Genomic DNA, 111914 nt, shown 5'->3' with positions numbered 1-111914 from the left:
GCTTATTTACCTAAGCAGATTATGTAACTCTGCTTAAAGAGGAGCATAATATAATGAGACTGACACAATAACATTTTAGCATCAAGGTAAATTGTGACACAAGTGGCCACATTGGTTAGTTTGGAGGAAGTTTACAATGAGTTGATTTATCAAAAACACACACACTAGCAGCTTAAAGGGTTGTGTTTAACTACAACATTGCAAAAAACTAAGTCAAAATAGTGTATTTGGTAAAATATTGATTGATGAGTGAAAAATGGAAAGAAGTCAACAAATTACAAGTGAATTACACTTATTTAACTTTATACACCTGAGAAAACCCCTTTTATCCCTAACTCTCACACATATTAATAAGCTTGGGCTGTAGCCAAGGATAATGATTTGCTGTTATTTTCATCTGTATATAAATCCGCAAATCCAATACTGACTCATGAAAATCCTCCTTTGTCACTGCCACAGAACTGTTTCTTTCCTTGGGAATGATTAAGAAAACTAGCCATTTGTACATCTTTAAAGAAAGGAAAAAGATCAGCATATTTATTATTGAAAAAAATTAGGACCTCGATTTTGACAATGTTCGGATTTATACTATATCCCTGTTTGTTTAGGATACACCACTGACTTGCATTTCTAGAAGATACAGATATATTGCTTAAGCAACCAAAGGTAAGAACTCAGTGGCAATTACAATTGTATTTTCACATATGTTTATACCTCTGTTTTGATTTATTAAAGCATCAGCATTTGCTGTGTTTTTCATGTTACATGCTTTCTAGTTACAACTGATGGTTGTATTTTTATCGATTTCTCTGTATTTTTGACAGATAAATGAATATTCTACTAAACACAGTTTTAGTTAAAGATGCTATTTTAGTTAAAAATAACCATAAATAAGGCCTGGAAATATGGTTCTGCTAATCTGAATATCACAATATAGTAAATACTACCTTTCTGAAAGTTTCAAGTTCATTTTTAAAAAACTGAAGTATAGTTGATTTACAATGTTTACATACATTACTCACTCATGTCTTTGTTAGATGAAGCAGGCAGACAAAAGAGAATGGGGGTGGTGGTAAAGCATCAGGGTGTTAACTGTCAATAAAAGACCTAATAGTTGTTGACTGCACTTTATAGCCCATAGAGAATGCACCCTCTTTACTCTACTCTTGGAGGATTTATAAATATTGATCACAAAAATAATCTCAATAATGCAAAAAAGTATACAGGCTATGTTCCCTGGTCACAGTCAAATAAAGTTAGAAATTAATAAGTAAAGTTTAAATTAAGGACCCGACCCCTTAGAAATAAAAAAAAAATGGTGGGGGGAGAAATATCAAATAACTCTTTAGCTGAAAATAATAGCAAAACAGCTATTGCAAATCTTTCTCTTTTTCATGGAGCTAATTTTTTTTTTTTTTTTTTTTTTTTTTTTTGCGGTACGCGGGCCTCTCACTGTTGTGGACTCTCCCGCTGCGGAGCACAAGCTCCGGACGCGCAGGCCCAGCGGCCATGGCTCACGGGCCCAGCCGCTCCGCGGCATGTGGGATCTTCCCGGACCGGGGCACGAACCTGCGTCCCCTGCATCAGCAGGCAGACTCTCAACCACTGCGCCACCAGGGAAGCCCATGGAGCTAATTTTTTAAGCTATGAAGTTTAATAGTGCTGAAAACTTAAAAGTTTGGATGAAATAGATTATTTTCTGCATAAACAGATGTCTAAGTTTAAATTAAAAATTAAATCGATTAAAAATTATGGACATTTTAAAAGGGGGTCCAAAAACTACCTCCAAAAAGCCACTGTACCTTAAATATTGTTTACTCGTTAATTTATTCAACAAAGATTTTATTTAGTACCTACTCTGTGCCGGTGATTGTCTTGGACAGAAAATTTGCTTTGTTTCCTACCGTGTCCCCATCAATAGGTCAAAGGGATAAATCTACATAATGCCAGAGGCTTTCACCTAAGGTAAGAGTGTGTGGGAATTAGGCTGTCATATTTTAAGTTTTGGTTATGGCGCTAATAAACAGCTGATACGTTCCTACATTCCCTTAAAGGAAAAACAGCAGGTACCTTCCCATCAGCAGACAACCACCGTGCCAAGATCTTGAACTATGGTAATATAGATACTCTATAGTGTGGAACAAGTGTTTATAATTACACCTAATAGTTCTCAAATGTTACAAATGTTCTGAAGTACGAATCAACTTAGCTTTAACGATTCATTTAGCTTTAGCTGATGAAAGGTAACTGGTGAAGTTTAACATATATTCTTGATAAAATAGCAAATTAGTAATAAAAGAAAACTTCCTTAACACAATAAAGAAAATTTATCTGAAATCAGTGGGCAAAATAGGAGAAATTCTAGAGACTGAAACAAGCGAAGGATATAATATCTATTATTTAACAGCGTTCTGTAACTTCTACTCAATACAATGAAATAAGAAAAAGAAACAAGATATACAATCTGAAGAGATAAAATTATCATTACCTGTGGATATATTATTGTTTACCTAGAAAACGCAAATGGATCAATTTAAAACTATTAAAACTAAAGTTCAATAAGGTGATAGGCTACAAAATAAATATATAAATTAATAGCTGTCCTATAAATTAATAGCAACTAGTTAGACAATATAATAAAAAAGATCTTATTTATAAATACAAAATTTAAATACATCGAATACATTTGACTAGAAATGTACATAGCTTATTTAATGAAAATTATAAAGACTTACAAAGTCTACTTACAAAGTAGACTTTAAAAGCCATCAGTAAATGAGGAGACGTCACTTGTCAGATGATTAAATATTTTAATATACTAAGTATGTTGATTCTCCCCAAATTAATCCATAAATCTAATGAAATCTCTTTTTAAAGCACACTGTTTTCTTGGGAACTTGATAAAATTATTCTAAAGGCAATTGGGACTAATAAATGTACATATTGTACTGTTGTAGCAATAGTAATTTAAATGTGATCATTAAAATCATGATGGAGTATAGATGTTTATTTTTTGAGAGTAGTGTTTGTGCAATAAAATAAATAAGTAAAGCAAAACATTTTTGGATGTTTCTTATGAGCCAGGCATTATGTAAGGTGCTGGAAACATAAAAATCAGAGCTCACTGGTACCTGCTCTCAAGTCTGGTGGGAAAGACACTGATAATTGGATCATGATAAAATAGTGGGTCGGTGCACTCATGATAAGTGCTCCATATTATGTGAGTGCTGAGGGGAAGCCACAAGCACCCAGGCATCCTAGTCCCAGCCATTAGAAATATTTGCTTTTTTCTTCATCCCTTACCTTCCTCACATGCTGTTTCTTCTGCTAAGAATGCTCATTTCCTCTACTACCTTAGCAAAGGTAGTACTCATCCTTCAAAACCCAGTTACATATTCCCTGCTTTGGAAAGCTTTTCATGAATCTCCCAACTCCACAGAGTTGGCCTTTGTACACATAATATTGTCATATTGAATTTTTATTACTTACAGTGTTCTCTTGTTAACTTCTTTAGGGCTGGAATCCTGTCTTAGCATTCCATCCTTCCTCTTTTCTTTCTCGCCTTCACACTGCAGCAAGCTACATGACACATAGCACATGCTCAACAAGTATTGAGAAGCAAAAATATTAATTTTTTTTAATGCAGAATACAATTTATTCTACTTTTTACTTCAAAGTCACAGAAATGACATCCATATAATTATAACAGCTACTCTACATTTTCAAGTTCTCAATCCAAACACATAGATTAGGACAGGTCACTTTATTGCTGGCAGCATTCATGGAAGGGCCAGTTTCCTCATCAAAAGACAAAATAGGGCTTCCCTGGTGGCGCAGTGGTTGAGTCCGCCTGCCGATTCAGGGGACGCGGGTTCGTGCCCTGGTCCGGGAAGATTCCACATGCCGCGGAGCGGCTGTGCCCGTGAGCCATGGCCGGGCTGCTGAGCCTGCGCGTCCGGAGCCTGTGCTCTGCAACGGGAGAGGCCACAGCAGTGAGAGGCCCGCCTACCGCAAAAAAAAAAAAGACAAAATAAATTTGATTGGGAGCCAGGCAGTGCTTTACTCACACATCAGCAGAATTATGGAAGTAAAGGAGCAGTCCTTTTTTTTTTCCTTTTTAGAGTAGCAAAGGAATAATATAAGATAGCCTGACTTGTGAGCAGCCCCACATGAGGGTGCATAAAAATATTAATTAAGTAAGGATTGGATTATGTTATCTTCAAATTGTTTCAAGTAAAAATATCAGCACTTTTAATGTGTTCTTTTGGGCATAAGATATAGATATGTAAGAAAAGCAGGAAAAAAATTATCCTTTCAAATACTCATTGTGACTGACAAAATTTCTGTGTTATTAGAGTCCAGGGGACTTCCAAGTGCTGGGTTCTAAGTATTTGTTTGTCTTTTTATATGTTTACTCACCTTTACTGTTTCCATCAAAAGTTTGTATTTGCTTTGTCCCAGGGGATACAAAGAGAAAAAGAAAGTTCTCTGCCCTTAGGAAGCTTAGAGAAAAATTGGGAAAGTGGGACATTCATATGCAAACATAGATGTATGTACAAGGAAGTAAATGCTTATGGCTAATGGAATGATTTCGTATATGGTCAGTACATATAATGGATGGAAAATCACAATAGATTTTGTGGAAGATGGAACCCTAAGTTAGACTTTCCCAAAAGACTTCTTATCAGCATGCATTTCCTGAGAAATTCCATTATGGAACAAATATTTGAGTGAGGTACCCTAACATAAAAGGCAAGGAAACCTTCAGGTAATCAGAATTTATTAATTTTTATGGTCAATTTTTAGAATTCAGAATACTTCTGATTCAATGGGGAAAGTGGGAAGGATAATACATTAAGGCTTCCACCCATTGTGGAAAGTCTTCATTCTTACCCTTGATTAGTATAATGTATTGATTCTAGAGAAAACTTTCTTTGATGATGTAGGGTCTTGCAATGCCCCAGGGTTATAATATATATGATTTTATTGTTATAATCAATACTTTAAATTTATTTGAAAAATTTTCCTAGTTCTGGTCACTAGGAATGGAGTAGCAGTTTTTGCTCTTATGATGCTTACTTTTTCTGGCATTTAAATCACTCTGTTCTATCACCGTGTTTTCTTGTAAAATATTTTGACTAACGAAAGCAGTCTGGAACATATATTTGGTTATTCGATGGTTTTGTTAATCGCCTTTTGATTAACTGAGATTTTGCTTAATGATGGCTGCTTTGTAAATTTTCTGTAGATTGTAAAGGTGATGATAATGGCTATGATAATAATGACCTCCTTAGTGAAATTGTTCTTTCTGAGAAAGTGTGTTTTCTCTGTAAGTTGATAACAATTGGCTTAACAGCCCGGACCCATCCTTGTGTTTGCTATGGGCACACATAGCAACAGTATTGTGTCAGTTCTATTTTAGTCTTCATGAGAATTACAGTTTGCTTATGATCGTCTAACGATAATAATTAAATAGTTGCTTTGACAGATTTGACTTCTCAAAGTGATAGTTCAAGGAGGGAGCGGTTAAAGAAAGATTATTTTAAGCATGTTAGCTCTCTTTGTCTCCATAAGAAAGTTGACGGTTGTCTCTCTCTCTCTGAGCTTGGAGGTTATATAACAACATCATCAACTTGCATTTGTATAAATCTTCACAGCCTTCAATATTGCTTTGTGAATATTTTTCATTAGCTCCCCACAGAGAATCATTATAGTAGGCAGGGCAGGTATTAGCATCTCCACCTTACAGAAGAGGAAACTGAAGCTCAGAAAGATCTCTGTCAAGGTCTCGCTGGCAATTTGGTGAAGAGCTGGGGCCAGAACCTAAGTGTCTGCCAAACAGGGGATGGTTGTTTTCAGGCACTGGCCGCCTCTCTGTTGCAGAGCCAGCAAAGCCTGTTCTGGATGGTTACACAGCTCTGGGAGCATTGTTAAATAGTAAGAAATAACCTTAGCTCTGCAGTTGGATACTGAGATTGGGCAAGGACTGGAAAACTTTATTTTAAAGCAAAAATGCAGACATTACTTATTTTTGCTACTAAACAAAATCCCATTTAAAATACTACCTTTTTTTCTCATTGAAAAAGAAATGAGGAGAAAATACAGAAGAATACAAAGAAGAATGCAAAAATGATGATTCCCATCACTAAAAACTTAATGTTTAACATTAAAGTGTTTATCCTTTCCATGCACATATGCACAATTTTTAATAAAACAATATGATGCTATAAATAGTGCTTAACAATCTGCTTTTTCTGCTTAACAGTATATTACAAAGATTTCTAGAAGTTGTCAAATAATGTTCTTTTGAAGAAAAATAACAAAATTTATCCTTTTATTATAAAATTAATTTGTGTTCATTGTATAAAATTCAAACAATACAGAGATCTAGCCTCCAGAGGTAACTATTATTTACAGTTTACTGCATATTGTTCTGCACTTTTTTATGAGGCCTGAATTTTACTGGTTGCTTCGGCAGATTAGAGTACCTTCTTTAAAAAAGCTTTGTACTAATGGAGAAGAGAGCATCATTTATCTTAAAAAAGTGCATATTTACCTATTAGTGTCAATATAACAAATAATGTATAAGTACCAAGTATATCATTTATCCAATCTTTTGGGACATTCACAAAGAATTCTACTCCAGAAAGCACCAATACACAGGAATCCTCATACATGTCGAATCATCTCTGGCTATCTTCAAATAATTAAGTGGTGTGGGTGCTCTGAGCTGTGTAATACACAACTGTCTTTGTTTAAAGATGAAGCTTTAAAGTCTGTGAACTCTGCCAGCCTTGCCAACTGAATTCCTCAGTTCAGTTATCCATTTTATCCAGAAGTAGTTCACTGCTTGGGTGACATAATACAGTCCATTATGAATCACAAAATAGTTGTGATGATAATTAAATGAGAATATAGAAGTTAGATTGCTTTGTACGCCATACACTGGTAAACAAATATTTGTTGCTAAATGATTTAAGGGATTTACATGCTAGTAAAGTACATGAATGGCATTAGTAGATTGCAGAATCTTATGCTTAATTCAGAAAGGTAAAATTAAATTGCAATTAATAGAGGACCAGGGGTACATATTCCCTTAGGGGTAATAATAATGCCTGACACATAGCAAGCATTAAATATGTGTTGAATGGATGAAAGAAATCAACTGAAAAACAAAATGGACCAAGAATATGCACTTCTTTTTTAAAATTAATTAATTAATTAATTTATTTTTGGCCTTGTTGGGTCTTCATTGCTGCACGTGGGCTTTCTCTAGTTGCGGTGAGCAGGGGCTACTCTTCATTGCGGTGCGCAGGCTTCTCATTGTCGTGGCTTCTCTTGTTGCCGAGCATGGGCTATAGGTGCGCAGGCTTTAGTATTTGTGGCACGTGGGCTCAGTAGTTGTGGCTCGCGGGCTCTAGAGCTCAAGCTCAGTAGTTGTGGCGCACGGGCTTAGTTGCTCTGCAGCATGTGGGATCTTCCCCGGCCAGGCATTGAACCCATGTTCCCTGCATTGGCAGGTGGATTCTAAACCACTGCGCCACCAGGGAAGCCTGAGAATATAAACTTCTAATTCACAAAGAAGAAATCCAAATAACTAATAAACACGTGAGAGTTTGTCCAACTTCATTAGTAAATGCAAATCAAAAGCCATAGTGCAAAGAAATTTGTCTCATCAAACTGGGGAAAAAACCCTAAAATCTGACAATATTAAGGGTCGGTGAAGGTGTGGGGGAAATAATATACCTGTATAGAGCTCACAGAATGTAAAATGATACACAACCTTGGGCAGCAATTTGGCTGGCTCTCATAAACTGAAACTAGAATTAGCAATTCCACTTCTGGATGTAGACATAAGGACCACTCTGTACAAGTGTCTAAGGAGACATGCAAAGGAGTTTTATTGCAGCACTGCTCCTAATAGCAAAAAAAACTGGAAAGAACCAATCTTTCATTAATAGAAAGAGGAAGGACGAATAGAAAAAAGGAATAAAATATGATACATATATTTTACAATGTTAACAAACAATATTATAAAATGAAATGGCTCTATGTATATTAGCATAGATCATTTTCAAAACATAATTTTGAGTGAAAAAGCAAGTTGCAGAATTATACACAGGGGAAGATACTGCTTTACACACTTAAACAGCATGTCCCAAGCTATGCACTGGTTATGGATGCTTATGTAAGTATGTAAAAGGGTGGAATGGGCTGGAAGGATACACATCAAACTTACAGTAGTGGTTGCTTCTGGGTAGAGGGTAGAGGGAAGACAAGGTTAGAACTGGGAAGGGGCAGCTTGATAAAAGGGCTTTAACTTTAGGTATAAAGTTTTATTGTTTTTCACATGCCATCAAAGGTGGGGAAGCAAATTTGACAAAAGGCAAAAGTTAACATAAATTCCTGGTGGTAGAAGTATGGATAATATAATTTTTGTACTGTTTTGCATTTTGAAATGGGGGTCGCTATGCATATCCACTAAGTCATTAATTTACATCATACGATATTCAGAAAATACAGTATATTTTCTATGCTTATTGCCCAGTCTCATCCATGTTTTTCCTTCTTCAGAGGCAGGAAATCACTGTTACCACTTTCTTGTTGCATCTTTTTCTCTCTCTGCACACACAAACACACATGAATATATGTATATATATCTTTTTTTCCTATGTATGGTAATATACTGTATCTTTAAGAACTTTTAATACCTGTTCATCTAGAAGTATGTTGTTATTTTTAATGACTATATAGTATTTCATCCTGTCTTTTTGGAGGAAGAAAGTGAGAGGGAGGGAGGAAGGGAGATCAGGCCTCCGCTGCAGAAGAAAGGGTAATAATTCAGTAGACAATGGTGAAATCTTGAAGGTTCTAGAATAAGAATATGATAGTATATGCTCCTTAAGAAAATTAATTTGGGAGTACTTTGCAGGATGAATTGGAGGGTGGGTGAGGCTAGGGATGAATAAATCAGGTAACAGACTTAGTCAAAGATAAGAGGTAACAAGCACCTAACAAACCTTAGTGATAATTAAATGAAAAAGTGGGAGTGTAGGCGGAGCAATTGCAAAATAGGGTATGTTAAAACTCGACAGAGTGACTGGGTGGGAAGGAAAGAGTTAAAGATAATGAACTCCAAATTTTCAGTGAATTAAGTACATGAAAGAACAATGATTCTACAACCAGAAATAGCCAAGTCAGGAAGAAGAGCTGGCTTGACAGGGAAAGAAGTGAAAGTCCATTTTCGGACACACTGGGCACAGGGCTCTGAAGTGGCTGCTTCAGAAAGTAAATGAAAGGAGCTTGGCTAATAGGAGGTATTCAAAATGTTTGCAGTGAATTAATGAATGAAATACAGTATAGGAGCCAAGGAAGGTGGTCAGGGCTGCTTATGTGAAATTGGGAGATACCTGCATCAAAGTGAAGGTAGAACTTCATGGAAGAAAATGGGTGAAAGTACGATCCTGTTTGTTTCTCAGCAGTGCAGGATGTTGAATGTGGGACTGTGCATATTACTAATTTCTGTGTAATATGTGGTCCTTCTACTATAAATGGAAGGACACAGCAGAAGAAATTGCCAGGGCAGAGTGCTGGGGCAGTCTAGAACTTATTACTGATTGGTGAAAAAGTGAGATCCATATCCACGCCACCTTTCTAGTGCTGCAGGATCATCAGATTCAAGTGTCCTTACAGTCCTGACTTGCTGCACCAGGGTTTTCTGGGTTGGGAGAAAGTGATAAACAGAGGAAGTGGGGAAGGAGACTTTAAAAAAGAGGTTGGAGTAGTAGCAAAGCAGAGATGATTTGGATTCATTTCCTCATCATTTCCACCCCTGCTCCCTCTGACCTGCATTAATTCATTTACTCATTCATTCTTTCCACAAACATAATTGTGTACTTGGTAGGTTCAACGCACTGTTCTTAAAGCTAAGGATATATAGGAATGAAACACAAAACAAAAAGTAGCCCTTCTCTTAAAGTGGTCAGTCTAGTGAAATTACAGGAAAATCCTTTCTGGTATTTTTCCTAAGGCTAATAGTGGATTCAGAATTTCTACACAGTAAGGGCTTAGGGCAGCCATCTGGTGGGCACTAGGAACTTATTTTAAAGCTATATTTATTTACCAAATCAACTGTTTTTTTTTTTGTTTTTTTTTTAAGTTTATTGTTTGGGGGTGGCTTGGGCTCCTCAAGGATGTCACTGGAAGTTAAAACCCCCAAGGCCACCCTTTTGCTTAAGTCAATGTTTTAAGACATGCTTTTTGAGTTTATATCACTGCATTGTAAATAACTGACTGAATCCAAAAAGCACACTTCTGTGGAGAAGCCCACACTGATAGGAATGAAGCAGGGACAAACACATGTCACTTGGGGCCATTGGTGACTGAGTTCCTATATCACGCCTTTTCTGAGCAGTGCAGGAAAGAGCTTGAGCTTTGCAACCTGTTTGTGCATACCAGCGTGGTCACATGACCCTGGGCAAATCCTTTACCCTCTCCGAGCTTCATATCTTCCCCTGTGAAATGGAGAAGATAAAGCCATGCTTCAGATTCTTATGTGAATTAAATATCCTAACCTGATGTAATGCCTGACCTGTAGCAGGCTCTCCATAGACATTTCTTACCTTTGTCTCTTTGTTTCTGTGGTCTCAAAGTGAGTAACAGAGGCTAAAAGAGGTGGACTGATGCAGAAAATGGGCAACACATAGAAGTTCTTTCTCACTTGCCTGTTCTCATCCTGCCTAAATCTGTCATACCCAGGTGGGAAGGACTCACGAACACTTACCAGAGGCGTTCTCCCTGAAGCAATCAGAAATATTTCACTTCAAGTCTGAAGAACTGTTTAGAATTTGGACAGATTCGGATGATGCACAGACTAGGCACACCTGATCCACTTAGAAAGAAGCTGACATTTTCCGACCTCTCAACTGCCTCTTCTAAATCCTTCACTACACCCTTTCCTTTTTCCACTCTCTTCCCACTGGAGCTGGTCTTGGGCATCTGCTGACCTGTCAATTGCTGTTCCACATTCATCAAATAATATGGCACCTACCGTTCAGATGTCCCTTTCCTACTGAGTCTCGCTGTCATTCTGGGCAGCCTCCACAGCTATGAAATATGATGCATCCGAGACATCTGAGTCCCTAGCTTCACAAGTTCTTTTCTTCCCTTTGCTTCAGCCTCTCCACCGTGGTCACCTGAGTCCTGACTCCAAGGTGCTTCACCTCCACAATTGTAACCTCTAGTACAGCATCTTATTTCCTGAACACAGCTTCCTCTGTTTCCAGCTCTTACTCTCTTTCTCACTAAACCTGCTCTTCAACCTTATTGAGATATTTGTCCCCTTGATCTTCAACTTCCTAAGAAATCCTTCCTTCCTATCATCTTGTCCCTCCTTCAGCTTAAGGTCTGTGGTTTTTTATTTAGATGAGTCTCTCCTTACCTCCTCTGCCCCCTTGTCCCTCCACCCCAACTGCTGACCCCAATCTCAGATCATTCCAGGTATCTGCCTTTTGGGCTTTTTCCTACCTGAACTACTAGGCATGGTGAGAGATCACAGCACCGTGTGCACTGTTGCATCAGTTGGGACCCAGGGATACCTGTAATCCTTCCACAGATTCCTACCCCAGCTCTTTTCTGTTGCCTCACCCAATTGGAAAACTGGACATGGCCCCACTTGGAATCCTCCAGGGACTCCTCATCCTTGTTAAGGTAACAGAGCATCCAATGCAGGTAGTGAATCAACCCCTGCCTTCCTCTCCACCTCTTTTCTTGTCATTTACTCACAGAACCACATTCTCCATGACTTGATCTGCTGTGGTTTCCTGAAGGCACCCTGCTCTCTCACATGTTCGTTTTTCTGTATTTGCTACTGCTTCTGCCTAGAATATCGCTCCACGTTGTGGTATGCTGGACAGGTACCTGCTCTTTGTCCAAGATCTCTCTAGCCTTACCTTTTCAGGAAGCTTTATCTCAAGCTCACTGCAGAGGATTTAGTACATCTCCCCTTGGGTCCCACAGCACCCCTGGCCTGCCATCTCTGTGTGCTGGATAGCAGCTGTTTGACCCTCCAGATCCCTTTTCACCCTGTATTGGCTTAAAACGACAGAGATTTGTTGTCTCCGTTCTAGAAGCCAGAAGTATCACATCAAGAAACTGGTGAGGCCATGCTCCCTCTGAAGGCACGAGGGAAGAATCTGTTCCACATCTCTCTTCTAGCTTCTGGTAGCTACAGGTATTCCTTGGTTTGTGGATGTATCACTCGAGTCCTGCATCTCCACATAGTGTTTTCTTTGTGTATCCCCACAGTCTTCCCTCTGTGTCCAAATTTCCCTTTTTTCAGCTATCAAATTTTTCTCATAACACTATTAAAATAATAATTTTAATATTTCACAAATTTTGAAACAAAGAAAAAATAATCTTTGAAATTGAAGAGGTGACTGACAGTTATTAACACTTATTTAATTTTCTTTTATGGGTCCCAAACCTTTTATTCAGTGTGGTACTCTTGTCTTGTTCCCCAATACTAGTTGTGAGCTCTTTAGGGCCATAATCATGTTTGGGCTTCTTTCTGACAGCATCTGGCAGAGAACTTTCTACATAGTATTTATTTCTTGAATTGGACATAGACATTCATTTCTTGGAATGTATATGTTTCATTTAAATTTCATTTTCTAATTATTCATTGCTAACATACAGAAATAAAATAAACTTTTTTACATTGACTTTTTGTCATGTGACCTTGCTAAGTTCACTTATTTGTTCTAATATTTTTCTATAGATTTTTTAGTGTTGTTTACATATACTATCATTTCATCTGAAAACATAGTTTCACTTTTTTCCAATATAGACCCTCATTCTTTCTTTCTTCCTTTCCTTCTTCCCTTCTTCCTTCCTTCCTTCCTTCCCCTCCCCCTCCCCTCCCCCTCCTCCTCCCCCACCCCCTCCTCCTCCCCCACCCCCCTCCTCCTCCTCCCCCACCCCTCCTCCTCCTCCTCCTCCTGCCTTGAAGCCTTTCTTGACCATTATTTTGTCTTCCCCACTACTGTATTCAGAAATACAGATATGACTGGGGTCGTGCACCAAGGGCCAATAGCATACATAGAGTAATGTTTCTTTAAGTGTGATACAGGAACTGAAATAGAATTACTTAACGGTGTTTGATAAAATTGTAGATTCCTGGCGCCCATGTCATTCCTCATTCATACTCTGAGAGCAGGGCCCTGGAATCTGCATTTTAAACAAGCTTCACAGGTATCATTCATACTAAATTTAGAAAACCTCTGCCTCATAATTAATTATGTTTGTATGTGTGGGTTTGTGTGTGTGTGGGTGCACAGCATGTCTTTCTGCTATTTGATATGAAAAAGATAAAAACTAAGGTTAAAAAGCTCACTTGAATTCATTCAACAAATAAGTGGTAGAGGCAGGTTTTGAACCCAAGTCAGAGCCTGACTGCTTCCTGAGCATTCATAGTTTATGTTCCAAGTTAATTTTGCCTGAATTGTTCATAAGATTTTCCCAATCATTTGCTTTGCTTTAGCTTTGTGAAGTTTTTTTACAGCCTCACATAAGGGAGAAAGTTTTATGATCCATTTAAAAATGAAATCTGAAACTTACTTTCTAAAAGCAGTTGTTTCCTTTTGATTTGCAAATTTTTATTCAAAATTCATGTTTGAAAACCAGCAAAGCAATGAATTCTCTAAAAAAAGAATTTTTTGGTTCTTTTCAGATGTCTTGTTAACAATCCTGTGAGACCAAAAGAGTTGAAAAGTATATGAAAAGAATCAACAATTACTATTAAAAATCCTTTCTTGGGCTTCCCTGGTGGCGCAGTGGTTAAGAGTCCGCCTGCCGATGCAGGGGACACGGGTTCGTGCCCCGGTCCGGGAAGATCCCATGTGCCGTGGAGCGGCTGGGCCCGTGAGCCATGGCTGCTGAGCCTGCGCGTCCGGAGACTGTGCTCCGCAATGGGAGAGGCCACAGCAGTGAGAGGCCCGCGTACCGCAAAAAAAAAAAAAAAAAAAAAAAAAAAATCCTTTCTCGAACTACAAATTTTACCTTTAATACATGAAAAAATTTTAATGCAAAAATTAAAAATAAAATATTAGCAGCTAGGATTCAATATATATGGAAAGAACTTACCATAATCAAGAAGAGTTTATTCCAAAGCTATTAAAATAATTTATTAAAGTAGCTCATCATGTTAATAGGGAAAATTAAAAGAAAAAAAGGATTATTTCTATAAAAGGAAGAGAGCCTTAATAAAAATCAACGTTTATTCCAATTTCTAATTTTTAAAAATTGGTAAAATATGAATAAATGGAGATTTCTCTAACATGAATCAAACATCTCTCTTAAGCTAACAGTCAGCAATATGCTTAAGAGTGAAACTTTAAAACATTCTCATAAAGCCAAGAACCATACTAGGTATCTCTTAAGACAGTTGTCCAGTTGTTAAGACTCTGTGCTTCCACTGCAGCGGGCACGGTTTTGATCCCTGGTTAGGGAACTAGGATCCTGCATGCTGCGTGGGCAAAAAAAAAAAAAAAAGATTGTTACTTGTTCTGTTCTGGAATTTTTAGTCAAGGTAACTAGACATCAAAGCTAAATACCTCATGAAAAAGAGGAAAGAATAATTTGTGTAAGTACTATGATTACATTACTGAAAACAGAAATTATTTAACAGAAAAACTATTAGAAATAATTTTTGTAAAGCTCAGTTAAGTTGGCTGGTTTCAAGATAAATAAATAAATAAAATATTTTTATGATATAGCAAAAGCAATGAGTTAAAATATATCAAGGGAAAACTATCTTAACTATCTTAATAGAAACAAAAATACAAAACATCTAGAAATTAATAAAAATGTAGGATTGATATGTAGAAACTTTTTCAAAAACATAGAGGAAAATAATTTCCCAACTTATTTTATAATTTTAATGCAAACTCCATCAAAATCTTTACGGTTGGCAAGGCAAATTTAGAATGATGACATTTCAAACTAGTCAGGAAAAGATGGACTATTGGTTATTGATTTAGTGCTATTTATACTATTGACTAGTCATTTAGAAAACATAAAGTTGAATCCCTACCTCACACCTTATACCAAAATAAATTTGATAGATTAAAATCTAAATGTGAAAAAGGAAACCATAAAAGCAGTGGAGAAAATGTGTTGATAAATAATTATACGGTCTGGTGTGGAATTTTGAGTATCTTTATTTTTCTATTTATATTTTCTGTTTACTTTCTTCCTAGAGTGAATATGTATTAAAAAGTGATTGTGTGATATAAAAAAAAGTTTTTTCCTATGTAGAGCACTTAGGCCAACAAGAAATTATGGGACAAAGGAAGTGATTCTTTTTTTCTTCAGGTCCAAGCAAAGCCCAGGTTTGGTTCATTCTGACATATTGGATAATATTAGTTGTCCTTGTTTAATCTTTTTTACTCACGTAGTTTTTTCTATGTTGTGATGGATGAAATAATCATATATTCTCCTTTTCCTAATCATAAGGCACGGGGTCTCCCAGAAGGAGTAGTGATTGATGACAATAGGAAGCCAGCATGCTATAAATATAACCAGAATATCCATGCTGTTGCTGAAAAGGAGTCAGTGAAACAATTCTCTTCTTAAGGTGGTTGTTTCTTTAAAACTTACTTTAATTACATTTTAAAATATGTGCACACTTTTATTAACAGACATTACAAAAATTCTGTTTACTATTTATTGACTACTGGCTGCTAGTTGTTTTCATTAGTTGTATGAATACTAGGGTGAAATAAAGAGCATTATTTATGGCTATCCTCACTGGAAGATGTAATGTTTTAAAGAATGAAGTGTGCTTTTTACATTTTCCCACATCAAACGATTTTTTTCTTTTTCTTTTTTTGGTTTTTGCTTTTCTATTTTATTCATAACAAAGGCAAGTTTCCCTCCAAAACCCAGAGATCGGTGGTAGAAAAATAACAAAGGAAAAATCCCCAATCCGTATAATAAAAACCTGGGAGTGCAGGTTAGGGGGTGTGTGTTGTGGAGGAGGGGAGGGATGGATGGATAACCAGCCACAGAGGATTAGGTGGAGGTTTGGTACCTGCTGAAGTTGTCCAGCACCCGTCATCCTCTCAGCATGTTGGCCTTCTTTGGGTCTTCATCAGCAGGACCATAGCAAGTGACATTCAGTACAAGAGCTGGTGTTCTTGGAGCCTGTGAACAGATACTGGGTTTTTGTTTTGTCGACTGGAAAAAACACACAACTTAAAAGTTGAGAATTATATTTTCTTAGGGGACATTACTGAGGACTATAGTCCGGGAAGGCAACCTCTCAGATAACTCTGAGGGACTGATCCAAAGAGGTAAGGGAGGAACAAGAATATATAGGAGTTTTTGCTGGGGGAAAAAAAAAAATCATGTAGTCGAACATCAAAAGATTACTGCTAATCACAAAAAAACAGACTTCTCAAGTTAATGATTTTAGTGCTTTACTATGTATGGGAAGAGTCAAGAGTCTGGACTCATTGAAATTATTCCTTTGATATGCATCTTAACTATCAAGGGCCAGTGTCCTGTTTTCTCCATCCTGAATTCCCCCAAGGGCACACCTACCCTGGCGTCTGCAGTGGCTGATGGCTGAATAGCGGGCAACATTCATCTGTTGTTTACTGGAATGGCAGACAACATTCTTTGTTTACTGAAACAGCAGCATTTTAAAAAATCCACAGTGTCCTTTTGTTTTTCTGCTGGCACATAGCACTTTATTTGTGGGGAGGCTTGGTCTGGGAGAGGGGAGGCTGGGATGGACACCTAGCACCCATCTAGGCCCATTTTCCTGGACATCAGGTGTTATCTCCATGCAAGTTTGGAGGAAACACCCTTAGAGATAAAATCCCCAGGGGGCAGCGTTGTGACTGCCAAGCAGCAGGGGTTGGAGGAGCATCCTGGGCACAGCTGGGCCCTTGGGATGACAGGGCTTCAACGTTGGGCTCCACGTCCATGGTTAGAAAGCAGTGGCTGTACCTGTGCACACAGGCACATTGTTGGGGCCCCCCAGGAGCTTCTCCAAGTTCCAGGCCACGTCACTGCAGCACGCTGAAGACCAGATGAAGTACTTGGGGCTGGTCATGAGTGCAGGGACGTTGTCATTGGACGCTGGCAGGGCCTCAGGAAAGAAGGCAAGAGCGAGTGTGCCCACGTGTCATTCATGTTGCCTGAAGCTGGGCTGGAACCTGCTGCCAGGACAGATTTGGAGTTCAGGATCACTTTGTTCTTGGCGTTTTCCTGATGTCTGAAGTGGTTGCCCGGGAAGCTGAGCACTATGTGTATCAGAATAATTTAGGGGGACTTGTTGAAATGTGGATCAGTTGTATCTTTATTCACTCCAAAATTTGAATACCACTTGAGACCCTTTTATTTTTTCTGAATGCCTGTAGAAATTCACAGTTGATTACACCCATTTTGGTATTTTATTTTACTGCTTTTCATTGTTACTTAATTGTTGGATGTGCCTGTGAGGTCCCTATAGTTTTGTTCTACACATTTTGTTCCATACATTGCCTAAATATTTCAAAGCTGGAGTAAATCCAAATTAAAAAAAAAAAAGAGTTCTACACCTCTGAATTTAAAAAAAATTTTTAAATACACAAAACCCTTGAATTTAAAAAAATACACAAAATCCCTGACTAGTGATTATTAAGTGCTTGGATCATGACTGTATTCTATTAAAAAATAATTCCTACATGTAACTGGAAATAAGATTGTTATTTCAGCCTTAGAAGAATGATAGAGTGAAACTTTTGATTATGTATGTAAATATATAAAAAGTCTTCCTACTAACAAGACTTTTTTTCTCCCCAGCTATTAAGCTAACCATGAAGAAAATTATCATCAATACACGGCGCTCTTTTGTACACATTCCCAATGTGATTGTACCAGATATTGAAAAGGAAATAAGAAGGATGGAAAATGGAGCATGCAGGTAAATGCATGCTTTTTTCTATGGTTTTTTTTTTTTTTTCCTGGCTGTGTCGGGTCTTCGTTGCTGCGCGCAGGCTCTCTCTAGGTGCAGCGAGTGGGGGCTACTCTTCGTTGTGGCGTGAGGGCTTTTTCATTGTGGTGGCTTCTCTTTGTGTGGAGCACAGACTCTAGGTGCGTGGGCTTCAGTAGTTGTGGCACACAGGCTCAGTAGTTGTGGTGCACGGGCTTAGTTGCTCCGTGGCATGTGGGATCTTCCTGGACCAGGGATTGAACCTGTGTCCCCTTCATTGGCAGGTGGATTCTTAACCAGTGCACCACCAGGGAAGTCCCTATTTTTTTTTTTTTTTTTGGCGGTACGCGGGCCTCTCACCGTTGTGGCCTCTCCCGTTGCGGAGCACAGACTCCGGATGCGCAGACTCAGCGGCCATGGCTCATGGGCCCAGCCACTCCGCGGCATATGGGATCTTCCCGGACCGGGGCACAAACCCGTGTCCCCTGCATCGGCAGGTGGACTCTCAACCGCTGCGCCACCAGGGAAGCCCCCCTATGTATTTTTAATACTAGCCAAAGTTCTTCAATTTAACTAAGCTTAATTTCAGTTTAACTTTTAATTTGAAACCTTGAACTTTGTACTTTATTTAATTTAGTGAATTTATTCTTTAGGACAGCCTTACTTATCTAACAAATGAACATAGATATTATTGTGGTGATTCTTTAGATGCACCTTTGCCAAATATTTCGTTAGTCACTGGCAAGACCTTTCCTCATGGGACATTTCACATCTAAAGGGATAACATTACCATAGAGAAATGTGAAAAAAAATACAAAGTGTGAAATGCTAACGTGTTTTAAAAGTATAATTTAAAGTGGTTACCCTATAAATGAATAGAATTTGTATAAATGTGGATGAATTTACTTTTAGTGGAAGGAAATGTTATTACATGTTCAGAAAACTGTATAACATGACCTGAAGTACAGATATCATACTTTTGATTTGATAAATATTAGCTAATCAATGCATCAAACAATATAAATATGGAAGACCTAGAAAGTATTTTCTTAATTACACGTATTTTACTGGATTGTGCATATACTCTATCTAATTCTGTGTATTCTGAACAGTTGTCATCTCACTCTTATTAAAAACTGTTGTCTGTGTTCGTTTGAGAGAGAAAGAGACGAGAAATGAGACATGTTCCCCCACAATGGTTTAAAGCACTGATCTAATTAATCTCTGCCTCCTATTGAACCATAGCTCCTTTTCTGATGATGATGACAGTGCCTCTATATTTGAAGAATCAGAGAGTGAAAACACTCATGCAAGGGATTCCTTTAGAAGTAGTCAACATGGAAGGGGACAGCCATCACAGAGGTAAGCAGTATGATCTATCCCTCCACATCAGTTTTTAAACTATTATTTAGATGAAAGAAAGGTGTTCTACTCTTCCACTCAGTGGGCTTGGCCAACACTCCTGCTACCCAGCTACTCTGCAGGATCTCGGGAGTAAATTGCTACTTCTGTTCCTTACCCTCTTCTTCTCTTGGGAAACTGCCACTGCCTGATGATAATTTGTGTCCATGGGGTTCCAAGCCATGAACACTCTTGCTGATCATTTTCCCTGAGACCCGTGTCTGTCCCTTAGGAAACCTCATGCCTGAGTCCTCTCTGATTTCTTCCTTCTTTCTGATCCTTCTTCCAAGCAATTACGTGTGAGAGGGTTTAGCTGTCACTCTCTAAAATGGTCTCTCCCATTCAATCCTACTTTCAGGGAAGCAGAGCGCTAGGGTGAGTAACGAGATGAGAAAAGCTAAAAAATCCTTAGGGAAAAAAGTACTTGTGGAAACTTCAAACGTGTGACCCTGAGAGTGTGGAAAGAGTGTGGTATTGGTGTGGATCAGGGGTTCCCATCCTGTCAAACCTATTTACTTCTACTTTGTTTTTTTCCCTCTTTTTTCCCCCTCCTGTTTCTTTTCTCACTGACCACCTTCAGCTTTCATACTGTTTGCATTTGTCTTGTCTTCCCTTCCTATCTTCCCGGACAATCTAAGTCTTAATTGCTTTCTGGGAGTTAGTAGCATCCAAACTGGCTTACTCAGGGTGTGGAGGATGGTATTGTGATGCATTGTGAGCACCGATTAATAAACATTTATTAATTACTTTGGTTCATGGCCCTGATATTCAGCAACTCATGCTTCGTGGAGACTCTATATTTTCAAAAATTATCTAGGCACGAGTTAGTAATGGGTAGAACCTGAAAAGAATTTGTTCTTTAAGACTTTTTATTTACTCTGGACATTACACACATGGTGACTATTATGATTTCACTGTGCTTTTTCATTTCCCAGGGAGCAGTACTTGCCTGGAGCCATTGCACTTTTCAATGTTAACAACAGCAGCAATAAAGAACAGTAAGTACATTGACAATAGTAAACCAAACCTTTGTTTTTAAAGAAAGACAGTAAAAAGGTAGAAATACATCTGAATGTGTTATACTGCAGATAAGGGCAAACTCTATCTAATCCAATGGCAAAGTTTTTCCATTATTTTGTCATTTGGTTATTTCCTCCTGAAAAATGTAGCTACTCATGTTACAAGTAATATGTATGTACGTATGTATGTATTTGAATACGTGTAGAAAAACCATGTTTATAGCATATATGAAATTGCCCCGCCATGTGGTTAGGGTTAGGGTGGCTGACAAAATAAATAAAACATCATTAATCCTTCCCATTCTGAGCCAATGTGTCTTAGGTCAAGTTTCCCAGGAGACAGTCTCTGAGAAGGAGCTTTGTATACAGAGGTTTATTGGGAGTGCTCTCAGAAATGATACCTAGAAGGGAGTTAGGGGAGTAGGATTGGGTAGAAGGAGAAGTTGAACTTCAGAGAATAGAGTTGATGTGCCATGTGATGCTATGGGGAGCTCTGGAGAAGGGATGGCCCTTCAGAGCTGTTCCATAGTTAGGCAATAGGACTGGGCTTTGTACCCATGCGCAGTCATTGTATGAGGACTGCCTCTAGGAAGGGGTGCATAATTTTGAGCACGGTGGCTTCCTTCAGCCAAGGCCAGCCAAGGGAGAGGGAAACTATGAGCTGGCAGCAACCCAAACTGGATAGTGGCACTGGTCAAAGCCCTGAGGCAAAAAAGCAAATTAGTATCCATAATATATATTGATTCAAGTCAAGATTATTTGATGCCCTTTCCATGGTGTAATTAACTTGCCATCAAGTGACTGATTGCTTTCCTCAAGTAATGGAGCTCTTTTAGAGTCATAGCATTAGTCTTTGTAACTGGAAGACTGGACATTCAGCAATAGCAGCAGTTAAATTGCCTGGGTGAACGGGACCTCATGTGTTGGGCCCATGTATAGTCTCCATCTCTTCCACCATGGTTGCTCCATTCATATCCACATTGTGCCAGCATTGAGGATGCCAGTGACAGAGGTTGGCTTTGTCAGCAGGCTGATTTATTCTGTCTACTTGGTTGTTCTTTTCTTTTCCATGGCACCTACTATTTGATGGGCATTAATATGGGATACAAAGGTTTTAAAACCTTGTGCTCATGCCCATAAAGTCCATTTAGTCTGCCTATTCTCCAGAATTATTTTTCCCGATCTTGCAATATTTTTTCATCAGGTCCCTGACCAACCACCCAATGCATTGTGACTGCCCATGAATCACTGTATATTCTTTTTTTTAAAAAAAAATAATAAATTTATTTATTTATTTATGGCTGCCGTTGGGTCTTCGTTGCTGCGTGCAGGCTTTCTCTAGTTGCAGCGAGTGGGGGCTACTCTTTGTTGCAGTGCACGGTCTTCTCATTGTGGTGGCTTCTCTTGTGGCAGAGCACGGGCTCTAGGCACGCGGGCTTCAGTAGTTGTGGCTTGCAGGCTCTAGAGCGCAGGCTCAGTAGCTGTGGCGCATGGGCTTAGTTGCTCCGTGGCATGTGGGATCTTCCCAGACCAGGGCTCGAACCCGTGTCCCCTGAATGGGCAGGTGGATTCTTAACCACTGTGCCACCAGGGAAGTCTGCCTTGTATATTGTTAATTTAGGCCATTGCTTTTTCCCCACAAAGTAGATGATTGTGCATTGCTTAAAGCTGTGCCATTGGTAAGATTAACCTCAGTATCTTTTAAGGCCACCTCTAGGTAAGGCTGTATTGTAGACAACAGCTCATTTTGGCTTGCATCCAGATGCTAAGCTGACTCACCCACAGATCATGCTCCATCAGTTGTTCCTATAAGCCCAGTATATGGCCATGGGTCTGGGGGGAGGAATAGCTTTGATGCAGCAGTGGTAGATGACATGGGGCGAGGGTGCCGAGCCACCTGCTCAGTCCCAAGTACATCGCTTTATCATGTGACAGGTTGCAATACAACCTTATGACTTGTTAGTTCTGGCAGGATCCAGCTCATGGTCAGCAGTCATTTTCTGTCCCATGGTTAGATAATCCTCTTTCAGGACCCAATTAACATGATGTCATTGATATGGATATAGTGGACCAATGTGATACTCTGAGGAATGTCCACGTGGTCCAGGTCCCTCTAGATTATGTCATGACAGTGGGAGGGGGAGTTAACATAGCCCTGGAAAATAGTGTAAATACATACTGTTTTCCATCCCATGTGAATATGAACTGTTTCTGACCCTCTTCCCCGATAGTGGTTAAAAATAACACATTCACCACGATTGACCCGGAACCTTAGGAATATGGTATTGATTGGGTGAGTGTATTGTTTTTCACATCTGCCACAGTGACTACATTTGGAGCTATTATTTGGTTGATTTTGCATTAGTCTGCTGCCATCCACCAGGATCCATTTGGTTTTAATAAGGGCCAGACATTGAATTAAATGAGGGTGTGATGGAGAAGCACCACCCCTGCATGCATTAGGTCTTTAAGGATTGCATTTCCTTTCCTGTCCAGGTTGCAATATTGCTTTTTGCCAGCAGGTAGGAGGCAGCTTTAGGGCTTCCACTTGGTCCTCCCCACTATGTTAGCTCTTATTCCACAAGCCAAGGAACTAGTGGAGATGAGGAGATGATTGTCATTCTGCCAATGACTAAATAAATGCATTCCATGTTTACATAGAGGAACTGGACAAATGACCACAAGGGGGCATCCTTAGACCCAGTGGAGGCCCCACAAATTACTACCAAACCACCATATGTCCCTCACTTTAATGGGGGTGGGGCATGATGATGCTTTAGTCCCTGGGTCTCAATGTCAACTTGGGTCCTGTGTGAAAATGGCCTTTAATGTATCTAGGTATTCTTTTTTACCCCCAGTGTACAGTTACTTAAGTAAATGATCATTGGTTTTCTTTGGAGGAAAGACTGGGGAAATCATTACTGAATATACTTGTCATGGTGTTGCAGAGTCCTTCTTCATGGGGACTGGGCTTCTCCTCTGACTGGTGGTTTCATTTCTGAGAGCTACCTCAGGTTTAGAAACTATTCAAGGGGTTGTGACTTTTTATTGGGGTAAGTTGCCATTAACCTCCTGAGCATCCATTTCCAATTTGTTTTTTATTATAAATGTAAAACAGTACCCTAACAAGTCAACAAGGTGCCCATCTATCTAGGAATACAGTATTCTGTTAATCTCTTCCATAGCGCTCTGTGGGTTAAGACCCTGGCTACTATGCTCACCTTACTGATAATTAAAATTATCAGACCTGTTTCTCTTCTGATGGGTAAGCACTGCCACTGGTCTCTGTGATTTCTAGATCCTGTCATCCCTATTGCTCTCAGGGAAGTCTAGTTCTGTACCCAGTTCAGCATCTCTCACTATCAGCCCTGGTCTACAGAGGACAGCACCAATGAGCTTCTCAGTAATGTTGGTGCCCCTCTCACCAGCACATTCCCTGTCATTTTTGTATCCTCTGAGCCCTCTTAGGGAACATAATCAGTTGGTGGGCTATTTTTCTTACTTAGTATATCCATTTTAGCCTACCACTTCTCTGAATCTTTCTGATACCTTCCTCCACCATGTGCCATGGCATTTTATAATTTATATTTCACTTACTGTGAGCTGTCACCTTTTCTGAGCTTCTAAGAGCCATCCAAGAAGTGTGCCAGCACCATCTCCCAGGGTCTATGTTAGGGTGTTAAATCTTGTATCATAGGAATGTACTCCCATAGCAATAAACTCCCCCTTATCTAACTTTATGTTCTGTTTCTGTTTGTACATGACAACCTTAGGTGCCAAGCCCCATCTCCTTGTCAATTTTATCTCCTATTTCTCCTTAGTAGCAGCTTTCTACTTCTGCTGGGCCATTCCTATACAGACTAAGTTCATTTGTATATTTGCACCTGAAAATTTTCCTCCCTTTAACATCCTTTCTCTTCTTCTTCTTCTTTTTTTTTTTTTTTTGCGGTACGCGGGCCTCTCACTGTTGTGGCCTCTCCCGTTGCGGAGCACAGGCTCCGGACGCGTAGGCTCAACGGCCATGGCTCACGGGCCCAGCCACTCCGTGGCATGTGGGATCTTCCCAGACCGGGGCACGAACCTGTGTCGCCTGCATCGGCAGGTGGACTCTTAACCACTGCGCCACCAGGGAAGCCCCCTTTCTCTTCTTCTTAACCTCTCCAACTCTTACCCATACTCTGAGGCCTAGGTTTAGACCTACTTCCCTTTAAAAGCCTTCCCTGACTATCACAGTGGTAACGAGATGCCTGATCATTCATGTCTGAATAATACATTTTCCCAAGATATCTGAGCCAACAATGACAGCCTACTATGTCCTTAGCTCTGTCTGACTCAAGAATCCATTCTTCTGCTGATAGAGAAAGCCAAATGCAGAAGGAGCCCGCTAATCCCATATTCTCCACTCAAGAAGAAATTGTATAAAGAAGAAGGTGATCTCAAATCTGGTGAATGATTCTAATTAGGATTCTACTCTGTTACCACAGAGCTTTTTGTCTGCTCATAAAACATTGCTTCAGGGGCTTCCCTGGTGGCGCAGTGGTTGAGAGTCCGCCTGCCGATGCAGGGGACGCGGGTTCGTGCCCCGGTCTGGGAGGATCCCACATGCCGCGGAGCGGCTGGGCCCGTGAGCCGTGGCTGCTGAGCCTGTGCTCCGGAGCCTGTGCTCCGCAAGGGGAGAGGCCACAACAGTGAGAGGCCCGTGTACCGCAAAAAAAAAAAAAAAAAAAACATTGCTTCAGCCAGGATTACCCCTCTAAAGAAAATTGATGGCATTTTCTTGAAATTCTCAAAACTCTTATTCAAGTATAAATACAAGTGACATCAAGAAGCCTAAATTTTAAGTACCCATTTTTTGGATATACATTGAGACTTTGAAAGTACACTCTTGGGGGCTCTTGTTTCTTAAATTTCCCTCCCTGGGTTTATGCCTTTATCCACCTCCATTTTCTCCAATTTTCCACATGCACTAATTCCCAGGAATTTTATTTGTTTATTGTCTGGGTGCATGTCTATTTCTTGTTGAACCCACCATTAGGAGATCAGATTTATGGTCTCTGAATATGGGGGCAGGTCTTTGAACACGGGGGCAGGTCTTTGAACACAAAGCCCAGAATTCTTGCCCAGTGCAGAGGAAGGTAAACAAGAATGGAGTCAGAATGTAATTTGATTATGTGATATATTGTTTTTTTTCTATAGAAAACCAAAAGAAAAAAAGAAAAAGAAAAAAGAAAAGAAGAGGTAAGTAAGACTTTGGCATGAATCACCCCACATTTTTCTATCCATAACATTTTTGTATTTTGCCAACTACATCTCTCATTTCTTCAGCAAGCCAGATGATAAAAATGAAAATAAAAAGGACCCAGAAAAGGAAAAGAAGAAAGAAAAGGACAAAGACAAGAAAAAGAAAGAGGAGAAAAGCAAAGACAAGAAAGAAGAGTAAGTATTTTTACTGGCATTGAAATTAGGAATAAATTTGTGATGGGTTTAGGATGCAGGGATAATTTCCCACAAGTTTATAGTAAAGAGGCCCAGTGTAAAGACTAAATAAATTGCTATCAAATGTGAATTTAATTTTTTTCAAATTTCCTTAAAATTAACAACGGTAGCCTTAGTTTTCTAATCAAGAATTTTCAGCGTCATGGTTAATTTCCTTCCTTAAACACTGGTGAAGATAAACTTACCACTGGGACAGATTTAGGATCCAAAGAAAATTGTGTTTCTAGGATCTTACCATCAATATTTTTAGTCGAAATAAAAATGTAATAATTTCATTAACATTTTTGAGTCATAAATACTGTATGGCAAATAATCCAAAGTAAAGTAGTCTCATTGCAAAAGCCATGCCTAATTTTGAGAGCAGTATAAATGCTGTCAAAACATCAGCTATTTGAAAGAAACTTTTTAAAACATTTGAGAGTTAGAATTTCACAAGGATAAGGCTGAGTGATATTTTCAGAACTATCTTTTTGCTTTTTATTAAAGAAAATATTGTCTTCTAAACTTACTCAAAGAAAACTCTTTACCAGATGATGGTTTACTTATTTGTGCCTGTTAGAAATGTGTTGATGTTGTATAAAAGAAAAAATCCTTAAAAATATAAATTTGATACCAGAAAGTTTAAAAAAAAATGTCCATTTGATCATATAGTTCCTTCCTTCCTTCTTTCTTTTGCCCTCTATTGCCTCTCAATTCTTCATACACACTTAAGAACAAGCACTTTATATTAGATTGTGTTATATTCTTCTCTCCATACAGATGAGAAAGAAGCCATGAGTTCCCCCTCACAGTGTGGTCCCCAATTGTTTTGTTACCTGGTAGGGGGAGTGGTAAAATCATCATTGTCCCACCAACCATTGCCTACCAAAGGGGTCTGTGGAATATCCAGAGTTCGGCATGATCTATGCCATTGTTCTCTCTCAGTAGCTGGAGTGATAGAAGTGTCTGCAGCATCACAGTAAAACAAGGTTTTTAATAAAAGTCTAAAGTATGGTTTAATGTAAGACTAGTAATTTAACTATCTATCCACCCCTCCCTAACCAGTTTCTTATGACTAATGCACTTATGCCAAGCTAGTCTTCCCACTGTGGAGTGAGCTTCTTCAGCTTATTTCTAATTCATCAATTGTGGGCGATGGGCATAACCATATTTGGTATTTGAAATAAAAATATTCTTGTTTCTTGGTAACCTTCCCCTTTATTTCCAATTGCTGCTAGGGAGAAGAAGGAAGTCATGGTTATTGATCCCTCAGGAAGCACGTATTACAACTGGCTGTTTTGCATCACCTTACCTGTCATGTACAACTGGACCATGATTATTGCAAGGTGTCTATATATTTTTGTGGATCTCAAACCACTTCTAGTTTCCAAGTTAACTGACTTAACAGTTTGGCCTAGAGCTCTTTAGGACATACCTCCTTTCTCCACCACAGGTTGTGAAGAGAGGTTGCATCATTCTCAATGTGTTTTCCTAAGAGCAAGAGTAGCTGCTTTGGTTCCCAATATCCTTGGAAATCCAGTATGGGGATGGGGGTGGGGTGGGGATAGTTTTAAACTTTTGATTGCTCAATCATTTAATTAGAACTTTGGGAGAAACTTTTTATTTTCTTTGGCCTGCAAGAAAAAAATTTTGCCAAGACTGGAAAAAGATCAAGGATCTAGGTTTTATAGAGCAAGATGTGTTTCTCAAGGGATATCTATGGTTCCTTGTCTTTTAGACAGTAAACATCTCAGCCATCCAGGACCATGCATGATTTCCCAAGGCATTTTGGGTACAAATAGTCAACATGAACCTGGCTATCAATGTGTATCACCCAAAAATACTTTGACGTTAGCTTGAAGCCATTTATTCTCATTTGATGTTTTCACAAAGCTGACTAGCATAATGGAAAGAATGTTGAAATTCAGAAGTGTGAGAAAACTAAATCCAACCCTCAGATTTGGGAATAGATTTGGGAAAGCCATAGTTGATTAAATGGACTCCAAGGACCCCTCCTCGCCTTAGTGTGTTATACTTCTCATCGTGATAAAAATTATACAAAGAGGACTTTTACTTAAATTGGTCCCATTTCATTTTATTTATACAAGGTTTTCTTTTACAGAGCATGTTTTGATGAACTTCAGTCTGATTACCTAGAATATTGGCTCATTCTTGATTATTTATCAGATACAGTCTATCTTCTCGATATGTTTGTACAAACAAGGACAGGTAAATATGTTGTTTTGGATATTTTGTAATTTCATGCTTTTATCTCTATGTATAACTTGAAATTTCTTTCTTTTTTTTTTTTTTTTTTTTTTTTGCTGTACGCGGGCCTCTCACTGTTGTGGCCTCTCCCGTTGCGGAGCACAGGCTCCGGACGCACAGGCTCAGAGGCCATGGCTCACGGGCCTAGCCGCTCCGCAACATGTGGGATCCTCCCGGACCGGGGCACGAACCCGTGTCCCCTGCATCGGCAGGCAGACTCTCAACCACTGTGCCACCAGGGAAGCCCAACTTGAAATTTCTTAATTCAAGTATTCTTCAAAAAAAAAAGACTCACAAAAATTTGTTTTAGAGGAAAAAGCACTCTTGAAAGTAAGAGTACCATATACCCACCCACAGGCTTAGGCCACTCCAGCTGATTCAGAAGGATGTTACTAGGCAACCTTCTGGATGTGGATTGATGGCTTTCCTCCATTTTTCTGTTCACTGGGTTTATACCAGGAGAGAGGAATAGAGAAAACAGAAATATTCTGCCAGTTCTGTGGGGAAAGGGTAATTGCTACCTAACAGAGATACCTTGAAGAGGCATGGGGGAAAATGTCATTGTACTCAGCAGAGCTGTACTAGAAATTTTATAAGAAACAGGATGTACATCCTTAATTCAACTTTGTGGTCCATGATGAGGCATTATTGACCAATAATCTGGGCAGGATCTGATAGCTTCCGACTTAAGTATTCTTGTTAAGTAGGTATAAGCTCATTTTTCTATACTACCACATGCAAAGGTAACCTGTGTATGCAGAGTATTGCTTTTAAGAATCATTATGTAAAATAAAGACATTCTCTAATATCAGTGCACTGGAGCAATGCTTCAGTTCAGTTCTATGCACAGCTCTGGTAACCAGGAAGAGAAACAAATTTTTCCCTAGTGAAATATATCCTGGTATTGAAATTCTGGGTTTAACACACAAGGTGCATGGTAGCAGCTTAAGAGAAAGGAAAATCCCAGATGTCTAAGGAAGCCTGGGAGGGGCAAGAAAGAGATATGAAAGTGAAGCCTCAAAGGACATATGCTTCACATTGAAGGGGCAAGGCAAGAATATGCACAATAGTCAAGCAGCAAGGAGGTACCCAAGCTTCAAGGGTGGGGCTGGGATTCTGACAAAAGAGTGGCATGAGGAATTAAGCACAGTGCTAGAAAAAGAAAACTTTCCAAGAACCCTGTTCATAAAAGGCATAGCTTTACTTGGACAAGATGCTGACTCTAGAGAGGTCTGTATATATACCTTGTATATATACATTGCATATAATCTCTCACTTCTGTACTTACAAAGCTTTACTTTTTATTTCTGCAAAAGAACATTTTCCACAGCCATATGTTGATCAGTACTCATATCTTATTACATTGCTAAAAGCATATTTATTGGAATGAACTCTTGTTTTGAACTCAATGAAGTTTGTTGAGAGTTACTTTAGAAAAATTTACAGTGGCATAAAAAGGAAAAAACATTACTTTTTTTTTTTTCTATTTTAGGTTACCTAGAACAAGGACTACTGGTGAAGGAAGAGCTTAAACTCATAGAGAAATATAAATCAAACTTTCAATTTAAACTTGATGTTGTATCAGTGATACCAACTGATCTGCTGTATTTTAATCTGGGCTGGAGCTATCCAGAAATTAGACTGAACAGACTGCTAAGGATCTCTCGAATGTTTGAGTTCTTCCAGAGAACAGAAACAAGGACAAACTACCCAAACATCTTCAGGATTTCTAACCTTGTTATGTATATTGTCATCATCATCCATTGGAATGCGTGTGTGTACTTCTCTATTTCCAAAGCTGTTGGATTTGGAAATGATACGTGGGTCTATCCTGATGTTAACGATCCTGAATTTGGCCGTTTGGCTAGAAAATATGTATACAGCCTTTACTGGTCTACACTGACTTTGACCACCATTGGTGAAACACCACCTCCTGTGAGGGATTCTGAGTATATCTTTGTGGTGGCTGATTTCCTAATTGGAGTGTTAATTTTTGCCACCATTGTTGGTAACATAGGTTCTATGATTTCCAACATGAATGCAGCCAGAGCAGAATTTCAAGCAAGAATTGATGCAATCAAGCAATACATGCATTTTCGAAATGTAAGCAAAGATATGGAAAAGAGAGTTATTAAATGGTTTGACTATCTGTGGACCAACAAAAAAACAGTGGATGAGAGAGAAGTCTTGAAGTATCTACCTGATAAACTAAGAGCAGAGATTGCCATCAATGTTCACTTAGACACGTTAAAAAAGGTGCGCATTTTTGCCGACTGTGAAGCTGGTCTGTTGGTGGAGTTGGTCTTGAAATTACAACCCCAAGTCTACAGTCCTGGAGATTACATTTGCAAGAAAGGGGATATTGGACGAGAGATGTACATCATCAAGGAAGGCAAACTCGCCGTGGTGGCAGATGATGGAATCACTCAGTTTGTAGTATTGAGTGATGGCAGCTACTTTGGTGAGATCAGCATCCTTAACATTAAAGGCAGCAAAGCTGGCAATCGAAGAACGGCCAACATTAAAAGTATTGGCTACTCAGATCTGTTCTGTCTCTCAAAAGATGACCTCATGGAAGCTCTAACTGAGTACCCAGATGCCAAATGTATGCTAGAAGAGAAAGGGAAGCAAATCTTGATGAAAGATGGTCTACTGGACTTAAACATTGCAAATGCTGGAAGTGATCCTAAAGATCTTGAAGAGAAGGTCACTCGAATGGAGGGGTCAGTAGACCTCCTGCAAACAAAGTTTGCTCGGATCCTGGCTGAGTATGAGTCAATGCAGCAGAAACTGAAGCAAAGGCTAACCAAGGTTGAGCAATTTCTGAAACCACTTATTGACACAGAATTTTCAGCTATTGAAGGATCTGGAGCTGAAAGTGGGCCCACAGACTCTACACAGGACTGAAAAGCTGGTTATTCATAAGGACATGCCTCAAGATCCTTTTGGTGATGTGATGATGGCACCTGTAAGTTGAAAGAAGAGAATGATTCAGCTGGGAATTTTTCCATAAGGAAAATGTGCTTTGGTGCAGGGCACCAAAGGCCGTACACTCACTTGTGCGGTACTGTGGCTAAAGAATCATCACACTTAGAATTTTTCACAATGGATAACGTGCAAAGATATAAACCAATTAACTTATCAATATTTATATCTTCTGATTTTTTCACATGTGCTTCTTTTATGTAACACTCTTTATAAAAGTGAACAAGTATCCCTCACTTTCAGGCAATTTATATTGTTAAGGAGCAACTGGGAATTACCGTGTACATCATGTTCAGGATACCATTTAAAAAGAATTAGAATGGAATAAAGTAAAATAAAACCTAAAGCTGTAGTGGATATTATTTATTTGATAATTTAGTAGAGAGTTTAGGATATTTTAGAGCTTCTGGGGCATTTTAGGGACCTTAATCATTTTATTCTAGGGCTTGGGAAGAATGGTTGAGAAAAACTTCTTACTGATAAAAGCATGACAAACCATATATATATATATATATATATATATATATATATATATATATATGAAATTGAAAATCATAAGATGTTATAGGAATCTTTTATAATAAAATTTTTTTAATTATCTAATTATTAAGACCTGACAGCAGTGGCTACTATCTTCTTTCTCTTGACTGACCAGCAATAAGAAAAAAAGATAAAGGTAATACTCTTGCTGGGTGATGAACAAAGGAAATTGTTGTTAGAAAAGGAGACCTGAAAGTTCTATGGTCCAGCATGGGCATCATGGGAGCTTCTTAGAAATTCAGAATCTCAGGCCCTACCCCAGACCTGCTGTATCAGAATCTGAATTTTAACAAACCCCTAGGTAATTCATACATTAAAGCTTGAGAAGCACTTAGCTAGAGAACCAGGAAGGAGTTAATGGGAGGATGGTTCTAGAAAAGAAAAGGGAACTATATGACAAGTGTGTGCTCATGGAAGACATTGCTAATCAATTATACAACTCTACTGCTAAACCCAGATGTGGCTCAATAAATTCTCAAAACAGATCACTGGAATTGATATCAGATTTCTATATGTGCCTGTAATAATATGACTTAACGTGGCTTCTTGTTAATTTGACATTTCAGATATCTATGTGGACCTCAATCGGTGCATGCCAATGGTAGAATTTATCCTACTCTACCAATAGAATATTTATTGAATTATACATTGTCTTTGCAGCCTTACGTTTCCCTTCTACATTTTATCTGTCTCTTTTGTATCGGCAGGCAAGTACTTCTTCACTACAGAGGAAGTGGCTAGTCCTGGAGTGGGTGGATCGTAAGTAATATATAATATGGTTTCTGCCTGAAACAAGTGCTCCTTTTCCTCTCTTTTCTTTCTTATTCTTATTCCTTCTCCTCCAACTGCATTTTATTCTTTTCTTTGTGTTCTTTCTTGCCTGTTATAAAAACCTCTAGACATTGTAAAAAGCCTTGCTGGCTCCTCATAGCAGGCGGATTCAGTAAGATAGGAGTGAGTGAGGGTTACACACCTGGCTCACGGCTGGCTCCCAAAGTAGAAGCGGCCCCAGTCACAGCATCCAGGTGGGGGGGATTTTGAATCTGACCTGGGCTAGAGACATATCCAAGAGTTCTGATTTGATGACCTCTGATCCAAAGCTCTGTGAACTTATATCAGATAGGTAGCAGATTCTTGGTTCAAAGGCTTGAGCTAAGGAGGGTTTAGCCAATTCCTTTTTCATGACTCTTCCAGGTAGAGGCTCTGATAGGTGGTGGTGAAGGCTCCAGTTTTAGACACCTGGAGTACAAAGCAGAGGTTCACAACTGGGCTTTGGCTTCATGAGGGGATTAAAAAAAAAAAAAAGACAGGGAACATGCGGCTTTGGTGAGACTGATGGTAAGTGTGCTGACCTGGGTACAGGTAGATGTCAAAGCAGGAGCTCACCTTTTAGCAATCCAGGGACCATCTGTTTTCCAAGCTGATCCCACACTCCAGTTGGCTGTCTGGAGCTAGCATCTTAACATATTAAGACTAAGACAAGCTTGACATAAGGACAAGTGAGGGCTGGCTGAAGTTTAAAGATCTTTAGTAACTGTATCTGAGAGGAAATGAGAGAGAGAATTCTGGGACTTGTAGGTGGCACATCAGAGGGAGAGCAGAAACCCCATGACCTAGTCTTGCCAGTATGTCTGATAAGTACTGTATCTCCCTCCCAACTCTGTTATCAAAATAAGGTAATATTCTCATAGGAAGAGATCACTTCAAAGTTTTGCACATATTTAAAAAAGAAACCAAAATTTCTAACTTGACATATGGTGTAAATAAGCTTCTTACCATTAGGAGGCAATGTTGGCCTATAATTATAACCTTCAGAACCTGAAGCTGTATATTTTTTTCCCCATGGAAATTATAGGTGGTAAAATCAGAGCTCTTTGGTAATAGTAGGCAATTCTTTTCTAACGTGGATATTTCCAGAAGATTTTAATATAGGATATATACTAGTCTAAAATGAAAACATGATCAAATAAAGTATAAAATGCAAATTTAATGGGTAAAATAACAAGATAAATGGAAGCTTTTCAGTATTATTTTCAGGAAGTTCATCTAGGCACTAATAATAATTCCATTACAAGAAGCTTTTACCAATGTATAAGATATATATTAGAGGTAAGCAAAAAGGGAAAAAAAGGAGCAAGCAGCATTTATATTGAACTTCAGTTTATATTTTTATTTTTTAAAAAGTCCATTGCTTTAAGGGCTTCCCTGGTGGCGCAGTGGTTGAGAATCTGCCTGCCAATGCAGGGGACACGGGTTCGAGCCCTGGTCTGGGAAGATCCCACATGCCACGGAGCAACTGGGCCCGTGAGCCACAATTACTGAGCCTGCGCGTCTGGAGCCTGTGCTCCGCAACAAGAGAGGCCGCGACAGTGAGAGGCCCGTGCACCGCGATGATGAGTGGCCCCCGCTTGCCACAGCTAGAGATAGCCCTTGCACAGAAACGAAGACCCAACACAGCCATAAATAAATAAAAAAAAAAAAAAAAAAAAAAAAAAAAAAAAAAAGTCCATTGCTTTAAAATGTTTGAGAACTACAGATCTGCTTTAAAAGTGTTGGAAGTATGCCTGGCTTGGACGCTGTCAGTTTAGGAGATATTCTTTCTATGACTACTGAAATTGTATTATTGGATATCCTAGTTTATAGACTGTTCAGAATATAAAGTACCAAACGAGGCTTATAGACTCAGAAGAAATTGTTTGCTATTTGCTGGACTAGTTTATCTCTAGATGAAGGGAGAAAGTGGGAGATTCAAGGAAAGGGAATCAGAGAACGTAGAAAATGTACAAAGACTCTATAGGGATCACCTAGTTCACCCCTCCTCATTTTACAAATACAGAAATGATCAGGGAACATTAAAATTGATGAGGATGTAGTAATAGGAATTTTGAGTGAGAGTGGGAATTTTTACCATATGTTGGAAAGGAATATGCTAATATCTGCTAGAGCCCAAAGTTGGATTAACCTAAAACCCAGCAATTTCATTCTTCGGTATGTATAGTCACTACAAAATTGGCCACATTCTTCAACAGTGAGACATGTTGAAGAATGTTTATAATAGTAAAAAATTGTAAACAACTTAAATGTTCATCAAATGGAGACTAGACATATAAATTGGAATATATGCATATAATAGAATTATAAAAAATGTTTGAATAGTAACAAAATAACACATAGTTTAGTCTGTGCCAGGCTCTGTCCCCAGTACTTTACAGATATCAATTCATTTAATCCTCATGACAACCTATAAGGTAGGTCCATTATGTTTCCTGTTTAACAGATGAGGAAATGGAGGCAGAGAGTTTAATTAGCCTGAGGCGCACAGGAAGGAAGTGGCACAACTACTATTTGAATCCAGGCAGTGAGGCTCCAGGGTGCCTGCTCTTAACACTTTCATTTGTGCAGACTCTTGTATGTACACATAATATCATCTATACAAAACTTACAAACATACAGCACAATACTAAGTAGTGCTTATGGATCTGTACCTATGACGTAACAGTTTAATAACAAGCATGGGAATGAGAGTAGAAATCAGAAAAGTGGTTACTTCTGTGTTGGATGGATTGAATGGGATGGGAGTGAGAGTGAGAAATTCATAGGACTTCATCTGTCTATGCTGTTTTATATCTTTCAAAATAATCTGAAGGAGATAAATCCAAATGTTAAGATTTGACAAATCTATGTACAAATATGTATATATATTCTCTCTATAATTTTTGTTATATTTGAACTATTTCACATGAAGAAAAAAAGAGGAGTTAAGTATAAATTCACACAGCTAGTTTAGTGGCAAAGCCTGGACTTTTGACCCTTGATTCAGTGTTTACTTCACTATGAGGTTGTACTTGATTGCTTTCTACACAGACCAAGTTAAGTGCTTTATGGGGCTCTACTTGGCGATAACATGCTTGTTATCTGTATGTTTCCACTTTGGGTCAGAGTGCATATTAAATAACTTTGAGACAATACTTTCTAGAATTACATTTCATGTCTGGCTCTTGGTTTCCTGATGAGTTAGAGGTGAAAGAATGCATTTTTCACAAATGCATTCCTTTGAGATTCTGAAAAGAGCAATTTACCACAAAATTACTCACCAGCCTGACAATGTTGGCCCTTAAAAAGAATTGATGTTGGATTTCTTATCAGATTGCCAATTTCTCCTCTTTTCACTCAGGTGCCTTTTTGTTTCATCTGGGCTGAGCTTCAGCCATTTGGACTTGGTCCAAGAAGCTACTTGAGTTAGTTCTTCAGAGAGCAGGGAGCCTGCTTCCTGGGTTTGTCACAAAGACCCATGATGCTGAGAAGCACAGGTATTGTGGTGGCACCAAAGTCCATGGTGTTCTCTGATATCCCCCAGTGGCCTCATTGCTCACTCTTGGCAGAAAGAGTGACAGATGAACCACCCAAGGCACTCGAAGGATCAACATTTGTCTACCATTATCAGGGGGGCTCCAGGATAAGAATGTAATTTTTTTCCACTCATTTTTGAGTGTAAGAGGTCACTCTCCCTAGTTCCTTAGTTTGCTAAAAATACTGATAATTAATAGATATGCATTACGGGTATTTCCATTACTCCATTCAGATATAATTTCAAAATGCCCTAAGAGCACAAAATATATAAAATTAGCAAAGAAGCATACTACAGTAAAGTAACATGAAATTTACCTTGATTATATTCCTTTTATTTTCATGTCTAAAACAATTGGGCATTTGAAATTCATTGGTTAAAAAGTGACAAGACTCTTCAGTGGTAGAAAAATGAGAGTTGTTTTCTAATGAACTGAGATAATGGATGTCTTTTTTTTTAAAGAAATTCTTTATTTAGATTTTAGTGCTAAATCTTTTCATATAAACCTCTTGATTTAACACCACTGACCTAGTCTCGTTTCTATTTTTTACCTTGAGATAGGTAGCCTGCTCTGCTGGCCTGAACACCAAACCAGAAAGCCAGTGCTTTTTTGCAGCTCAGAGAGTGTGGCCAAAAATAAATCTCACACACACACACACACACACACACACACACACACACAGAAATACATAATATAGATTAACCATATTTCAAACACTTATTTGCAATCAAATATAGTATGCCATGGATACTGGCAATGCGGATTGAGAATTTGCTCCCTGAGCCCAATTAAAATCACTGTTTTCAAATTATTTGAGCCTCTCAAACAGGAAGCCATAACTGAATAATCTATTTGAGCTGTAAATAGATTTGTGAACAAAAGGAAATCAGTAAATATCACTTATTTAAACTATAAAAAAGTTATAACAATGATTAGCATTATTACCTTTTGAGTTGTATGTGAGACTTGGAACAGATATCATACAATAAATGGTGAGGATAAATAGATTCTCTGGGTATTAACTCTGATGGGACTGGTCACATTTAATATGTTTAATTAAACAAAATCTTAAAACCAGGGCTTCCCTGGTGGTGCAGTGGTTAAGAGTCCGCCTGCCAATGCAGGGGACACGGGTTCGTGCCCCGGTCCAGGAGGATCCCACGTGCCGCAGAGCGGCTGGGCCCATGAGCCATGGCCACTGAGCCTGCGCGTCTGGAGCCTGTGCTCCGCAGCGGGAGAGGCCACAGCAGTGAGAGGCCTGCGTACCGAAAAAAAAAGAAAAAAAAAAGAAAAAAATCTTAAAACCAGTGGATGAGCTTCAGTAGGGTTAAGTTCTACTGGAGTACACTTGGGGTAAAATAATTAAAATTATAATTTAAAAATGATTGGCTCTAAGCAATCAAATGCAATAAAGGCTTACATAAGGACTTTTGCAGCTAGTAATGTTCCCAGTGGGGAATTATAAAAAGATCATAAAAGACTGGATTTAATTAGGAAGTTTTAAGAAGAAACATATTCTTGCCTTTGTAGAAAATCATGGGGCATCTGAACTTAGAAAATGGTATGCACTTCTGTTTAGTGAACTGAATATATCTTATCAGAGGTGGATGGAGTCTAGAGAGTGACCAAAGGGGAGTTAGAGTTGCCACATGTGAATGAATGGTCCAGAGGTGGGGGGAACAGAGCATGGGACTCCAGTCCAGAAAGACAAAGGCTGAGAGAAATATGCTTAAATGAACAAACAAAGAAATCTAGATGATTATTAAGAGAATGGAAAGACTTCCCATTAACTAATTCACCATGTTGTCTGATACCACCCCCCGCTTCCCCTTTGGTAACCATAAGCTTGTTTTCTATGTCTGTGAGTCTTCTGTTTCACAAATAAGTTCATTTGTATCGTATTTTGATTCCACATATAAGTGATATGGTAGTTTTCTTTGTCTTCCAGATTTACTTCACTTAGTATGATAATCTTAGGCCCAGCCATGTTGCTACAAATGGCATTATTTCCTTATGACTGAGTAGTATTCCATTGTATATATATACCACAGCTTCTTTATCCATTCATCTGGTGATGACATTTAGGTTGCTTCTTAGCTATTGTAAATAGTGCTGCTAAGAACATCGGGGTGCATGTATCTTTTCAAATTAGAATTTTCTCTGGATATATGCCCAGGAGTGGGATTGCTAGTTCACATGGTAACTCTATTTTTAGTTTTTTAATGAACCTCTATACTGTTTTCCATAGTGGCTGCACCAGTTTACAATCAACATTGTAGAGGGTTCCCTTTTCTCCACACCCTCTCCAGCATTTATTATTTGTAGACTTTTTGATGACAGCCATTGTGACTAGTATGAGGTGATACCTCATTGTAGTTTTGTAGTTTGATTTCCATTTCTCTAATAATAGCGATGTGGAGCATCGTTTCATGTGCCTACTGGCCATCAGTATGTCTTCTTTGGAGAAGAAATATCTATTAAGGCCTTCTGCCCATTTTTTTATTGGCTTGCTTGTTTTTTTTGTTATTGAGTTACATGAGCTGTTTGTATATTTTGGAAATTAAGCCCTTGTTGGTCGCTTCATTTGCAGATATTTTCTCTGGTCCATAGGTTGTCTTTTCATTTTGCTTATGCTTTCCTTTGCTGTGCAAAAGCTTATAAGTTTGATTAGGTCCCACTTGTTTATTTTTGCTTTCTTTCTATTGCCTTGAGAGACTGACCTAAGAAAACATTGCTACCATTTATGTCAGAGAATGTTTTGCTTATGTTTTCTTCTAGGAGTTTTATGGTGTCATGGCTTATATTTAACTCTTTAAGCCTGCAATCGCTCAAATCTTAAAAGGACACCATTTGACTCTTGACCCTCTCTCTGCTTCTGCTAACACCTCATTTTTCTGCTGTCCTTTACTGTAAAACTCTTTTGTAGAATTTCCTTGCAGAGGTCCTCTCTTACTGTTCTTTCTTGAATCTGATCCAATTCAATTTTGCTACTATAACTCCACTGAGACCTCTTGTCAAGGTCACCAACGACCCCTACATCGCCAACTCTAATGATCAGTTCTCAGTCCAAGACTTAGTAGACCTCTTGGTAGCATTTGGTAGGGATGATCACTCCCTTTCTTAAAAGACTTCAGTTGCCTTTCAGGACACTTGGCTTTCAGTCACTTTTCTGACTGAACTTCCATCTCTTTTTGTTCCCCTCCTCAATGAATCTTTAAATGCTGAGGTGTCCCATGAAATTCACACCCTAAGTGAGCTCATATATCCGCTGGCACTTTATAACATCTGTATGCTGAAGACTCCCAAATATATATCTCCAGCCTCTCCTCTAAACTCCAGACTTGCATATCCAACTAGCGACTTGATATCTCTTTGGCAACTGTGATATAATAAGAAATATATATTTTGGTATTTGTCCCTGGCTGCTGGGATGAACTCCTAAAACCCTTGTAGTTTCCTAAGTGATATGAGCTTTAGGAGCATCTTTTGTTATATTTGGTTTCTGTCACAGACTCCTGAAACAGCTCTGGAGTGAAAAAATTGAAAGGAGTATCTTTTGCTATTCAACCATGCCTGGGTTCATGTTAATGAGGTGACTTTTGGAAAGTTCCTAAGGGTGAGGGGCTGGTTTCCAGGGGAATCAACTGTGAGATTAGAGAGTTGGAACTTTCAGCCCTACCCCCTGACTTTCTGGGAAGGGCTGGAGTTGAATTAATCACTAATTCCAATGATTTAATCAACGGGTCTATGTAATGAAGCCTCAACAAAAAAAACCCTAACCCAAGGGGTTCAGAGAGCTTCCAGGTTAGTGAACACATTGAGGTACTGGGAGGGTGGTGCTCCCAGAGAAGGCATGGAAGCTCTGTGCCTCTTCCCACGTACCTTGTCCTATATATCTCTTCCACTAGGCTGTTCCTGAACTGTATCATTTATAATAAATCAGTAATAGTAAGTAAACTGTGTCCCTGGATTCTGTAAGCCATTCTGGCAAATTATTGAACATGAGGAGGGGGTCATGGGGACCTGTGGTTTATAGCTGGTTGGTCAGAAGTACAAGTGACAACAACAGGACTTGTGACTGCCATGTGAAGTGAGGAGGGCAGTCTTGTGGGACTGAGCACTTAACCTGTGGGGTCTGCACTCTCCAGGCAGCTAGTGTCAGAACTGGGTTAAGTGTAGGACACTCAGTTGATATCCACAGAGAATTGAATAATTATTTTGTGTGGAAAAACCCACACATCTGGTGTCAGAAGTGTTGTTGTACATAGAGAGAAACAGGAGAGTTGACTTCTAGTGAAGACTTGATGTGTGCTAAGCAGAATTCATGATTTGTTTCTCAAATCTGTTCCTTCCCTAATATTCCCTATTTCAGAAAAGGGCACTGCCATTGACTCTGTTCCTCAGGTGAAAAACTTCCGAGTCGTCTTTTCTTGACTCTGAATTTCACACCTGCTATCTAATTTGCCAGTGAATGTTGTCAGCTCAACCTTCAAAATATATCCTGCATCTGGCTATAAGTCACCACATCCAATGCTCATTCAAACCACCATCTTTCACCTGGACTACGACACACCATGTTAACTGATCTCTAATGCCACTGTTGCTCCCCTTTCCCCAGTAGTCCATTTCCACAGAGCTACCACTCTGATTTTTTTTTTTTTTTTTGCAGTATGCAGGCCTCTCACCGCTGTGGCCTCTCCCATTGCGGAGCACAGGCTCTGGATGCGCAGGCTCAGCGGCCATGGCTCACGGGCCCAGCCGCTCCGCGGCATGTGGGATCTTACCGGACTGGGGCACGAACCCATGTCCCCTGCATCGGCAGGTGGATTCTCAACCACTGCGCCACCAGGGAAGCCCAACCACTCTGATCTTTTAAAAGCAACGTCAGATCATGTCACTTCCTTGCCTCAGCTTGCTTACAATTGAATCCCAAATCCTCAACATAGCCCTATATTAAATGACCCCTGATTACCTCTCTGATTTGGTTTCCTACTGCTCCTCTGCCTGCTCAATCTCATTCAGTTGGCCTCCTTGCTTGTCCTTAAACATGCTCCCTTTTCTGGGTCCTTGTAGTTTCCTTTTCCTCTTCCTGGGAAGCTCACCAGTATCCAATGGATGTTGGACCTTCACTCAGGTCTCTGCTCAAATGTCACCTTGTTTACCCAATCTAACTTGAAACCCTCTTCACCTTATCTCCCTGCACAGATCACTATTTGATATTATATCTTAATTTGTTTACTTGTTTGTCATCTGTCTCCTCCACTCAAATATAAGTTCCATGTAATTTATTTCATTTATTGCTCTATTTCCAGTATGTAGAAAATGTCTGGGGCATAAAAGGGACTTTATACGTGTCTGTTGAGTGAAGTAGTAAGTGCATTTTCCAACCAATCCTGAGGAGATAAAACTCAGAGTTCAAATTAAGGTAATTGAAAGATGATGATTAATGTGATAATTTGCACATCTGAGTTTGTAAACTGAGAGTCATATCAACTACGGTTTAATTCTATGCAACCATTCTCTCACAAGGCCCTTCCCAGCTCAAATTTTCCTATTATTTCTACATTAGTTTTCCTGAAAAATCTTCCTTTTATACTGTCATCTTCCTTCTCTTGAACCTTATAGTGGCTACTTAGTGTCAACATTGAAACCAAAATTTTTTACTTCTGTTTTCAAGGTGCTCTCCAACCCTATTTGTCACCTTTGCCTGGGGATTCAATAGAATTTTCTCCTTTCTGGTTCAAACATATGCCATGTTTATTTTCACTTCTAAACCTTGACTCTTGCCGTCCCTACCACGTGGAGTGCTTCTTTCCATCCCATCCACATCTTACCCTGCCCTTAATAGTTTTCTCAGTTCTCAGCATCTCAATGAGCCTTTTCATTCCTATCCTGGTTCTTTATTTATAGTGAAACCTTCCCATCTCTGAGTACAAATATGCAATGCCTGACAGTATTGGAAAACTGCCAGACTCAATTATTGATTGATGGATAGATTATTTAGCTGAATATTTGAAAATAGTTTACATGAAATATGAATAAATGTTTGGTTGATTTTTGTCTCTGAAGGTTTTCCTAGGAAAAGTAAGTGATAGCCCAGATTAAAAAATTATTATTTTATTTTCATGAAATTGACATTATACAATACTATTTTTATCACTCAATTCTGAATATTAATAAGTAAAGCAAAAAAGAATCAGCCCTCTAAAGTTATTTGCATTTAACCTGGCTAGAAAAATCAACCCTATTATTTAATTTTTCTAATTCTCTTCTGCCCCACATATGGCAGAACATCTTTCTTATTTTAGCTGGTATATTTTGCACTTTATGTTGTCTCCTTTATTTCCTTCTTAACACTTTTTCCCTTTATTTCCTTCTTAACATTTTTTTCTTTTTCTTTTTCTTTGCTGTCAGTTTGATTGGGTCATATCTAGTATGTCAAGTAAAACTGATATAAAATGTATACAGTGCTTGTATCAGTCTGGGTCCAATCAAGAATAGGAACCGCACAGTGGGTTAAGTTTAATATAAAGAATTATCAAGTCCTGATAAAAGAATGACTAGAAGAAAACTGTGTATGGTATTCTAGGGCTAAGGGAGAATACCCAAAGAAGGACAAACTTAGAAGGATCCCCCTCCCCAAGGCTGGTTCAGATACTATTGGAGAAGGTGTAATTCAGCCCACTGGATAGCAGAGAAGCTTGCTGGTTTGTCCTGGCCACAGCCGTTCTGCAGTCTCCTCTGGAGTGCAGGTGATCAGGAACCAGTGGGGTGAGCTTGCAGAGGGAATGGGAGCCAAGGCACAGGTGTGCTGTGTCTGGGTCTGCAGTGGGAGGGTGGCAGGTATTGGGAGGGGGGTGTCAGCTGCAAAGTGAGCAGTGACTCAGGGTACCAGTGTGAGCAGAAGAGCTTGGGGTCAGTTTCCATGTTGAGCGGGCTGCTCGGAAGTTTATCTACAGGCCAGGCAAAGGCTGCAAGGTTGCTGACTCCACTGTAAAGCAGGAGGAAATAACAGGAGATCGTTTTCCCTCCTCCAATGCCTCTCCAGTGCCCTCTGCTGAGAAAACTTAACATTGTGCTCTCTGTGGAGATGTTTAAAGGAGTTCTGTCCTCTGTCACAGAGCATATATTGAAGGGTGAATTGGAACTGAGGGGCAATATATTGATAACTGGCACCATGTTTACCTAAGTATAGATGTATCTGTCAAAGGTAAATGTTTTTAGGGAGCCGTGTATGGGTACACTGGCAAAAGAATCCGTATCAGGAAGACATGTCAGACTCTACGTCCATCTGCATTTCTATAAATGACCCAATTTTGTTCCTTTTTATGGCTGAGTAATATTCCATTGTATATATGTACCACATCTTCTTTATCCATTCATCTATCTTTGGACATTTAGGTTGTTTCCATAAATAGTGCTACAGTGAATATTGGGGTACTTGTGTCCTTTTGAATTATGGTTTTCTCTGGGTATATGCCCAGTAGTGGGATTGCTGGCTCATATGGTAGTTCTACTTTTAGTTTTTTAAGGAACCTCCATACTGTTCTCCATAGTGGCTTATCAATTTACATTCCCACCAACAGTGCAAGAGGGTTCCCTTTTCTCCACACCCTCTCCAGCATTTATTGTTTGTAGATTTTCTGATGATGGCCATTCTGACCAGTGTGAGGTGTAAGGCAGGAATAGAGACGTAGATGTAGAGAATGGACATGTGGACACAGCTGGGGGGAAGGGGAGGGTGGGGCGAATTGGGAGATCCGGTTTGACATAAATACACTACCATGTGTAAAATAGATAGCTAGTGGGAACCTGCTGTATAACACAGGGAGCTCAGCTTGGTGCTCTGTGATGACCTAGATGGGCAGGCGGAAGGGGAGAAGGGAGGTCCAAGAGGGAGGGGATATAGGTATACATATAGCTGATTCACTTCATTGTACAACAGAAACTAACACAACATTGTAAAGCAGTTTTACTCCAATGATAAAAAAAAGGAAGACATGTCAGTAATGGACGAATAAATACAATTAAACCACAGTTTTTTAAATCACTGGACAATAAAGGTATTCAGATGTCTTATTATTTCTATGTTTTATTTCATAATTCTTTTAAAAAATTGATGTGGGGTTTCCCTGGTGGCACAGTGGTTGAGAGTCCACCTGCTGATGCAGGGGACACGGGTTCGTGACCTGGTCCGGGAAGATCCCACGTGCCGCGGAGCGGCTGGGCCCATGAGCCATGGCTGCTGAGCCTGCGCGTCCGGAGCCTGTGCTCCGCAATGGGAGAGGCCACAATGGTGAGAGGCCAGCGTACCGCAAAAAAAAAAAAAAAAAAAAAAAAAAAAAAATTGATGTTTATCATTCATACAGTAAATTGCACAAATCATAAATGTATAATTTTTTGAGTTTTTACATGTGTACACATAAGTGAAACTACTACCTAGATCAAGATAGAATTTTTCCACCACTCAGGAGGATAACTTATTGCTCTTCCCAGTTAAAATCCTCCCACCCCTACCAGAAGTAGGCACTAATCTGGCTTCTGTTACTTGTTCAGGAACTTCATGAAATTAGATTCACAAGTAGGTATAATAAGTCCTCTACATATGAACAAGTTCCATCTTGAAAGCACGTTCAAAGTCCAATTTATTCGTAAGGCCAGCAAAGTTAGCCTAGGTACTCAACTAACACAGTCCGCTATACAGTACTGTACTGTAATAGGTTTATAATACTTTTCACACAAATAATACATAAAAAAATACAAAAAATAAAACATTTTAAATCTTACAGTACAGTACCTTGAAAAGTACAGTAGTGCAGTACAACAGCTGGTGTACAGGGGGTGGCATCGAGTGAACAGGCAAGAAGAGTTACTGACTGGAGGAGGGAGAGGAGGTGGGAGATGGTAGAGCTGAAGGATGGTCAGCAATAGGAGATGGGGAGGGCAAGCTGCCATTTCACTCATGCCTGACGTTGATGGCACAGGTTCTGGTCCCTCGCTGGATTCATTCTATCTACCCTCTTGAAAAAATGATCCAGTGATGTCTGGGTAGTAGCTCTTTTTTTCTTTTCATAGATGACACGGGATTGCATTCTGAAGGGTTGCTGCAACCTTCATGTGCCTTTCTATGTTCTTGTCCTGTGCCTCAAAAACTAAGTGCCTCCTCAAATAAAGAAAATCCCTTTGCCATTTCCTGCGTTGTGAATCTCTTTGGTTCTTCAGTTACTTCTTCTTCTTGTCTCTCTTCGTCCTTTCTCTGGGCCTGCAATTCCTGGTGCTTCTTAGCAGTACAAGCTACATCATCACTGCTTCTACTCTTGCTTCTGGACATTCTGGGCTTGAAATAAAGATACTGTACTACTGTACTCTATACAGTACTGTATAGTAAAGTACACAAAAGCACAACCACTTGTAAACAATGCACACATGTGACAATGTACACCAGACATGTGAACTAACTTATGTGATCGGACATGCGAACAGACGTTTGCATCTTTGAAAGCTCGCAACTTGAAGGTTCGTAAGTAGGAGACCTACTGTACTCTTTTGCGTCTGGCCTCTTTTGTTCAACATGATATCTTTGAGATTCACCCATCTTGCTACACGTATCAGTATTTTTTTGGGGGGGGGCATAGCATTCCATTATATGCATATACCACAATTTATTTTTAAATTCTCCTGTTGATAGACATGAGGGTTATTCGTAGTTTTTGGCTATTATGACTAAAGCTGCTATAAACATGAATTTTTGTGGAGCTATGCACTCATGTCTTTCAGTATATATTCAGAAGTGGAACTGCTTCATCACATGCTTTAGTAGTAAGTCCTGTTTAGCTTTAATAGATACTGCTGAACATTTTTCGAAAGTGTTTGAACCAATTTCCACTCCCACCAGTAAGTATGAGAGTTCCAGTTGCCAACAGTTGGCCAGTCTTTTGTTTTTAGCTATTCTTGAGGGTAGTATTTTTAAGAATTAAGATTAATTAGAACTATACAATTATATTTCTCAATGTTTATAATCTTAATTTATATTTATCAGCTTCATATATTTCTCATGTTCCCTTTTGATAAACAGAAAGAACTCTTGTTTTCCTCAAATGTTATCTGAAATTTCAAAGTGAAAATTACAGCAATGGTAGCTTTTGAAATGTATTCTCAATTTACATATGCTTCCACATTATGATATACATCAGCTCTCCACTACTAAACTTTACTCTAATAAATGTTTGCTCATTCAGAGAGCACTTAACATTCTTTTTGATGCCACAGTAATTATTATGATTATCAATTATCATTGTGTAATATGGCAGGGGAAAAACTGATTATGTGAGTCTTTTTGCCTGATTAGGTCCTCTAAAAGTAACTGGAATTTCTAGGTAAACATTAAATACCTTCTCACAGTAATAATATAGTATGGCGTTTTTAAGAGCATAGTGCAAGATTCACACAGCTCAGTTGCAATCCTGGCTCTGCTAGGATACTGAATAAGAAAGTTTTCTGCGTCTCTGTTTCCTAATTTAAAAAATGGAATCGGTAGGGCTTCCCTGGTGGTGCAGTGGTTGAGAGTCTGCCCGCCGATGCAGGGGATGCGGGTTCGTGCCCTGGTCCGGGAGGACCCCACATGCCGCGGAGTGGCTGGGCCCGTGAGCCATGGCCGCTGGGCCTGCGCGTCCGGAGCCTGTGCTCCGCAACGGGAGAGGCCACAACAGAGGCCCGCGTACCGCAAAAAAAAAAAAAAAAAAAAGGAATCAGTAATAATACCTGGCTATAACAAGGTCAAGTTACTTAACCTGTCTGTGCTTCAGTGTTCTCAGCTGTAAAATGGGGATAACAGGATTATTGTGAGTACCACATTGTTAATATACATATATACGTAAAACGCTTTGAATAGTGCCTGGAACTTAATAAATGCTATATAAATATTAGGTACTTATTATTAATGTAGAGGAATTAATTAGGTTGAAGGGTTGTAAAGGACCGTGTAGTCCCAAACAGCAATCAGTGTATTTCTCAATCCCAGATAGAGCCCCGAATTTTTGAAAGTTCTCCCACTCCCTCCTCTCCCTTTCTCTTTATTTCTTATCGGAAACAGCGAAGTCAGAAGAATCAGGACCAGACCTGGCTCTCGACTACTTTCCTTAATAAAGGCTACTTTAGAGAGCTGTCGTGACGGTAAAAATCAGCCTGCTTCAGGAAAAGTATATTGTTAACTATAAAGGACTATGATAATAATGCCGTTAGATTTATCCTCTACATTGCTTTTGCAATTCAGAAGGGCACTTTCTCCACTCCAGCCACTTTTCCGCAACACTCCCTCAGCTTTCCGTCCCTCTTCCCCGACCCCGAAGCGTCTTCTTTATAAGTGCCTCTTCCCTTCTGTGAGAAAAATTTCCTGCCACCGGAAAGCCCGAAGGCGAGGCTAAAGATGGCGGGCAGTCAATTATGACCCCTGAGATAGCCTCCCGATACCGAGCTGGGTTTAGGGTAGTCGCACGGAAAAAGCGGCACCCTCGGGGTTTTGAACACCTCCGCCCCACCTCGCGCCCTCTCTGTGCGCCCACCCCGTCCGAGCCCCAATGCACGCCGGGAATTGTAGTTTCCGAAGGGCCCGCGCATGCGTTCCGAGGCCTTGCCCACACACAGTCACCGTCCCGGATGAGGAAGCGGCTAGTGATGCCACGCGTTCTGCGAGCGGTTAGTCGGGGCTTCTGGGAGCTGTAGTCGTTGAAAGCGGGCGCCGTCAGTAAGGGGACGTAGCTTTCTTTCCTCCGGGTTCGCTACTGCAGTTGGTTCCCGGCGGCAGCCGCCGGGTCAGTCTGCACTTCTCCCGTTACGGCGCTCCCCCTGAGTCCGAGGAGGCGCTTCCTTCCTCCCCGGTTCTCCTTCTTCGGCGCTGGATGCTCCTTGACTCGCGGTCCATTTCTCTGCCTAGTCCTCTCCCTCTTCGATCCATCTCCAAAGCCCGGGCTCAGCGGGGACTCGCCCTCTGGGAGAGACAGGGCCGCGACCTTTTCAAACCCGGTCCCCACCCCGCGGAGACCGTCCTCATTCCGCCTCTCACACCGGCTTCCCCCGCTGTCCTTTTTCCCCGCCTTGGTACCACCGCGCTCACGCTCCTTCCACTCTTTTTTTTTTTTTCCTCTGCAGGGATGGAAGCTTCCTGGCGCCAGGTGGCCAGTGGCCGAGGCCGAGCCCGAGGACGGGCCACTGCGGCCCCCTCCTCAGGAAATGGAGTCCATCTTCGCGGCGCCGGAGGTGGGCGAGAGAAGGGGTCGGTGGGCGCTGCTGGCCTTGGCCCCATTCCCGGTGGAGCTGCAACCTCTGCGGCTGCAGGTAGCTCAGCCCGGCGCAGCCCCGCGGGATCTGAAGCGCCGCAGACTTCCGTGGCCAGTGGTGAGAATGGCTCCCGTCCTCGGGCTCACCTGGATGCCTACCTACTAAGGCACTTGCTAGTCAGAACTGCCTTCGCATCCGTTTCTTTCCTTCTCCTTCGGGAGTTTATTATCGGCCTCACTTCTCAAACCTTTCAGGCAGCTAGTCATTCTAGGCCGATTCCCATCACACCTCTTTCATCCTCACTTTAATTGATATTAATCAGTGTTACTTCTACGTCCAGTGTTCTTCCCTTCACTCTTTTTTGCCTACTGAATCCCCCCGCCCCGGTTGCAGACAGTGGCCTGGGGGGCTGATTTAGCCTATAGTTTGGTTTGGTTAATACAATGCATTAAATCTGAATTGGTTGCCGGCAGTTTTTTGGTTTTTCTTTTTAAAATCTCATAAAAATCTGGTTAACAGCTTTTCTTGTAAGATAAGGTATTGTGGCTTTGGTACTTTTGTGCGTGGCAACAGTCGGCTGGGCTGAGGCGCAGAAATCTTATTTAGATTGGGTTTAGGCTTTCCACTTGACGTTGTGTTTCCTACTTCTGGGGCCAGTTGTCATTTTCCATTTTTATTTGATTGCCTTAGTTTAGTAACTTTAATTATCTATGTCCTGTAAACACTTGAGCTTGTGGTACTTTTTTTTAACTGCGGTTCCTAGTTACAAATTTCATGTCCTTTCTGGGATGTATCTGGTGTGACCTTCTCCAGCTTTCAATATCCTTCATCCAAGGCAGTGTTTTAGTGGAGCCTGGGAGCACACACGCAATTCTAAGTTGTCCATACTAATGAAAGAATTCAGGGGGCTAAGAGAATAATCCCTAAGATCATTTTATTGTTGTATTTGGAATGTATTTTTTAAAATATATTTTTTGCGGGGAGGAGCAAATTGAGCTTCTGAATGTCTCCTAAGCTAATTTTATAGATAAGTGGTATTCTCTTGGTTACTGAGTTTATGATAGTGGTGGTGGTGAGGTGTGTGAGAGGGAAAACTGAACAGTTTTGGTAAGCTTTCTTGGATTTTGTGGGTAGTAGAAAAGCAAGCATCCTTTAACTGGATAATTGAGATTTGTCCATAAGAAATAATATATGGTAAGGTTGCTTTGTCAGCTTTCTTTGAGATGATCTTATGTAGGTCCATTGATCAGGTTATGAATGTTTTTATTAATTATATCTGTCTAATTCAGCCTTTTAAAAAATGTCTTTTAAGTGCTCATTTCTCATAATGACATTTATCATCTTATTGTATATAACATTTTGAGTCATATATCTTATAGCAATTACTTTTCTCCTAGTACTCAAAGATTCCTCTGTGGGCACTGTACATTTTCCTCCAGTTTTACTTGAAACACTGAGTAGTCCCCAGCCAAGCTGGCTGCAGTAAGAGAAGGAAAACATTTCATGAGGAAAATAAAAGATAAACCATCATTAAGTACAAATACGCCACCTAAAATAAGAAAGTTTGTATTAGTAGTGGCTCATCGGTTTCAAGTGTGAAGTGGCACTAATATGGGCACTAATGAATTACGATCAGTTCAGTATGTTCAGTATGTTCAGTTCCGTATGTTGTGGCTCCTTTCTTGAACTATGGTTGCTGTCCAGAAGAGTTTATTAACACTTAAAGCTTGAAGAGAATTTTCATGGTCCTTGCTCTTGAGGAGTTTGAAATTTCATTGGGAAAGTGCTGTGAGGTAATCTAATTCTTTTTGTGTTATTATTTAAGCAAGTAACAAGAAGTACAGACAGTGCTAAACAGAATAGCAGAAGAACTAATCCAAAGCTTACTTAACATTTCTTTTTGGCATGAAGTTGTTGTAAGAAGCATGTTTTCCATGTTAGCAATATTTTGTGTGGGATTAATGTTGAATAAATATGTTTTGTGACCACATTTTAATAAAGACACAGAGTCCTTGAGCTTTCTAAGAAGCAGATTGTAAACATAGTGGGTAGACAGTGAATATTGTTTGTGCAAGGTCTTTGGTGGGCAAAGACAGGCTGGGTTATAGTGTGCAAGAGGGTGGTTTGAGAAAGCGCCTGCGTCTGCTGATTCTGATGTGCTCCCAGTGGGTATGTTTCCCATGTTTTAAAAATCACTGTGTACCATTCAATTTTTAAACATCTCACTTTAATTTTGTTAATATCCTGTTTTGAGGTTGATCACCAGTTTTTTGATACTTTATCATTGCTTTATAATTTAAAAAATTGATTTGTTAGTCATTCTAGAACAATTAGTTGGCATTTAGCAGAATATTGAACAAAAGTGAAAGTTTATATTGTGGTATTCTCTTTACTCATGTGACAAGAAATTTGAAAATACTCTTTTCATGGATGATAGTGAAATAGAATGCACCAAAGGTGACTTTTAAATCTGTATTTTAATAACGTATTGGTATATCATGGCTTGCTTTTTGAGAGATTGTTTTGAAGAAATGAAACTCATTTTTTTTTCTTTTAAGCAGAGCTAATGTCTCAAAAGAAATTTGAGGAAATCAAGAAGGCTAATCAAGCTGCAGCCAAAAAACTTGTTGAAGAACACCTTAACTCTTCATCTGAAGAAGAAGGAGATGAGGAATTTGAAGGAAAAAGAGGAAAAATAGTTGCTAATACGTTTGTAACTTACACTACTCAGACAGGTACTGTATGATCTTTTCAATTTTGACATTTTTACATCAATGAAAATACATTCCTGACTTTTTCTGACACCTTTACTCTATGTGGAATAGGTTTTGCATCTTAAGAATGAGCATTTTTTTGTTGTAGAGTTGAATTTTTGTACCTTTTACTATTTGAGTTATACGTTGTATAATGCTAATCTTTCTATAAAGCAAATAGGATGGCAATGTCTCTTACAGCCTTAGAAGTTCTCTTTTGTGTTTAATTGCATTTCATTAGAATGCTGGGAGGGGGATGCCAAAGGTCCCTGTGCAATGAGTGGGGTCAAGTTGTTCCTAACGATGATTTGATTGCACTTGAGGACTTTGAATACTCCTTTAAATCTATTCTTCATTATTCTCTTTGTCATCATGTTAAATGTATCTTGAAGTCAATTTCATTTCTTGACTTAATTCCTTTATTTTATATCTTACAACTTCTGATTTTTATATGTAAAAAAAAATCTAAGTCTCCTCAGGTCTGAAGTGTTTAATCACATTATATGTTGTATATATCTGGGTTACTCTCAAAGCCACATTTGTTTGTGAGAGAGACGGCCAAAGTGATGTTGCTGTGAAGATTTGGGACTAAGTGTAGAAGTAGATTATTTTAAATGTAAGTCTCTTACACTTTCCACATTTTATGCTTACAGTCATTATTAGAAACATTCTTGCATGCATTATCCGTATTAGTTGCCTGAGTATATTGATGGCATCATGAGCATAGGTACACATCATCAAAAAGGTTTCCAAGGAATTTACCATATCTGCCAAGGAATTAAGGTTAGGAAGCCTGACTAAGAAGTCTGGTTGAGCCAGGTAAAAATTGATAAAGAGGAACCTTAAGGTTAGGAGGTTTCTTGCTTTTAGAGAACTTCATAGAAAGTAACCTCAAGGATCCTGCTTCAAGAAGACCTCACTGAAACCACTCTAGATACAGATTTTATTTTTAAATAGGAAATTCAGTGATATAACTCAGTATTTCTGCCTAGTGTTTAGAAAACTTTTATCATTTGTAAGTTTTATTAATTTTTTTAAAAAATTATTTATTTATTGGCTGTGTTGGGTCTTCGCTGCTGCGTGCGGGCTTTCTCTGGTTGCAGCGAGCGGGGGCTACTCTTTGTTGCGGTGCGCGGGCTTCTCATTGCAGTGGCTTCTCTTTCAGAGCATGGGCTCTAGGCGCGAGGGCTTCAGTAGTTGTGGCACGCGGACTTCAGTAGTTGTGGCTTGCGGGCTGTAGAGCGCAGGCTCAGTAGTTGTGGCGCACGGGCTTAGTTGCTCTGTGGCATGTGGGATCTTCCTGGACCAGGGCTCGAACCCGTGTCCCCTGCATTGGCAGGCAGATTCTTAACCACTGCACCACTAGGGAAGTCCCACTTTTATTAGTTTTTAACGTGGCTTTCATCTTAAAGTGTTAAGGCAATTTTTCTTATACTGTATTATGTCAAATCCATAAATATTTTGATGTTCGTTCCTTTGTGTTCTGTACTTTGCCTCTACCAAAGTAAGGAAATCTGATCGCTTAACTATAAAACGATAAATGCCAGGGTCATGAGATGGTTCCCATCTCACATTAGTGAATTGAACACCAAAACTTTACCAGAGAAGTCCATCCTTCTGTCTGAGCACAGCCTTTATACTTTTGCGATCTCTCAGATTGCAAACTTGAATGGTCAGCTTCCTGATGGGTATCGCTATCTTGCTGGCCTATGGAAACACAAACATATGTTGAAAGATAACTTATTTCTTCTCTTGTTCTCCTTATCTCTATTAATACTACAATTTTCCCAGTCACCTACCTAAGCCAGAAATCTGGGAGCAGGGTTGGCATATACATGAATGAGTGTGTTTTATTTGCTACTGCTCCTCCCCTCTGCCCGTCAGACAGCTCATCTAACACAGCACTCTTTCCTTCTGAACATCGACTTTTCAAAGCAACACAATCTAATTGTCACCAAGTCCTGCTGAGTTTTACTTCCTAAATTTCTTAAATTCATCCCACCACTCCCCACGTGCTATCATCACCTTAATTCAGGCCCCTACAGCTGTTTAATATATGGATTAAATCCACATAATAACTCTGAGCTAGATATTACTATCGTTACTATTTTAAAGATGAGAAAACTGGGACAGACACATTAACTTGCTCGAGGTCAGTTTTTGCTTTATCTGCTGTTAACTGCCTCTTAACTTCAGGCACTTCATGTTTCCAGTCTTGGCCTCCCTCACACTTATTTTTCTTCAGTTTCCAGAGTGATCTTCCTATGCATGACTTCAAATGCCATGCTATCTGTCGTGACATCTTGGGCAGTATACTTTATTGTTGCAGCCAAATTTTAACACATTTTTCAAAGAAATCTTACATAAATTTTATGAGTATAAGATTAGACTTTATTTTATTAAGGCCTGTTCATCTTGTTTTCATATTCTATTTTACATGTTAGCTGTTAAATTAGATGAAATTTTAAAATGTTATACATTTGTTAGAGCCAGCTGTGTCAGAAAGCAAAATAAGTACACAGAATATGATTATTAAGTCTGCCTTTAAGAATCTCTTCAAACTTAGGTATTTGTTTAAAATAAAGCAACTGTCTTAATAATTTTATAATATTTTATAGTTGAGGAGTAATTTTATGTATATTTTGTATAATACCATAAATTATACTTGCATTTATATTATGGTAGAGCAAGTTTTTGTGAGTGTTGTGTTTACTCGGATGATCTTAGAAAGTAAAGAATTATCTAAGTGTCCTATTTAATTTTTCTTTTTGGTAACTTAAATTTTGGTTTGTACCATTTTATTGCCATGGTAAGTTCTGTACTTATAATAGTTTATGTTATTAGTGTACTTTTCTTGGAGACTCAGTTAACCTCTATTGAACAATCCTTATTGTACTAAAGGCCTGTAGGTTTATTTCTCTTCCACTAAAGTGACTCAGATTATTGTCCTTTTGTTGTGTGTGCTTTTGGGTAGCTTTTCTGCCTTTCACCGTGCTGTTATTTCTTGGACCTTCCTGTATTAAACCCTTGCTGTGGCATAGCATAGTCATCAAGAGGGCTCACTTTGGAGTCATACTGAAGTTACGTAAGTGTTCTGTGCCTCAGTTTTCTCATCTGTAAAATGAAAGTAAAAATAGCTTATTTAATCTTACTGAAATATGAATAGTACAGTGCCTAGCAAGTAAATGCTTAATAATTACTTAAAGGAAATACAGTCTAGTAATTTTTTTCTAAGAAGTCATGCTTCCTTTTTTAGCAGAAATAGCATAATTTAATGAAACAAAGTTATTATACTGTATTGATCTCAAGATCTTTTCATTCAACAGATTTTTACTAAGAATTTTCTATGTGTCAGACACACACACACATAGACTTTTACACACTTACACATTCATACGCATATGCTTATATTTAGGCTCAATGGCTTTGCTGAGCTTTGACTTTGCAGTTCCTTTCACTTTGCTTTTTGATATGCTTTCCCTTGTTACTTGACATCTTGCTGCTGTTGCCTGTGACTCTGCCCCCACCAGATTTGTTAAGGACTGTAACAGCAAGTATACTCTGAGAGAAGGTCAAGGTAACTGTTTTTGAATCAAGTACATAAGATGTAATGCATGGACTTTGTGACCTCTTGGAAGTTCACTGGTTGCTTTTTTCTTAAACTTCTCATTTTTTCAGCTATATTTTGAGCAATTGATATTACTAGACAGTTCTCACATAATGTGGTGCTGTTAGTGAGTTTGTGTTATTTTCAGATGTTGCTTAACCTGAAGTTTTCAATTTTTAAATTTCAAGATGGAGATGTTCGTGAGTTAGAGCGAACAAAACAGTATGTAAATGAAGCTTTTCAAGCAGGGGCTATGACATGCTTAATTTGTATTGCTTCAGTGAAGAGAAACCAAGCAGTAAGTTTTTCTCCTTATTTAAATTAATGTTATCTCCCCCAAATATCTTATTTTGCATTTATAATTTGTAACCATTTATTATTCTTTTTGCTTACTTTTGTTTAAGAATACTTCATTTGAGATTCTCTTTATGAATTGATACTCAATTTTTGGGAATCTTTAATTAAAAGAAAAATAGCTCTAAATGAGCAATCAGTATTTTTAGCACTATTAAAATAAAAGAAGCAAATATTTTCAGTTTCAATGCATATGTCAATTTGATAAAGCATTTTTAGTATCGGTACTTTAGAGATTCCCATAAATACTGAAATATTAAGTAAACTATATTTCATTACTTTCAGCAGGTTTAAAAAAACATAGATATGCTCCCTGCCTTCAAGGAAGTAAAACCTAGCACTGACAATTGCAGTTTATTAGTGAGCTTCTCTTGTGTTGAAGGCACTGTGGAAAGTGGCTAGGGTTAATGGGGAGAGATGGATTCAGAGATAACTCATGTACGTAGAGACGCTATGGCCTAATGGTGAAGTTATGTATATATACATTTAAAGGGCATTAATAAAGCAATTAAGGGGATGTGATGACTGAATAGGATAGACTTACCATTTAGGCCTCAGCTTAATCCACTGCTATTTTAGCAGCATTGCCTAGAGAAAGAAAGACAGGTCAGATGTGAAATGGATTGGCCGTGTAGAGTGAATCAGAAATTTAAAATATATTGGGTAGGATAGCGTAGCAGACGCAGGTGCCTTTGGTGCCCTGAGTCACATCTGGTTGCCTTACTCTGATTTCAGCTGCAGTGGAGGAATAGTCTCTCTGCATCCGGATGCAGTTTCACTGTAAACACTTGCTATGTGTGTGAATTTTTCTTTTCCAACCTCAGTGCTTTCTCCTTGGGAACTGACTCAGCCAGGAAATGGGTGTAGTGCAGAGCAGAGTTAATGTCCGTTGGGGCAGCATTCCACCATAGGGAGCTGGGGGATGAGTGCCCTAGTCTCCTGTTTGTTAGTGGTTGGGGATGGGGGTGTCCTAGGCATGTTTTACGTGGTTTTTCAGAGCATCCCTAGCAGGACTGAACTTTGGCCCTTAGCGATAGTCAGCTGAACAATATACAGTTTATTGGCATTTCCTCTTCCCTATCTTGGCCTTTTACTTCTGCATCCCAGTTCTTTTCTTAGGCACTGCTTTGCGGGGAACTCAAACTAAAAAGTTGGCTGTTTTTCAGTGCTCCTGCCGGCTTATGCAATATATTCCATGTCTGATTTTATTGAACAGCTGCAAAATGTTATGATGAAAAGTGAACTGATTTTTGTCAGTTATAGCAAAGTATTGGCTGGTTAAAAAAATTAATTACTGTTATTCTTTAAGCTGTTAAATTTTGTATATGTGTGTTTGTTGTGTGCGTGTGTGTGTGTATATATATACACACACTGAAGTTTTTTGCTCACCTAATTTTTAGAATTTAGCATTAAGTGCTAGACTAATAGGTTTTATATAACTATAGGGCAACATAGAGATTGTATGTACATATTTGTGTTTAAGGATTTTTTTGTGGTGTTATTTATAATTGGAAAAACTGAAATTTCCAACAACCTGAACTTGGTTAAATTATGGTAAACAAATCAACATGATATCTACTGTACAGCTATAAATATCATATTGTATGAACCTACTTGATAAGGGTAAATGCTTATACTGTGTTAAAAGAAAAGGCTATATAAGGTTATATATCAGTACAGTAGGACCTCATTTTTTAAAAGTATGAAATATATACAAAAAAATTGGAGACTGCAGAACGTTAGCAGTAGTTGTTTCTAGCTGAATGAATCAGCATGATTAATACTATTTTTCTTTAAAGTGTTCTGCATGTACATTAGTTTTTATAAAGAACATTTCTTCTGTTATGCCGGAAGGAAAGTTTTTTTCTTTAATCCTTATGTAGCTCTTGAAATAGTTTAGTGTGGTGCTTATTTTAAAGTATTGTGGAATTATCAAAGTAAAATCATTGCATGCTTGTTAATTTCTGATACCTTTGTCTTAGGTTTGGAGTTGTTCAGGATGTTTCTGTATATTTCACATGCCCTGTATCCAGAAGTGGGCTAAAGACAGCCAGTTTCTGGTATCTTCTCCTTTGATGGATGATGATTTTGGAAAGAGAGATTATCCCTGGCCTTGGTAACTTTTTCTAATTTAGTTGGAATGTTTAGTTGTAAAATAAATGAAAATTGTAGCTCCTCAGTTGCTTTATTGGCAGTTTCAGTATCCATGCTTGGCCTTCAATTAGTCATTTGGTTTGTGAAGATATGAGACCAGCTAATGGCTCCCCCCGCCACCCCAGTTTATATAACTACTAGTTCCTTTTGCTAACTAATAAAATAATTCAGACTCTGTTTTTCCCCTGCAAAACAACTCCTTAGTAATCCTTTTTAAAGAACTTTCATTTCTTTAGAACTAGAATCCATCAAAATTCTGGTACTTCTCTCAGGAGCTCCTTTTAGTATGTATTGGTATCACATTGTACAAGACTGTCCTCTAACATTTTGATCAATGGCTTCCAATTTTATCCTCAAAATCTCTCAAAACTGCAGGTGTATATTATCCAATCTTATTAAATTTTCTATATTTATTATGTTAGTTTGGCTTCTAGGACTAAAACTGCTTTATTTTAATCTTAATAGGTAAAAATCTGCTTTAGCAGAGAATGTGAAACTATTTCAACTTTTCTTTGACTTAGGTACATTTGAAATATATAGATTTTGTATTAGATGTTGAGAAATATGAAATTCTTTGTTTATTTTCAAACATTTTTCCCCGTAATTCTAGATTTTGTCATGTATCTTGCTGCTGTATTACCTACCTATAACCGATTTCTCTCTTCTTCTTGCTATTGCTAATATATTTTGCTTATTTGTAGACCACCCAACCAAACTTTTAAAACATTGAACTTTATAAAATTGGAATGAATATCTCAAGAATAAAGTTCAGGTTGTTAGTAGAAAGCTAATGTTGCTTTCTTTTGTAGCTGTATTTTAGATATGTGTTGTTTAATATGGTAGCAACTATCCACACATGGTTATTTAAATTCTTAAAAATTATGAAATAGAAAATTGTTTCTTCCTCAGTTGTACACATTAGCCACATTTCAAGTGCTCACTAGCCATGTGTGGCTAATGGCCACTGTGTTAGACATGACAGGTATAGAACACTTCCATCATCTCAGGAAATTATTGGACAGAGCTCTTCTAGATAGTTGAAATTGATTTTAGTAAAATCATGTTTCTTACTAATATAAAGATGGAGCAGAGGTTACATTAACATAAAACTGATTGTGTATACTCTATTATTAAGTATATTTCTGCCTCATGTCACTTTTATAAATGAAATTAACTTCAGTAATTTCATTCTTTGTAGTCCAAAATGTAGGTTTGAGTACAAACGATCTGACACACCTAGTAGGTACTATTGCTATTGTGGCAAAGTGGAAGATCCACCTTTAGATCCATGGCTTGTGCCTCATTCATGCGGCCAAGTATGTGAGAGAGATTTTAAACCTCCTTGTGGCCATAAGTGTTTACTCCTCTGCCATCCAGGTGAGTTATATATTATATTTCTAATTGTGGGTGGTTATTTCTTCTGTTGAAGTAAAAAAAATTGTGAGAGTTGAACTCAGAACTTAAGTTTACATAAGAAAATATTGGAAGGGATTGCCTTTTGAAGTATCGGTATGGAAAGCTTTAGAAATTACTGATAGGTGTAGGAACTGAAAATTTTTACTTTTGACTTCTGATTTTTGTTTTTTTTCCCTTTCATTGGATTCTAGGTCCATGCCCTCCTTGTCCTAAGATGGTCACAACTACTTGTTATTGTAAGAAAGCAAAACCTATCCCTCGTCGGTGCAGTGCTAAGGAATGGTCCTGTCACCTGCCATGTGGACGGAAATTGCTTTGTGGACAACATAAATGTGAAAATCCTTGTCATGCAGGTAAAAGGTCATACTGTTAGGTGTTCTGGCCTTAAGCAGAAGTCAAAGCAGTCTCTGTTGCTTTTATAATGTTCCATGCTAATTTATCATTTTGATTTTAGGAAGTTGCCCACCCTGTCCAAGAGTTAGTAGGCAAAAGTGTGTCTGTGGCAAACAAGTAGCTGAAAGAAGCTGTGCAAGTCCACTGTGGCACTGTGATCAAGTAAGTGTATATGCATTTTGAGGAGTGGGTGTTAAAGTATACAGAAGCATAAACAATTAGAAATGCTAATTAGGTTCAGTTGGATAAAAGGAGAGGAAGAATAGCAACTCAGATGAATTATATTCATGTCTTAGGAAGCTTTTTCAATTTAATATCATTTTAATTACCAGGGGAAATTTTTTTTCAAATTACCAGCTATTTGTTGAATTTTGGATTTAGTACATATGTACTCTTTCCTCTTTTCCCTCTTCTTGAGTTAATCCAATGGAAGTAGTATTGATTCTGTAGATTGTCTTAGAATTGGCATGGTTTTAGTACCATTTGGAAATCTTTGTTGGATGACCATGTGAAACTGCATGTTCTTTTTCCTTTATTACATTTAAAAAATATACTCCCTGGCACATAAGAAATGTGTATGTATATGCTTATGCATATATACATATGATACCTATGTAAGATATAAAGCATAATAATTTGAGGAATCTAAACAAGTTGCTTATTTGTGACTGAGAAATGATTATGTCATGTACAAAGTCTTTTGTTAACTTTTAAGTCGTTAGTGCTTATTGCATTTTATTTTAGGTATGTGGGAAAACACTGCCATGTGGTAATCATACGTGTGAGCAAGTTTGCCATGTAGGTGCTTGTGGAGAATGTCCTCGATCTGGGAAAAGGTTCTGTCCCTGTCAGAAGTCAAGTAAGACTTTTTAAAAAAACTTTAGAGTACTTTCCTAATTAAATTAGATTTCTCTGGGAGCTCATAATGTAGTTTCAATAATAATACAAATTTGATATTAAGTTTCTGTACATTTAGATGAGAGGACAATATAGCATTGTGGATTAAGAACTCAGATTTTGGGCCCAAGCTTCCTGAGCCTCTGAAATGGGGGGCTTGTCAATCTCAGACCAACCACTTTTCAGTCCATCAAAGCACATTGAAGGTGTACCTTTGGTTTCCATCTGTACCCCCTCCCAACTCCCCAGTTCTTTCAACCAGTGAGGAAAAGTCATTTGGGGAAGTAAATGTCAATAAACTCCTCTGCATGCTGATAAACAAACAAACAAACAGACAAAAAAACCCAGAAAAAAACTGTGAAGTAGAGTGAAAATAATAGGCTGTTTTTCGAGATTCATTATCTTCGATTATCCAAGGGTCACCATTCTGAATAGCGTGTGGACACATGTAAATCTGTTTAAGTAAGATTATGATGAATGTAAGTGTTCCAAGATGTGTTCCTTTTAGTTCCTCTCCCCTTCTCCCTTTCATTTTTTCCGTCCATGAATAAATCTCTGCTAAAATTTGAAAAAAAGAAAAAAATGACTAGGCGTATGTGGGTTCAAATCCCACCTTCATGAACTGCAGTTTTCTCAAGTTAAATGGGGACAATAATAGTACCTTCTTTATAAGATAATTGTGAGAATTAAATGATAAAATGCACGTAAAGTATTTAGTATAGTGGCCAGCACATAAAGGAAACCTAATAATGATAAGCTATTGTTATTGTTGGGTATTAGATTATAGGTGAATTTAGTTTGGGCTACTTTGAGATAAAGGCATAGAAGGGTTATAGTTAGAGTTCACTTTCTTGACTCAGCACCAATACCAGCACACATATTTATAAGATTATTGCAAACACTTGTTATGTTTATGTTAAAGGTCAGTTTCATAGTTTTTAAGTCTAGATCTTTTTTTTTTCCTCCATCCTATGAGGTTGTTTAGAGCAAATTTTTTTAATTGTTCTATATATTGTAGAATTCTTCATAGTGGTTTACATGGGCTTACTCATTTCTTTAGAAAAGTATTTCTGAAGTAGTTAGCTCATAAAAATATGCTTCTTGAGAATGGTAACTTGTCATGTATTGAATTCTTTTTAAAAAGCATAAACTTTACAAATACAGGTTATTTTCTTTAAAGTTAACTTTCCAATAAATATGTAGATGCAAAAGTTCATAGTCTGAAAGACCTGTCATTCTCTAGGAATCCAAAAGTACATGGCACGTTATTTTATAATAATGTATGTTATTTTTAATATTGATTTTTTTGGTCTGCTTCTAGAGTTTTCTTTGCCTTGTACAGAAGATGTACCAACTTGTGGAGACAGTTGTGACAAAGTACTTGAATGTGGAATCCACAGATGTTCACAGCGTTGTCACCGAGGTCCTTGTGAAACATGTAGACAAGTTAGTCATGTCCTGTAATGATTACTTTTAACAGCTATCCGTCATAATATGTCAAGTGGGATTGTTTTGTAATTGTTTTCATAAACATCTGTGTCATGATCTAATATTTATGATGAAGCAGGACAGTATGCCAGCAATTAAATCTGAAATTACCTTTTTTTTAATTTTGCTTGGTAAAAGTTTGAATGTTGTCTTTTTTTTTTTTTTTTTTTTTTGTGGTACACGGGCCTCTCACTGCTGTGGCCTCTCCCATTGCGGAGCACAGGCTCTGGACGCGCAGGCTCAGCGGCCATGGCTCACGGGCCTAGCCGCTCCACGGCATGTGGGATCTTCCCGGACCGGGGCACGAACCTGTGTCCCCTGCATTGGCAGGCGGACTCTCAACCCCTGCACCACCAGGGAAGCCCTGAATGTTGTCATTTTTATAGACTAGTGTGGGGTTGTTTATTCTCAGAAGATATTCAAAGCAATGGTGAATTAGGCCTAGGGATGATAGGGGAAAAATGCCTAGATGTCATTCTGGTTTTGACGTACTACTAGATAATCCAGTTTTCTTGTTTTACTGAAACTAGATGTGTAGATGTTATTGTGTAACTAGATATAAGGGATTTTTAACATGTGATGTTGTTTTACTATTTAATATCAAATTTTTACTAAATTTAATAATGGAAATTCTGTGAAATCTTTTTGGAACAAACAAATGTCTTAGGAAATTCTTTATTTTTTTAAAAGTCTTTCATACGAAACACTCTTAAACTTTTCTCTTTTATTTTTTAGTAATTATAGAGATTGCAGTGTGAAAAAAATCATGTCAACGAAAGTCAATTTTAATAGCATTTATTTGATTCTTCTAGGAAGTGGAGAAGCATTGTCGTTGTGGAAAGCATACAAAACGAATGCCGTGTCATAAACCGTATCTTTGTGAAACTAAGTGTGTTAAGATGCGGGACTGTCAGAAGCATCAGTGTAGGAGAAAGGTAATAAGCTTGGAAAACTGATTTTAAAATTCTCTTGGATTTTTCGTCTTTGGGCCCATGATAAGTGCCATCTTGACTTGTTCCTCAAATACTTAGGCATATTCTTTGCTTTCCATATGAAATACTAAATAAATATTCTACATTATTTTTTGTATTAGTGGGAAATCTTACCAAGGTTTTTAAATAACAAGGGTCTCTTTTTGTCCTATGCATAATTCCTTCTACTTGGTTCTTGGCTGTTTCTGTTCCCTGACTTTATTTATTATTTTTTTTTTTTAAAATTATTTATTTATTTATTTATCGGCTGCATTGGGTCTTCGTTGCTGTGCACGGGATCTCCCTAGTTGTGGCGACCGGGGGGCTACTCTTTGTCACAGTGTGCGGGCTTCTCATTGCAGTGGCTTCTCATTGTTGCAGAGCACAGGCTCTAGGCACACGGGCTGCAGTAGTTGTGGCACGCGGGCTCAGTAGTTGTGGCTCGCGGGCTCTAGAGCGCAGGCTCAGTAGTTGTGGCACACGGGCTTAGTTGCTCTGCGGCATGTGGGATCTTCCCAGACCAGGGCTTGAACCCATGTCGCCTGCACTGGCAGGTGGATTCTTAACCACTGCACCACCAGGGAAGTCCCTGTTCTCTGACTTTAAAACATCATAGCAGTGTTAGTGGTAGTTTGTTTGGCATGGTAGAGGCTTAACTTCTGCTGTTCAGATCTTATTTATAGAATCTTGGTTCAGTATAAGGTCAAATGGAAAATTTTATTGAGTCTGTAGATTTGAAGTTTTTTTGAGTCCCTTTTATTATTATGAATTATCCCTCTATTTCTAGTAAGATACCTTGTTCTTAAATCTATTAAATATAGTGATTTCAACTTTGTTTTGCTTAGTGTTCATACAGTCTGTATTTTCCGTTCTTTTACTTTCAACTTATTCAAATCTTTATATTTGAAGTGGATTTCTTATAGACAGCAATTAGATAATTGTTTTATTTAGATAATTATTTTGTTTTAAATCTTTATCGTTTAATTTGGGTGTAGATCATTTACATTTATTGTGACCTTTAATAAAATGGTTAGATTTAGGTCTGTCATTTTGCTATTTATTTTCTATTTTTTCATCTGTTCTTTGTTTCTTTTCCCTCTTTTGTGTCTTCTGTTTGAGTGTTGTCTTTCAATAATTCCATTTTACCTCCTTTATTTGATTCTTACACATTTTATACCCATGTATTTTATAAACCTCGAATATGTTGTTTTTATTTTTGCTTTAAACAGGTATCTTTTAAAGAGTGTGAAAAAGTAAATAGTCTTTTATATTTATCATCAAACTCATGATTTTTGGTCCTTTTCATCCTTTTATATAGATTCAGGTTTCTATCTGATTTCATTTTCTTTTGTCTGAAGGAATTCCTTTAACATTTCTTGTAGTGCTCATCATGAATTCTTGCAACTTTTGTAAACTGTCTTTAGCCTTTGTTTGTGAAAAATATTTTTAGTGTAAAATTTTACTTTGACAATTTTTTTCCCATTCTTTAGACATGTTGCTCCACTATCTCTGTTATCTTTGTTCCTCTGCATGTAATGTATCTTTTTTCTTTGGCTATTTTTAAAGATTTTTCTCTTTATCATTAGTTTTCAGTAATTTATTTGTGATGTTCCTTTATATAGCTTTCTTCATGTTTCTTTAGTACAATTTTTTTTTTTTTTTTTTTTTTTTTTGGCAGTACGCGGGCTTCTCACTGCTGTGGCCTCTCCCGTTGCGGAGCACAGGCTCCGGACGCGCAGGCTCAGCGGCCATGGCGCACGGACCCAGCCGTTCCGCGGCATGTGGGATCTTCCCAGACCGGGGCACGAACCCGTGTCCCCTGCATCGGCAGGCGGACTCTCAACCACTGCGCCACCAGGGAAGCCCAGTACAATTTTTCTTGAGCTTCTTGTATGTCTTTATAGTTTTCATCATATTTGTGAAATTTTCAATTTTTATTTCTTCAAATATTTCCCCCACCCATTGCCTTCTGAGACTCCAGTGACAGGTATGTCATGCTGCTTGAAGTCCCATAGGTCACTGATGCTCCATTTATTATTTAATCCTTTTAATTTTCATATTTAATGTTAGCTTATATTGTTTGTCTTCAAGTTCTCTAATTTTCTTCTGAATTGTCTAATCCCATTGTTTATCCCATCCTATGTTTCTTCATCTCAGACAGTATTTTTTCATCTCTGAGGCTTGGAGTTGTGACTTTTTCTATATCTTCCATGTCTGTCCTTTTCATGCTCATGCTCTCTTCTGTCTTCTTGAATATAAGTGAATAGGTTATACTTCAAATGCCTATTTTAATGTCCTTGTCTACTAATTCTGTCATCTGTCATTTCTGAGTCTATTTTTGTTGATTGAGTTTTCTTTTCCCTTTGGGTTATTCTTTACTGCTAGGTGACTTTTGACTGGTTTCCAGACATTATAAACTTTATGCTTTGTGCTACCACTTCTCCACAAATTCTAACCACACTTGCCTCTCTGAATTATGAATTTTGTCTCCTCAACTTGGTGAGACCACTAGACTCTGCTTGTGATCTTTCTCCTTGTGTCCAGGTCTAAGCTTGTGCTATCATAGGACTCACCTTGCTTGTTTCTGTTCTCATAGGGGTTTCTGTCCTGTGCTGCCTAGTTGTCTAATGTCTAAAAACTGCTGTTTCAAATATTTTGTCTGATTTTCTAGTTGTTTAAGGCAGGAGAGTAAATCTGGTCATTATTACTCATCATGGTGAGAAACAAACATCTAAAGGCTTATTCACGTTGTGGACCACATAACCTTCTTTTTTTCCCACTGCCACTGGGAAAGTGATAGGCACATAGTATTACTTGGTAAATATTTGCTTAATTGAATGAACTATTTTAACTTTTAATTGCTTTTCAATAATGTGTATTTTATTTTGAGCTATTTTTATATACTGAAACTTTTTCTGAAGTAGGTTACAAACCCAAGTTTCTTTAAGACAATTGTAGTGTGTATTTCCTTTCCAAAGTTTGTCAAGGAGTTAGAATGGCAAGATGTAACTTTAAGTAGTTGCCTCGTGTTCATGAATGAAAATTGGGACAGGACATAGACAGCTATATTTCTCACAGATTGGAAATCAGGGAGTAACAAAACAGCACTAGAAGCAGTTAGCCTATCTCTCCTTCTTTCCTTTAGTTAGTCTCTGATTCTTTGGTTTGAAAATAACTGCCAAACTAATCTATATATTGAATGGGTTTTATTGTAATTAAATTTTAAAAATAGCCAGACTATTTGCCTGAATTGACTGTAGGCTTTGACCAGATCCATTCCTGTGGTTAATGTTGTCAATTTCTGTGTAGATAAGTAGAAGAGGAACTATCTTATGGAACTATTTTAAGTCATAGAATAATTAACTAAAGGGCAAGAAAATTTAGCTTGATTTCACTAAATTAGGTCATTGTCTATTTAAACTTACAAGTTCTTAGTACAGCGTATTCTACACAAGAATGTTGATATTCTTGAATACTTTTATTCTTATAGTGAAAAGAACTATCTTTTGATTTCCCTAAGTTCTGTGAATAACTAGTAATGACATTCATATTACGTACGGTTTTCAAATTACCTGTTCTTTATGTATTGCTTTCCCTTCAGTGTTGCCCTGGAAACTGTCCACCTTGTGATCAAAACTGTGGACGGACTTTAGGATGTAGAAACCATAAGTGTCCATCTGTCTGCCATAGAGGTAAAATTTAACAAAAGCTGTAATTTTATGTTTATATTTACATAGTGCTTTCTCGTTGATAGAGAGCTTTCACATTTATTATCTTACTCTTAGCAATTTTGAGAAGTTAGAGCAGTTGCCACTATCTTTATTTTATGGATGAGGAAATTTAAGCTGAAGAGGATTTACTTAGGGAAATATCTAGTAAGGCATTATAGCCAAGGTTTGAACCCACGCCTTTTGAATATAAACTTCTGTTCTTTCTATAATACCATGTTGTTTCCGTACTTCTACCCAACCTTCCCCACATAGTTTTTAAGTTAATTAATAGGTTTTTCAGTACTATTTTGAATTTTAGACATTGATATGAAATTAAGTCTAGTAAAGGATTGGATATATTCTGTCCAATGGTTCTCAAAATTTTTGGTCTCAAGGACCTTTTACACTCTTTTTGGACCCAAAGACCTTTAGTTAATGTGGATTTTATCTATTGATATTTATTGTATTTGAAATTAAATTAAAATATAATATTTATTATTTTATTGAAAAATAGTACCATAGTACCCATTACATCTTAATACAGTAACTTTTTTGTGAAAAATAGCTACTTTCTAAAAAAATTTTAGTGAGAAGAATGATACTGTTTTACATTTTTGCAAATGTCTTTAATGTCTAGCTTAATAGAAGATAGCTGGATTCACATATCTGCTTCTGCATTCAACCTGTTGTGATAATCCCTTGTCATATAGCCTCTGGAAAATTCTAATCTATGTATATAAGTTCTTGCAGACCATCTGAAAGGGTCTCAGGGGTGCCTAAGTTAGAGATTGAAAACTGAGTTAACTTTACTCATTTGGAGTATGTTGGTATGAAATGGAATCTACTGAAAGATAGTATAAGGTAGTGGAAAGAGCATGGGTTTAAATTAAGAGGTCCTGAGTCAAAGGTGAACTTAGTATTGGGTTGGCCAAAAAGTTTGTTTGAGTGTTTCCATATCTATGGAAAAACCTGAATGAATTTGGCCAACCCAATAACAGCTTTGTGACCTGGGACAAACTACTGTACTGTTTTTTGTTGTCTTCCTTTGGGATTAGGTGGATACTAGATATCTCCCTTAATGTCTTAATCCTTTCAGGAATCCTGGAAGGTATTAGTGTTGTTTTGTATAAGGAGGAAGCAGGCAAAGAGACTGTTGGCCCAAGGTCATAGAACTAGTTGCAGGGTCAGGATGTGAACCCAAACTTTAATAATATTTCCACTATACCATATTGCCTCCCCATTAGGAAAAATGGCAGATATATTACCCCATAGGCATTTCCCTACGGATGTTCTCTGATTTGTCAGTGTCTTTATTTTTATTTATTTATTTTTTTAACATCTTTATTGGAGTATAATTGCTTTACAATGGTGTGTTAGTTTCTGCTGGATAACAAAATGAATCAGCCATACATATACATATATTCCCATTTCTCGTCCCTCTTGCATCTCCCTCCCACCCTCCCTATCCCACCCCTCTAGGTGGACACAAAGCACCGAGCTGATCTCCCTGTGCCATGCGGCTGCTTCCCACTAGCTGTCTATTTTACATTTGGTAGTGTATATATGTCCATGCCACTCTCTCACTTTGTCTGAGCTTCCCCTTCCCCGTGTCCTCAAGTCCATTCTCTATGTCTGCGTCTTTATTCCTGTCCTGCCCCTAGGTTCTTCAGAACCATTTTTTTTTAGATTCCATATATATGTATTAGCATACAGTATTTGTTTTTCTCTTTCTGACTTACTTCACTCTGTATGACAGTCTCTAAGTCCATCCACCTCACTGCAAATAGCTCAACTTTGTTTCTTTTTATGGCTGAGTAATATTCCATATTATATGTGTGCCACATCTTCTTTATCCATTCGTCTGTCGATGGACACTTAGGTTGCTTCCATGTCCTGGCTCTTGTAAATAGTGCTGCAATGAACATTGTGGTACATGACTCTTTGAATTATGGTTTTCTCAGGGTATATGCCCAGTAGTGGGATTGCTGGGTCGTATTGTAGTTCTATTTTTAGTTTTTAAGGAACCTACATACTGTTCTCCATAGTGGCTGTATCAGTTTACCTTCCCACCTACAGTTCCCACCCAAGAGGGTTCCCTTTTCTCCACACCCTCTCCAGCATTTATTGTTTGTAGGTTTTTTGATGATGGCCGTTCTGACCGGTGTGAGGTGATACCTTATTCTAGTTTTGATTTGCATTTCTCTAATGATTAGTGATGTTGAGCATCCTTTCATGTGTTTGTTGGCAATCTGTATATCTTCTTTGGAGAAATGTCTATTTATGCCATATGTGCCGGACCCACAGCCAGCATCGTTCTCAGTGGTGAAAAATTGAAACCATTTCCATTAAGATCAGGAACAAGACAGGGTTGCCTACTCTCACCACTATTATTCAACATACTTTTGGAAGTTTTAGCCACAGCAATCAGAGAAGAAAAAGAAATAAAATGAATCCAAATGGGAAAAGAAGAAGTAAAACTGACTGTTTGCAGATGACATGATACTATACATAGAGAATCCTAAAGATGCTACCAGAAAACTATCAGAGCTAATCAATGAATTTGGTAAAGTAGCAGGATACAAAATTAATGCACAGAAATCTCTTGCATTCCTATACACTAATGATTAAAAATCTGAAAGAGAATTAAGGAAACACTCCCATTTACTGTTGCAAGAAAAAAGAATAAAATACCTAGGAATAAACCTACCTAAGGAGACAAAAGACCTGTGTGCAGAAAACTGTAAGACACTGATGAAAGAAATTAATGATACAAACGGAGAGATATACCATGTTCTTGGATTGGAAGAATCAACATTGTGAAAATGACTATACTACCCAAAGCAGTCTACAGATTCAGTGCAATCCCTATCAAACTACCAATGACATTTTTCACAGAAGTAGAACAAAAAAATTTCACAATTTGTATGGAAACACACAAGACCCCAAATAGCCAAAGCAATCTTGAGAACGAAAAACGGAGCTGGAGGAATCAGGCTCCCTGACTTCAGACTATACTACAAAGCTACAGTAATCAAGACAGTATGGTACTGGAACAAAAATAGAAATATAGATTAATGGAACAGGATAGAAAGCCCAGAGATAAACCCATGCACATATGGTCACCTTATTTTTGATCAAGGAAGCAAGAATATACAATGGAGAAAAGACAGCCTCTTCAATAAGTGGTGCTGGGAAAATTGGACAGCTACATGTAAAAGAATGAAATTAGAACACTCCCTAACACCATACACAAAAATTAACTCAAAATGGATTAAAGACTTAAATATAAGGCCAGACACTATAAAACTCTTAGAGGAAAACATGGGCAGAACACTCTATGACATAAATCACAGCAAGATCCTTTTTGACCCACCTCCTAGAGAAATAGAAATAAACCCAAAGTAAACAGGACCTAATGAAACTTAAAAGCTTTTGCACAGCAAAGGAAACCATAAGATGAAAAGACAGACCTCAGAATGGGAGAAAATACTTGCAAACGAAGCAACTGACAAAGGATTAATCTCCAAAATATACAAGCAGCTCATGCAGCTCAATATCAAAGAAACAAACAACCCAATCCAAAAATGTCAGTGTCTTTATTTTTTTTATTTTTATTTTTTTTAGCGGTACGTGGGCCTCTCACCCCCGTGGCCTCCCGTTGTGGAGCACAGGCTTCGGACGCGCAGGCTCAGTGGCCATGGCTCATGGGCCCAGCTGCTCCGTGGCATGTGGGATCTTCCCCGACCGGGGCATGAACCCGTGTTCCCTACATCGGCAGGTGGACTCTCAACCACTGCGCCACCAGGGAAGCCCAGGTGTCTTTAAATTGTAAAGTTTAGAACTTGTTTTTTGGTTCTCATGTAAAAGGATTTTATTTCCTTTTGTAGTCATATTATATCACTGACCCATTAAATTTGAATTTCATTAACATTCTAAAGTTAGTCATTAATTCATTCAATAAGTATTTTTGAGTGTCTACTGAGTACCAGGCACTGGAATTACGAGTGAACAATTTTGACAAAGTACCTGCTTTTATGGAGCTTATATTTTTATTCTCCCTCAATTAGAACACAAGTAAATAATCACATTAATATAGAATATCAGATAGTGACAAGTATAGAAAGAAAATTGGAGTAAAATTAAAATTGTGATAGTTGGGATGGTATATACTGTTTTATATAGTGTGGTCAGAGTAGGACTCTGAAAGAATGATATGTGTGGGGAATCCTGAGAGAAGTAGGGATCAAGCCCTGGGGAAATGGGGATGGGGTAGTTTGATTACAGAGGCCTTGAGACAGGATCATTTGAAGGAGGACTGAAGTGGTTGCTCAGGGGGACACATGTTAGGAAATGAGGTCAGAGAGGTGGTGGGATAAATGATTGCTGGGGAATGGAGAATATGTATAGGGCCTTGGAGGCCACTGTTAAAACATAGCCTTCACTTTAAGTTGAAAACCTGACTAGTTGTATGACCATTAAAGAAACTGGATCAGTAGTTTAGAATTTTCTCACCAAGAAAACGCCAGGCCTAGTTGATTTTTACACATGATTTTTAACAAATGAACATTTAAAGTATGTATAAGTTTAATCTCTTTGTGAACTGTTTGATAGTGTATGTAAAAAAGGAATGTGTTCCAGCTCATTATATCATCTTTCAAGGAAAGTAAGGGAAAATTACAGGCCAGTCTAACTCATGAACATGTTTGTAAAATATTAAAGTTTTTGCCGCTCAAATCCAGCTATCTGGTACTACAGTATTAGCTATCCAAAACCTTAATCTATCATAACCAAGTTGGGTTTATTGCAGTAATGTATGGTTGGTTTGAGATTAGTAAATCTAATAACATGTTTCCATCACATTAACAGATTAAAGGAGAAATGAGATCATTTTAGTAAATGTCTGAAAAACAGCTGATAAAATTCAGCATCCATATATGATGAAAACTTAACTAGAAATGGAAGAGAGCATCGTTAACCTGATATAGAGTATCTGCAAAAAGGGCAGAGCACACATCATACTTAGTGGAGAAATGTTGAAAGTATATCCCCCTCTTGTATTATTTTGAAGCAAATCCCATAAATACTTCAATATGCATCTCTGAAAGATGGAGTCTTAACCTGAAAATAGTTAATCTGTTTCTTAATATCAGCAAATATCTGGTGTTCACATATCTTTTTGTCTCATAAATGCCTTCATTTTTTACTTCAGTTTGTATGACTCAGAAACTTTAATAAGATTGACATTGTAGTTGGTTGATGTCTCTAAAGTCTATGAATCTGTAATTTCCCTCTTTTTCTATAATTTTGCATCTTTTTATATATTTTCCTTTGTCACTTGTTTAAGAAACTAGGTTGCTTTATTTAGTTTCACAGAGTCTGGATTTTGCAGATTGCATCTCCGTGGTATTATTTGACATTTTCCTCTGTATTTTCTATAAACTGTTAGTGGGACTAGAGGTTTGATCAGATCCAGGTTCAATTATTATTAATTTTTTTTTGGCAGAATGTTTATTTTTTTAAAAAAGAAACTTATTAGCCCCTAAAAAAAATTTACCTTAATGGAAAGTGTATGAAGATACCGTTGTGCAACTCTTACCATTTGTTTAATGCTCAGTTACATAAGATACATAGAATCATTATTTTATGTCATTTTCCATTATTCTAGATATCTTCATAATCAAAGTTGTACTGTAACTAATAGGGAGAGGGTGCTATCTGCATGTTTGCACTGTGAATATACGAAAGCTTGACTTATAGTTCTTTAGAACTTAGGCCTTCTATCATTATGGTTCTAGAATTACTGGACTTTTGACCCACTAGTCACTGTATTTATACTCTGTATGCTCCTTTTTCATTTAAAAAATAATATCACTGAAGTTACTTGAATCTATCTGTCATGTTGTACAGGGGTCTGTAATGAGTTCATTAGGAAAACTGTTCAGGGAAATTATCCCTTATTGTTCTCAAGATTTAATTTTAAAAAAGGAAAAGTGATGCTGTAGTTTAGGGCAGCAAAAAGGTTATGTTTGATAAGTTTCTCTTTGATTGCTGAAGGTGAATGAAAATTATCATTGTTAAGTATGGAAATTAATATAATGTGCTGAGTAAGAACTGACATAAATATCACTATTAATTTTTTAAAAAAATGTGACATCAAATTTTCTTTTGGAAAGACCAAAATAAAGTTTGATCATGTGAGTCAGGATAACTTGGCTTGCATTACCATCAAGATAATACTTTACTGGATTATACTTATCAAAACACTGAAGTATAAATTTGGTAATTTGTATAATACACGTGTGCTTTTTCCCTGTGGTGCTTTTTACTTTATTTCTTTTTCTGCGATCATTATTTGAATCAAAATTCTTAACCTCTTTTTGTTTTAGGGAACTGTTTTGAACTAATAGAGGCTTTAACCAGACTATTTTTCATCATTAATCTGTTTTATCAGGCTAATTGCTATTCAGTATTTTGCTTGGTCCTGACACCTAGGCAGCAATTTCTTGAGATACTTACTTCCTAGTTGAAGACTCTTTATTCCTTTCATTTTTTTTTTTTTTTGCGGTACACGGGCCTCTCACTAATGTGGCCTTTCTGGTTGCGGAGCACAGGCTCCGGACGTGCAGGCTCAGCGGCCATGGCTCACGGGCCCAGCTGCTCCGCAGCATGTGGGATCTCCCTGGACCGGCGCATGAACCCATGTCCCCTGCATCGGCAGGCAGACTCTCAACCACTGCGCCACCAGGGAAACCCTTCCTTTCTTATTATTTCATTTCTAATGGGGTAGCCTATTTGGAAAACTAGAGTGGGAAGAAAGCCCTTAGGATGATGTCAAAGCCTTGGAGAGAACTTTATAGCCTGTTTAAAAAGATTTCTTTTCAATTGGTCTTTGTGTATTTCTACCCATAACAAAAGAAGGTAAAAAGCTGAAACCCTAAAAATGTTTCCTTTTGAAATGTTTAGAAGAGAAGTATTTGGAATTATAGCCTAAAATGAGATTTTAGAGTCTTTCGCAAAGCATGAGTAATGGAAAATTGACTGTACTTGTTAATAACCTTATGAGAGAAGTCACTCTTATTGGAGAATTTATCTAAAAATAATGTACTTGAGTAGATGTATGTAAACTAAGCCAAAAAGATGATTGCTAAATTAGATTTTCCAAAGACTTAGCTCCATTTTGCTGGTGTAGTTTTGAATGAGTAATGTGTTAAATTTGTTATTTAGAACAGAACTTTTAGCAAATTTTAAAGAAAATTCTAAAACTTTTTATTGAAGTACCGGTGTAGACATAGAAAAGTATACAAATTGCAGGTGTACAGCTTGATGACTTTTTATAAACTGAACGTAACCATATAACCAGAACTCAGATTATTAAACAGATCATTACCAGTATTTCCCAAACTTTTTGTGTCCTTTGTAATCATCATCCTGATTTTGAACAGCATAGATTAGTTTTTCCTGTTTATTTTATATAAATGGAATCATATACTGTATATTCATGGTGTCTGATTTCTTTTGCTCAATGTTATATGTATGAGGTTCATTCATTTATTCTCATCCTAGAGTATCCCATTGTGTAAATATACTAAAACTTATTGATTCTACTATTGATGGGAATTTGGCTAGTTAAGGAAATTTCTGTTTAAGTTTCAGACCTTTTTTTCAGGTAGCTGTTATCCCTGCCCAGAAACTGTAGATGTGAAGTGCAATTGTGGTAATACAAAGGTGACAGTACCCTGTGGCCGAGAACGTACCACAAGACCCCCCAAGTGCAAAGAGCAGTGCAGGTTAGTACAAAGCTCTGTACAGACTTATATCTGGTGTCTTACAGATTTAAAGTCATACCGATTTTGCATTTTGTTAGTATTTTCAATTTTGCTTTAATGTTCTAAAATATTAATATTCACAGTATGCTCATTCTGTGTGGAATTAGAAGGTATATAAATAGATAATTGCACTTTAGATATAATTGTTCAATGATCAAAAGTAATTTTAAAAATTGTACTTTATGATTTAGTCGACCACCAGCTTGCCATCATACAAGTCAAGAAAAACATCGCTGTCACTTTGGCTCTTGTCCTCCATGTCATCAACCTTGCCGAAAGGTTTTGGAGAAATGTGGTCACTTGTGTCCTGCTCCATGTCATGATCAAGCATTAATAAAGCAAACTGGCAGGGTAAGGGAACAGTACTATTAAGACATAATGCATTGCTGTGGGTCATATTTTATTAATTTTACTTAGTCATTTCAACAAGCAATGATTAAGTACTTATTGGGTATTAAACACTGTGATAGGAGCTGGGGTATAAGGTAAATAATACTTGGTTTTTGTCTTAAGAAATTCACAATATAGAAAAGGAGAGAAACCAATAAACAAATATTTGCAAGTACAGTGTGATAGTCATGTTATAATCATCATACAGATGAGTTTGTCAGTCTTCCTTCATATACTGTAGTTTAGGGTTATAAATATCTCCTGGTTTCCTCAAAGATTCATTCACATATTCAGTGAATATTTATTGAATTCTTACTATGTGTTAAGCATTCTTCTAGGTGCTGGGGAGACAACAGTGAACAAAATAATGGAGATTAAATTCTGTTGGTGGAATTTGGATTTTACAATTCTGTGTTTTATTCTTTTGGCTTATGAGAAGTGAAGGAGTCTATACTGCCTTTGTTCTGTCATTTAAAAACTGGAATCTGGCTCAATTTTTAATATAAACGTGTTAGAGGGGAACAATCTGATAGAATTTAAGGATGGAATAAAATATTTCAATAAGCACAATTTGTTGAGTACTTGAAAAAATTTCAACTGGCTTGAGCAGAGGATTTGTGTAACTGTTTTCTTAGATCCTGAAATCGACCATATGATTTAACCCCTCTGACTTAAAAATTGTTATTTATTTTACTTGTAGCACCAGCCTTCAGGCCCTTGGGAACAGCCATCCGAACCAGCATTTATTCAGACTGCATTGCCTTGTCCTCCATGTCAAGTGCCTATTCCTATGTAAGTATTAGAATTTTAGCTTTTAAAAAAAATCTTTTGACATAGTTCAAAGTGTATCTTGAGAAACTTCTCCCCTTTTTCCTTCTTCAGTTCATCATTATTTCAGGCCTAGCCTATAAAGTAGTCTGTTTCATTCTTTTCCAAATATAGTTTGTATACTGCTTAAAACGCTCCTCTAGATATCTTTTTTGAGTCATTTTCTCCAGCTAGAGTTTGATGGGTCAGTATAGCTACGCCTACTCTCTTTTGGTTACTGTTTGCATGGATAAATGGACAAATTCTTAGAAACACACAGACTACTGAAACTGAATCAAGAAGAAGTAGAAAATCTGAATATACCTAGTAAAAAGACTGAATTAGTAACCAAAAACTTACCACAAAGAAAACCTCAGGACCAGTGACTTCACTGGTGAATTCTACCAAACATTTAAAGAATTAACACCAATGCTTCACTAAGCAGGGATATTTCCTGTCTCATTCAGTGAGGCTACTATTTCCCTGATAATAAACCAGAAAAAACATCACAGGAAAACTGCAGACCAATATCCCTTTTGAATATAGATGCAAAAATTCTTAACCAGATACTAGCAGACTGAATCCAGCAACATGTAAAAAGATTTATACATCATGACCAAGTGGGGTATATCCCAGAAATATGAAGTTGAATCAGCATCAATCATTCATTCATCAGTCATTGATTCAAATCAATCACTGTTAATACTTTATCAATAGAATAAAGGACAGTTGATAGATGCAGAAGAATATTTGACAAAATCTGACATGCTTTCTTGAACACTCAACAATCTTGGGATAAAAGAGAACTTCCTCAACCTGATGAAGAGCATCTATGAAAACCCACAGTTAACATCACACTTAATGGTGAAAGTTTAAAGCTATCCCCCTTAAGATCAGGAACAAGACGAGGATGTCTATTCTTCCACTTCTATTCAATACTATATTAGAGGTGCTAACTAGAGCAATTAGACTAGAAAATGAAGAAGTAAAACTATTTGTATTTTCAGATGACATGATCATGTATATAGAAAATCCTAAGGAATCTTCACAAGTTATTAGAGATATTAAATAAGTTCAGTAAGTTTATAGGAAACATGATGAATATACAAAAGTCAATTTTTTATTTTTTTTAATTTATTTTTATTTTTTGCAATACGCGGGCCTCTCACTGTTGTGGCCTCTCCCGTTGCGGAGCACAGGCTCCGGACGCGCAGGCTCAGCGGCCATGGCTCACGGGCCCAGCCGCTCCGTGGCATGTGGGGTCTTCCCGGACCCGGGCATGAACCCATGTCCCCTGCATCGGCAGGCAGACTCCCAACCACTGCGCCACCAGGGAAGCCGCAGTCAATTTTATTTCTATACGCTAACAGTGTACAATCTGAAAATTGAACTAAGGAAACAGTTCCATAAGAAGAACAAACGTTTTGTTTATTTAACAAATTTAATAAAAGAAATCCAAGATTTGTACACTGAGAACTATAAAACATTGTTGTAAGAAATTAAAGAAGACCAAAGACTATAGTACTGGCATTCAGATAGACGTAAAGATCAAGGGAATAGAACTGACAGTCCAGAAATAAATCCATACACTTATGGTCAATTTATTTTTGACAAGAGTGTCAGAATAATTAAATGGGGGAAAGAATGCTTTTCTCAACAAATGGTATTGGGACAACTGGATATTCACATGGAAAAAAATGAACTCAGACCCCTACCTCACAACATACATAAATAGTAACTCAAAATTGATCAGAGGCCTAAAAGTAAGAACTAAAACTATTAAACTCTTAGGAGAAAACATAGGTGTAAATCTTTGTGTCCTTGGATTAGGCATTGGTTATTAGATATGACACCTAAAGCATAAGCAACAAGAGAAAAGATAAATAAATAGGACTTTATGAAAATTAAGCCAGAGGACATTATCAAGAAATTGTGCTTTAAGGACACTATCAAAAAATTGAAAAGATAACCCACAGAATGGTAGAAAATGTTTGTAAATCATATATCTTGTATATTATCCAGAATATCTAAAGAATTCTTAGACTGAGAGACCAAAAGACAATCCAATTTAAAAATGGTCAAAGACTTAGAATAGATATTTCTCCAGAGAAGATCTACAAATGGCTAGTAAACACATGAAAAGATGCTCAATATCATTAATTAGAAAAATGTAAATCAAAACCACCAAGAGATACCATTTTACATCCACTAGGAAGGCTAAAATAAAAAAGACACATGATGTGTTGGTGAAGATATGGAGAAGTTGGAACCATTATACATTGCTGTTGGGAATGTAAAGTGGTGTAGCTACTTTGGAAAACAGTTTGGTAGTTTCTCAGGAGACTAAACATAGAGTTACTGTATGACCCAGCAATTTTACTCTTAGGACTATGCCCAAGAGAACTGAAAATATAGATTCATAAAAACTTGTACATGAATGTCCATAGCAACATTATTATTAATAGCCCAAAAAGTGAAAACAATTTTTTATCAACTGATGAATGGATAAACAAAATGTGGTATATCCATACAATGGAATATTACTCAGCTATAAAAATCCATGAATTACCGACACGTTTACATATTACGTGGATGAACCTTGAAAACAGTATTCTAAATGAAAGAAGCCAGACACAAAAGGCCACATGCTGTTTGATTCCATTTATATGAACTGTCCAGAGTAGGCAAATCCACAGAGACAGAAGGTAGAGTAGTGGTTGCAGGGGCTGGGGATAGGAGACTATGGAGAGTGACTTCTAGTAGTTTCAGGGTTTCTCTTTGGGTTATGAAAATATTCTAGAATTAAGTAGTGGTGATGGTTACACAACCTCGTGAATATACTAAACTCCTCTGAATTGTACTCTTTAATAAAAAGTATACATTTTATGGTATGTGAATTTCATCTCAGTTTTAAAAAGGAGAAAGACATATATGAAGATCCTTCTAATTCTGATAGGATTTTTCAGTGACATGTCTAACAAAATTATTATTGTAAAGGATATATTAAAAAATATTACTTGTCACATGAACTATCCAGTTAATATGATTTCTTATTAGAGTACAGTGTTCCTGTTTTCTTGACCTCTTGTTTTAAAAATAACATTATGTTTAATAATAATTTGGCCATGTGATAAAAGAATTCTGAACATGTGCATATAACACATATAATATGTGCTGTATCATTTAGGGTGCCTTTTGTTTCAAGTAACAAAAACCCTAAATAAAAAGCGACATTGTTATGCCTTGCACAGTTAGACTGGAGGTAGAATTGCTGCTTCATGGTTGGTTAATCTGGTTGATTCAGTGATTTATCGTCAAGGGCCCGGATTCTGTCTTTACATTTTATCCTCAGTGTGTCCTCTTCGCTCTCAGGCTACTTGCCCTTCTGGTAAACTTCCCATCCAGTTAGTGAAGTTTCCAAAGGGAGAAATGGACACTGTTTAAGCCTTCAATCATCATTTTCTTCTTTATTTAAAGACTGAGGAAACCTTTCCCAGAAGCCCCATAGTAAAACTCTTTTCACATTTCACTGGCCAGAATAGGATCACAAGACAATTGCTAAACCAGTCCCTTGAAAGGGAAATGAAATATTTGTTTTGTTTCTTTAAATAGACGTTTTTTTTTAGGTGATTTTTTAGGTTTGCAGGAAAATTTCACAGAAAATACAAAGAGTTCCCATATGGTCCTGCCACACACACGCAGTTTCCCTTAATATCTTACATTAGTGTGGAATTGTACTCTTTAAAAGTATAAACTTTATGGTATGTGAATTTTATCTCAGTTTAAAAACCAAAAACATATGTATAAAGATCCTTCTAACTCTGATATAATGATTTTTCAATGGCATGTATAACAAAATTATTATTATGAAGTATATGTTGAAAAATATTATTTGTCACATGAACTGTCCAGGTAATATAATTTCTTAGAGTAGAATTTTTTACAGTTGAGGAACTGATATTGTTACATTATTATTAACTAAATTCTATAGTTTACCTTGGTAAAGTTTTACTTTTTCGGTTGTATGGTCCATGAGTTTTGATAAATGCATAATCTCACGTATCCACCATTACAGTACCATACAGAATAGTTTCACTGCCCTAAGAACGTCCTGTTCATCCCTCACCTCCCCAGCCCTCAAGCCTCTAGAAACTGTTGGTCTTTTTACTCTCTCTATAGTTCTGCCTTTTTCAAAATGTCCTATAGTTGGAATCCCACAGCATATAGCCTTTTTAGCATATTGCCCTTGATAATATGCATTTAGGTTTCCTCCATGTCTTTTTATAGCTTGATAGCTCATTTCTTTTTATTGTTGAGTAGTATTCTATTGTATGTATATACCACAGTTTGTTTATTCATTCACCTATTGAAGGACATTTTGGTTGTTTCCAAGTTTTAGCAATTATGAAGAAAGCTGCTGTGAACGTTCATGTTCACAGAACATATGTCCATGTTATTGTGTGGACATATATTTTCAATTCATTTGGGTAAATATTTAGGAGTGCTATTGCTGGATCATATGGTAAGCCTATGTTTCCCTATATAAGACACTGCCAGACTAACACGGTGGCTGTACCATTTTGCATTCTCACCAGCAATGAATGAGAGTTCCTGTTTCTCTACATCTTTGCCAGCAGCAAATGCTCTTGTCAGTGTTTTGGATTTTAGCCATTCTAATAGGTGTGCAGTGCTTTCTCGTTTTGATTGGCAGTTCTTTAATGGCATATGATGTTGAGCATCTTTTCATATGCTTATTTGCCATTTGTATATCCTCTTTGGTGAGGTGTCTGTTCTCTGCTCAAATCTTGCCCATTATTTAATTGGCTGTTTAATTTCTTATTATTGAGTTTTTAAGAGTTCTTTTATATTTTGGTTACATATTTTGGATCTTTACCAGATATGTGTTTTCCAGATATTTTCTCCCAGTCTGTGGCTTGTGTTTTCATTTAACCTGTTTTTATTAAAGTGTTTTTGGTTTAATGAAATCCAACGTAACCATTTTTATTTCATGGATTGTGTTGTATTTAAAAAGTCATCACCAAACTCGAGGTCACCTAGATTTTCTCCTGTGTTTTATAGTCTTGCATTTCACATTTAGGTCTGTGATCCATTTTGAATTAACTGCTGTGAAATGTATAAAGTCTGTTTGTGTTTTTTTCCATGTGGATGTTCCTTTGTTCCAGCACCAACCGTTTGTTGAAAAGACTACCCTTTCTCCGTTTGATCGCCTTTCTCCTTTGTCAGAGATCAATTGGCTATGTGTGTGTGGGTCTATTTCTGGGCCCTCTGTTTTGTTCCATTGATCTATTTGTCTGTTCTTTCACCAGTACTGTACTGTCTTGATCACTGTAGCTTTATAGTAAGGCTTGAAGTTGGGTAGTGTCAATCCTCTGCCTTTGTTCTTCAGTACTGTGCTGGCTATCCTGGGTTTTTTGTCTTTCTATATAGACCTTAGAATCAGTTTGTTGATATCCACAAAATAACTTGCTGGGATTTTGATTGGAATTATGTTCAATCTAGATGAAGTTGGGAAGACGTGACATTTTAACAGCATTGCACCTTTCTATAGATGAACATGAAATATCTCTCCATGTATTTAGATCTTCTTTGATTTCTTTCATCAGTGTTTTGTAGTTTTCTTCATATAAATCTTGTATTTATTTTGTTAGATTTATATCTAAGTATTTCATTTTTGTGTGTGCTAGTATAAACGGTGGTGTGTTTTTAATTTCAAATTCCAGTCATTCATTCCTGGTATGTAGGAAAACAATTGGCTTTTGTATATTAACTTTGTATCCTGCAACCTATTTGCTTATTTTTTATTCTTAACAAAAAAACTAGTAGAGTTAGCATCTTTGCTTTAAAAATATTCTTTTTGAAGACTGTATAATGTTTCATTTCATTTTATTTTTTTCTTGCAGGGAATGTCTTGGGAAGCATGAGGTGAGTTACAGGCACAAACCTTAAGTAAAGCTTGTAATCTATGTACCTCTTCTATATGATGGTTGTTAGAAATAACAAAGTCAATGTATTGTCTTTTTAGTGCTCTAAAGAGTACAAGAGTTTGTCTACTAATTTTTAAAATACACAGTGCTTTTATTTGAGAATTAGCCTATGTATATGCATTCACTGCAGAATCATTACATTGAGTTTCCCTTTTAGGAATAGAATGTTTTGCTTCTTGGCATTCATTCTTTGGATTTTTTTGGATAGGTTACTTTGATTTTGATAATAACAATTATTAATGAAAATGTATTAGATGAAACTTGTTCTCAAATGATAACAGAGTCATTTTTGAAACATGCTTCCAATAGGTTGTGTGTGTGTGTCTGTGTTGCTCATTTTCCTTTTTTTCTTAAATTTTAAGGTGAGCCCACTACCATGCCACACTGTAGGACCCTACTCTTGTAGGAGAGTTTGTGGACGAACCTTAGATTGTCAGAATCATACATGTATGAAAGAGTGCCACAAAGTAACTGAAATTGATTCCTGCACTGACAAAAACAAGGTAATGTCCTTGGGTTGAATGTATACATGCTTACAGTATGCTTGAAACATTTTTTTCAATAATTTTGCCATAAATATTTTCCATTTTGCTATAACTTCTCTTTCCTTTTTCTTGCCCTCATCCCTTCTCCTTTCTTGCCTTTCCTCAAACAACCAACTTTAACAGCTTGGTGTATATCTCTCTGTATCTTTGTGCTAGTTCATAATAATATGCCTTTTAATTTGGTACTGTTTACATGCTATACCTGGGTTAATACATAGGGTTTGATTTTATGGTAAAAGTACAGAAATTGTGTCTCTTTTTAGATAGTAAGTAGCAGTATCACCTCTACTGCTATCCACTTATATCTCTAAGTTTAGACTGGAGCATTTGCTCTCAGCTGTTTTTTATACCTAATACATGGGGTAGATGTTCACAATTTTAGTAAATTCTCAATCTTTTGTTGGAAGTAAATACCATCACAGATATGGGATATGTATAAGTTATGTGAAATTTACTAAAAGCATTTTACAAGCATATGAGAAATCAACCATTCAAAGATGTCTAAAAATTGCCATTTCACAAGGAAAAACAAATGTAGCTAATCAAATTTTAATTAATATTAAATTTTCTTTTTAAAATAATGTTTTTTCCTAGGTTTCCATTCTATAGGGAATCATAATAATATTAGCAAGTGTGCTTAATGAGGAATAAGCCAAAGATTTTAAGCTTAATTTTATTATTAAGTAACATTACATTTACAAGTGTTTAAATTATTACTATGAATTGTGTTATTGAAAATTTCACTTGCGTTATTATTTTGGTCTTTGATTTGGTAATTGTAATGCATGACAACATAAATGTCTATAGTATCATTCTTCCTCATGTGCAGATATATATGTAAATCGTATTGCTTATAATTTCTTCACTGAGTCATGCCTTGATCCTCAATAAAAATGTTCTCATGATAAAATGAAAAAGATATTGGAATTATAAAATCAAACTAACATAATGATTCAAAACCACTTTAACTAGTTAGAGAATAGCTGCTGTATGGCTTTCCTCCATTAGACTTCCAGAATATCAGATGAATCAGAAAAAACTCATTTTAAGAAGTGATATGACATGTTTGGGGAATTACCTTGGATTACCTCAACATGGCTTCCTAGGCAGTCAGTGCCTGTGGTAAAATATGGGTTATAAGTTATGTGCAATTCTTCTCAATTTAGCTACAAATCCACCCTATCTCCCACTCAGGGAAGGCTACTGCAATGTAAGTGAGTGGAAATTATATTATTTTGGGGGATAACTTTGCAATCATTCTAATTTATGTATTAAAGGTTAAATAATTCAGAAACTTTAAAAATTAATTCCTTACTGTAACATCTCAATTGAGACCCACTGGAGAAAGGCTCCTAATAGGTCTCTCTTGACCCAAATGCCTTTGGAATTTTTAATGCAGTTTCTACCTTGAGGTATAGCACAGAGCCTTTAACACAGCAGGTATTCAATAAATGTTTATTGAATTAACTGAAATCAAAGCTCTTTTGCTTCTTACCTCTGCTCTAGTCTCTCTCCTTCCCTTGCCTTACCCTCAGATCTCAGTTCAGTCAATGCTATTCTTATGTGGGATGGCTCTGATTGATACCATTAGCAGCAAATACAACCCTAATTCATTGGCTGTAGTGAGTGGGAATGTGGTTAACTGGGGAAAGGTGTGAAGGTGATGGCAATCGCAATGGTGTATATTTCACAAGCAAACATGGGCTGAAATATTTTTTGACTGATTGAAAGAAGAATGAGGATATTTTCTCTTTGAGGAAAGTCAGTCATCAAAAACAAATAAAAAAGAAAACATGTATATGTACATAGTAACACATACATAGATATACACATGCATTTCTTCTATATTATGTATGTTACAGACCCTTGCCACTGAGAGTGTTGTCTGCAGACCAGTGGCATTGGCATCACCTGGAATCTTGTTAAAAATGCAAAATCTCAGGCCCCGCCTCAGCATTTTAACAAGATTCCCAAGTGATTTTTTAAAATTAAGGAAACACCCCCATTTACCATTGCAACAAAAAGAATAAAATATCTAGGAATAAACCTACCTAAAGAGACAAAAGACCTGTATGCAGAAAATTATAAGACACTGATGAAAGAAATTAAAGATGATACAAATAGATGGAGAGATGTACCATGTTCTTGGATTGGAAGAATCAACATTGTGAAAATGACTCTACTACCCAAAGCAATCTACAGATTCAGTGCAATCCCTATCAAACTACCACTGGCATTTTTCACAGAATTAGAGCAAAAAATTTCACAATTTGTATGGAAACACAAAAGACCCCGAATAGCCAAAGCAATCTTGAGAACGAAAAATGGAGCTGGAGGAATCAGGCTCCCTGACTTCAGACTATACTACAAAGCTACAGTAATCAAGACAGTATGGTACTGGCACAAAAACAGAAAGATAGATCAATGGAACAGGATAGAAAGCCCAGAGATAAACCCATGCACATATGGTCACCTTATCTTTGATAAAGGAGGCAGGAATGTACAGTGGAGAAAGGACAGTCTCTTCAATAAGTGGTGCTGGGAAAACTGGATAGGGACATGTAAAAGTATGAGATTAGATCACTCCCTAACACCATACACAAAAATAAGCTCAAAATGGATTAAAGACCTAAATGTAAGGCCAGACACTATCAAACTCTTAGAGGAAAACATAGGCAGAACACTCTATGACATAAATCACAGCAAGGTCCTTTTAGACCCACCTCCTAGAGAAATGGAAATAAAGACAAAAATAAACACATGGGACCTAATGAAACTCCAAAGCTTTTGCACAGCAAAGGAAACCATAAACAAGACCAAAAGACCACCCTCAGAATGGGAGAAAATATTTGCAAATGAAGCAACTGACAAAAGGATTAATCTCCAAAATTTATAAGCAGCTCATGCAGCTCAATAACAAAAGAACAAACAGCCCAATCCAAAAATGGGCAGAAGACCTAAATAGACATTTCTCCACAGAAGATATACAGACTGCCAACAAACACATGAAAGGATGCTCAACATCTTTACTCATTAGAGAAATGCAAATCAAAACTACAATGAGATATCATCTCACACCAGTCAGAATGGCCATCATCAAAAAATCTAGAAACAATAAATGCTGGAGAGGGTGTGGAAAAAAGGGAACACTCTTGCACTGCTGGTGGGAATGTGAATTGGTACAGCCACTATGGAGAACAGTATGCAGGTTCCTTAAAAAACTACAAATAGAACTACCATATGACCCAGCAATCCCACTACTGGGCATATACCCTGAGAAAACCATAATTCAAAAAGAGTCATGTACCAAAATGTTCATAGCAGCCCTATTTACAATAGCCCAGAGATGGAAACAACCTAAGTGTCCATCATCGGATGAATGGGTAAAGAAGATGTGGCACATATATACAATGGAATATTACTCAGCCATAAAAAGAAATGAAACTGAGCTATTTGTAATGAGGTGGATGGACCTAGAGTCTGTCATACAGAGTGAAGTAAGTCAGAAAGAGAAAGACAAACACTGTATGCTGACACATATATATGGAATTTAAGAAAAAAAAATGTCATGAAGAACATAGGGGTAAGACAGGAATAAAGACACAGACCTACTAGAGAATGGACTTGAGGATATGGGGAGGGGGAAGGGTAAGCTGTGACAAAGTGAAAGAGTGGCATGGACATATATACACTACCAAACGTAAGGTAGATAGCTAGTGGGAAGCAGCCGCATAGCACAGGGAGATCAGCTCGGTGCTTTGTGACCGCCTGGAGGGGTGGGATAGGGAGGGTGGGAGGGAGACGCAAAAGGGAGGGGATATGGGAACATATGTATATGTATAACTGATTAAATTTGTTATAAAGCAAAAAAAAAAAAAAAGCCAAAAAAAAAATTGGTTATGAAAGAGAGATAATTAATTTTCTTTTTTATATTAATTAATTTAATTTTGGCTACACTGGGTCTTCGTTGCTGCGCGCAGGCTTTCTCTAGTTGTGGCGAGCGGGGGCTACTCTTCGCTGTGGTGTGCAGGCTTCTCATTGTGGTGGCTTCTCTTGTTGTGGAGCATAGGCTCTAGAGCACAGGTTCAGTAGTTGTGGTGCATGGGTTTAGTTGCTCTGCGGCATGTGGGATCTTCCCGGACCAGGGCTTGAACCTGCGTCCCCTGCATTGGCAGGCGGATTCTTAACTAGTGCGCCACCAGGGAAGCCTGTGTGTTGCTTTTTTAGTTAGGTGATGATCATGCTTCTTGGGTGGAAAATGTTTTTACTCTGTTTTTTTTTTCTGCCAGTGACTAAGAAGTAATTTACATTTTAATAGGGATGCTTCATGTAATCACAAGTCCATTTTAAAGGTGAGGCAGTTTGATCAAATGAGGTTTGTAGACATAAAAATCTTTGTGAATAATGGACCTATTGATGATCTTACTATTACTCATTTTGAATATTTTTAAAAGAGTGAAAGCATGGCACCATTTTATTAACTGTATTTCTAAGAGCTACAGAAGTACTTTCTTTTAATGGGATATATAAATTTAATAACTTTAACATATATAGAAATGTTAGACTTCTGTATTTAGATGGCTTTTTCCTTCGTACTTATCAGGCTGGCCCAGAATGCCTTCAATGTGAAGAAGGGTGCTCTAAATCACGGCCGCCAGGTTGTCCTCATCCGTGTGTTTTGCCATGTCACCCTGGAGAGTGTCCTCCCTGTGTTCAGATGCTTAGAGTAAAATGTCACTGCAAGATCACAAGTCTTTATGTGGAATGTAGGTAAGTGGACTGAAGAAATATTCTTGTTTTACTGAAATGATTTTAACTGGTATATTTTCATAATTCACAACCCTTTATAGAATACTTTAAGGAATATTTTTCAGTGTGGTCCTTAGGGGCTGGAGACCTAGATTTTCCAGTAGAGATCTGGAAGAAAGAAATGTAGACTATTTCATCTTCTAGATACTTTACCTTGATTTCAACCAGGACAGTTCTGCTTTTTTCCACTTGGGGATTCTGTATAAGATTTTGTTAGAAAAAAATTTGCTTTAAAAAAAAACAGGAGAAGCACTCCTATAGCAGATTGTTCAAATAACAGTGTCAGAGTTTTGTTGGATCAAATGTTGACTTGCACATAGTTACTTAGGCACAATTTTTAAATCATAGATTTAAAAGGTAGCTTTTGTTTATTACAAATGTTGCTGTTGTGGCATTTATCATACTAGGATATGACCTCTATATTTTCCTTACTTAAAAATGAAATTTTTTGCTTGTGGATTATATAGAGGGAGAAAAAAATTACATTTTTTTCTGTTTAATCATGATCAAATGTAATTAACCTAACTTGTTCAGCTCCATTTCACTTAAGTCTATAAAGTGGGTTTTTTGTAAGTATATTTTACTCAGATTAAATTTTTTTTATATATAAATTTTAAAAATTTCTTTATTTTTGGCTGCATTGGGTCTTCGTTGCTGTGCATGGGCTTTCTCTAGTTGTGGCGAGTGGGGGCTGCTCTTCATTGCCGTGCATGGGCTTCTCATTGCAGTGGCTTCTCTTGTTGCAGAGCACAGTCTCTAGGAGCACGGGCTTCAGTAGTTGTGGCTCGCGGGCTCTAGAGCGAAGGCTCAGTAGTTGTGGTGCACAGGCTTAGTTGCTCCACGGCATGTGGGATCTTCCCGGACCAGGGCTCGAACCCGCGTCCCCTGCACTGGCAGGCAGATTCTTAACCACTGTGCCACCAGGGAAGTCCTCAGATTAAATTTGAGAATATGAGTTTATGTCTGATTTTTTGAGCATAAATACTTGCAGAAAAATGCCTGTTAATATTATCTTAAATTTGTTTTTGTCTCTTATACTCTGGACTCATGCTTTAAATTGGAAAGTCAAATTTTATTCTTTTTTTTAAATTTTAGTCCTTAATTTTTTTTCTTTTATGGATTTTGCTTTTTTTAAAAAAATTAATTTATTTATTTTTGGCTGTGTTGGGTCTTCGTTTCTGTGAGAGTGCTTTCTCTAGTTGCGGCGAGCGGGGGCCACTCTTCATCGCGGTGTGCGGGCCTCTCACTGTCGCGGCCTCTCTTGTTGCGGAGCACAGGCTCCAGACGCGCAGGCTCAGTAGTTGGGGCTCACGGGCCCAGTTGCTCCGCGGCATGTGAGATCTTCCTAGACCAGGGCTTGAACCTGTGTCCCCTGTATTGGCAGGCAGATTCTCAACCACTGTGCCACCAGGGAAGCCCAAATTTTATTCTTTTTAAATATTAAAATTATTTTGTTGAAATTTTAAAAAATTATAATTTTTAGTTTTATAAGTTTTGTAGGGAGAGTTAAGAGGACAATTTTGCTTTATTAATGGGTGATGACTGATGAGAAGAGGTAGTTTTGTTTTGTTTTGTTTTGTTTTGTTTGGCCGTGCCCCTCAGCATGAGGGATCTTAGTTCCCTGACCAGGAATTGAACCCGTATCCCCTGCAGTGGAAGCACGGGAGTCTTAACCTCTTAACCATTGGTACACGAGGGAAGTCCCAAGATGTTGTTTTCTTTGGTCTTTCAGGGTCCTAAATTTCCCTCTCTTTTTTCTTTTTCCCTTTGTCATGTCATCTCCAAAGGGTACATTCCCTTTTTACTGTCTTGTTCCGCAGAGTGTTGCCTTTCCAATATTGGCTCCTTGATTCTTGCGCAGTTTTTAAAGTCTCTTCTCTTTAGTTGGTGCTCTGATCCACCAAGACTTTTTCAGTATTTTTACATTTATGGTGGACTTTGTCTTTCTGGTGTGATGTTAGCTTGGTGCCCCTCTTCTCTTTTCTGCTCAGTTTTTCCAGAACTGTACCAAGCTCTCTGAAAAGACTTGCTATATGGGAGCATGAGAAATAGCTCTGCTAGGAATTGGTGTTTATTTTTCTACTTACAGGTAATTTGAAGTTTGTAGAAATTTCTGTCTTCTGGCTTTGCTGAGGTCATGGGATTTGAGTGATTTTGTTTGTTATTAATGAACTGAATGATTTTGGGGGGAAATGTGTGGATATATTTGGATTGAGGTGGTTTCCATTACCATAGCTATCCAGAGTTGCTTCTTCTGTTTCTTCAATGCACGTTTAAAGTATATGTTTTTATATAGAATTCTTCAGTCTCAGTATTTGTTCTGATAATTTCATTTACTTTCAGTTCAGTGAATAATTTCATAAGTCATCTTTTCCTTTTGGTCCTTTTCTGCTTCATGTAATTTCTTCTGTAGAAATTAGATATAAAAGATGCAGGCCTTGAAAAGCTTGTTCCTAATGATAGAGTAACAGGAACAAAGTGATATTAGCTCTTAAGAGGTGAGCACCTTACCTGTAAGAATGAAAATATACAACTTTAATAGAGCCAGAGTAAAAACTTTGTTATTATTACGTGCAACTTTGCCGGGAAAATTGCATGTGGTATCTTAGAGTACATTTATAGCTTATTTGATACAAATACTTAATAGTTTTGACATTAGTGAGGTTAAACTTATGGTATATTTTGGCAGTTATGTCTAGTGAAGGGAACAGGAAAAGAAAGAATAGAGGAAAGGAGAAGGAAGGTAATGGAGAAGAGTAAAGTGAGACACAGGTGATGGGGATTTTTAGATTGTCACTGTTTACTGACTCATGCAGTGTCTACTGTTGAGCTGCCTGTTAGGAAGTAGTTTCATTCATTGGTGTTTGTGACTTTTTCTGAATTACGCACTGAAAACAGATATAAAAGCACAGATCTAAAATGATCTTAATCAGTTTCTAACATTAATAGATAGCTTAATCCAAAATCAACTGAAAAAAGTTATTCTAATAAGCTTATTGCACTTCCCACTGAATAACCTAAACTCCTCAATTTGAAGTAACATTTTTTCCCCTGTTCTTTAGAAGTGAATCTGAGTGAGCATTTTCTCTCGGTCAATTTTTTTTTTGATAAATTTATTTATTTATTTATTTATTTATTTATTTATGGCTGAGTTGGGTCTTTGTTGCTGCATGCGGGCTTTCTCTAGTTATGGCGAGTGGGGGCTACTCTTCGTTGCGGTGCACAGGCTTCTCTTGATGCGGAGCACAGGCTCTAGGCGTGGGGGCTTCAGTAGTTGTGGCACGTGGGCTCACTAGTTGTGGCTCGCAGGCTCTAGAGCGCAGGCTCAGTAGTTGTGGCGCACAGGCTTAGTTGCTCTGCGGCATGTGGGATCTTCCCGGACCAGGGCTCAAACCCGTGTCCCCTGCATTGGCAGGCAGATTCTTAACCACTGCGCCACCAGGGAAGCCCTCAGTCAATTTTTAAGTAACATATTGAACCATTAGTTTTAAATCTTTTATGTAGAAGCTTTACGAAGAATTATAATTATGAATAATGATTGATGTACAGGGAGAGATAACTAGCAGGAACTGTTAAAGAAAGGCCAGGCGTAGATGATATTTTGTGTGTGTTTTGTACTTCCTTTTTGCAGCAGATGCCATTTTTGGCATTTGACTTGATGGTGGAAGATACAGGGCTAGAAGGTTGAATTATCAAAACAGTTAAGTAGGGGCTTCTCTGGTGGCACAGTGGTTGAGAGTCCGCCTGCCGATGCAGGGGATGCGGGTTCGTGCCCCGGTCAGGGAAGATCCCACATGCCGCCGAGCGGATGGGCCCGTGAGCCATGGCCGCTGAGCCTGCGCGTCCGGAGCCTGTGCTCTGCAATGGGAGAGGCCACAACAGTGAGAGGCCCGCGTACCGCAAAAGAAAAAAAAAACAAAACAGTTAAGTAATTTGAGGATGTTACAGATGAGATACAATTAAAATATTTCTTTAAAAAATGAAGTAAATAAGATAATTTTATGGATATGTTTGAAATTGAGTTATTTTTTAGAAAAACCATACTATAAAACGGACTTTTGTTTGAATGTCATCAAAACTTCCTCTCATCTTTTTAGAAAAATAACCACAGCTGATGTAAATGAAAAGAACCTCCTTAGTTGTTGCAAAAATCAGTGTCCTAAAGAGGTAAGATTTAATAGAAACTTTTACATTGTATTTCTTAGGCATTGTTTCTCTTTTATTGTTTGGTCAACCTATTCCAGGTCTTTTCTGGGCCCCTAGAAATGTGGGTACAGAAAGGGAAATGTGATTGATGTCTGTAGAAACGTATGGTTAGGGTAGAAGCACATCTCTATATGAAATTTGGGGATATTAGGACCAGGAATGACTGAAGATTTTTTTAAGCAGTTTTAAAGATAGCTTATGTACTTTATACAATAAATATTAACCTAATGTTTACCCACCTTAAAATATAAGTAGATCAAGAACCGTGTGTCTCATGGGCAATTGGACAGTAAATCCACAGTAGAAAAAACAGATCGTGTGTGTGTGTGTGTGTGTGTGTGTGTATATAAACTTTAAAGCTCATTATTATCTTGAATTAATTAATATAAAGCATTCATATATAAAGTTTTGCTTTTAGAGATTCTTGTGCTTGTATATGTGTTGTATTTAAACTAATTTATCGAAAGTGGTTCAGAAAAATTGTTCAGAGTAAAAACTCACTGGTTGGTGATTTATCCCAGCAATGATTTGAGAAACTAAAGTAGTCTATCTCTCCTTGGCCAATTTAACAGTTAGGCTGTTCCTTTTTTGCTGTTGTCGGGTGTAGTGAAGTGACGGCTATTTGATTTGGGTGGACATTTATAAAGGAATTCTTTTGACTTATAGATGTACTAATAGCACCTCTTTTATTTTAATTCTTTGTCTTTATATACTTATCTAAGTGTTTCTCATTCTGTTTAGAATCGGAAGAGATGACAACAAAGTCTTAAATACAGTTTTGTCTCTTTGATTAAATAAAAAGAGAAATCAATTCATGATATGCCTTTTTGTTTACAGTATTTCCTTTTAACTAAAACTTTGGACACTTTTTATGGAATACTGTTTAACAACTTGGAAATTGAACCTGCAAATTTTTAAAGTTATGTAAGATTACAAAAAGGTAGACATTTCAAGCAATAAATGATTATTTTAATAATCCTGTCTTTGTTATATGAGTGAAACTAGAGGCATGGGATATTTCAAGTTTAATTTTCTGAATTCTTCAAATTCTAAGTTTTCCCTTGTTAAAATAAATTTTCTTCTGTCCAGATTAAAATTCCAGGCAATAAGTAGTTGAGAATGTTTTATTTTTAATCTGACACAGTATGAGGTTGCAGTTAGAAATAAAATTGAATTCAGGGATTGCTAATTTACAATTTAGCATTGCCTTGGCTATGATTCGTTTGTGATCCTGTTACGCCATTTGGTGGGACTGGAGATGAGTGGGCACTATTTATTTAAAAAATTTTTTCTCATGCTCATCATTTTTGGGATCTAGGCCATTCTGGAGCCCCTGGTATTGCTAGTGTCTCCTTGAGTTTTCTTGAAAAATGTATTCTTAGGTTGGGAACAATCCAAATGGCTGTTATGGTTTAGAACAGTCTAGGGGTGGACAGGTGAGTATTACTGTGGTTAATAGAACTCATTCTAGTTTATGTTCTCTTGACATTGATAAGACTGCAGCAGTGGTTTTCAAACTCTAGTGTGCATCAGAATCACTTCAAGCGCTTGTTAAAATAGCTTAATGGGCCCCACCCCAGAGTTTCTGATTTTGTGGGCCTGGAGTGGAGGCCCAGGAATTTGCATTTCTAATATGCTCTTATATAAGGGTGATACTATTGGTCTGGCACCACACTTTGAGAACCAGTATGCTATGGTATCAAGTCATACACTGGATCAACCAAGAACTATGTCTTTTTGAATCTGCCATAGATATCTTAGACTCGGAGTTACGGTATGGGATTATGACAAATTCTGATCCATTGATAAATTCCTGTTTGCTTTCTCCTCCCCTTTCCATACTGTAGATTTCTTGTGGGCAGGAACTATGTCATGTTTGTCTTTATATCCAGTCTCTGGTTCCCTGGTTGTACATATTAGGTAGTTGGTAAATGTATATTGAGTGTGAGTGTAAGTGTGAACTGTGGGAATGGCATAGGTATGTCCTTCCAGCTCCACTACTTCTTTGATATACACTCTATGTGTCTATTGGACTGTTCAATTAGGTTTGAATTAAACTAAAAGGAAATATAAAGATATTAAGAACTGCACCTTTATTTAAATTGTGCCCCACATATACAATTCTACTTTTAAAAATTATTTCTGAATTTGGTTTTATCATTCCTATGCAAGCTTTTCTATTTTTTACTTGGGCAAATTGTTTAATGTCTCTGTATCTCAGATTGTTCATGTGTAAAATGGGGGCAATAGTAATACTCAGTTTAGAGTGCTGAATATTAAGTGAGTTAATAACATGTAAAGGTCTTAGTGTATGGTAAGTGCTATAGATGTGCTGGCTATGGTGATTATGGAATGGGTATTTATCCACAAATAATATTGATTTTCAAGCTTTCCTTAATTATTTTTAAAGAGAGCTTTTAAAATTTTTAAATTATTGGGATTAAAATGAAACATTTTGAACTAGACCGTGTTGCTTATTGGTAAGCCATTTGGTATGACTTAACCAGAGTGCTAGCAGAATGATATTAAGGGCTGAGTAGAGTAGAAGAAAACCATCTCACTATGAGTGGAAGGGGTAGGATATCTCATCTTTAAATGAATATCAAGGTTGAATGTTTTAGAAAAACCTCTGTTTTTTGCTGTGAAATCTATAATGAAGATACAGTCGCTATATATTATACATTCTAATCAACTTTCTTTGGGACTACTTTTCTGCTCTTTCAAAATATAACCTGGCTTTTGAGATAATACATACTTGCACATCTAACAGGGAAATGGTCATGTGATTTGATTTTTTTAATAATGAAATTATTACATACTCAACAGTACATAACACATATATGTACAGTTTAACAAATGGTTAAAAAGTGAACACCATGTAACTCCACCTAGGTCAAAAAATTTAGCGTTGCTGCATCTCAGAAGTCTACCAAAGTTCCTTTCTTAGTGTAGTTCCCACCCTCTATTCTATGTTACCACCATTTGCCTTTTATAATAATTATTTACTTGCTTTAATTTATAATTTTTACTGTAAATTAAAGTTTTTACTATGTGTATATCTGGAGGCAATATTGATTGTTTGCCTAATTTTATATTTAAAGTTCAAAAGTATGAACTTCTGTGACTTGCTTTGTTTGCTCTACATTGTGCTTGTCATTTTTATTACGTGTGGCTGTAGTCCATTTACTCCATAGTGAATATACTGTAGTTTATTTATTTTACTGTAGGTAGATAGGTAGAGTTGTTATACTGCTATGAATGTTCTTGTTTGTACGTTCTGGTATTATGTGTATAGATTTCTCTTTGTAGTGCAGTTGGTTGGTCATAGGGAATGTGTAATTTCAACTTAAAGTCATACTGATTTCCAAAATAATTATATGTAACCAGTAAATTTTCCAGTTTACCATCAGGATTTTCTAGCTCCTTTTGTTTCATATCCTTAGCAATAGTTGGTATTGTCAAAATTTTAAAATTTTTGCCAATCTTATGGCATCTCATGATTTTAGTTTACATTTCCATGATTACTCATGAGTTTGAATACCTTTTCAGGACTAAGGGCATTACTTTGCCTGTGGGACATATATTGGACATGAGCACAGTACACTTCTATATGAGTTTCAGTTCTCCTTGCAATCTACAGAATAAGTTTGGCTAACTTATTGCAAAAACAAGATCTATTTGGAGGATATTGGGGGACAGTTCACAGATTCTGAAGGAAATGCTGTACAGCCAAATTTTGGGAAGGGCAGTATCTAGGCAGTCCCAAGGGGCTTGGCAGCAAGAGCTCAGGGGTCTCTGTAGCGAGATGACTGTGTTCAAGCCAGCACCTCTCCCTTTCAAGTTTTCACGTGGTCAGTAGAGAGAATCTGGCCCACCTGGGGTCCAGGGGCTCCCTTAACACAGGCAGCAACAAGCAGGGAACAGGGATGGGTAGCTTAGCTGTGGCCATGGCTCCTGGGGGAATTGTGGTGAATCTGGCAGCCATCCCAATTTATGTCTTCAGCTTCTACCAGCATTGGACATGGAAGGCAAGGAGATTCATGGAATAATTGTCAAATGGGATGACAGGATCAAGTGAAGGATTTAGAGAAAAGAGATACATTTTGAAGGCAGAAGACCCAGGCAGAGAAAAGAGATACTTTCAAGATGTTGGTGAAATTGTGAAGAGTGAGCATGAGGTCTTTTAGGAGGAAGAAAGATAGAACATCTAGACTGATGGTTCTTAACCTTTCATAAGTCCCAGCACATTGAAGAGATAGAACACTGATCAGTAAGAGACCACACTGTAGCCACGATTCTATTTAATTTCAGAAAGATTTTCACTTACTGATTCTGATATGCTTCCCTATTCACTTTCCACTTCAGAATCACTGATTGGAAGTTAAAGTAGTTTGTTAGTTTTAGAGAAGATGACTGATGTAATCACCTCCCAGATTAAGGAAGGAACAAGAGGTAGTAGAGACATATTTTGAGGGGGAAAAAGGATAGATGGTGAGCTAATGCCAAATGTTTGTCTTGTTTATGAAGTCAAGCTAGAGGCACTGGCAGGAATGAAGGTGAGAGTGAAGTGAAGGATACTTGAAGCAGCCACTCTGAGGCAGGTATTTGATAGTGAATAAATACTGAGCATGTTAAGCAGTATTGAGAGCCTAGTATTAGATGCAGAGAAAAGCAAAACTGAAGTGGCCCAGGAATGCTCATTCTAGCAGCACCGCACTATGCTAGGATTAGTGAAAATGCAGTGTGAGTGATCCAAATTTAGTTTTGGTATGAATGTCTCAGCTAAAAATTAAAGAAAAAGAAACCTAGTTGCATACTAGAGAGAGACTAAAGATGATGGGAAAGGATTCTGAATTTCTTAAAGTAGGTGGTAGAGTCAGTAGTTTGAAGGATCAATCTGGTGAATCATAAAGATTAGAATTCAGGATTCAGATGTTAATTGAGGTGTCCACTATTTTTAAATATCTTTGTTAATGAATATGAGAGACACAAAGAAATATAAGGCCATTGCCCTTAACTAACTTACAATAATAACCTTTATTATGATAGCTAAATATATTAAGCACATTTAATCCTCACAACAGCTTTATAAAGTTCCATTACTTTTCCCAGTTTTACATGTGAAGCACAGAAAAGTCAGGTGGCTTACCCAGGGACCCTTACCTAGTCAACAGAGAGTCTGGGATTCAGTTCCAGGCAGTCTGATTTTGGAATTTAACCACTAACCAATGGGTATCTTTTATTTACACTCTGGTTAGAGAGACAGAAATATATGAAGTGCTTAAAATTTTTTTTTTAAGTTCAAGATAATACAAGCAATGTCACAACAGTTTAGAAATAGATTTCTTGTGTTATTACTGTTATTGTTCAAATGTAGGCAAACTCATATCATGCTTTTATGATGATTTAAGCTGTGTGTCGAATTTTGCATAAGATTTGAATAGAAAGAAGGAGAGAACCCTTTCATCTGAAAGCTTGACTGGGATCAGAGGATATAGTAAATTATTAAAGTCAAGGAGCACATAGACATCCTGGCAGTTACTGAATTGGTTTGGCTATCTGTTTAGTATGTTTTAATACATAGTTGCAAGCCTTTTAGAATAAATGGCTAAGTAGTTGTTTCACAATACAGTGGCTTAAGGACAGGGAAATTTTCTTTCTTTCTCACATAACAGTACAAGGGAAGGTGGATGTGTCACAGTGCTCCATGTATAGATCCAGGGACCCAAGTTAGCAGGGCAGCTCTGCTCTCTTTGAGTCATGGGCCCCACTGTTGCTCTAGATATCCTCATTTCCAGCACACTGGGAGGGAAGAACATGGATGTGTGCTCTTGAGAAGCTTTAAGGCACAAAAGCACTTATGCTTACATTCCATTGGCCAGAACTTAGTCACATGGCTCTAACTAGCCTCAAGAGTGATGTAAGATGTACTGTTAGAGTGGAACCAGGGAGAATATTGAGCATTTCTGGGAATTAAGGTAATTTATATCCAAAAGAAAAATGTTGAAAAATCAGCCAGTTATCCAGGATTTATTGACCCTATTGTAATGGACTTTTTCTTAAAATAGTTGCTGGGGAAAGGGGAGGTAGAGTATGACTAAAATATAAATATATAATTGTTTTATTTTGGTTTTATTTTAGCTTCCTTGTGGTCATAGATGCAAAGAAATGTGCCATCCTGGTGAATGTCCCTTTAATTGCAACCAAAAGGTGAAACTTAGATGTCCTTGTAAAAGAATTAAAAAGGTTAATATTTTAAGTTATTGAAAATTCTTTTCTGTGTACATTTTTGTTGGTTTTGTTGTTTTGTAGGGGGGTTTTTTGGCAGGGAGGGGGAGTCTGTATTTTGGTAGTTCTTTGACTTTATTTTTTTTGACTTAATTTTAAGGTCTTATTTCTTAGAATCTTTTTATTATTGGCATATCTATTTCTGCAAATGCTTATTTTAAAAATCAGCTTTGGGGCTTCCCTGGTGGCACAGTGGTTGAGAGTCCGCCTGCCGATGCAGGGGACACGGGTTCACGCCCCGGTCCGGGAGGATCCCACATGCCACAGAGCGGCTGGGCCTGTGAGCCATGGCCGCTGAGCCTGCGTGTCCGGAGCCTGTGCTCTGCAATGGGAGAGGCCACAACAGTGAGAGGCCCGCGTACCACACACACACAAAAAAAATGAGCTTTGTTTGGCGATTTAGTTTTCTGCAATTTAATAGTAAAAGAGGATTATTTTATATTGGAACTGAGTTCAGTGCCCTTTTTTGGATAGAATCAGTGTTTTCTAGATTTGAGGTCTTTGCACAAGATGCACAATGTGAATAATAAAGTAAGTTTCATGATTTAAGAAGTGATCTGAAATTAACCTTTGTTGCTCTTATTTATGATTTTTTTTTTTGTGGTACGCGGGCCTCTCACTGTTGTGGCCCCTCCCGTTGCGGAGCACAGGCTCCGGACGCGCAGGCCCAGCGGCCATGGCCCACGGGCCCAGCCGCCCCGCGGCACGTGGGATACTCCCGGACCGGGGCACGAACCCGTGTCCCCTGCATCGGCAGGCGGACTCTCAACCACTGCGCCACCAGGGAAGCCTTTTATGACATTTTTTTACCATCAGTATTATGTTGTGAACATGTTGCCTTAAAAAGACCTCACACACAAGTAGCCTTATAAAATTATACAATAACATTCAAATTTGGAGAGAGTTAATTTTAAGATAAAATACTGGTAATGAAGGAGTAAAAGGGCAAAAGCTAATGATTGGAAAGCTCAGTGGAAGCAAACTACATACCATTTAGCAAAACTTAGGATTGAAGAATCTCACTGAATGCTTAAAGGTCAGTTCTTTTCCTTGACTTTCCTGTTGACACTGTTGACTCCTTTGAAGATTTCTTCTTTCTTGACTTCTGATTTTCCCTTTCTCAGTTAGAGTTGTAACGCCTTTTTTGCCTTCATATTCTTACGGTTGTTCCCTAAAGCTACTCTCCTTTCTCTTTCAATTCACTCATTTATTCATCCATTCAGCAAATATTTATTGAAAATGTTTTGCTTTTATTGAGGACCTTTGCTTTTCGTTTACTTTTATAGCTCCTACTATATAATTTCCTGGATTCAGGTAACTTCTGAATTTAAATTTATAGACCTGAGCTTTTCTGGAGTTGGATCCTTAAGTGTTAGATATTTAAATGGACCACCTTTATATGAAAATCAGTACTCAGTCAAATCACTTTTAGTCTGAAATGTCTCTCAAGTTTTCTCTGAAATCTCATCTTACTGTCTGAGTGCAGTTTGCCATCCCTTAGAACTCTGACAGCAGATTATTCTTGGACTTTGAAAACAGCTTCATAACAGATTTCCTTGCCTCTAATTGTAATACTTCCAATCTAAGTTCGTCATGGTACTTCATCACTTGGGAAAAAATATGCACTTTATAAGGAAGGTGTACATATATAGAGACTTCGCATAAAGGGGGATCTGTGATATTACCTTTGCCTGCTTGTCCAGTCTCATCCCCTGGCAGTCATCTCTGTGAATCCATTATTTAAGTGCCCTAACACATCTGCTATTTCCCCTTTAATCTGTGGCCATATATTTGTTTTTTTCCTTTACTGTTCTGCTTACTAGAATCCTGTTAATACTCAGGGCAAACATTTCTTTGTTTAGGAAGGTTTTCCTTCCTCTTCCTCCTTTGGGAAGACTTAGGTGCTCCTTCCTCTTGGCTTTCTTTGTACTTTGTGCTGGGTTCATGACTAAGAGCTTTGTGATTCCAGGGACATGTGTAACCTTGTTTCCTCATCTGTAAAATAGTTTATACATAGGCTTATTGAAAGGAATGAAAGAGATAATGCTTATATAGCATTTAGTACAATGAATGCTATATTTAATAGATAGTAGCAGCTATTATTATTATTAGTTTAGCATTTACCATATTAATTTTTTCCTTGTTGTATCCCCCGTCCCTAATACAGTGCTTTTCATGTAACAGGTACTCTATAAGTACCTTTTGAATGAGAAAATATATGATGATCCTTCTTCCAGGCTGATAGACTTCATGTCCACAAACATGCAGTATTTATTTTTGTCTCTAATGTTTGTTCATGTTATTTTTCCTTTGCCTGGACTGTCCTTGGATGACAAGGCTGTGTTTATCACCAACCTCAGACAAAATTCTGTGCTACAAAGTGCTTCATTAAAGTATATGTACTTTGCTCAGGATTTGATGATCTCATTTCCTAATTCTGGTAGATTTGAACTAAAAAACTAGTGTCTGAGGGTGTGGTGGGAAAGGAGCAACTGGTACAAATAGGTACACTTAAAGCAAAAGTGACATCTGGCAGCAAAAAATATGGAACGAATAAAAGGCAGATAAAAGATCTACAAAAGCAAAGTCTAGGACTATTTAAAATAAGGACCACTTATTTTATTACAGAATAGTACACAAATTGATCATAGTATTGATGTCACCTCATCAATAAAAGAGTAGATTCATTTTTTATTATTCCATTAAGGAGGCAGTGAAGTACAGATATAAGCTTTAGAATGATTTTCATCTAAACATTTTTTAAAAAGATAAAATGGTTGAGAGAAAAATTTTTAGCTCTCCAGAAAACTCTAGAACTACACTGAGTTGGTAGCCACCAGCCGCATATGGCTATTTAAATTAGAATTTTAATGAATCAGCATTAAATAATATATGACATTCAGTTCCTCGATTTCAGCAGCCATGCTTTGAGTGCTCAGGCACCACGTGTGGTAAGTCCTACCCTTGTGAGTAGTGCACGTTTAGAACATTTCCATCATTTCAGAAAGCTGTGTTGGATGGCACTACTCTAGTACTCTAGTACCTCCCTGGAAGCTTTAGAAGAATAACAAGAAAAGATAAAAATGAAGAATAAAAATGAAATTGAAGCTACGTTGGTAGTGGTGTTTAGTAAATGATTATTAAATGGATGGTTTTAATTTTATGGTATTCACTTTTTTTGCAGCTAAGAGTAGAGAATAATCACTGTTTGAACTAAGACATTTAATGCATGCAACCATATCATTATTAAGTATTAACACGTCTTAAATACTATGCATAATCTTAAGCTGCTAGAGAAATTTTGCTTTTTTATGGCATACAGTTACAACTTTGAGGGAAAATCTTTTAAAATCAAATTTTTAAAAACTTTATTTGTAGGAATTGCAGTGCAACAAAGTACGTGAAAATCAGATTTCCATAGAATGTGACATAACATGCAAGGAAATGAAGCGGAAAGCATCTGAGGTAATGTCAGGTTAAATGTCATTTTTAATGTGTTAGCAACCTTTCCCTACTTATTTTGTGCATTAATTTATGTGCTTATTATGAACAACTCGAAATCTCATCCTTTTTTGGTTTTGTGATAAAAACCTAGTTTGTTGGCCTATTTTGAACCCTCAGGTGTGCTTTTTATGGTCTGGTGTGTACTAGATTTTTCCATCCTCTGTACCAGTTAGTGTATGTGCTCTGGAACATAGTTATTCATCTTAATGTTAGTGTAAGCCTCCTGAAAATTATGTTAAAATAATAGAAAAATAAGGTTTTGGAATTCTTTGCTGTTTGGGTTACTTCTAGCATCACTGTTTCTGTCCATCAACCCAATCAAGGAGTAGGCTCTTGGTTTTGTTTGAAACTAAGGATTCCCTTCCAGAGAGGGCATTTTAGGAAAATGGTCAATTTCAACTCTAGGCAAAGAGTGGTATTCAATAATTTATTATAGAGTCTTAGTATGGTAACTTAAGAGAAAAAGTCCAGTTTTAAAAGTATTTACAGTGTTGTAACTCTTTGAATTGTGATCTAATATCTCTTATAGTTGTTAAGCTGAAATGTTTATATAAGGTATAAGAACCTACCTCCCCTTACTCCCTATCTGTTAGATAGTACCTTGGTAACACTTCTCGGTATATAACATTTACGTTTCTTTAAATAATTTTCAATTTAAAGCTCCCAGAAGTTGTTATGGGTTAGTGGAGCCTGGGAGGAAAGATGTTAAAATTCTATATAAAATTTGACGATTACAATGTTAATTTACTTTTAAATGTCTATAAACAGATCAAAGAAGCAGAAGCCAAAGCTGCTCTTGAAGAGGAAAAACGAAGACAACAGGTAACTAAACAAAAAATACCCAAACTTCTGTCTCTTTGCATCATTGTTAGTTTTTATGCAAATACAAGATATGTGGAAACATACAAATTAGGATCTGGTGAGCTCAGTTCTGGACTGAAAATACAGTTCCTGTAAAACAAAAATTAGCTATTCACTTACTTCAGTCCAGGTATACTGAACCTCTGAAGAAGCATGGGACCTTGTGTGTTCACAGATACTTGGTGTATTCCCAATTTACTTCCTTGCCAGTTTCGTCCATTCTCAAGAGATAACTCCTCTTTTGGTTGAGGGGTGAGGGTCAGGGCATGGCAGCATCCATTTTAAGTCATCCTCTGCAGTGCATGTCTTCGCTCATCTAAAATTATTTGAGTTCTGTTTTACTGAGTTGTAGGTTATCTGTGACAAATAAGTGCTGTTTACTAACCAATACATTTGTTTTAATAATATATCCCCTTACTTACCCATTAGATTCTTTTTTTTTTTTTTTTAATGCGGTATGCGGGCCTCTCACTGTTGCGGCCTCTCCCGTTGCGGAGCACAGGCTCCGGACGCGCAGGCTCAGCGGCCATGGCTCACGGGCCCAGCTGCTCCGCGGATTGTGGGATCTTCCCAGACCGGGGCACGAATCCATGTCCCCTGCATTGGCAGGCAGACTCTCGACCACTGTGCCACCAGGGAAGCCCCCCATTAGTTTCTTGAATGCAGGATTTTTATCTGTTCTTTGTTATTACCTAGATAACAAGTACATTCCTGATATCCCGTTTGCTCAAATACTGTATTTATTGATCATACACTCCAAAGAGTGTCTTAACTTTGTAATAGTGACATGTAATTTTTTGTCAGTTTGCATTTTGAGATGCTTTATACTTATCAAGCAGTGCATATTGTATGCAAACTGTCGCCTTTATGAATGAAGAAATTGAAATTTGCATGACTTGAGAGAGGGCATTAAAAACAACTCATGTAGCAAGGGTGGGATAAAATGACCTCTGGTGGGGCTTCCCTGGTGGCGCAGTGGTTGGGAGTCCGCCTGCTGATGCGGGGGACGTGGGTTCGTGCCCCGGTCCGGGAGGATCCCACATGCCACGGAGTGGCTGGGCCCGTGGGCCATGGCCGCTGGGCCTGCGCGTCCGGAGCCTGTGCTCCGCAACAGGAGAGGCCGCAGCAGTGAGAGGCCCGCGTACCGCAAAAAAAAGAAAAATGACCTCTGGTGTTCTATGGTTCTATAAAGTTGGTTTGCCTAATACCAAAAAATAAGTTATCAGAGCTGATACAGTAAAATATGGATCGACTAAAACCCTGGGATATTAAATTATTAAGAATAGTTTAGGGTGTCCCTTCCTCCCCTTTTCATAAACAGTTGTGGGTAGAAATCTTAAACATATTCTCTATTTACTCACCTTTTAAACAGTGTATAGAAAATAATTTAAACCATGCTTGATGACTGTGAGTCATCATTAAAGCATTAGTTATTTTACTGTGTCAGTAGTTCTCAAGTTTGACTGCTTTTAATATATTTTGACCTTTTGCTGTATATCAACAACTACTTGAGAATATTCTGACATTTTGGTTCTTTGAAGAATGCCACTTTGTATTAATTATATGTTAGGTCTTCTTCCGTGTGGTTTATGAGCAAAATCATGGATATGTTAACTGAAATTTCTGTTTCCTTTTAAATACACATTTACAGAAGCTTGCATGAATATTTCATATATATTTTAGTTAATAAGTATCCAGTTTTAGTTAATAACAATGACTGTAGTGTATCGTGTTATATTATCATGTATTAAAGTTTAATAAGTAAGTTCTTAACAGTAGACTGAAAATCTATACTTTATAATGAGTGTCATCTAGTTATTCTTTTCTAGAATGAGTTTTTTATATAATTCTACTTTCTAAAAGAGTCATTTTGATTTAAAGCATGAAGCATTTTTCCCCTGAAGAATTTTTACTCTGTGTTTTGGAATGTATTTGACAGAGAGGAATCAATTTCCGGCAGCTTTTTTCTCTTCACTCACTTGAATTTCTTCCATACAAGCCAGTAATGTTTATTACCAGCATTGTATAAAACTAGAATTATAGGTATCTTTATTCTAATGGGTCATCTGTTAATACTTACTAGAAGCTCTATATTATAGAGCCCCATTAATTATAGGTTAATGGTGTTGATGTATAAAACTAATGTCTATATTTTAAATCAGATGTTTCTGTATTTAGTATCAAAGGCAGGCCTTCAATCTGAAATAATCTCTTTCACTACTGCCTAGCTCCCTTTCTGCTTACCTAAGTTCTGAATTTGTTGAATACAATCAGTATTGGAGAGATGTTTTTTTAAAAAATCAAATCAATATGTTTATTATATACCATTACTATTAAAACATTTCCCAAATTTATTTTTATCTAAGTGGAAAATTTTAAATCAATGTGTGTATTGAATTTAATAAAAATGATACTGTTTTGATTTAGGCTGAACTGGAGGCTTTTGAAAACAGACTGAAGGGTCGTCGGAAGAAGAACAGGAAGAGAGATGAAGTGGCAGTTGAGCTAACGCTGTGGCAAAAATATAAATATTATCTCTTTCCAGTGTGTGCAGTTGTGGTTTTAGTGTTTGCATGGTACATAGCCCATGGTGTGGATTAAAAAATGTTTGATCTTTTAATATACCTCAGATTAGATTTCGATAAGTTGTTAAATTTGGAATATTAGAAAGTGAATGTTGTAGAACATGATATATATTCACATTCATCTCTCTGTTCTCTTCCAGCGGTTGTTAGAAGGACAGAATGTTAAGCTTCATCTTAATTAGCATACTAGAAGTGGCAATAGTAAAAGCATGACTGAAATTGTAAAATATTTCATAAGGCATAGCCAGTGGCAGGGTAACATGTTAGTTGTTCATTGTGCTTCCTTGTATTAACATAACTGTTTCATTTACTATTTAGAGCCATCTGTTTTTTTTGGCAAAATTAAGATGAAACTGAGCCGTATGTGTAGTAAGAGGAATATTTCACAATGTTTTGGTTACTTATTAAAAGGTACTTTTCCTGATCTTGTAACTTTGTACTTTTTAAAAAATATATATCCTCTAAAAGACCTCATAAATTATAACATGAAGCTATATAATTAGACTTCAGAAATTGGTTTATTAGTGAGGAAGTTTTATCAGTTATTGAAGTAAAATTTTAGGTAGTATGTCACTCAGAGGAAAATATAATTGTTTTCAAAAAATGCCAGGCTAGATTCCTCACATGTGGCTATGTCTTGTATAAGAAACTTTTAACTGAAGTTGACATGTTTTGTAAAACTTGTATGTGTTTTTTCAAAGTAATAATAAAAAGTAATAATAAAAGAAAAACTAATATTTATGAGCAATATATGCTGAGCACAGGCTTAGGAGCTTTATGTACTTTATTCTCATTTCTTCTTACCGCAATCGTATAAGTAGATTTTTTTCAGCTGGAAATAGTAAGTTCTTATGAAAACAAGCTGATAGAGAAATATCAGTAAGCCAAATCTGTTTGAATTGTAAGTCATTTTAAATGGTTTTGCTATTTAATTTTTGTATAATTAATGTTTTCATTAAAATTTTTCATACCAAATTTTTAATCTAGAATATTTACTATTTAAAATATTCAGGAACCTATAATTTTATCAAGGTATAAAACTCTAATGCTTGATGTAAAACATAGTAATTGATAGGTACTAAAAAGTGGTAGAAGTGGTAAAAGTACAAAGAAGGATTTTAAAATGTTGCTTTCTTTAACTCAATTTCTTTAATGTTATGTTCCTTAATCAAGTGTTAGCTGGTATCTAAAGTGGAAGGGCAGTCATTCCTCTCTTTATGGTATTTTTGTTTTAATTTTAGAATTCTTTTTTACCTTTCCCAATGTTAGAGTTACTGGGTTGGTGTTTCAGAAGTTCTAAACTAGAGCTGTTACACTCAAGTCATTACCTTACTGTACTCTAAAATGAATGTTAGGTGTCCATGTGGTAAGCTCTTTTCATGTATTTCAAAATCTTGGCCTAATAAACAAACCTGAAGCCTAGTTCATGCCTCTTTGTTGGGCTTGTGTTCTTGCTAAGTTTTCTTTCTGATTTGTGCGGAAGAATCTAGTGAGCGGAAGAGGGAGACTGAGTGAATGATAAATGAAGCAGTTTGCTGCTTTTTATTTGCTTGACTAGTAGCTCAGAGCTTAGTTAATTAACCCAAAGTTGCCCAACTGTTCATTCATTTATTCAATCAACATATGCCTTTACTGCGTGCCAGGAACCTTCTAGGTACTGGAGATAATGGTGATCCTTTCAGGGACCTGCTAAGGAGTGGAAGAGAGGGGGCAGGAAATAGATACACAATAAAATGGACGTGATTTCGTGTATGATAAGTGGTGTTAAAAAATGAGAGAAATGTTACAGAAAGTGATGAAGGAGGGGGGTGAAAAGGCACTGGCTAGTTTATATTGGGAAAGTCCCTCTGAGATGGGGATATTTGAAGATCTGAGGGAAGAGTCTGTGAGGGAGAGAAATCAGCGAGTACAAAGTCACTAAGTTGGGAGATGCTTGGCAGAGCTGAGGAACAGACAGAAGGGCTGGTGTGGCTGGAGCTGAGTGAGTGACGGGGAGAGAGCACCCAGGGCCAGTTCACAGTGTGCTTGATAGACCATGCTGTGGAATTGGGGTTTATTTCTAGTTGCAGTGGGCAGCACTGGAAGGTTTTATGTGGGCAAGAGTTGTTGGTCATTGTTCTTTTAAGATAACTGTCTTCTGGCTGCTGTGTGGAGAGAAGACTCTAAGGAATCAAGGGTAAAAGCAGGGAGGGAGATGAGCGGGAGGCAGCCCAGGGTGGAGGTGCTGGTGGTGCTTCGACTCAGTGATTCGGGCCTGCAGTTCCCTCGGTTCCCCACTGCCCTGAAGGAGTGGCCTGAGGACGCTGCGGAAACTGCTGCACAATGAGTGGAGTGGGGAGGAAATAAATAATTTCTTTAAGGTCAAAATGAAATGAAATTTTGTTTAAATACTTAACGTTAATTTGTTCTGAGGGAAATAAAGCGGTACATGTTGACCTTTTTGCTTCAATCTAAGGCAATTAGAGAAGGAATGGAAGAGTTACCAAATAGCCACTCACAATGACATAGACAAAAATGTGAATGTGATGGCCTTATTTTCCTATTTACTGTGTCATTATAAAAGTTTATTAGCTTACTGTTTGAAATTTGCGGAATATATATATTGAAATCTTTTAGTATTTTTCAGTTTAAACACTTTTAGGGATTGACCAACACCTAAGTGCTTGTATTTCAATTAATTTCACTATTCAAGTCTAAATTAAAATCAAATAATTTCAAATAAATTGGTGTAATCTTTGCTGAAATTGCCAAAGGAACTTTACTGAAGCAAAACATTGAAATGTTTGCTTTTTGCAAAGAAGTCTGATGCTTGAACTTCACGGCTATGAATGTTAAAATTTTTAAAAAGAGATAAGTATTTGTGTTAGTGTTTATAGATGACCTATAAAAAATTTGGGCTCTTTGTGTTATTTCAGATGACCCAGGGGACTCCTCCGGCGGCTAGGTTTGTCCATCCCTCGGTACTGGGAAGTGAGATAGAAGTCTGAGCTCTAGAGCTAGAGCTGATGTAAGGTAGCTGTATCTCTTTGGTCTGTGGAAGCTGCCTCTTTATTCAGTGACAGTGATGAGACCACTGTCTAAGCCTTAGACCTTAGGGTCTACCTCTGAGGTTAGCAAGCTTCATAGAAGGAGGGAAAAGCAGAGTACTGGTTACTACGTCCTAGAAGAGATGAGAATTTGGCAGGAGTGGAGCTGGGAACCCCTCTGCTTTCCAGAAACTCTTAAGTGTGTCCATTCTGGGAAACCCTTTTAACGTGTTTCAGGATCTTGGTCTGTTGAGCAAGTTTAGGTCTGTTGTTTGCTGATCTGCTGTTCTTGCTAAGTTTTATTTGCAGTTAATTCAAGGGCATGTATTTTAGTGGTGCTGTGAAGAATTACCCATATACAGCCTAAAATTCCACAATCCAGATTTATTCGAGTTAAAACGCCTCTAGGGAGACATTCCCTAATACCCTCATCTGGTGTTCTCTATCTTCATACAATATTTTTTCCTCATAGCGCTACATAGGACCTAACGCTGTATTCTATATTTGTTTATTATCTGTCTCCTTCACTAGAAGGAAAGCTCCATGAGGGCAGGGGTGCAGTTTTGTTTACTGCTGTAACTCCAGAGTGGGGAACCATGCTGAGCCACATAGCAGATGCTGGTATTAGTTTCCTTGGGCTGCTGTGACAAATTATCACAAAGAAAGTGGCTTGAAGCAACAGAAATTTATTCTGTCACAGTTCAGGAGGCCAGATGTCCAAAATCATAGTGTCAGCAGGGTTGGTTCCTTCTGGAGACTCAGAGAAGGAAACCGTTCCATGCCTCTCTCTTAGCTTCTGGTTTTGGGCGTCAATCCTTGGCGTTTCTTGGTTCGTAGATACGTCACTCCCGTGTTGCCTCCATTTCCACTTGGCCGCCTTCTCCGTGTCTGTGTGTGTCCTTTTCTGTCTCTTAGGAGAACACCCTCCATAGTTAAGGTCCACCCTACTCCAGTATAATCTCATTTTGCCTAATTACACCGGCAAAGACCCTCTTTCCAAATAAGGAAAGTTACATATTTAGTTTCGGTTGGACATTAATTTTGGGGAGGGACACAATTCAACCCACTGCAGTGCTCAATAAATATTTGATGGATGAATGAGTGAAGTCACAGTGTCATTCTAGGCCATAAGCTTTTGGGGCATTTTCCATTACTGTCTTAATAATTGTACTACAGGAGGTAGGGGTTAAGAGGTCAGTCTAGTTCCAGATTGCTTGGGCTCCAATTCTGGTTCTACCCTTTTCTAGTTGTGAGATCTTGGGCAATTATTTAACTTTTGTAAGATGTACTTTCCTCCTCATCTGTAAAATAGAAAGAAGGAGAAATAATAGTGTTCAGTAAGTGTTAGCTATTATTATGTGTCTACAACTATTTTAAAGCACTTTTTATATTTACTTAACCCCCATGACAGCCTATGCAACGGGGCTATTATTATTCTCATTTTACATCAAAGGAAACTAGGTTTGTTTCAAGAATTAAAAACAAAAAATATACATGTCACTTTGTGAAGTGCCTGGCACATAGCACTTAGAAATTCTTAGCTATATTAATACAGATAAATGTGACTTAACATCATAACTTCTCTTACAAATTGATTCACAGGTCAGAAAAACAAATTGTAAACTGAGGCACCTTAGTTTTTGCTCACGTGGTCATTGTCATTGAGGGGGTATTATCCCTAGGAAGACTAGGCTGGATGTGGGCAGTCAAATGGCAGCCCTGGAGGTTGGGGGGAACTAGCACTAGGTGTGTGAGGGTGCTAGAAATAAAATTCCTTTGAAACTTTTTATGGGCTGGCTCTTATTACTTCTCCCAGTGACTAGTATATTAGAGTAAGAGATTGATGACCCAGAAATATTATATACAGCAAACAATGTCTGCACGGCCTACTTTTATCATATACAGAATGTTTCAGTGTGCTGGAATATATTACTTCAGATATGGGCACGTTGTCTTCCCTTCTTAGTTTAAGTAAACTCTCCTTCCCTGCAATAGGTAATTGTCCAATTTGCCTGTTTCTTGCTCTGTTCTTTAATATATATATTTTTTATTTTAAAGACTTCGCATCTTTAGATCTCAGCTAAAAATATCACATTCTGACTCCCTGAAATATAGTCCTATATTACTTGTAAGTATTTTTCCATAGTTTACATATTTGTGTTTGTTTAATGTATTTATTTATCTTTAAATTATTTATTTATTTAGTCTGCACCGGGTCTTTGTTGTGGCATGCGGACTTCTTTTTTTTTTTTTTTTTTTTTTTTTTTTTTTGTGGTACGCGGGCCTCTCACTGTTGTGGCCTCTCCCGTTGCGGAGCGCAGGCTCCGGACGCGCAGGCTCAGCAGCCATGGCTCACGGGCCCAGCCGCTCCGCGGCATATGGGATCCTCCCAGACCGGGGCACGAACCCGTATCCCCTGCATCGGCAGGCGGACTCTCAACCACTGCGCCACCAGGGAGGCCCCGGACTTCTTAGTTACGGCATGCATGTGGGATCTAGTTCCCTGACTAGGGATTGAACCCCGGTCCCCTGCATTGGGAGTGAGGAGTCTTACCCACTGGACCACCAGGGAAGTCCCAGTTTAATGTATTCATTATGCCAGGAAGTTCTGTGAGGGCAGGAACTCAATTTTGTTCATCTGGCAGCTAATAAATCCTAGATGAGTGTTAAGCCGTGGGATAGCATATCTATTTTAGCCATGCTTTCCTCTTATCCTGGGATGCTGGCTGCTTCTCTAAGATATCTCTTTCTTTTTCTCAAATTGCCATTATTTGTAGTACTAAGCACTAAAATTGGTCTGTACATGAAATGTGACTAAAGTTTAATCTGTAAAATCACCCTTTCCAGAAGTATACTCACTACCTTTAAGTTAATTTTCCCATAAATCTCATTAAGGTTTATGTTTTTTCTTTTAAACCATCTAATTAGTTAGATATATGTTTGAAATACTGGACAATAGAAATTTCAAAAGGCCATAAATGTTTCTTTTTGTAAAATGAAATGTAAGAAACTAGATGATGGTTGTCACTTTAAGTTGAAAAGCAAATGTGGCAAATTTTTTAAAAAGGAATAATTCAAATAGGTCATTGAAGATTACTGTGAGCCCTTTGCATATTCAAATTAGTTCACACATGTTATGAGATTTCTAGCATTTGTTATGATTCCTTACATTATAGAAGTCTGTTACAAAGAATATAAAAATAGCTGTTTGCCCTCATGCAAAGGCTACCTCAAATATTTACTCTGATGCCATTGGTGCCTAGAACTGGTTGGGTTTTCTTGCTAAAAGGAAGTTTAAAGAATGCTGTTTTACCAGTGCAATCAGCTTTAGCTCTCTGAAGAACAGTACTGTATAGTAGTGAAAGAGAAGACTTATTTACCCTAGCTATCTCAAATTCACTGATTTAGCTGCTTAAATTTCACAGTTCCTTTAACACCTCCACTAGAGGGCAGAAAGTGGAAGAGAAAGGAGGTGAATAGCAATTCATACTTGGCTTCAGAATGCCTGTAGAAACCTTGAGGATTGAATCCAACCCTTGTTTTACAGACTGAGTTAACTGGCCCAGAAAGACTAGGGGATTTGCTCAAGGTAGAGTTGGCAGACAAATCGCCTAGACTCTTGATTTTCAGACTGGTGTCCCTGTGGTGATGACAATGACATGTGATGAGGCAGTATCTTAGAAGAACACAGTCCTGAAATTACATCTCTGCAGAATCCCAGCTCAGCACTTGCTAGCTGTGTAAACTTAAAACTTAGGCTGGTTACTTCAACTCCCTATTTCAACTATTGTACTATGCACTTGCAATATTTTCTTTCTCACTTCACTTCAGAAACAAAGTACCGATTTCCCCCCCAATTTTACAAGTTCTACCCCCCTCCCCCAGCTATAATATTCAAGGAACAAGTGCCTGATACATATTTTGTTGACTATGCATAGCCTCTGCCAGAATAATGGAGATGGATTTATTCAATAACCTCGAGTGATTTTTAAAAATTTTCCTTAGATCTTGACTAAAGTTGGATTAAAAAATATATATTTCTAAGAGAAACTCAAGTGTAGTCATTTTCTGCCAAACATACGGCAACTTGGGCTTCAAATGGTAGTCTCTACCATTGTAAATACCTGCAGTGCCTCCTTGACGCTGCCTGAGGTATAGGGGCTGCTGGTGAGTGACAGAAAGGCACAGAGTTGTTGGCCTCTAGGATTCAGCCTGTGATTGCTCTCCGCTGGAAATCGCTGCTAGGTTTATGGAAGCAGGCTCAGGTTCACTCCCGGGTCCCTGCAGCCTCAGCAAAGTCTCAGGCACTCTTGCAAAGCAGTTTCTTCCCTAAACAGAGAAGCTAGTTTCCATTTGCCTAAAGCAAATAATGCTCTCCCTAGAAACGTAGATCTTTGTTGAGATAACAATCTTGCCCTTTAATTGCCAGTGCCTGCAGTTATTCTGATTTTTACTTGGCTACGCCCTGGCCAAAAGAGAATGGTCTAGGATGTGATGAGATTTGGGAGAGCCGAGAAGTTACTCCTTTGCTCCCAATTACTCGGTCTCCCACAGCCCAAACGCTCAGGCCTTGTCCTCTTCGTGCTGCCGTCGCGGGGCGTAAGTTTGGGGGTGTGCATGGGTGGGGGGACCCGCAGTCCTCTTGGCTTCCCCTCTGCCCCTGAAGAATAACTTCTTTGAACGCAAAGAGGTGGGGTTGTAGAGGATCTGTCATTAAGGGTTCTTATGGGTGGGACCCAGAGACGGGAGTGAAGGGAGGTGGGATCTGTCGAGCAGACAAAATGTGGAGCCCCTGTCCCTTGAAGTTCAACTTGTCTCTTCCTGAGCGAGAGGCAAGGCATCCGTAGTGCCTCTCCCAGGGCCACGCAGAGGAGAGAAAAGCGACCAGGATAAGAGCGGACGGAGGAAAAAGCGAGACATGTTTTCCACGAAACAGTCCCCCGCCCGCGCTCCGGAAGAGCGCTACCGCCCGGCCGGGGCCCCGGAGCAGGTAAGATCCACGAACCGCGCTCTGCCGCCGAACAGG

General features: G+C 37.8%; 2 protein-coding genes across 3 annotated transcripts; both read left to right on the top strand.

Annotated features, from left to right (window-relative positions):
* Positions 1–612: 612 nt before the first annotated feature.
* Positions 613–31050, top strand: CNGA1 (cyclic nucleotide gated channel subunit alpha 1; the record flags this gene model as incomplete). The annotated part of the gene is made up of 9 exons (XM_079701965.1): positions 613–666; positions 17851–17971; positions 19226–19342; positions 20317–20379; positions 25597–25638; positions 25726–25836; positions 27114–27221; positions 27998–28104; positions 29636–31050. The coding sequence occupies exons 2-9, from the start codon at positions 17865–17867 to the stop codon at positions 31048–31050; spliced, it is 2070 nt and encodes a 689-aa protein (XP_079558091.1). The 5' UTR covers positions 613–666; positions 17851–17864.
* Positions 31051–48151: 17101 nt separating this feature from the next.
* On the top strand, positions 48152–103878 carry NFXL1 (nuclear transcription factor, X-box binding like 1; the record flags this gene model as incomplete). 2 transcript variants are annotated; one of them, XM_079701621.1, is made up of 22 exons in its annotated part: positions 48152–48410; positions 50855–51028; positions 54842–54951; positions 56990–57123; positions 58360–58538; positions 58769–58930; positions 59032–59132; positions 59715–59829; positions 61189–61313; positions 62168–62290; positions 65928–66018; positions 73703–73823; positions 74054–74213; positions 74953–75044; positions 80981–81002; positions 81427–81567; positions 86213–86379; positions 90516–90585; positions 96766–96870; positions 100291–100377; positions 101185–101238; positions 103705–103878. In XM_079701621.1, the coding sequence occupies 22 exons, from the start codon at positions 48167–48169 to the stop codon at positions 103876–103878; spliced, it is 2751 nt and encodes a 916-aa protein (XP_079557747.1). The 2 variants fall into 2 exon arrangements, with proteins under 2 accessions (XP_079557747.1, XP_079557748.1); XM_079701622.1 differs by having other exon boundaries at positions 48167–48425.
* Positions 103879–111914: the final 8036 nt, after the last annotated feature.

This window comes from Hyperoodon ampullatus (genome assembly GCF_949752795.1).
Source record: "Hyperoodon ampullatus genome assembly, chromosome: 1".
Lineage (NCBI taxonomy): Eukaryota > Metazoa > Chordata > Mammalia > Artiodactyla > Ziphiidae > Hyperoodon > Hyperoodon ampullatus.
The sequence above is the reverse complement of the archived record's forward strand: the minus strand, read 5'-3'. Positions and strand labels throughout refer to the sequence as shown.